Source organism: Heliconius melpomene, chromosome 11 (assembly GCF_056956725.1).
Source record: "Heliconius melpomene rosina isolate 202511_hmr_F chromosome 11, ASM5695672v1, whole genome shotgun sequence".
In the NCBI taxonomy this organism is placed as follows: Eukaryota; Metazoa; Arthropoda; class Insecta; order Lepidoptera; family Nymphalidae; genus Heliconius; species Heliconius melpomene.
The window spans coordinates 9936895-10047500 of NC_140399.1; the positions used below are offsets into that span (position 1 = coordinate 9936895).

The window sequence follows — 110606 nt, forward strand, 5'->3', positions numbered from 1 at the left end:
CGTGCTGTGTTTGCTTATCCTAATTTAAAATAAAGAATTATATTTTCAGTACTTTTTCTACAGTACTGTTGTTTTCTTTCAGCTTAATGCTGGATCCCACATATAGCAGGTTAGGCAGAGAGCCTTGTGTTAGGACATTCCGCTCTCCGCTCCCGATTTTTCTTTCAAGATTATATTTGATATATTTTTTTAGGAGAGGAGCTCGAATAGTGGACTTGAATTGTTTAATTTTCAGTTGCAAATGCAGTTTAATCCGGTTTTTACTGAAATACAGAGTTCAAGGTGAAGTCTTATGTGAATACTTATATCTTATAATTATAATAATATTATAATATATTTGTATATTATACTATAAACAGTAATAGTGATATATTTCTAATTTCTATCTCTGATATCTATCTATCTATAAGTTATCTAAGTTCTTATTCTGCAAAATAAACAAAATGTCAAGATAGGCTCACCGAAGTCACTACAAAAATTACTTTTCCATACATCCACTCGTATTCTGGAAAAAACGAATTCCCATGGGACAGTCGATGGAAGATTTTGTAAAAAAAATTGCTTTGTTCAAAGGGATTGTCGAGCGTTGGTTTTGATATGTTTAGAACACTTTCGTGCTTGTTTCATGAAATGATTTTAAATAGTGGTTCATATCTAAAAATTTGCCTCCCAACTTTCGCAACGCAACTTTTCCAAGATTGGGGAAACCTAGTGCTAAAACATTCCATTCTATTTCCAGAGTTAAATAATAATAATTGAAAAATATAATACGGATATTCTACTACCTGCAATATACTTTTTAATAGAACATTTTTACAATTGAAGTAGTAAAGCGTTAAAAACAGCCAGTCTTAGTTTATAAAATAACAATATTTTTTTTAAATTTAATATCCCTTATAAATTTCGTCTGTACTCCCTGAGTGAGAATCGAACCAATAACCGTGGTGTTTACCGTCAGGCTTTTCGCTTTTCGCTTTTTTTTAAGATTTCTTAATACAGTGAAATAGAGTAACAAAATATATTATTATTATATTAAAAAAACCAGATCTTATCTCAAAAAATAACTTAAAACGCACAAGAAAAACTATCTAACTAAAACCCACGACCTCTCGTACAAACGCAGCATCCCGTCAAAACTGAAGGGGGTGGCGTTCAATGACCTCCACTCCACACGGCTCCCCTCCACACGGCTCCCCTCGCGAAATGAATTTCTGGATACAAATATAACTAGGAACTAGGTATTTCAACGGTGTTTAGACAAGGAAATGTTCTTTATAGCTGTATACGAGTATGTTTTTGTGTTATTTTGTTAAAGTATTTTTTTTTTATATTTCTATAGTAATGTTGTAAAATTAGATTTCTCAGGAGTAATATATATATATTTTTTCATGTAACACGCGTATGTAGCAGTAACACTCCGCTCTCCACTTTCCGCCGAATTCTGCAGGCATTGTGTGTTGAGTGAAAATATTAAATAATTCAAGTTTTTTTTTCTCATCTCAATCACTTCCGTTATCTAATAACCTCGTCATTTTAAAGTCATTACATTAAAAAACATTAAATACATCGAAATTTAAAGCTTAAAGCTTCAGCCATTTCAATAAAACAGATATTTTGTAGCAATTTTATCGAATTTTTTTTTAATGTTTTAAGTGAAACAAACCCTAAATATTAAGAAAATTTTGCCTTTATTATTACATCGTTATCTATAGAGGTTGTTGATAGTTGTTAATTGTTGAAAATATAATATTGCAACGATCGAGGGTTGGGGCACAGTAGGCAAGGGGCAAAGCACCTTAGTTATAAATATAAAAATACAAAGAAAATATCTAAGCAAGATAATGAATTTTCTTCACAATTCTCTTTATTTTTCATCCCACACGAGTTGAAAGGAATCTTTCCCACGCGGCAAGCACTAATTAGGATTACCTGGATGCTATTTAGCCTTCTCCGCATTCTTCCTTTACTAAATAAGTATAGGTATTTTTCTAGCTTCTCGTATTAAAGACGTACAGCAGGTTTATACGGAATATCTCGAATTTGAATGGAAATCTCTCCGTAATGATCTCATAACTCTCTTTTTTGATCCTTTATTTATGAAAACCACCCTGCTGTGTGCGGGATACAGGGTGAAGTTTATTTAATTTTATATTTTCATCCAGTTTGTGGATAACTGTTGGAAATATATACCCCACTAAAAGGAATATCGGAAACTGCAGTTTTACACGTGCCGTCTATTGATTTTACAACGAAACAGGATTCCAACAAGCTTTGGAGTAGGAACTATTATCAAATATATATAACATGGTTAATTTCAATTATCCTTATCCATAATAGAGAATTACGATACAAAATTATTTATTACTAGCGGCCCGCTCGCGGTTTCACTCGCGTGAACTATGTTATTATTAATTTCTGTCTCCATGACTACGTCCTAGTGACGTCTATGCAAAATTTGAAACTCCTAGCATTTGTAGTAACGAAGTTTCATACAAACTTTCGACCCCAAAAACAACCCCTTAGAAGTCGAATATTGCAAATTCCCGTCTTAGTGAGCACCTACGTCCTATAAGTAACTCCTATGCAAAATTTGAGATTCCTAGCATATGTAGTTTCTGAGATTTCGTGATGAGTGAGTGACTTTTCGATTTTATATATATAGATTATGACTTTATATGAGATATGATAAGAAACTAGGTGGTTAGTACGTTACCTCTCCATTTTAAAACGCGTGTGGTATTTTTGTGTTTAAGTTTTAGTTTAGGTTAGAAATTTTTTAAGTTTTGAAGTTTAGTGTTATGACTTTCCGCCAAATAAAATATTTCATTTCCTAGAGTGGGAATCGATCTCAAAACTGTCGCGCTTGAGCCACTGCGCCATGACTGGCGTTCTATCCTAGCTTTTTAAAACCTTCTTATCTGAAACAAAAATCAGCATTATCATAATAATACTTAATTCTGACCGAATTTAATCCACTACCACTTCCTTCTGGTTATAAGTTACTTTAGCTTTAGCCAGCTGCTATAATCATAGATGTGTAAATAATTCGTTTATTCACTAACGAAATTACTCACAACAGAGGCTTATGTGGTCGGTGGATATTAACTAAGTTTAGTATTGATTTACCAATATGGGGATGTATTAGGTTTGTTATAGGTTCATATCTTGTGTAGATTTTGTTTAATGATATTGCTCATTGGGGCGAAAATAGGAGGTTCGATATTAGTTCTGTTTAAGCAGATAAATAAATTTGGAAACTTATTGTATCTTTAAAAGTAAAGAAATAAATAAAAATTACATTTTGTAAACAGGGTTCAAAATAAAACAAAGTAAATTCTTAATATTTATAATTAATGAATAGTTTAAAATGCATCATTCAGTACTCGAAGGTACCATTCACTTGTCTTTATCTAAACATATATTTAGAATACTTTTAATTTCGTTAATTAATTAAATTAAATAATTTAATAAATAATAATACATTACCCGTTTCTTAACCAACTTAGCAGTCGTAATTACAATAGCTATATATGTATACAATAAAGAAATCTTGTCAGCGACTGCAAGGCACAAAGTTAAATTACTAAATGCTTGTCAGAGGTTTACAAGTGTTAATTTTTAAAACAAAAGTCATTTGCGTTCGCGTGGTTAAGTTGCGTTGTTGTAAGCGGTTCTAGGTTCAGATCCCAATCGGGGGAATGTTTAGCCAGATATGTGTTTTCTTTCCCCCTGTCTGTTTTTTGCAAAAAGCGAGAACGCAATGTCTTTGAAAGATTAACAAAAACAGAAGAAATTGCCAATAATATATCAAAATAACAGCCATAAAAAGACATTGACAATTTTAACACCGATCGATAAAAAATGCTGGAACTATACAATTATAAGCGTACGAATCTAAATTCACTATAATTTACATACGACTAGAATCTACGTACATTTAGAAAATCTACATAATTACAAAGTTGCTAAGAATCTAAACTTTTAGAGTTTTTCAGAGATCGAGCGGATGGTGCAGGTTTTACTTTCTTACTTTTACTATCGGGGAAGGCTTCAGGAGTGCCCGTCTGGCTGAAGACTGAAGCCTTCGAATTTGCACTATTACCGGGAGACACCCCGCTGTCTGTACTTACGGAGGCCGGACTTGGACTATCACTTGTATTATTGCATACAGTCAACTCCTGGCCCACAGTAATTATTTGTCCAACCTGTTTCTGCCTCACTAAGTTCATACTTTGGCACACATTTTTGACTTCCTCGCTGCTCTCCTTTTTATGATATCTTGTTAAGGTTCCAGCAGAACCAGGGGTATTTCTGTACATAGGCATAAACTGAGATTGAGGGTAGTATTGCATCTCATGTCCTGATCCGAGCCAAGGGCCCATTGTGGAAACCACAGGAGGCATGGGCCACATAGGCATTTGAACCATATGTGATCCGTCCAACGGATTAAAGTGAGGCATCGGCATTGGACGCACCACTCCAACAGGCGTAGGTGGCCTTATGCCATATTGAGGATTCTCCTCATACATCCTTGGGTTTGGAATCTGAGAATAATCCACGTTGGGGAATACTGTGTGTGGCCCTCGTTGTAGGTACGAAAACATTTGCTGTTGAGCTTGTTTCATGGCTACATATTGCTGTAAGTTAATAGCAGTTTGTTGTCTTTGATGAACTAAATCTGGGTTAGAGTTTGCCGAGTTACCATGAATATAGTATATGTTGGATTGAGTATTCATTTGACTTGGTGTTTGACCCTGTGTTTGTCTTTGTGTTGCGTTGTACTTATTATCTACATTGTTTTGAGGATCTTGATATTCTTCTGGAGGAGCTATGAATTTAGGTGGCGACGGAGGTGTGACTTGTTGAGACATAGGATAACTAATAATTTGGGCTATATATGGTTGAGTCTTTGCTGAATGGGCAGGACTGTGTGTTTGGAATGTAGGATTATATGTTATTTGGGATATATCTTGACTAGAATGGACCGATTGACAAGTTGCATCTGTATCTTTTTGGTTTGATCTTTGGTTTTCATTGACTTCGTTCTTCTTTGGTTTTTGATATGGTGCAACCTTTGGATTACTCTTCCAATTAGCACCAGCACTCTGAGGTCTTTTAACAGGTGACTTTGTTGGATCGTGCCAATTATCTCCATTGATTTGTCGAGGATCAGGAGGATGATGTGATTGGGCGCTGTGTGCTCTTCTTGGTGGAGGTGACATCCCCTCAGGCACGTGCTGTTGTCTATAGCATCTCCTGGCTGTGCCCGGACTCTGACGTTCTGGAGGTTGAGGCATGGTTCTCGCCAAGCGTCGTCTAGCTGGCGTAGGTGGGCTAGGTTGAGATTGAAAGGATTGCGTGGATTGTGACGCTGACCGCCATTGATCAATTAACTTCCTTCGGCGTTCGGTTTCTAGCTGCACTTCCGTTTCGCTTGATGAATCATAGTCTTTACCCTAAATAAAAACGAAATATAATTAATATTTTCATGTACAAATAGGTAAATAAACTCTAAAATCTTTTTGCAACTTTAACATAATACGATATCTACACTTAAATTAAAATTAAATTTTGTGTTAACGGTTATAAACTCGATAACTCCAAGAATGAAAAACAATAAAAAAAGTCAATCTTGATAAAATAAGCCGTTACAAGTAAACAAGTTTTCATATGCTTACTTAATAGATAAAGAATCTAACCTTTTCAATTTTTTCGTCCAACATCTTGAAGAAATCTTGCATACTGGCCGACACCTCGCTGTAATGACAAAAGACTAACAATAAAGTGAAAATATTATTTTTTGGAACTTCGCGTTGTATCATTCTAGGCAGGGGATGTATTGTCGTTCCCCACATTCCTCCGTATTCCTTAAACATTACGTATGAGTGTCAGAGCTCTACGCCGCGGATTATCAGACGGTAGAGTATTATGCTTACTAGAGCAAGGAAATGAGATTCAAACCCACATTTCACTCTCATTTTTTATATTAAATATTTTATTTAAATTATTATCAAATAAGTCAAATAAACGTACACTGTTGGTTGATGTGCAGTAAGTGGCAGGATATGCTTTCCGTGTTCAATGTCATCTTCTGTGTCGTCGGTCTGACCCGCTGCAGCACTGCCTTCTTCCTCATCAGCTTCTTTGTCTGCTGCGCCTGAAAGTAATAAGAACTATAAAACTTTCGCTTTTTAGTATAATTTTACCGGATAACTGGGGAATGGAGTGTCCTAACGCAAGGATCGGAGTGCCTACGTTGGTTGGTGCGGAAAAATGTGTAGAGCTATGTTTACTCTTAACTGTAAGTAATTTAAGATTAAACTTTCTTGTGCTTAAAATTAATGTTCACGTTTCGCCAAACACCACATTTTGATGAAGTTGTTACAATTTTAGTTGTTTTTTTCATTATTTTGTATTATATACCAGTCCTCGCTTGTTACTTTAGTTGTGTAGACTCTGGAATATAAAATGGAAAACTCAGCGTATTCCTTTCCCGTAAGAATTTCGAGAAATCCTCTCTTAGGCCCGTATTTATAAGCCGCTCAGATACCGTTTTCATTCATCTATATATATAAAATCGAAAGGTTACTCACTCATCACGAAATCTCAGAAACTACAAGTGCTAGGAACCTCAATTTTGCATAGGAGTTATTTATAGGACGTAGGTGCTCGCTAAGACGGGAATTTGCAATATTCGACTTCTAAGGGGTTATTTTTGGGGCTGAAAGTTTGTACGAAACTTGTAAGTTACTATTTGTAGTAGCTAGGAGTCTCAAATTTTGCATGGACGTCACTTATAGGACGTAGGTACTCATGGAGACAGAAATTAATAATTACGTAGTTCACGCAGAAATTAATAATTACGTAATTATGTAGTTTACAGACGGGCCGCTAGTAAGTTATATATCTATGAATATTCCCTCAGTGGGGATTGAACCCACAAACGTCGCGTGACAGTCACACCCTTGTGCAGTTGCGCTACGACGACGTTTAATTAATGAATGGTTAAGACCTAACTATTTTACTGCAACTCTTCAATATTGCTTGCTTGCTTTTCCTTACACATATTTTTTTTTATTATCAAAGATTTCATATAAATTCATATCTACAACTTTTACAAAATAGCAGATTTCATAGTAGCTTATATTTTTTTCTAATCACACTAAGAGCTACGCTCAGAGATGATGGCCTGATACTAATGTATCGATTTCAGTTAAATGCGAAATATCCATCAACACCGATTTAAAATAGCATGTGTTATTGGGTCAAATTTAATATAGAATTGCTAGTATAGATATTTAGCATTATTTTTTATATTATTTTTTATATAGCAAGAATTGGAATTTGGAATAAAAAATTGAAAAAATATTAATAACCCTTCATTGATTTATTTTACTTTAGGTTAAGAAATATTGGAGATTTGAGAAATACGATTAAATATTCAATCTATGTTGAACTAAGTAACCGTTTTTTAGCTTAATGTTAGTAAAAAATATTCATCATTTATCATATTAGACAAGTTTTAATAGTGTTAACGTTTTACTTTCATCAATGAGATGTTTCTCATCTGATCTATTGACAAAAAAACTAAAGCAAATAGTCAAAATTTAAAATTCATTCAATATTATATTCGGCGAAAGGTGAGGAGAGCGGAGTGTCTTAACATAACGCCCTACCTACCCTCCTATATGCTCGTCACAATGTAAAGCTAAAAAAGAATTCAACACCAAAAAAACATAATCACAACTAAAACCTAACACCAAAACTAGGCTATCCAAAAATCCCGATTTCTTTGACAATACAAATACATAATTGACAAAGACTTTAAACTTAGCAAGTTACTGATGAAAATCTGGCATATAACAATAGCCAGAGCCAGCCAAGTCTTGACAGGTTCAACGAGTTCCCTCATTAAAGAGCAGAATTTATAACAGAGTTCCGTCTTTGTCTATTAATCCCCTGTCGTAAATCATGTACAAGTATTTTAATTACTCCCGCTGAGGAATTCTACTTATATTGTCTTAGTCGATCCTTGTTCATACTTTAAAAGTTAGGAAAGCTTACAGAGTTTACTTTTGGTATTATGCAGGTGATTGTCGATTTTAGTGGTGATCTTTTATCTTTTAAGTACCACAGTTTTGTTAGGAATATCCTTAATATTTTTCATAACATTATTTAGTTTGTTTGTTGGTTTTTATATGCTTTAATGCGTAAACTATTCCGAATCGATCATTATAAAGTTTTGTATACGTATTTACATATTTTTAACATATTTATTTTTGAGAAAAATGTAATAATATATATTGATAAAAAAGTATAAGCTTTAAATTATTGAAATATATAACTCGTTAATTTCATATTTATTTTCACTACAACGTTTGTTTTTCATGAAATATGTAGAGAGCTCCATAATAATTAATTCAAAAGCGTGCAGATGTTTTCTAACGTTGTAAAGTTGACATTTTTATGAAAATGTTTGTAAGCAGTGACCCCTGACTGATGAAATTACGAGCACGCCAGCCCGTGACCTACGCCAGCAAATAAATCCAGTTTTTAGTAACTAATTTGTATTTGTTTGAACTTGTGGTGCAGAGAACAATCCTGCAACTAGATGGTTGTGGATTCGTTCCCACTCAAGGTCGTTAAATATAATATATATAAACTTAATAAACGTTTTTAGTCAATATCTTTGTCTGTTCTTGGTTCGTGTTTTCTTTATGTTTTTAAATCTACGTAGTAAGATGTTTTTTTGGGATGGCTGGGTGAGTCCTCTTAGAGATCTGTTTTAGCTTTCATTTGGAGGACCCTTTCAGAGGTCATGCCCTGTGCTCGCGTTCTTATTTCGTATTCAATAAGATAAATTAAATCTATAAAGTTGAAATATTATGCAGCGATAACTATTATCTATATTAATTAATTCAAATAAAACTTAATTATGATTATAAGGTCATATAATCGTGCATGGGCAAAAAGTGTGTTATTGTAAAATTTATATTTTCATTTCTTCACTCTATTGTGAAGGCATATAGCGTGGTGTCGATTTCCCTCACTCAACACGCAATGCTTCGAAATTTCGGCAGAATTCGGCAGTGTCTTAGCACTACATATTCTCTGCCTACCCTGTTGTATGCGGGATACAGCGTGAAGACAATTGACAAGATAATTGACACAAATCCTTCGTCCAAAGGAAGTCCTACCACATTCTTTAAACATTGAGTCATTAGCCAAACACCATAAACATTGCATAAGATTACAATTCCACGCACGCTGCAATCGGGCTTGCGATAACAATGAAATTGTTTATACTGTTATAGTCCTTACCATCTGGTCATCCAAAATAGTCTCTGAATCGCACCAGACTTGGAACTTGGAAGTAAACCATATGTGGATATACTGAGGGAATATTAATAGGTGATCCTTTAACTGTTATCTTATATATATAAAATCGAAAGGTCACTCACTCATCACGAAATCTCAGAAACTACATGTGCTAGGAATTTCAAATTTTGCATAGGAGTTACTTATAGGCCGTAGGTGCTCGCTAAGACGGGAATTTGCAATATTCGACTTCTAAGGGGTTGTTTTTGGGGTCGAAAGTTTGTATGAAAATTCGTTGTTACAAATGCTAGAAGTCTTAAATTTTGCATGGACGTCACTAGGACGTAGTCATGGAGACAAAAATTAATAATAACATATTTCACGCGGGTAAAACCGCGAGCGGGCCGCTAGTAATATATATAAACTAGCGGACGCGCGCAGCTTGGCTTGCGTAATTATGGGTGAGTTCTAATAAACCACGAAACATGTGTTCAATGAAATATTTTTAAGAGTCTAAATATCAAATTTTATAAAAATCGGTGGTGATTTAAAGATTTTTTCATACAAACTTTCAACCCCTCATTTGCACCCTTAGGGGGTGAATTCTAGAAAACCATGAAACATGTGTCCAATTAAATACTTTTAAGAGTCTGAATTTCAAATTTTATAAAAATTGGTGCCGATTTAAAAAAAAATCTATACAAACTTTCAACCCCTTATTTGCACCCTTAGGGGGAGAGTTCTAGAAAACCACGAAACACGTGTTCAATTAAATACTTTTAAAAATCTAAATTTTAAAATTTTATAAAAATCGGTGCCGATTTAATTTTTTTTCCATACAAACTTTGAACCCCTATTTCACCCCTTTAGACTTAAAATTTTTCAAAATCCCTTCTTAGTGGATGTCCAGATTACGAAAGTAAACATCTGTCCAAATTTGACGTATCTACGCACAGCGGTTACTGCTGTGCGTGCGTCTTACCTCAGTCAGTGAGGACAAGTCCTTTTATATATATAGATTATTTTCATTTTGTCGCTCTAGTACGAAGGCAAGGCGCGGCGTTGAGTTTTGCAACTTAACATGTAATATCTTAACAATTGGGTGGTGTGTTACGGAGTTTTGTAACATAAGTTTCCCTCTAACTACTGCTATATACTGCTTGAATTTAATAATTTCTAAAAAGTTTGCCATTAGTTGTACCATTTTTTAAGGAAAAGTCAGTTTTATAACCATTTGTTTCTTTGAGTAGGAATCGAACCCATAACCTGTAGCATTCACGACTGGCCTCAAGTAAAAAAAAGCTTAGTAGTTTATTAGGTTTCACTAATTCTATTCCCGTACTGAGATGCAGTTGGAACTGTAAGCTTAAAAGTTCTGAATTCAAATTCAATTTAGAGTTTAAGTATTAGGTAAGTTTCCAACTTTAATTAAATCCGTCGTGGTGCAGTGATACTAAGGTGTGACTGAAACGTGACGGTTGTGGGGTAGATCCCCAGTAGGGGGAACGAATTATTATTTTTTAATATTTTTATTTTTGAGTTCCACCACTCAATAGAAATCGAATTTCTTCGGAAAGTGGGGAACGGAGTAACAAAAGGTTCCTTCTGCGTATTCTGCTATATGCGGAATACAGCATGAAGCTGATTTTTTTCGATGTTTGCCTAAATTACAATAATAGGCTTCACAATCGCAAAAAGTGAAAAGTATAGAGTAACGGCACTTATTAATATTTTAATAGGTTCTACTGTCTGCTATAAAAATTATAAAAAAAACCTTATTATAAAACTCAACGTTGCCTTCCGCCATTTAACTTGTATCGACTTTGGGTGGAAAGAAGAGAAAAGTATCAAAACACTATTTTCTTATCATCGTGCAGCATCATCAGTGCATGTAGAAGGGTAGGCAAGGGGAACTTCACGTGTTAAGACACTTCATTCTCTATTTTCCGCCGAATTCTAGAGGCATTGCGTTGAGTGGTAGAATTTAATGCCGCCCTTTATCTCAATAACAGAGGGAATAAATGAAAATATAAAATATTTCATTTCCTCGTGTGGGAATCGAACCTACAACCTGTCGCGTTAACAGTCCCACATTTGTGCTTCTGGGCCACGACTGGCCTCTATAACGTCCTATTCAGTCAAAGAAATCAGACATATCCTACTCCTCACCACTTAGAAAATGGTTATCAGCAAAGTAGTTCCCTGATAAAATTCAAAGATGACTTATCAATGCCGTTAGAGTCTCCTTATTTTACGATTTGCTCGTAAATTTTTCGATGCTATCCTATGATATTATTTACGGTCGTTCCGATGTTACGACCTATAACGGGAGTGACTTGAGTGACCACCTTCCTTTATTTCTTCGGATTTAAGTTAATATATAAATATATATATATGGTACTGGCACTCATCTCACAATGTCTCAAAAACCAATATGATGCGTGGGTAACTAAATGTCTTGACATAAGGTTCCCTCTGTCTCCTCTATTATTTGCGGGAAACTCAAACGGGAACAAAAAATATATTGAAACAAACAATCCCATAGTACAAGAATGCAGGAACACGTTCATGCTGGACGATCGTTTCATCCCCACTTTCGCCTCACCCTATGAAATATTCATATTTCACATTCAGAGCTATTCGAGGAATCGGAGCAATTTTTTTTTATTCCATTTCATTATAATTCTCTCGGAACTTTCATTTAATATTTGATAGCGATTGATATTAATTCTTGGTAAAAATGGCTTATGTTGTTTATTGGTACAATGTGGAAGAAAATTCAAATTAATTAACTTAAAACAGTTAATATTTAAATATTTTTATATCGTGGAATAGTGGGATAGTTAGTGTTTTAAAGCGTGATAGTGAAAACGGAGTGAAGGCACACTAGGTTTTCTTTACTTATTCTGCTACAGAAGTTGAAGAAAGAAAGTTTGGTATATAAATTTTAAAAAACATACATATACGAGTATAACAAAGTAATAATAGAATAAAGTAAATAAGTTCGTTAATAAAATTGGCATTTCTACTTAAACAATAAAATTTACAATCTCAATAAAACAAACAAAACAAAAACATGATTATGAATTTTATTTGGGCTAGTAAAACAAATATAAAATAAATACTGCTTAGGCTTCCTTCTCTTTATTGAATTTTATTGTTTATTTTTTACACGCTGTATCCCGTACATAGCAGAGTAGATAGAGGGAACCTGGGAATGTAGTGTTAATGTGGAAAGTGGCTCTCCGCTCTCTCGCTAGGGAAGTTAAGTTAAGTTTTAAATTATATTAACCAACTTCAACGGAAAGCTATAAAATTTACATTTATATTCTGCCATACGAAAGGGTTGTGATAGCATCGCTAAGGGCTCCAGAACGGCACCTAAAGTCCATATTTAGTGGCGTTTATCTCCACAGATAAAGTTTGCCAAGTTGCCTCTTGGTTCACCCTTACTTAGCACTTTATGGTACTTTTGCAAGATATTTGTCGCCCTAAAATAAAGTTTTTCTTCTGAAAATGAGTATAATGTAAAGTATTTTTTCCGCATTCTGTTTATAGCTATTTAATATTATTTCTCTAGGTATCTATTAAACAAATGAGGTCGTCGTGGTCCAACGGCATAGCGTTGCTGTAAACGCAACGGTTGCGGATTCGATTCCCACTCGAAGGATTGAATTATGGCCACAAGACTAAGCACATCGTTGATCTACGTCACATAGAGTGATTCAACATCTCGCAAATTAGGCGGAAATGGGTAACGGATTGCCCTAACAAGGTGCCCTAGGTTCCCTCTGCCTTCCCAGCTTGCAGGATACACCGTGAAACTATCTAATTACTATATTTAAAAGAAACAACCAGACTAAACCACATTCTTAAATTATAAAACCCAAATAGAATTCATAGTCTCTACACGAACATTGTTTACAGAACGTCTCCTTACATCTGTACTGGCCCAGTACGATGCGCAGACGCAAAATATTTTATGGTTTTCTCATTTCGACGTTAGTATTGCTTTAATGATTTTTACTTTGAATGAATGCGTAAATTACTGACTACGTGAGTAATAAATCTGTAAATAGAATGTTTGATTAATATATGGGGTGCCCAGATTCGTAAGAAATTAGATTAAAGTTGTTTAAATGGAGAGTGGCGTAATATATATTAGAGAAACTAAAAAAATTGAACAGAGCGGGAATCGAACTCACGTCTTTTGGAAACCAATAGGCACGGCTTTACTTGTTTAATTTTTTGTACGTTTTTTTTTTAATTTTCGTACCATATTAAATGCTTAACATGTAAAAACATAGCATCCACAACGAAAGCAATCCTTTTATCGACTTAATAAGGTAAAATTTGGAGTTGGATTCCGCTGACAGAAAATAGAGAAAAGGATAATGTATGTTATTCGTATAAAAATGAAAAAATAATAATAATAATATCTTAAGCTCTTCTATAAAACTCTTGTAACTTTAAAGTTAAAATATATACTTATTTTAACGAATTGAGAAATATAGAGAGAGCTATTAAGTTTTCTCTGTATTTCAAAGCTCGTTACTTGTGAATTGTGAAGTGAAGACACTTAATCTCTACTCTCCGCAATTTATCTTTCTCAAATGTAATAAAAAACAAAAAGTAAATACCTATGTGAATACGAAACATAACACTGTTACAAATTCACTAAATAAACAAACTATAGCAGTCTAAATATTTTGTTTAGATTATCACACTGCTAGTTTGTTTTTATTTACCCTACAAAATTAAACGTTCGAATTTTGATCTACATTTCTATTATTTATATAGTTAATATGGTAGAAATTTCTCTTTCACTATCACTCCCTACTTTCTACCGAATTCTGGAGGCATTGCGTGATGAGTGGCTGATCTAAACGCCGGGTTTGGCCTGCACACCAAAGAAAACAAATGAAAATATTAAATTTTTCATTTCCTCGAGTGGAAATCGAACCCAGAACCTGTCGCATCTACAATCACACGCTTGAGCATCGGCGTCACAACTTTCTGGCTTAAAAATATAGAAACTTTCAGTAAAATAATAAATCACTCTGTCCAAATAATTAATATAACCATACAACTGTTATCCACACATACTATATTAAGTAATACACCACTAACGAATGAGAAAATATCTTCCAAATAACGCATTTTCGCCTTTTCCCTAATAACTAACTCCCTTATAAGGAAAAGCTGCCTCAATATTAAATAGACGCAGACAGCGAAAATGTGAATAAAGTAGTCGAAAAATATTGTATTCTTGATTGTATTATTGAAGAGATAAACGTCGTGTATTATCGTTTAGTAAAGCAAATTTTTCTTTGAAGTCAGCCTGTAATCACGATAGGTTGTGAGTTCGAGTCCCACTCGGAATGGATTATTGATTTTTTTTCCTCGCTCTGGTAAAGTGGCAAAGCGCATCGGTATATGCCGACACTCAACACGCAATTGTACGGTGTGGTCTTAGCACTAGGTTCCCAGGTTCCTTCTGCCTACTCTGCTAAGTGCAACATACAGCGAGAGCCCATCCTCATGATTTTTTTTGAGACATCATGTATTCAGTGGAGGACCTCAAAGCCGTGCTTTATCTTATTACCAGAGCAATGAAAGTCACATACACTGTATGCACACAAAATAATTTATAATGAAAGCGGAGAGTATAATAATAAACCAATTTCAATATTAGAGGCCGTCGTAGCACAACCATGACACTGTAACGCGACGTCTATAGGTTCGATCCCCACTTGGGGAATAAATTTTAATTTATTAATATTTTAATTTCTTGGCTCTGCTACTACCGCAAAACCGTGGCGTAGGATTCCGCCATTCAGCATACAATTATTGCCTTCGGCTGACAGGTAGGAACGTAGTGTTTTAACTCTATGTTTTCTCTTTCTACCTTGCTATATATGGGATACAGCGTGAAGCTGACTTATTATGCTTACAATGGACAGCTGTTAGTGTATAATAATAAATCAATTTCAATATAAACATGACTAGCCCAACCATTTGTGATATATCCACCAGGTGTTCAATACATATAATACGAGGGGACTTCCAACCATACAATGTTCATACATTAAAGTTTTTGTGCTTAGAATGCTTAAACACGTGTTTTAGAATGTTAAATTAACATAACAAATATTTATATACGTAATTAAATTACAAAAACAGGATATTATAGCTCAATTGGATATAACTTTAAGTATGGTTGTGAGTTCAATATTAGTCACTCAATTAGCAACATCTGAAATAAATGAAAAAAATAATGGAGTCTTGTCAATAGATTATCTTTGTCTTTTCTAATTATATGCAGATAAATATATGCTTTTTTTTTGGTTATACGTTGTATCCCGCACACAGCAGAGTAAGTAGAGGGAACCTAGTGCAGAGAATGAATGTTCCTTTCCCCATTTTTCACCGTATTCTCAAGGCATTGCATCTTGAGTAGTGTTACTCAACGCAGCGCTTTGCTTCTATCTTCCATGAGAGCAAAGAATTGGCCACAATTTTACTCGTAGATATGTACCTATGTTATTATAATCGGTCAATACTGACATTCTATACCGTAGGCAGAGGGGCGTAGTGTTACGACACTCCATTCTCCATTTTCTGCCTTCGTCTATCAGAGCGAGGAAACGAAAATATATGAAATACAATGATTCCCCTGAGAGGGGATCGAACCCACTGTCATCGTGCTTACCAGATGATATCTAACTGCATCACTAAAGTTTTTCCAATAATACTGTACAATATAGAATATAATTCCACAAATATATTTCTGGAGGCCTAACTATAAATACGCTGGCTAAATGAGGACTAATATAAAATAGAATTTATATCCAAATAAAGCCTGGACGTGCCGTTGTTATATAAAGTGCTACTTAACTAAATGAAAAATACGTGTTAGATTTCTGTCAAACGTTTTTAAACTTCGACAAATATATCTAAATATGTTTTAAAGAATCATTTTTATGATTAATGTAAAGAAATGTTTTTCATTTTTAGATTTTAATTTATTATTAAACTCATAAAAAAACGGTAAAAAAATTAATATTGAATGAATATAGAGAAAGCATTATAATATATTAAAAAATAATTCCAAATATGTTTCTGTGTTTTCTGCCATGTTTGTTTTCAAGTCCACAAAATCAGGATAAACGCTTATAAAAATCCTCATTTCAACATTATACCCATAATATTATTTCATAGTTTAAGCCATAGTTATATTCTATATCTTCATATATATTTGAAACTATTTTTTGTATCTTATCTCTGAACGTAACCGAAGTAGCTTATGCAAACAGAAATACTCGTATGTATGTAAATACGGCTGACATATGTCGGCTAAGTCTGGCCATAAATAATGTTACAATTAAAAAACAAACTGAATATTACTTTTGAATTTGGAATCTGTCAGTTTTTAAACTGTTTATTGTGTTTTCTTAGATTCGCGCCAATATATTGTAAAATGTTTTGTGATATTTAAATTTAGTGGGGTGATAAAGAGAACCGAGTCGTTGTGTTCGCATTACATAAAGTAGATATGGAGTCAAATACAATTTTTAAAATCCTCCATACGCTTGATATTAGTCAAATATTTCTAAAGCGAAACTCGAAGTTGGGTCATGAAGCTTGATTCTTCATCAGAGCAGAAGACTGGCCGTCATCGTCATCTAGCCCTGACCTGAACCCACTAGATTATGATTTATGGTTAATTGTAGCCAACAAGTCTTGTTCTAAACGTCATGTTTCTTTTTCTTGGAAAACTAAGTGTTTTAACACTAGGTTCTTCTTGCCAGCTCTGAATATGATAGAAATACAATGAATACACCTGGAAATAAAACTATGCATGATATTAGCTATATCATATCATATTAGCTACAATAAATTAGGTTTCGGTCACCTTACGTCCTACGAAACTTATTAAAAACTAATGTCTAATTGTTATTTTATATGAATCATTTCTAGATATTTTTCCAGACAGTCCAAACTTTTCCGTGTGAAGATTTTCTGGAAATTATTTAATTTAATTTAATCAGAAATATGTATGTTTAATTAAAATAAAGTATTGTCTTATATTTCGTGATGAGATAATTAAAGTGTTTTGTGCAGACATGATATGGGAAATGAAAATTTAATTTCGAGGAAAATTTCCGTACAATTTTCCTCTAATTATAATTTTATCTTGATGATTTTGGGGCTCGTTTTACAATTTAAAACTAGTAGATCATAAGTTCGATTTCGTAAATACTTGAGAATGAATTTTACAATCATTTTTTAGAATTTTATTCAGCTTCCGTGAGGCCGTCTAATGTTAAGATATTTCGTTCCCTATTAAGATCATTTCCTTTCCCACTTTCCGCCAAATTTTCCAGGCATTGCGTGTTAAATGGTGGAATTCAACGAAGCGCTTTTTTCTTGGTACCAGAGCGACGAAAAGGAAATATTAATAAATAATAATTAATTCCCGCTAGTAAGAATTGAACCCAAAACTTATTACTCTATTATTCAGTAAATTTATAAATAAACAAAATAAGTTAAATAATTGTAGCCATTTCTACTAGAATAGGTAATAAATGTAAACGTAAATTCATATTATAGAGATGAATTTAAACCGAGGGAATTCTAAGTACATTATCCTTTATAAATATTAATATCGTAAAGTTCAGATGATTGCGAAAGCTGCTTAAGTGAAGGCCACTTTAATAGGGAACATTTGAAAAATCTATTTGTATGTAAAATTGTTTTATTTTGTTATGAAAAATATTTTATAATTATTCTTTAAAATTATTGATTTTTTTTCACCTTGATGCTGTATTCCGCAGATAGGAAGATAAAGAGAGAGAGAGAGAACCTAGTAGTACTAGCTTTCTTCTGCCTATTTTTATTTTCATTCCCGCACTTTCCTATCAGTTTTAGAGATATTCTGTGTTGAACGCAGTTTTTTTGTCCTAGAGGGAATCGAATCCACAGACGTTTCTCTCTCTCTGTCCCAGTATAATACGCAACGCCTCGAGAATACAGCAGGAAGTGGAGAACGAGAAGAGAGACGCTTTTCGAAGGTAAAATGTAAAATTAGTCTAACCTCGTTTTTCGCTTCGTACCTTTTTCCTATGAAACTTGACATCTATAATGTAGCATCTGGCTATTATCATTTAAGGCTCGCTCGTTGGAAAGAAGGTACTTGTTTAGCCATACGATATTTTTTACGACCACATAATAATAAAAGTGGTTAAAGTGTATTTAAGCTTTTTTTTAGCCATTTATATTCCAATATGTTTTGTATTAGCCTATTGTAAGTAAGGTTCCCGTAATAATTATTTTTCTAAGTTCTCTTCTCCACTTTCCGTCCATTTTACTAGAATAATGTTAGGTATATTTTGGCACGAAGAATAAAATGTTATTAGAAATATATATTTAGACAAGCTATGGCGCAGGGACGCAGCAGAACAAGAATACGACTGTAATAGGTAGTGGGTTGGATTTCCATTCGAGGAAAAGAAATATCTAATTCAAATTCAAAATATTCTTTATTCAAATATACTTTTATAAGTATTTTTAAATACTGATATTTTCATTTTCTCGCTCTGCTAACTATGCACAATGCGGCGTTAACTTCTGCCACTGAAGACGCAAAGAAGTGGCTGTACTTGGGGATCGGAGTGTATTAACACTACGTTTACTCTGTCTGCTGTATGTGAAATACAGCGTGAAGCAAAAAAAATACAAAAAAAAAGTATCTAAAATTGGCACAGTGGCTTATCAGAAGTTTAAAAAAATGAACTTTTCATAAATAGCTTTTCACGTTTATCCCGTCACTGTTCCACTTTCCGTCAGTCAGTTTACAACTTTAGATGGGCCCGTTTTCTTTGCTTTATAGATAGGCATCCTCATTTTCTTCTCTTTTTTTTTCATTCATATAAAATTTCGTTTGTGCTGTTTAGTACATTTTTTATTTTATATTAAAAATATTATTATTGTAGGGTTAATATCCCGCATTTGATGTAAAACTTAATATCAATTTCCAGATAAATCTAGGTCAGACACAGTAGACAGACGACACTTAGTGTTAGGATACGTTTGAACCAATTTTCGAGATATACTTAGCGTTTTAAGAAGCGGAACTGAACGCCGCGGTATGCCTACCGGAAAATGGAAATAATTTTAATATTATCATGCTCCGAGTGGGTATCGAGCCCACGATCGATTCGTTTAAATCAGACTTTGTAATTGGGCCACTATGACTAGACATTGTATTGTTTTTTACTTTTATTAACGGAGTTTCAGTGAATTGTAAAATGTAGTTAATTCTTGCGACGTTTCGTCGTTTATTTTATATAAAAAATACAAAGAAATATAATGTATAAAAATATAATTCGATAACAATAGATATAATATAAAATCTGTATTTAAAATAATAAAAATAAAAGATGTTTATTTATTCGTATAACATATGGTAAAAGAAATAGAAAAAAAATACAAAATATAAAAAAGAAAGATTATAAAGTGCTTGCTAGTTAAAAGAAAGCTTAGCATGTTATTCTTTAAAAAGCTTTTAAAGCAAATAGTGCCTAAAGTATAAAGTGTGTGAAACTGAACTGTTTTACAAAATTTCAAACAAAAATAAAATCTAATATAATAATATAGCAGTAATATAGATATTACAATAAAATTCGGAGAAAGCTGCAACAATATAGATCAGAAAGTATCAGAAAATTAAGATAAAGGATATCTAAAATTGGCCAACCCGCATTAAGATAGATTCATCGCCCTATCAACTGAAGCTCACCTGACTTCTTGGCACTGTTCCCCTTCCCACCATTTTTATTTCGCCGCGGGTAAAGATTTATTTTGCTCTGGCCACACCCCATCACAGCTTATTCCATTACACTTGTTACATCAAACACTTATACACTTGTTACGATTCATTATACACTTTTTGCGGAAAAAAATACACTTTTTCACTTATATTTACGGTATTTCTGAGTTTTAAACATTTTTTAATATTTATTTTTTTACTTCAGTTTCCCTTTTTTAGTTTAAGCGTAGATTTTGCGTAGTTTCTTTCCTGCAAAGAAAATTTTGTATTAGAATTTGGGGGAAGCAATTAGGTAGGTATGGTTTGGTTCATTGCGGGGGCTTATATGAATGAATTATATACTTTATGATTTATTTATTGGGGCTGTAATGTATATAAATAAAATATGTACATAAACGTTAATAATGTTAATAATTATTTTGTTTTTTTAAAGAGTTATTATCAACATCTCCGAACAATACATTTTTAAGAACTATTTCTAAATAATCACTTCTAATATATCACTTTTAATATATTTAAGAGTTAAAAAATATGGACATTAATAAAATATATAATCCAATATGTTATTATTTAAAAAAAAACTTTTATTTTAAATAATAACATTTAAGAGCAAATTAATCATTTATTATATTTTTATAATTTATGCTTTAAATAACTTTGTTACGGAGATGTCGATAAGATCGTAAGTTGAAATCGTAAATAGAGTAGAGTCATAAAATAAAATAATAAAACAGAAATTGTTATTATAATACAAATAATATCGGGTTCCAATGGCATAATGTAAAGGAACATGCTGTATAATATGGTATATGTATGTTTGTACATAATAACATGTAGTACTTAAAGAGAAGCCAGGCAGATGACTTCAAGGAAGTATAGCAACTTCTTAATGGGAAATAAAAAAAAAAGTATGATACTAAACTTTAATTGAATCCATTCTGCATCCGGAAAGTTGGGAAGTCTCATAAATAGTACTATAAAATCATCTCAATTAGGCTTATTGTTAAATATACGTTGAAGAACTTTTTTTATTAAGCTTTAACCAACTTTCATTTTGTTTTATTTTTTTATATTGTCTTATACTATCGTTTCAAATTTGAATCCAATGTGAATCCTTTCACTCCATTCTGCTCTCTCCGAAATTCGAGATATTAGTGTTAGACTCTACGTCTCTTGCTAGAGCGGAGAAATGAATAATTTGTGCTCTCGAGTGCGAATCAAACCCACTCCAATCAGGCTCATAGCCACATGTAATGTAAAATAACACATAAAAATACTAAAATAACAAATATTTATGTATATATGTCCGTTCTTTTGTTCCCTTGTAACTGTTAAACAAGTCAACCGATCTCGCGAGTGTTATTAGATGTATTAATTTAGTATATCTAGACGATTTTTTTATTCTGTTTATAATTTATATCATTCAAAAAAGGTATATTAAAATCTAAATAATAAGCTCCTGCAACCTAAAAGTGCACAAACAAAAGCCCCTCAAAAAAGACAAAAGCAAGAAGCTTTTAAGTAAAAAATACAATAACCCTTTGATTGCACACGTCTATGACAGAATTGTTCGTGTTTGATACTAGCTAATATGAAACAGGCGAAGTAAGGGGTCGTAAGTGTTATTATGTGAAGAGTGAATTTACTTGGCAATTCATTTTTTTTATTTATTTTTTGTAGGGGGAGTGTGTTAAGACTTGTATGTAGTTAGTGTTGTTTTAATTATAAGGTAGTCTGAGGGAACCTGAGATTCTAGTGAAAATACAGTCCGTTATACATTCAGATACTTCTGCAAATAATCCATTCTCTCTAGTGGATATCGAACTCACAACCGTCGCGTTTAATTAATTTAATATATTCATTTCCCCTTTTTAGTAACAACCTAAATCATAACATTGAGTTGCTCCATTTAACACACAACGCCTCCTGAATGAACAGTGGAGAACGAAAGTGTCTTAATGGGAACGGAGTGTCATAACACTATGTTCCCTCCGACCCTGGTATGTAGGGAATACAGCGTGAGATTAAAACAAAATAAACATACTAAACTAATCTTACGCCATAACTAATATCTCTAAGTGCAAGAACAAATTAAATATTAACATTTATATCTTTTATCCAAGCAATTAACATAAGTTATAGGAAAAGTTATCCATTCCACATCTTTAACCTGTCATTAATTCTATAACAGAATCTATATACGAGTAACGATCTCTATCTCTCTCTCTCTCTTCTCTCCGCCTCATGGAAACCTCAATATGTGTTAGTAAGATGCATCAAATTGAATACGTCGAGTAATTCCATTGATCACATACTGGAGCTGAACCAATAATGCTTGCGATGCTATTTGACAGGTTGGAATATCTCTATATATTATTATGCGGCTCAAATTGCTAGGAAATAGTATAATTATTTTTCCGTTTTCTCCTTTTCACTGAAGTAAAGTTATTTGGGCGGATTTTAACGCCGTATTTCAATTTTCATTACGAAAACTTTTATGAGTAACTTAGCATTTCATGGATTGGATTGCGTTTCTTAGTGAGGTGAATCGTGACTCAAGTGTAGGTTCCCTAAGGGTCCCTGTAAATGTGGACTATCGATCGATCGCCTACATTGTCTCCTTTCTCTACTGAAATCAAATTTGAAATGGTTGTAGGTGGTTAAATAAATATATTTGAAATTGAATAATTATTCTTATTATATTTATTTACGTTTATATTTCCATTTCTTCGCTCTGGAGTCGAGGCAAAATGTGGCGTTGAGTTATGCCACTAAACAAGCAATACCTCCAGAATTCGGCAGAAAGTTTGAAACGGAGTGTCTTAACACTAGGGTCCCTCCACCTACCCTGCTTTGTGCGGGATACAGCGTGAAGCTAAAGCTGAATTATTCCCATTTTCCCGTTGTCATAGACAAAGCGCGGCATTAACTTAAGCCACTCAACACGTAATACTTCAAAATCAGGCGAAAGTCAGACTATCACAACACTAGATTTCGTTTGTCTACTCTGCTTTGTGGGTAGAACTGCTTTAGAAGCATAGGGACAAATCTCTCCACTTTTTTCTACGTTAAATAAGAGAAACTCAACGTTACTTTAAACTAACCGATAAATAAAAAAGCTTTTACAAAGTACAACTTATTTAAACATATATTCAAATTCCAAATTACTAAATGCAAAATATTTTGATATACGTTTGTTTTCAGTATGTATAAACAAAACGCTCGTTTACATACGAGAACGCATATATTCGCATAAAGTAAGTGATTCTGTTGAAAGGTTTAATTTCTAAAACATCAATTACATACATAGATATGTCAGTTCAAAGGTATCTAAACTAAAGGGTATTGTGAACGCTGAACCATTGGAAATGGAAACCATCGATCGATAGCTGCCAAATAAAAAACAATGATGCGAAGTTATTTTACTAGTGAAATTTACCACCTGTGTTGTTCGTGTATTTTAGATTGTATGGTATATTCGTTGGTAGACTAGTTTTAGCATGCAATTTCGTTTGTGTGGACAATAAATTGAAAACTATAACTGGTTCCATAGGAAATTTGGAAAATCTTTTCTTCATGCTTGGAGTCCTCAAAGTACATATTTTTCTTAGATTCATGCTGTTTCATATAGCATTCTTTACATAGATAGACAGACGGAATCTGGGAACATAGTGTTAAGGCAATCAGTTCCCATTAAGACACATCCGCTTTCCACTTTCAGCCGAATTCGAGGCGTGTTGTTACGCCGTGCTTTGCCTCGAATGGTAATCGAACCCACATCCAAAATAAAAAAAAGTTATATATAATTAATTGTTTATTGTAGTATTCAATAATTTTAATAAATTTGAAGTCGCATCTTTAAAGCTGAGAACCATTCATTATACCCCCTTTACCACTGCATCACGACGTTGTTCTATAGATGCGCATAGTTCTATAAATCTATTTGTAATGAATAACAAAGAACACAAAGAACTGTTCCGCCACAGTTACGAAGAAACGCAATCAAATTAAAAACTAAAACTAACAGATTCTAACCAGACGTTTAACTTGATTGCCTTTGTAATCTATCGTATATGGTTTAGTATTTAGGTGATTTTACGATATAAAAAAACGGGGCAAGTGCGATGTCGCATTTACCCACCGAAGGTTCCGTATAAATTTCGTGAATATAGGATAATGGAAAATGTACTACTTTTTCAAATTGACAAACTTGAGTATGTTTTATTATTACTGTAAATTTTTACAAATTGTATTGAGGCTGTTTTAATGGCACCATTTACGCGTAACTGGTTGCATTATTATTGAAACTGGAAATGTATCGGGATGGTTGTAGGCTCGATTCCTCCACAGGGGAATGGTTATTTTCAATTCCTCATTCTCTCGGGAAAAGTGAAACTAAATACCAGCTTGTATAAAATTCTATCGACTTCAAACAGTAAATTTAAGACTTATACGATTTTCTCAAGGATAGGATTATTAGAACTGGACCAAATTAAATCAAAATGAGAAAAAGTTTAAAAAATTGACTTCTTCATTTTCAACCGGATCTAATAATAAGAACTTAATCAAACTTTCATCCAACTATCCTCGAAGTGTACTCTTTTCAAATTAAAAAAGAATAATCGAAATCGATTGGAGTGATATAGAGTTATTCATCAGAAATGGACAGTTTGTCAGAAATGGACTAAGTTACCAGGGACCACACAGACCGCACCAGCTTTCAAATAAAAAATTAATCATCAAAATCGGTCCATCCACTCGAAAATTGTGAGATAATAAAAATAAAAAAAATGCAGTCGAATTGAGAATCCCCTTCTTTTGCAGAAATCGCTTAAAAAGAGCGGAAACTTCATTTACAATGTCCTAAAAATCTTTTAATTTATATCTAATTATATTTTATTAATACATTTTTCAACACACGAGAAATATATATGTAAGCAAAGTAAGAATTTAATTAACTACCCACAAAGTAATTATGTGGTAGAACTTAAAGCGTTGTCACCTTCATCCTTTACTAACGACGTCATTAGCGCTGTATTAATGTTACTTTTTTTAGTTTCACGCAGTATCCCGCATGTGGCGGGATAGGCAGAGTGATCCAGGCACAGTGTTAAACTCCATTTCCCAACTAGATGCATTTCTGTTTAAACGTTTAGTGTTGTATAAAGAGGAAATGAAAACTACTCACGCGCCTAAGTGGGTTTTGAACCTGGGACTATTGCCTTTACAATCAGAGACTGTGCCACTGAGCCATGACGGCTTCTCACACTGCTATATGAATTATAAATAACACTCATACGATACTTTTTATATAATAGGAAGGAAAAATAATGAAAGTAGGGCAGCCACATCATGTTCATTTATTAAAATTCTAATAATTCATACAATCATGACTTTTACACAAACATAAATTTTAGTTTTTCTTAATAAACTGGGTTTTGTATAAAAAAAGTCGGTTTTTCGTACACAAATTATTTTATGTTTAATCTGTGGAATATTAAAAATTTAAATATTGATGCTATGACCTAGTCAAAGTGGGTTAGGTTGCGCTGTTTTGTTTTAAATAGCCACCCTAAAATCGCTGCTTTTCTAATTACGAGGCAAAGTGCGGTGTTGAGTTCCGCCACTCAACGATCAATGCCTCCAGAATTCGAAGGAGAGTTTGGAAACGAAAGTGTCCTAACTCTATGTTCCCTCTCCCTACTTAATATGACCTAATATTATGTTTATGTTTTAAGGCTTCATTAAATGGACGAAGGAGCTTAAACGGTTGAAACGAGGCTTAGTACGCATTAAATGTATACTTGGATCACAAATTTCAGGCACTGCTATAAGATCGTCTCCTTGAAACGATGGTCACCAGTTCAATAAAGCTCTTTAAAGCAGCTATTGCCAGTGAAACAAAAATATCAACTGAACCAGGATTGCGTTTTGGCGAAAGTTTTACAAGTCTTTCTCTCTTTGATCAGAAAAGAATTTTAATACACTAACATCCCACTACCCATACTGCATGATGTTAGACGGTAGTAAGTTTTTTTTAAATTTGATATTTATAATAATTCATTTTTTTTACGATTTTTGTGTTTAGCTGTAAACGTCTACAGGCGCCAAATTTGCTGATAAAAATGATTAACAGGAGAAATTTGGGTGAAGACAAATAAACACGTCGTTGCCTCGTAAATAGTGTTTAACAGTGTTTGTGTTGTAAATTTTGTCCCAAGTATCTTTTACAGAAACGTATTGGTAATGTTTTAAGGTTATTTCAGTCCGTGTGTGCTAAAACATTTTTTGGTTTTGTTTAACTCTAAGATGTTCTATAATTTATATTTTTTACTCTTTTTCCTCCATCCTGCAAGGTAGGCAGCATTTATGAGCTAGATGTAGCTGTCAGTAAATTGGATATAATTTATAGGAAAAACCTATTATTAGTGGTACTTATCTATCTAGTGTATTAGAATCCAAAAACAATATGAGTGCACGACACGCTAACATGAGAAATGGCTTAACCGATTTGGTCCGGTTTTCAAAATAGAATATATTTTGGTAAATTTTATTTTAATATTTAGTGTTTATTTTATTTAAATAGGTTCAATAAAAAATAATATCAATATTATACGAGTATAGTAGTTATATATTCGACAATATTGCTGCAAAATTAGTTTTATTGAATAAGCTAAACCTTAATTTTTCAGAATACGAAAATAATTCAGATTACCAAATAAACAATCGTGTAATTCAAGGGGGCGAAGCCGCGAGCGGATCGCTAGTATCAAATATAATTTTCCCCTAAGTGAGAATTGAACCCACAATTATAATATTAACAGTCACATGCTATACCTCCCATCCTTTTATTCTATGTATTAAAGTATAATTTTAAGGCAAAGAAATCCTGACTTCACTTATAATAGTTACTGAAATAGTTTTTAGTTTAACATACTATGCAAAATGGTTAGGCCTAAAACCACACCTGAAATAACCAATATTTTTATACGCTCAAACATTTTAGGAAAATAATGTTTTATTTCAAAGGAACCTCCGTTTAAAGATAACAGTCCCCAGAAGTATATATTTAGTCGTAATCGTATATCCTGAGGCAATCCTCTACGGCGGTATTATACAACTTTTTACGTATGGCCTTGTGGAGCTCTTCGATTATTGTTACAGCCGTTTTGTATTGGAATAAACGTTATTTATTTTATTTATATATATGTTTATGGATTTTGTGATGGAATTTCTTTCTGATCTTTCAGTAGCTATATGCGGGAATCAAGTGAGTTTTCTTATAGGGTAGTGCGTTCAAATCTATTTCTGGGGAGTTTGTATTTCAAATGTAAGTTTTTTCTGATCTGCCTTATTAATCGAACTGGGGCGTAAAGTGTCATTTAATTTTCTTAATAATCACAAAAAATATTTTAAAATGGACGGAAAGTTGGATGCTGTGCCTTCTCTCTCCTTTACTGGCCTAAGTATAGAATACACAAAAATTGTATACCTAACTAACATAATAAATTGTGGTAGTCCAATTTATAATTATATTGTAGCCTGAAAAAAAATTAACACTTAAGTAGGGAGAACCTAGTGCCAAGACACTCTGTTGCCCACTCTCCGCCGTAATTTCGGGGCATTGCGTGTTGAGTGGTATAACTTAAACCGCGTTATAATTATTACTACAGCGAAGAAATGGAAATATTAATGAATGATTAATTTCCTCGAGTGGGAATCGACCGCACAGCCATTCCATTTACAGTCACACGCTTCCACCACTACGTTACGATAGACTCTCGAAATAATCTAAAATTATAAAGAACAAAACACGAACAAACACTAAATCACTTGTAATATTTAAATAAAAGTGTCTCGCAATATCATCCAAGGCAACGATAATGTAATTTGTCGTTTTAATCTTGGTTCAAGTTAAGTAGATTATAGCAGCGAAACCGTAGCGGGCTTTATCAATTTTATCGGATTGAACGCCTGTAGGTACAATAAAATGTACTTAACGGAAGACTATGAGGGAACCTAGTGTTAAAACACTCCGTTCTCCACTTTTCATCGAATTTTTCGAAGCTTTGTGGGTTCAGTGGCGAGGTTCAACGCAAGGGTCTTGCCTTGGTGCTAGGGTAAAGAAATGAAAACATAATTAAATAATAATTCATTCCCTCCATTGGGGATCGAACCCACAACTGTCGCGTTACAATCACCCCATAAACCCATGCACCATGACGGCCTAATATAGTAATTGGTTAGGTATATTGACGATATTCATAATTTTAGGTAACATAAAACGAATACTGAATTTCAAATTAACGCGTGTAGAAGCGCGCCTTTTAAAATATTAAAGTATAATTATATTTTAAGGCTTTCCATCAGCAATTATCATATACGTATGTTAACAAGATTTGGAACTCTTCAACTTTGCAATGGAAAATTGCTATAAGGGATAGGGGGATAGGGGGGGGGGGTGGGGATAGGCAGATATATCTTAGATATCATATACTTCGATTTCAATATACATATTGAGTAGTGGAACTCAAGTCCGTACTTTTGCCCTGTCAAAGCGGAGAAATGACAATAGCCCATTAGTTCATTCCCCCGAGTGCGAATCAACAGCTATCGTGTTTACAATTTGATGTTGTTCTGTTAGATGAATTTTATCTGACACTAGCGGCCCGCTCGCGGTTTCACCCGCGTGAACTATGTTATTATCAATTTCTGTCTCCATGACTACGTCCTAGTGACGTCTATGCAAAATTTGAGACTCCTAGCATTTGTAGTAACGAAGTTTCATACAAACTTTCAACCCCAAAAACCTTAGGAGTCGAATATTGCAAATTCCCGTCTTAGCGAGCACCTACGTCCTATAAGTAACTCCTATACAAAATTTGAGATTCCTAGCACATGTAGTTGCTGAGATTTCGTGATGAGTGAGTGACTTTTCGATTTTATATATATAGATTATATAGTTTTTTTTTATATATTTTATTAATTAATTTCTTTTTCTTTCTTCTCCTTTTTTGGGGTTCCATACCATCATATACCAGAAGAACACATGATCCGTACCTTATATAGCACCGACAAAGGAATTGTAATATTCGTCTGTAATTTTTAAGTACGCAAAAGCTCAAAAACGCGGGATCAAGAAAAAAGGATTATATGAAAATAGTTAAATTACATTAATATTTATTTAAAAAACCACTTCATTTGTAAAGTGGTTTAATTTATTTCATTTCATTTCTTTTTCTATTATAAGATATTTATTTTAATCTTTGATCTTACGTGGGATTTTTCTTTAACATAAATTGAGTGGAAAACCGTAACGCCTTCGCTAAGTGGATACCAAACAAATGATAATTTAATATTCTTATAACTTTTTTAGCTTCCCAATGACGTAGTTTAATTCACCCTCAGTTTACTTTGCTAAACTTTGATCTTAAGATCAAAACATCGTAAAACCTTTTTTTTGATCCTAAAATCTTAAAAAAAATTCTTGCCCCATTCGTACTTGTAATTATACCACATGTTAAGTATACAATGCCATTGTTACAGACAGCAATGACCTTATTATATGTAATTGTAGTGTATTCTTAATTTGCCACTACCAAAATTTAAAATATCTGTAAAAAAATTGTAACAAGTAAAGCTTATTACACTGTTCAAGAATATTTAGAGGATAAAGATGTATGGAATTAATGTCTATTGAATGTCAGGCAGGATAGCTGCCAACTAATGTAATAGTAAAATATGCCAATGACTTTGAAAAGAGCAACTGTTGAGTTTCTTGCCGGCTCTTCTCAGCAGAACTGCCTTCCGAACCGGTGGTAGCTTTTTGTTGACATGTACATTCGACTCGATTCAAAAGTGCTTATAAAGTTTATTTGAATAAAGAATATTTTGAATATGAATTTGAATTCTTATGGAATTCTTCTCTATATTTGACTTCGCCACGCAACACGCAACGCCTTCAGTATTAGGCGGAAAATTGGGAATGGAGACTCTAGAAAGTTTAGAGTGAAAGTTAGGTTTCCTCTGCTTACACTGTGTGCGGGATACAGCGTGAACGTCAGCTTTACTGAGTGACTGACAAACGACGGAGAAAGAAACACTGGAATTAGAAATTTGAAATATGGTATATGTACATTGTAGATACTTAGCCTATTGTAAAGCCTTAAATGTTGGGGATTACTAAAAGAGGGTTTTTCGCAAGTCCTACGGAAACGGGAAATAATAAAATTTTCCATTTTACATAATAAAATTAGAGGTCGTCTTGACTCACGGGCACAAGCGTGTATCTGTAAGCGCAACGGTTGTGTGTTCGAATCGAGAAAATGTATTTATATTTATTTGACTTACCCTAACTAAAATATAAAAAAACATAGCAAAACCCAAACAAAGTTGCGGGCGACGACTAGTCTTTAACAAAATCATTTATTCCAACATTGTTAATATTCAACACAATTTTCATATACACATTCAAGGAAATTGAGTTTCACAAACCACTTAATAGAAACTGTTACTGAGATGAACGTTTACTATTTCACTATATCAATACGAACGTTATACCTCAAAGGAAATGGAAATAATATAATATTAATGTTAATATATTAGTCCTTAAGTTCTTTGGACCGATTTAAAAGCCTTTTAATCCAGCTGTAGCTGTTATTCCATGTTTAGGAAAAAACAGGTTTAGTGGGATTCGAACCTGCGCTTTTTGGAAACTCTTTAAATGCTTTGATCATATAACATATGGGCTTTTGCATATAGCCTACCTTACTCTAGGCAGAGGGAAGTTCGGGAAGTATTGTTAAGACGATGGCTAGGAAATAAAGAATACAGTAACTTAAACTTTTGACATTTTAAAAGTAAATAAAAATGTAGTGAGTTCGTAAGTGTAAAAATAATGAACCTAAAACATCGCAATGTTTCAAATAACTTTTATTTTTAGATTATAAATTACAAGAATATTTTTAGATATCTATTTTTGGCCTGAAATTTGTGTTACGCTACTAAAGGTAGAATATTCAGAAACATTATTTGAGTTTAACTTGGTTTTTAAGAACGCGATTGTCGCGAATTCGAATTTTAATACAAAAATAAAAATGGGGGAAAGATTATGTTTAGGATTTAAGTTGGCGTCGAATTTGCCACTCAACGTGTAAAGCCTCCATAATTCTGCGGAAAGTGGGAGACAGGAACGGAGTGTATGAATTCAAGGTTCCCAGGTTCCCTTTGCCTATCCTGCTATAATACTATCTTTCACCAAAAAAAACATGACTGTAATTAAAGAGGGCCCCAACGTCGATTATCTTCGTTATGGCTGTGATTATTTGTAATAAATGACTGGAATCAGTCTCTGTTAAATGTTTGACAGTTTGATAGAGGTCTAGTGGAACGCTGGAGAGACATAATTAGTTAGCAGCGAAAATGAACCTATGGGAATATGGGAATAGATGTTGCTAGAATAATAGTTTTGTTATGCAAATAAATAAATGAGAGTAATTTAAAATTATTTCAATTGATGCAAATATCTCCAAATTACTTAGGAAAAAAATTAATATCCATTTTCCAAAAAAATACAGGAGAGTATCGAGAGAGGACCTAATGACCTAGTGACCAAACACCTCGTTTTCCGCCCGAATTTAATATAGGTAAAGCGTGATGATGATATTTTTTTTTAAAAAATAAAAGTCGTGTAGATTTTTTAGCTTTACATTGTACGGTATATTCCGTATACAGCATGATAGGTACAGGGAACCTTGGAACTTAGTGTGAAGATACTCTGTTCTCCAATATGACACTTCTCATTCCCACTCTCCGCCGAATTCTTGAGGAACTGCAACAACCCTCTTTGCCTCGTTACCAGAGCGAAGAAATAAAAATATTTAATTTCATTTACTCGAGTGGAAGTCGAACGCACTACCTGGCCACGACAGGCATCAGTTTAATTGTATGAAAATTGAATATTTATTTAAACAAAAGGAAAATTTACCTCAAACCTAAAACATAAAATAGGATCTAAATATAAAATAAATATAAGTTTAAATATCTTATATCCAATCAACTAACATGACGTGGAAAGATCGTTTCTTCACGTTAAAGTGACAAGTAGGTGTTCTCATTTTTGTATATGACGAAAACTACAAAGGGTTAATAAATAATAAAATGAAAATGTGTTATATTGTGCCGTTGCTAATATTTTTGTATTAGGGTTTTTAAATTTTCTATATATTTATTGTATTTTTAATAGTTTTACAGGAGAATTTAAATACCCTAGTTAACAAATGAAAACAATAATTGTTTTCCCCTATAACAACTGGTGTATTGACACTAGGTTTTTAGGGTTCCGTATTCAAAGATTGAAATGGGACCTTATTAAGATTTCCCAGTCTGTCCGTCCGTCTGTCACCAGGCTGTATCTCATGAGCCATGATATTTAGCAAGCTATAAAAATCTAATAAATTAAATATTTAAGGGGGCCCCCATTTAGCAAGAAAAAACCACCCCAACTAAATTTTACTTGTAACTTAAACATAACATTCCTTACATAATACTCCAGTACTGTTCTAATGAAATTTTCATTATTCTTTTCTCATTTCAAAGTAAAAGTGAAGTTAGAATATTATATGAATTTTCCAGGCAGCGCTCCGATCCCCCCTTATTGCATTACTATCTAATCAAATGGTGAACGCAATTAATTTAGTTGCAATTTAACCCGGCCGCAGACTTAAATCGAGTTGAAGCTTATATAAAACTTAATCTTGATAGACTAGACTCTCTTTTCTATGTTTTTTTTCTCCATTTTTTCTGTCTATAGTATGTCTTCGGTGTTAGGTTACGTTAGTTGCTACTTAACCCTGTCACAGACTTAAATTAAGTTGTAGCTTATATAAAACTTAATCTTGATAGACTAGACTCTCTTTTCTTTGTTTTTTTTTCTCCATTTTTTCTGTCTATAGTATGTGGTCGGTGTTAGGTTACGTGACTCGGTCGCATACTTAAATCGAATTGTAGCTAGAAGAAAGCTAAAAAATAATCTTGCTAGAGTAAAAATAATTAAATCGAAATCGGTTCGTCCGTTACGGAGCTACGATGCTACAACCAGACATATTAATACACACAAACACACACACATCCCAAATCACACGTATTATCATATGAGAGTTATAACATCCCTCTATTTCCTAGTAGAGGGTTAATAATGAACAAAAGGAATCAATTTCGAATCGGTTTTCCTTTATTTCTTTTTTCAACGTACAGTAGATTAGGCGGCAATTTGACGCCATACATTATTCTCAAATATAAAAAGAAAGTCTTTCCCGTTCTCGCCCGCAAATTACCCGGTTGTTTCTATACAAACACGTAGCTAATCTTTTTGTTGGGGTGAGATTTACTAAAATACGGAAAAATTGTTGGTATATTGCGGAAGAAGAAAATGCTATGATTTCTGTATTTCAACTTTTTTACTGCATAGCGAGGTAGACAGAGGGAACCTGGGTAAAGATATTCTATTTTCCACTATTCACAGCATTGTCGATACATTAGGTGTCACATGGCGTAACCGAACGCTGTTCTTTGTCTTCTTACCAGAGCGTTGAAATGTAGACAATCCTCTGAGTGGAAATCGAATCCACAACCGTCGAGTTTACAATAAAATACTGTGCCAAAAATGACATTTTCAGAGACCCTTGTGGCCCAGACTGATAGTGTCTGTAAATTTGGTAGTAGTGAGTTGGAGTTCCACTCGATGGCATGACTTCTTTTCAATTCTTCTTACTCAACATAAAATATCTTCAGAATTGGTGCACACAAATTGAGGAAAAAAGTTCTAAAAACTAGGTTCCCTCTACGTTACATTTAGGGAAACAAGTGAAGATGCAAAAAAATCATATTTTCAATACCTTACCAATCACGTCGGTGTAATCATACAGGTCGGCTAATGCCTAGTGGTTGCCAAGGACTTTTGCTACATCAAAAGACTAAACAAGTATAGCTTATGTTATATATATTAAGTTATTTATATGTTGTTTGTTATGATATAGTTCCAAGGTCAGGAGTGGTGGTTGCAAGTTCATTTCTAATGCGACTTACTTATAATTGAAATGTAAACGTTTTTAGGGTTCGGCACCCAAATGGAAAACATGGAATCCATATAAGTTTGACATGTCTATCTATCTGTCTATCTGTCTGTGTGTATATCATAACCACTTAAGTCTAGAACTATTATGACTACACAGTTCAACATTTGAAAGACATTTGGGTATGTCTAGATAAACTTTAAGGTACGAATTTTAACACTACATTTAGTACTTACTACATTTACTTATTTACAACTTTATTTTGGTAGAGAATGTCTGTTCTGTGTGAGAACAAATTCAGTAGTAGTTAAAACGAGAAATGTCTCACGTAAGCGTAAGCTATATAATTCACAACTTCCCCATGGCTTTTAAAACAGGAGTTCATCTTAAATTATCACTATTAACTTTATTTTTGAAATTTTTAGAGTATTCTTCTTCGTATCAATGCTTGGAAAATTAAGATCATATTTTGCCAGTATTTAGCCACGTTGACTGCGGTATCTGTTGCCTTAATCAAATCGTCATATCAAAAGGGAACATTTTTGGCAGGAGAGTAATTGTGCCATTGTTTGTGGGCACCACCACTTCATGAGATGTCCTTTGCATCGGCCAACCTGGATTCTTTTGGAATTATAATACTGAAATGGTCTTTTTACAACAAAAAAACGATATCCTCCCGATGCGATCGGTTAAAAAAGCTATCAAAACAACACAATACAATACAATACAATAAAAACAAACTACATATATATAAATCCCAAAATTATTAAAGTAAAACTTCAATCAAAACGACTGCGGGATTTATATATTGGATTCACGAAAAATAGGATACGTAACCCATTCGTTCTACGAGCACATCCTATTAGTTACGGCTGGATGAGGTATTGGAATATTGCTATTGATCTCGATGCGTCGCTTGACAGATGTTTGTGGTTTCGTACATTAGTGTATATTATTGTATAGTATAGTATATTATAATAATATGAGACCAGTTATGGCGCAGGTAGCATCTAAAACCGAGACAATAATATATTCCATATTTTCATTTTTTTTGCTCTGGTGTCGAGGCAGTGTGTTGAGTTTCGCCACTTAATATTCAATGCTTTCAGAATTCGGCGCAAGGTCTTAGCGGAGTGTCTTAACACTAGGTTCCCTGTGCCTACCTTGCTGTGTGCGGGATACAGCGGGAAGCTAATTTAATTAAGTTCTGCCACTAAATAACACGAAATTGGTTGATTGTAATTAGGTTGCCTACCCTGTCTATGCGGATGACGTTAATAAAATAATGATATGCTAACATGTATGCATATGCAAATAATTTAATGTTAGGATAATTCGGGAACGCGTGATCCCTCACGAACTCCCATTGAAAAACAATTCGTATTTACTATATTTATAATATTTTGCGGCCGTCGCAGCCCAGCTAATAGATTATTATCATTTTCTTATTTTGTCTCAATTCGGACTCGTAATATCAAGAAAATGTTATTTTTATATTTTTTAATAAGCCTGATAGTACATATTAAATAAAATTATATTTAGCTTCTACACTTCCATATACTCGAATCTACAAACTCTAATGCCTAGACTTCGAGAGTAACCTTAACAAGAAAAGTAAGCACTGAGGAAATTCAATAAACATTTTGTGCCACTTTAACGATATGATGGAAAAATTTTATACACGATTCTTTATAAAATAAAATAAGTAGGTACTAGTTGCCAAGAATTCTAAGTTGGGTTCCCTTATTATATATTTTTCTGGTATCACGTAGTATTCACGCAGCATCCCGCTTACATTTAATTCACATGTCTTATATAAATTGTTTAAAAACTACCCTGGTTCCCTACCCCCAATCACATATAACAAATTAAGTTTGTAACTAGTAGTGTCGTAGAGACACCTGTGTTGGTAAACGCAACAGGTTTAGGGTTCGATTCCCACTTTTTAATTTTCCTCGCTCTAGTAACAAAGTAAAGTACGTGACACTCAGAAACTGGCGGAGCACCACGCCGCCAGTTTAAATTAGATTTCTCTAGAAGAACAGAACACTGAAAATATCAATACAAACTTGAACTATTCAGGATTGGAACTCCTTACCCAAATAAAGTGTCCCCATTGTCAAAGGTGATTTCACCCCCAACAAAAGGACAACCAAGCTTCCCCATGATGCTAGTAATAGATAAATGTACTCACGTATCGAATAAAAGACCGGATATTGCCTTTTTATTGCTAAAGTGCTGGCCCTTTTGAGGACTCAAAAGCTTTTGTAAGTATACTTTATATTAAGATATTATGTATATTATAAAAAAATATGAAAGAAAGGAAGTGGTGACCGTAGTTTCTTAGCACTAGGTTCCCTTTGCCTACTCTACTATATGATTGGCACAGGGTTTAGCCATCTAAGATTTGGTCTAAGGATCTCGATCACTGCAGCCCAAATAGAGGTACCCTGTACCCATATAATATTTTAATATTTACGTTAACGACTGGTCTTTACATGTAACACTTTCATAATGACTAGGTGGCTGAATGATAAAGTATAAGCGAAACTACTGCGAAAAACTCAAATTTATCTGATATAGGGAGTATAGGGAATCAATAAGAAAGATTTTTTCGAAATTCCCAAGGAATCAATGGAATTCTACAAACAGATATATAAACCTCGTATTCTATTCTTCGTCTGAATTATGATTATGATAATGTTATATAATAAAAAAAACAATTTTTACCTTAATCACAACTCAAAAAACTCTTATTTTTACATTTCTTTTTCTTTTCTTCTTTCTTTTCTTTTTTTTTATAACTGAATCTATGACATCCAAACTCGTGTGATAATGTCACCGGCCCTAAAAATCGAAGGCTGTTAACGAAATGGGTTCGACGTCGCTTACTATATTGATTTTACGTATTTGTTCTTAGCCTTACAAAAATAAAAAAAACCTTGACTTAACTACAGAATACAATATACAAATTTGATTTATTGGAATAAAATATTTGACAATTAAATATTCTTGTTAAGAGATGAATATAAATATTATTGTTATAATTGTTTGTTCTTTTAATTTATAGTTACTTGTCGATTGGTGAAAACTAATACTGGCATCTCAAGAGCAAATATACAGTTAGTATATTTTTCTTAAGCTGTAAAATCTAAAACATATGGTCTTAATGTCAGGTTTCTTGATTATTTTAATTGAAAGTAAATAGTAATAAAGTAAATCATGGTCCTAGATTTGAAGCCAATGCTATAAAATTTTATTGTTCTCATTTTTTTTAGCTTCATGCCATATCACGCATATAGTAGAGTAGTCAGAGGGAACATGAGAGTCTAGTGTTACGACGCTACCGTTCCTCTTACCACCGTATTCTCGAGGATTTCCATGTTGAGTAGCGGGACTCAAAGCTGCATTGTTCTACATAGAAGGCAAAAACGCAGCTTAACGCTTTTCTTCGCGGCGTTGAATTCCGCCAGTGAATACGGATTTTGGCAAATGGAGGGTCTAAATGTAAAGATATTTGTCCAAATTTTGATACATTTTGTCACAAATACGGTATAAATCTTAATCTAAAACTCAGACAGCTTTACAAGATAAATGGTAATGTCTTGTTTCGTCTGTCGCGGTCACGTTAAATGTTTGGTTATAAAAATATTTTCTTATTTTATGACTGAACTAGCGAAGTATATTTTAGTAGAATTGCTGCTACTAAAATATGTTTCTAAAATCGAAAGATTTATGGTTTTTGTTACTATGCCCATATATATTTACTAGCGGACGCGCGCAGCTTCGCTTGCTTATTTAGGGATGAATTTTGATAAACCACGAAACATGTGTTCAAAGAAATATTTTTAAGAGTCTAAATTTCAAATTTTATAAAAATCGGTGGCGATTTAAAGATTTGTCCATACAAACTTTCAACCCCTTTTTTGCACCGTTAGGGGATGAATTTTAGAAAACCATGAAATACATGTTCAATTAAATATTTTTTAGAGTCTAAATTTCAAATTTTATAATAATCGGTGGCGTTTTAAACATTGTTGCGTTTTTCTATACAAACTTTCAACCCCTTATATGCACCCTTAGAGGGAGAATTCTAGAAAACGATGAAACACGTACTCAATTAAATACTTTTAAAAATCTAAATTTCAAATTTTATAAAAATAGGTGCCGATTTAAATTTTTTACCATACAAACTTTCAACCCCCATTTCACCCCTTTACGGTTAAAATTTTTCAAAATTCCTTCTTAGTGGATATCCAGATTACGAAAGTAAACATCTGTCCAAATTTCACGTTTCTACGCACAGCGGTTACGGCTGTGCGTGCGTCTTACCTCAGTCAGTGAGGACAAGTCCTTTTATATATGGACCGTTTATTTTGAAAGTGGTGTAAGTCCATTTTTGAGAAAAATGAGATATCACGTAATTCATGCTTAATTTAATGTAATTTTTTTATATATAACTAGTCCGTGTTTAATTTCTCAAAAAAACCCATGTTTTGAACAACTTAAAATCGGTCGGTAAATGAAATTGCATAATCATCGACATACTAACCTTTAATTTTCTCGAAACAAAAGAAAATGGACTTACACCACTTTCAAAATAAACGGTCCATATATAGATTATACAGAAATCCATATCTATACTAATATTTTAAATTACAAAAGTCTGTTCCCCATTTTGTACAATTTTTTTTTAAGAGCAAAGAGTTGAAAATGATAATATCTAATAATTCATTTCCCCGAGTGGAAATCGAACTCACAACCCATGAGTTTACAGTTACACGATTTAGCCCCTGCGCCACGACTGGCCTCAAATAATTGCCTATTACTTTTTAAAATAACTTACAAAAATGTACTTTAAAACTGTCCATACAATTCAACCCATATTTCTCATTTAAACGTTTTCAACTCGACTCTTTAATTATGTTTATTATAAAGAGAATTTTTGCGCTCACTGCTCTATGAATTTACAGTAAAAAAAATCTTTTCTAAAGTCGTAGTATTATAGAAAAGCAGGAAACTGCTAATTGGTTGACTCGATTTTATAAAATGTCTTACTAAAATATAAATAACGATTTTCTAGTGCAGTCATATTCTAGTTGACCGACAGTGTCGTAGTGGGGATGAAAGTGAAAGTCACATTGAAATAAATTTTATTCAAAATAAAAAGTTTTCCAGATTCATTTTTGAATTTAATAATCGATATCCACCCGAAGAAAAATAATTATTTTCTTTCCCTCAAGTAACAATACAATAGGCGGCGTTGAAAAATCGCGATTTTTACACGAAATGTCTTGTAGAGGCTCTGTGTAGGGCGGTAAGTGGGGAACGGAGTGTCTCAACACTAGGTTCCCTCTGTTTACCCTGCTGCGTGCGGAATATAGTGTAAAACTTTTTTTTTACAATGGGTTTCCTCTGCCTACGCTGCTTATGCAAGATATAGTATAAAACTAGAATAACTACCTTTTTTTCGTCCTTTTCTTTACATAGCAAGGTAGGCAGAAGGAGATAGAGGACCTCAGAAGCTAGTGACACTTCGCTTTCCATTAAGATACTTCCATTTATCATTGTCAGCCGAGTTCTTCAGGCCGATGCCTCATCACACAATCATGTTGCAATTTAATTTTGCCACCATTCAACAACAGTGTCTTGACTAGATTCTCTCCTGCCTATACTACAGAATAAAACATAATTAAATATAATTATTACGATTTGAATTCCCAAATTGAATTAACGAAAATAACCAAAATAAACGTAATCTTTTAATCTAATCTAAATAATCCCTTAAACATAAAAAATACAGCGAAGCAATTTGTTAATAAACCGCTTCAAAAATAAAGTAGATTTCTATTTGAAAATTTAATAAACTGAGAGCTTTATCTCGTTTTAAAGTTCGACCGGACCTTTTGTTCTGCGAAAAAATAATGTTTTTATTTATATTTTAAACCTAAGAAATTTATTTTTAAAGTTAAAGTTGAATGCGATGATAGTTTTTTCCTTATTTTTTAGTTAAAGTTAAAAAGAAATTTGAACAGGAGAAACAGGTGAATATTTTACTTTCTTTTAAACTAAACACACGCTAGAGCTGAAAAAATCGTATACGTATTTTCTTTTTGCTTTTATTTTTAAATACTGAACTAAATGCAATGGTTTTTTTTTATATAATAAGTAGAAAAGCAGAGTAATCAGAAAGAACTTAGTGTCTGGACACTCCATTCTCTTCACACGAATAAAAATATATACTCAAGATCCATTATAAAGTTTCTCATGAAATACAAGAAACTGAGCCAATATAGGTTAATACTATAGAAGTCTGGACTTAGCAACTCCCACGACTATCGTATTACATTAGTTCCCTTTCAACCGATTAGGAGGCTCAGACCGGAAGTGGAACTGGCTTGCGGCGTTCAGATGAACTAAATGAGTATTGTGCAATTTAAATAAAATAAGTGATTTATTTGTGTGTGGGTAATCTCTCTCTCTCTCTCTCTCTCTTATGGTGCTTAAAATAATAATTAATATAAATACATACGGCCTCAACAACGGCTGTTGAATCTCCTATTATCATAAAACAATTAGAAACTTCTCCTAATTGAATAATACAAAGAACTATTTCTAAAATTTGCGAAAACTAGTAAGAAGTAGTGTTTTAACACTATATTTTCCTTACCGATTCCACTAATTTAATATTCATTGCGTTGTATCAAGATGAAACGTGCATTAAATTCCAACTCGGACTATCTGCGATATAACAGTGAGAACCTCATTTAACTTTGTATAATCGTCGTTGCTTGATGCGAATATTAAACTTAGTACAGAAGTTATTTCTTTTTATCTTTTTTCTTTTAAGTTTACCTTTAAAAGAAAGATAAAAATTATAAGTAAATGAACTTAATTTTGATCCTTTTTACTATATTCCAAAAAAAAATTTTTTTTAGCGTTGTATAGAGCAGGGTGGACAGAGGTAACTAATGTTAAAACACTCCATTCCTATTAAGACACTTTCGTTCCCCTTTTTTCGTCAAATTCTGGAGACGTGTTAAATGCCACGACTGGCCTCTCGAATCTTTTATATAATATATAGTAGTAGATATGTATATTATTATTAAAATAAACTACAAATTAGGCTCAATCTCTTTAATCTATTTTATCTTTGGTTAATTACATAACTGCTCTAGGCTTTTTGTATTCATTTCTGATAAAATAAAGAAAAAATATCTGCAAAGCTCTTCCTATAATAGGAGAAACAGCCGTATAGAAATTTAAGTATAGAGATTTTATACTTGGCTTCTACTCTCTCTTGTATATACGGAATACAGATTGATGCTAGAAATACTTCCTAAAATATTTAGTATTTCATATAACAGTAGTATAGTAAGCATCCGGCGTACGCATCGTAAAATAATCTATTAACGTTAAGAATTTCGCGCGGTTCTTGTCTTATGTCTAAACAAACTCAAAATAGTCTACTTTCTTTAACGAACTCGCGCTAGTTTATAAAAAGGTCAAATAAATACTAAAATCTATTTTTAACTTTCAATTTCATGAATGAAATTAAAATATTGTTTGATACGCAGAAGGAATCTAGTGTTAAAATATTCCTTTTACCACTTTGACGTAACTTAACGTCGCGCGTTGTTTGTTATGAGAGCGAGAAAAAAAAACAACTTGTTGCTCTGAACGGGAATCGAACTCATGACGTCGTATTTAGAATCAAATGCTTTACATCCACTTTATTACTACGTTTACTAATATTAACAAACAGTTAAGCTTAAACACTATTTTAATACTCATTCGACTATTTATTATGTAGTTCAAGCGGGCGAAGCCGCGAACGCGTCGCTAGTACCTAATACAATATTCATCACAATTTTACACTAATAACCATAACCAGAATATATAATTTAAAATATACAATTTGTAACTTAAGCATACACGTAAAACGCTATATCGTGAAAGGGTGCTAATTAAAAATTAATAAATTCTAAAAACGTCGGGTAATTTTACTTTTTTAATTAATAAATTTTTAATTAATAAATTCTAAAAACGTCGGGTAAATACAAAAGGCGGCCCAATTTGCCCATGATTCATCCTGCCTCGCCATAAATGATTAAGTAGCGTCGCTTGCGGTGGACGGCTTGCCGATTTTAATATAATTAACTTTCAACGGTAATGAGAGTTTTATATAAGTATACGAGTATTTTGGTTGCACTTTAAATACTCTCGTGAATTTGGTGGTATTTAATAATTATTATTTGGGAAAGGCAGAGAATGGTAGGTATATTTAATACTTTTTTTATTTTTGTGAAAAAAAATAAATATTAACATATATGGATTTTAACGCAAAACAATTCTAGGAGAATATATACATGTAAGAGTATATAAGAATATTTAAAAATAAGATGAGGCCAGGCGAAGGGGCACTAATTGTGATTGTAAAATCGACTGGTTGTGGATTCGATACCAACATCCAGGTCAAGACTCTCTGCTCTCCACTCTCCGCCGCGAAAACTTACACAAACTTTAATTTGTTATAATTTAAAACAATAACAAATTAAGGTTTGTGTATTCAATGAAATTGCGTTCAGATTTTCATTTAATATTGCATTCGCTAGATTAATTTTCATTTTACGACTTCAAATATCGGAGTGTAAAGCACAGATCGAATCGATCTCTCTGAAACTGCCCTGGAAATGGTAATATTGGAAAGTAATTAACTGTATTTGCATAAAAGTGCTGTAAGCTTACTGCTTATTTTTTAGATTAAATTTAAAATTGACTACATTGAAAATGGCCCGGATAGATATTAGGTTCCCAGGTTCCCTCTTCTCACCCTGAAAAGAGTTGGGATACAGCATAGAGCTAAAATTGACAACTATAAATGTGCGAATGTTGTATTACGAGTATATCTATCTATATATTAAAAATTGTAAGAAAAACTTTGGATCCATTTTAACAAGCATTGTATGAAGAAGTATGAAATCAAAGGTATCGTTGCTATAGCAACGCGTGTCTTACGAGTCAAATGGTCTACTACTTATAAAGGAGTACGATTAAAATGTTTGTTCCTTCCATTATATACTCAAAAATTACTTATTGAATTTTAGTTACTTTCTTAACCTATACTAGCATCGTCAAAAAAAACTAATAAATTAAGAAATTTTGTTTTATTGAAATTATAGGAAAATGGAGAACGGAGTGTCCTAACACTATTTTCCCTCTGATGTGCGTGAAGCTGATAAAACATACAATAAATAAAACTTATATATAGCAATAATATATACAAATTTACATGTTAATTGTAGAGTAAATTAGTAATTTGTTACAGCAAAGGGGACCTACTAACAAGGTGATCTAATGGAAAGCCTTAACTCCAAGTTAATTTATAGGTAGAGAAGCAGTACACACAGTTTCAAATGATGTTATCAGACCGGCATTACTGTAATTGACTATATAAGACTAGCGGACGCGCGCAGCTTCGCCTGCTTATTTGTATCCTTAGGAGTGAATTATAATAAAACACGTGTTCAATGAAATATTTTTAAGTCTAAATTTCAAATTTTATAAAAATCGGTGCCGATTTAATTTTTTTTCCATATAAACTTTGAACTCCTATTTCACCCCTTTACGGTTAAAATTTTTCAAAATCCCTTCTTAGTGGATGTCTAGATTACAAAAGTAAACTTTTGTCCAAATTTCACGTTTCTACGCACATCGGTTACGGCTGTGCGCGCGTCTTACCTCAGTCAGTGAGGACAAGTCCTTTTATATATATAGACTAGCGGACGCACGCAGCTTCGCTAGCGTATTTAAGGGTGAATTCTAATAACCCATGAAACATGTGTTCAATTAAATATTTTTAAGAGTCGAAATTTCATATTTTATAAAAATCGGTGGCGATTCAAACATTTTTCCATACAAACTTTCAACCCCTTATTTGCACCCTTAGGGGATAAATTCTAGAAAACCATGAAACATCTGTTCAATTAAATATTTTTAAGAGTCTAAATATCAAATTTTATAAAAATCTGTGGCGATTTAAGAATTTTCCCATACAAACTTTCAACCCCTTATTTGCACCCTTAGGGGGTAAATTCTAGAAAACCATGAAACATATGTTCAATTAAATATTTTTAAGAGTCTAAATATCAAATTTTATAAAAATCAGTGGCGATTTAAGAATTTTCCCATACAAACTTTCAACCCCTTATTTGCACCCTTAGAGGGAGAATTCTTGGAAACGATGAAACACGTGTTCAATTAAATACTTTTAAAAATCTAAATTTCAAATTTTATGAAAATCGGTGCCGATTTAATTTTTTTCCCATACAAACTTTGAACCCCTATTTCACCCCTTTAGGGATAAAATTTTTCAAAATCCCTTCTTAGTGGATGTCCAGATTATGAAAGTAAACATCTGTCCAAATTTAACGTTTCTACCATCAGCGGTTACGGCTGTGCGTGCGTCTTACCTCAGTCAGTGAGGACAAGTCCTTTTATATATATAGATTATCTCTCTTCCCATCTCATTATAAACGTCATTTTGAATTTAGTTGATGTTATAGAATAACGGGGTTCAAATCCGTTTCGTGGGAATGTTTTTTTAACATTGAAAATGAAGATATTTGTGAGTATAGTTGCGATTCGAATGTAGCGCTCTTGGCGCAGTGGTAAGTTTGACTGTTAAGACGATGGGTGTAAGTTCGACCTCCATTCAGGGAAGTGGGAACGGAACGGGAGGTAGCTTAGGAAAATAAGAAGACGGAACGGGAGTGTATTAATGGGAATGAAGTGTTCTAACACTAGGCTGCCTATGTCTACTCTAATATGCTACTCGTATGTACGGGACAACGTTTCGTAACCTATTGCGCCGGTGCGGTGGTCTAAGCTACCTTCTGAAGTTAGTATACATCACTAACTATAGTATTAATTAATTCGTTATTTCCATTTCTCTACGCGGGCGAAGCCGCAAATATTGCTAGTATAAAATAAAATATATTAAAAAACTTAAAGCAAACTCTAATTAGTCCAATATTATTGGAGCTGAAGAACGATCCTTTACTTTTCAATAGTGAAGAGTTGTTGATGTTCAATATAAACGGAGCTCAGCGGTCAAGGTTGCAGAGAAGTACACTCTTGGATCACCAGCTATGTTCTATTTACATTTTGGTTAGTTATAATAAGATTATTCAATTAATTACATGTATTTTTTATTTGTGAGTACTGTACAGAATTGAGTTACAGAAATAGAAAAATGTACATATTCGTATGTTAGATAACATTGTTGTTTTTCTTTTTCAGCTTCACGCTGTATCTCGCTCTCTCTCTCTCTCGCTCTAGGCAAAGGAATTCTAGTGTTAAGGCACTCCTATCCCCAATTTCTACCCAATTCTGGAGGTATTGCGTGTAGAGTGGCGGGAACTCAACGATGCGCTTTGCGTCCTCACCAAAGCGAAGAAATTAATAATAATTTCTTCAAGTGGGTATCGAACCTACAATCGTCGTGTTTACTGTCACACACTAGTGCCCCTGAGCCACGACTGGCATCAATCTGTTTATTTTTCTTTTTATTTTGTGGTAAGTTATAGTTGTTATTGTTATACAAATATAATTTAAATATTTTTTTGTAAATAAGTGGCATCCCCAATTTTTTTTTGTTATAATTAGTAAGACACAATGGTCTGGAAAAACTCTTCATTTTAAATGTTTAGTTAAAACATTTTAATGTATATATTATAACTAGCGGCCCGCTCGCGGTTTCACCCGCGTGAACTATGTTATTATTAATTTCTGTCTCCATGACTACGTCGTAGTGACGTCTATGCAAAATTTGAGACTCCTAGCATTTGTAGTAATGTAGTTTCATACAAACTTTCGACCCCAAAAACAACCCCTTAGAAGTCGAATATTGCAAATTCCCGTCTTAGCGAGCACCTACGTCCTTTAAGTAACTCCTATGCAAAATTTGAGATTCCTAGCATATGTAGTTTCTGAGATTTCGTGATGAGTGAGTGACCTTTCGATTTTATATATATAGATTATGAAAAAAAATCAATATTATATACAATTTGGATCTAATCTGGATTTTCTAGATATTTCTAGCATAATACATCTAAACTATACGAACGATTCTTAATTATGAACTCGCAAGTTTTCACACTCTCGAAAGAATCAAGTGCCATAGACGCACACTCTACACAGACGTGGTCAAGGCTAACATATAAACTAGATTACTAACGTCATTCGTACCTTCTGTCATTTTCATAGATTTTATTTAACTTTTTGTTATTTAAAGATACTTTTCATAAATTACTTTCGTTTACATTTTCTCTTCCTGTAATATTCTTAATTTTTTTATTTATATTCTTACATTTACATAATATCTTATTATAACTCGAACATTTTTTTAGCTTTACAGCAGGGTAGGCCAAAGGGAACCTAATTTTAAGATACTCCGTTACACACTTTTCTCACATTTATGCCCATTGTGAAAAACTAGATAGAACACAGTGTAAAACCACTCCGTTTTCCTCTTTTGGCCTAAATTCGAAACATTGCATGTTAGGCGGCGTAACTCAACGCCACGTTTAGGTAAATACAATAACAATTAACATTAGCACAGGCATGACCTAAATTTTAAAAAATATACACGCTTCACGCTTCAAAGTAAACAAGAATGTGTGCACGTCTAACGATTTTAATCCCCTCTTGAGATATTTTTTTTTACTTTGTAGTAATGTTGTCCATTGTAAGGAAATGGGGGAAAAGGGATCAAAGTATGTACGCTGATTAAATATTGGACGTACAGTATACAAAGACTGCTTTTAATTAGGGTTTCTTTTGATTTCTTAGCAAAACAAAAAACAAAAAACTCGTAGGAAATTACTATCAACGCGATGGTTGTGGATTCTATTTCTCTTTGAGGGAATGGAGTATATTTAGCTAATATTGTTATTACCCTTTTGGTAGACAATATGTGGCGGAAAGTGGAAACGGAGTGACTTGACTTTCCACCTACCTTCAAACTTGTTATGCGGAGGAAAAGCGTGAAAACAACAAATTTATCTGTAGTGGCGTAGAAGAGAAGCCAAACTGAACCAATATGTTCATAATTCAATTTTTGGAAAAAGTACCTCATTGGGTTCTTTGCTGACAAATTGTTCGACCTTTTTATAATAAGTTAAATTAGAATAATCTAATTTGCTACAACTAAAAATAGTAACTGAAAAAACGACTGATTGTGGGTTCGATCCCCACTCGAGGAGATGTTTCCCTCTGCTTATCCCGCTGAGTGCGGGATACAGCGTGAAGCTAATATTATTTTTCTAAGAGAATAAACCTATTAAATAATTTTATTACAAGTATCCATAAAAATGTCTATAAAGTAACTGTAAAACGTACGAACCGTTTAATATTTATTTATTCCAAATGTTTTACTTTGCGTAAAATGCGGGGTCGAAGCTGCACACATTTCACGCTCGTTGACTTTGAATTGAAATCGTATGTAACAGTGCAGAATGGCGACACTCCTTGCAATTTTAATCATATCTAACTATAGCTTTTTTTAGCTTCACAGAGGGAGAGAGGGAACCTGGAAAACTAGTTTTAAAACACTGTAATTTTAGGTAACATAATCCAGACTAAATTTCATTGACAAATAGTTCCGCGTATTTCGAAATACTAAAAAATCGACTGCCCATATCTAACGGAATTTTAATTTAATTTTTCCTCTCAGACTAGGTAACAAGAAGGCGGGGCGTTAACTTTTAAATCAATTTTAAATTAATATCTCGAAAATTGGTTAGAAAGTCTGGAGCGGATCATAACACTAGGTTCCTTTTGACTACCTCATGAGGGGTAGAGCGTATAGTTAAAAAACATTACGTATTCAGTAAGATATACACATCAACTAGAAAATCCTTAATAAATTGGCTACCTTTTATAAAATTACCTACCTACCTTTAATAAAAATACGAAAATTGTTCTATTATAAATTATTCTTTTATATTTGAAATTGAAATTGAGGTTAAAATTACACCGAAACCCACACTATTCAATTGAAGTAATGACATCTTACATTAGAATCTCGAAACCTACGTTCGAAAAGGGTCACGATCTCCAATAACGAGGGGACTGAAGACAGGTTGCTTTTTATTTGTAATGGAAAATATGAAAAAACCGGTCAAGCGTGAATCAGTCTCGCTCGCCAAGGATTCTGTACTAATTTATTGATTGTAGAGTAGGTCAACGAGAACATCATTTAAAAAAGTTGAAGAAGTTTTAGAAGTTTGCATCATGCGCATGCATGCACTCATAAATTTTTTCCTACAAAATACATATAATATATGTATTTAATATTTTCGGATTTTTTCTTTGTTTGTATTCTCTCTAAGGATCCTCCTCCTTCAGATTCATATCTCCATGTAATTTTGAGATCCATAGTTTTGGACAGATGGCATGTATGGCATGTCTGTCTCATTGGCATGTCTATATGCAGACGGATCGACAAGAAAATGAAATATTTCTTTTTTCATCTTTCCGTTTTTTGTTTCAGTGTACGGAACCCTAAAAAATACGATTAGCCCATTTTTTTTTAAAGAAAATATTTCTTACAGACAAATATAAAATAAGTATAGTTGTTTATTTTTATTATGTAAGCAGTAAAATTTTATCCTTGTCATGTTAAGGAAAGAAAAATATAAGTCGTCTGTGCTGTTATCTTGGGATTTCTTTTGCAAAAACCTTTGTAACGATGAGAGTACCAGGCATGCATACAGAACAGTGATTATTATACATTTTTATAAAAATAAAATAAATCAGCTTCATGTTGTGTTCCTCACATAGCAGAGTAGGCAGAGGGAGCCCAGGGTTAAGACTCTGACTTTGACTCTGTTCCTCACTTTCCTCCGAATTCAAGAGGCACTGCGTGTTAGTGGTTTAAATTGTTACTTTTAAACTATTTCATATATAATTTAATGATCTATTAAATATAATAACATACAAGTAATACATTTTCAAAATTTTCTTTACAATTACCTTACAATTTTAATGCAGTTTTCACTATTGTATATTTTGGCAAAACTTCCCTTAAAGTTTAATGTTTGTCTTATTTTAAGCGGTTCATAAATAAAAAAGTAAAAAATATGAATATATAAGTATTTTGCATATTTTTGAATAAATATTTTATTGAATTAGCTGAAACTTGATTTGACATTATGGGGATATTGTTTTCAAAATGATGATTAATACACTAAAGAAATTCAAATTAGTAAGCAAATAAATATATAATTCAAGCGGACGAAGCTTCGAGCGGGTCGCTAGTTTATGAAATAAAAACCATGCAAAAAAACAACGTTTAGTCACGCCAACTGATTCCATATGAGTTAATTTGCCATATTTTTTCAGTTGAAATCTCTTGTTAACATAAAATAGAGATCAGTGGCTTGAAAAATCACGAAACATTTTACAAGTAAATAGGTCTTGTACGAGTTACACACAAATGACTTCATGCAAAATTCTTATTACTTAAATAATTTTCAAAAAATATGTGTGTATGTTTTTATAGTATAACTCTTATACTACATACTTAGTTCTTCTGTGTTTTTTTTTTATTGTAATTAGAAAAAAAAGAGTATATTGAGGTGGAGAGTTATTTAAGCCTACAGCCATCATGGGATATTTTTTAGAGGCAATCTTTGCCTTTAAAAGAGAGCACATTTTTCAAGTATTTTTTAATTTATTACCAAAAGGAAAATATTGTTTTAAGGCACTCCTACACCACCCAATTATCAAGATGTCGTGTTGAGTAGCAGAACTCAATTTCGCACTTTATCTTGTCACCAGAGCGAGCAATTGAATTGATGAATTTGAATTTGAATATAAACTTTCGCCCAAGTGGGAAACTAGCAGGAACATTGTACTCCACTAATTAATATACCCTCGAAATTATTGGAAAAGTAAAGAATGAGTATTGACATCTGTGATATAGCACTTAGACAAATGAATGTCTCAACACTTCCTTTAACCCTCATATCCCAAGACCACAAAGGTAACAAAGAATAAAATGGGAAGCGCGACGGTAGTTGGTTCGATTCCGACTCGGGGGAAAGAATTATATTTTTTTAATGTGTTCATTTCTTCATTCTAACTCCGCCTCTTAACTCGCAATGCCTCGAAAATTTGATGGAAAGTTGGCAATGAAGTGTTAAGACACTAGGTTCTCTCTGCCTTTATAAGCGGAATTCAGCGTGAAACTGAAAAAAAAAGAAAAAAATCAATACATAATTTAACTTGTAAACGAGTTTTAGTTTCCCCATATTCTATTTATAAGGTAATTTCCATACATTTAGATCCCAAAACGCAATTCTCATAAGATTATATCCAACCCGAGGGTAAGAAATTTACAAGAAAGCGATTGCCACGAGCTCGGCACGTACTCTTCGAACGTGATACATAAAATAAATGGTCTTTCTCAAAAAAAAGCCGTTCTAAAATATCTTCATTAGTATCGGAAATATCTCGTAATATCGATTCATATGAATTTATAGTTCATAAAAAATGCGGGTAGGTACATATAAAATTGAAGCTTTCATTGTGCAATGGATTGCGGGTTCCTTTCACCCTCGAGGGAACGATTTGTTCATAAATATATGAATTTTTAGATATGGTGAGATAGACCGCTGCGTGGTTGTCAAGTTATTTTTAAAATAAACGGAGAACAACAAACAGACTGACTTAAGTAAATAGGAAATTATATTTATATAAAAAATGCCATTAAAAATAAAAAAATAATCAGCTTCACTTGTTTTCCGCATATAGCAGGGTAGTTAATACATTTTTAAGGCACTAGTGTAAAAAAGAAAATATTTTAGTAGCTTCATGCTGTGCGTTCTTTGTATAAAAGGGAAGGGATAGGAAACTTAGTGTCAAAACACTGCGTTCAAGCTTTTTTTTCTTGATTTTTCTCCCACCCTGTTATATGCGGAATAATGAGATACAAAGCTAAAAAAATCATGTATAAGAAATATTTCTTTCAATATTGTTATAATATTCAAATTGAACGCAATTCGCTTCTGCTTTCGTTCTTTTATTTAGACATTTTGTCTAAATCTTCGTATAAAAACAGTATTATGAATAAAAAAACACCATGCTTAGGGAGGCAAACGTAAAGACACGATATACGAAAAGTATGTAAATAAATAATCATCTCAAGAACTGGAATCCTTATAGTATAAAAAATCACGATGGTTTACGTGACGTTTCCTTCCTAGTGTATTTTTCTTTGCTTTTTAACCAATATCGAAAACGGAAGTTATGAGTTTTGCCTGTAAATAAACTTACGTTTATAATTTAGTTGAAATTACTTTAAAACATAATTTAATTAAGTTTTTTTACATGTATATAATTAGTATATTTTATATAAAAGTTATTATAAACTGTTTTTCTTTGATAAAAAATAGTTATAGCAAGTTATAGCAAGCTAGCCCTCACGCTCGTTTAATTTCATTGATTACACTATCAAAGGAATCAGTAATGGTATTTTTTTAAAAGGGTTATTGAAGCACTTATTATATTGATTATTAATTCTGTATAAAAAATATTAGATTTATTATACAAATATTGAAAACATACATACACATTAAACTCATTGTAATTATCTTTTCAAAGCAAATATGTAAGTAAGTGTATGAGTAACATTTTTTTTTACTGTATCCCGCACACAGCAGGGTAGGCGGAGGGAACCTAGTGTTAAGACACTCTGCCTGACTTTCCGCCGAATTCTGAAGGCATTGCTTGTTGAGTGGTGGAACTCAACGCCGCTCTTAGCCTTCGCACCAGAGCGAAGAAATTAAATTATAAATGTAAATATTTCATTTCCTCGAGTGGAGATCGAAACCACACCCACCCCAATAAAACCAGTTTCTGATACGGAGCTAATAATTAAGCAAAAAGATAGAATCTGGAATTAACCATAGCTCTCCGTTCTCCGTCTAATTACGAGACATTGCGTAATGAGTGACGGAACCCCAACCGCGTTATATATACCTTAAGAAATAAGGAAATGAAGATATATAGATAAAATTAAGTAATAATACTTAAACATTAAACACGTTCAAAGTTTAATAACTTAGAGAACGTAATTCTCAACAATACGCCTTTTATAGGGCCCAAGGCCCTGTTCTTGGGAGTTATATCGTTAACTGGAGTTGAAGTTAGAAACTATAATTTGTAAAGTCACGTCTGCGAAACACTCTGTAGTGTATTAGAGGTGAGGAAAGTTCTTGTTATATTGATAATTGCTTAAAATTAATTAGGAACTGAAGAAAAGAAGGCCAGGCCTTTGAGGCCAGTGATGAGGCAGGGGCAGACAAGAGATTGACTGTAAATTATTATTTTCATTTCTTTTCTGATGTCGAGGCAAAACGCGGCGTTGAGTTTCTACACTCAATACACAAAAATTCCAGAATTTGGCTGAAAATTGGGAATAGAATGTATTAACACTAGGTTTCCTCTGTTTATCCTGCTGTGTGCGGGATACAGCCTGGAGCTAAAAAAGAAGGAAAAATATATATTTAAAAATATTCGTCTCTATCGAAATCCGTCTACAGTTTACAAGAGACGCTTAATTGGTTAAAACGTTTGGACGGTAAAAAAGGCGTGGATTTGACTCTCGATATTGCATTTTTAAAAGTTTTCGTATAGTCTTAGAAAAAAGATCAATCTTGTTTGTTTGTACAAACCAAAGGTTTGCCTTTTTCCCCCATAGCAGGGTAGATGAAAGAACCTGGACACCGTCCGCCCGAATTTTTTTTCTCATCAGAGCCGGTAAACAAAAAAATCAAATATACTCCCCCTTTTCAGGTTTAAACAGACCACCATTGCGTTTACAATATCATGAAATCCATATTACAACTTTGAGAAAGCCTAAAATCTTAGCTAAGTAGTCAAACTCAAAGGTGTCATCTATCAACGTAAGATTAATGACAATCTTTACAGGCAATTAGAAACCTGTATAACTTTAATACTGGCTCTAACCTCAAGATCGTGTCGAGATGTAATAATAAATGAATCTTGAAGGAGATGACTGGGTACATTTATATAGCAACTAGCGGACGCGCGCAGCTTCGCTTGCGTATTTAAGGGTGAATTCTAATAACCCCTGAAACATGTGTTCAATGAAATATTTTTAAGTGTCTAAATTTCAAATTTTATAAAAATCGGTGGCGATTTAAAGATTTTTCCATACAAACTTTCAACCCCTTATTTGCACCCTTAGGGAGTGAATTCTAGAAAACCATGAAACATATGTTCAATTAAATATTTTTAAGAGTCTAAATATCAAATTTTATAAAAATCGGTGGCGATTTAAGAATTTTCCCATACAAACTTTCAACCCCTTATTTGCACCCTTAGGGGGTGAATTCTAGAAAACCATGAAACATGTGTTTAATTATATACGTTTAAGAGTCTGAATTTCAAATTTTATAAAAATTGGTGACGATTTAAAAAAAAACCTATACAAACTTTCAACCCCTTATTTGCACCCTTAGGGGAAGAATTCTAGAAAACGATGAAATACGTGTTCAATTAAATACTTTTAAAAATCTAAATTTCAAATTTTATAAGAATCGGTGCCGATTTAATTTTTTTTCCATACAAACTTTGAACCCCTATTTCACCCCTTTAGGGTTAAAATTTTTCAAAATCCCTTCTTAGTGGATGTCCAGATTACGAAAGTAAACTTTTGTCCAAATTTCACGTTTCTACGCACAGCGGTTACGGCTGTGCGTGCGTCTTACCTCAGTCAGTGAGGACAAGTCCTTTTATATATATAGATTAGTGGTTAAGTTCGGTTTCTGGTAACCTAAAGGCAATAAAGGCCTTAAATCTTGATGAAATTCAACAGCATCAGCAAACGCGGCACTGGTGGGAATCATCAATGACCATACAGTCCTCTATAGACCCTGGTGTCCTCCAACGTCTTTCTCCATCCCTTTCTATTAAGTGCCGCTCTTTTCCAGTCTTCGCTACCATATGGAAGAAAAAAAATATAAAATATTTCATAACCCTGATTGGAAATCGAACCCAGAACCGACACCTCTACAGTACCTTAGTAGGACCCTAGTAGTACCTTTACTGCGAATACTTCAAATATATAAGATATATTATAGCTTATGTCGTTCCTGCGCTAATTGCACCAGTGGCAGGTAGCAGGTTCATAAATTCTGAATGTGAGGAGCTAATCCTCCATAAATCCAATCAGTGCGAAATTACAATTTAAGCCAAAACGCGTGACCGAAATGTGAAAGAGTGTCTCATGTGTAAATGATGTTTGTAATATTTTGTATATTTTTGTAGCTTTACGCGCTATCCCTCCTATATGTACCGGGGTAGGTAGAGGGAACCTAATGTTAAGATACTCCGTTCTCTTTTTTCTAATTTTCGAGACAATGTATGTTGAGTGGTGAAACTCAACCCCGCTCTTTATCTTGTTATCAAAGAATGAAAAATGATGAAATTATGAATAATGAATGATGATTTTATTGTAACCCTTAATAATTATTATCGTAGGTTCATAATTTTCTTATATAATTGCTTAGTATATATTGAGTCTGTTGATGAATAATGCGTCGCCACTCAACACACGAATGTCTCCGAAATTGGGCGAAATTTGGGGGGGGAACACATTGTCTTAAAACTAGGTTCCCTTTGTCTACCTTGCTATATGCGAGATACATCAGTGTAAATTAATAAGTACTATAATTAAGTAAACGATTATAATTATATCGTTATAAACTTTTATTATACATTAATTTTTTTAAAAAGATCAAAGGTTAATTGAGTTTTTAATTATCGTAAATTTTATGTTCTTTATCGAAATATTTTTATAGGTTCATTAAACTTTAATTAGTTTATTATTATTAGAGGCAAATTAAAAAAAAACAGGTCAAGTGCAAGTTGGACTCGCCGATAGAGGGTTCCATATAAATTTCAGTAAAGTGAAATACAACTTATAAAATTTTATGATTTCTGTAAAATACCAATAAGTTTAAATTTTTTCAATTTTTTCCTTTGTTAATATCGTAAGCACTCAATTGTAGATCCTCGTGATCCTAGCCTATAGGTTTTGTTAAGTGTCGAATCTCATGCATAAATGCTCGTATCTTTTGGTTGCCTGACTTGACTTAGAAATTCGAGTTATTCTTTGTTCCAAGGGACCGTGGATATTTAATATTAATTTCAGCTTGATACCTCCACGGGATATTGAGGTAAATGGTCCTGACAGTCTGTCAGACATGCAGACAGATATGACATGACAACAAAGTGATCCTGGAAGGCTTCCTTTTGTTTTGTTTTTGGGTGAGGAACTCTAAATAAGTTTTCGAGCTGGTGGTAGCTTTTTGTTACATACGACGATATCAAAGTTTATACTAAAATCTTTGATTAAAAAATAGTTTGAATTTAAAATTAAATTACATGTACTAGTCCAAGCAAGTTCCACTTTCGATTTCTTCCTTATTCTTATTTATTATATAAAGATACTATAAAAAAAACAGATAATAGATAAAGATCTTATCTTTTAATTGGCACTTTATTCTGCGGATGCACTCTCCGTTCTTTGTGTATCGCGGATATCGCTATCGGAGACTAAGGGTCGTCTCGATAACGCCTTCATGAATACAATAGATATTCAAGTATTTATTAAAATATGGAAAAAATTCTTGATATTATTAATAAATTTTCAGTTTATTTGCTTGTGAAGTTAGATCCTGTATTTCTATGTAAATTTTATTATACAGTGTTACCTCATTAAAAAAAAAACTCTCAAATCAGAATTTTCCTTTCTTTGTGGAATAATTTGAATATTGAGGCCATCGTAGCGCAGTGGATGCGACAGTAAACCCGACCATTGTGGATTCGATCCTCACTCAGGGGAATGATTATATTTAAATTATTTAGATTTCGCCGCTGATAGACGAAGCGCGGCGTAGAGTTCCGCCACTCGCAACGTAGCTCTAGAATTCTGCTGAAAGTGGGGAGTGGAGTGTCTAAACACTAGGCTGCCTATCCTGCTAATTGCTGAAGAAAATAAACGAATTTAAATAAGTTTTAGCTTATTCTTTTCGGACGAATTTCAAGCAAGAAAATCGAGGATAACAAACTATTTAAGAATTAATGCCAGTATCTCTTTCATTAATTAAGAAAATGAGATTTTCTTTCTAAATAAAATTACCTTTTTGTATCATGTACATGTTTTGTCTAAATTATAACGCTGAAAGTTTTTATAACACTTATACCTGTTTTTTTTGTACTTTACAGTAGGCAGAGGGAACCTGGGAACCTCCAATTAAGACCCCCTGTTCCCAATAACGAAACTTCTATTCTATTCTCTCTATTCATTCTATTTGCCGGTTGAGTGGCGGAACCCAACGCCGCGCTTTCATTTTAACTTTACTGATTTAAAGCGGTTAAAGAATGTAATGTACTTTCATTTGTATGTCGTCTAACTGCTATCGCCATAGTTATTTATGGGTTTGATTTAATTGGGGGAATGATTATATAATATTTAGATTTTTGTAATTTCTTATTGTTGAAAGGAACAAAGCAGCGTTGAGTTACGCTACTCAGAACACAGTGCCTCAAAAATTCGGCGAACTGAATGTCTTTACTAGATTCCCTCTGACTAGCCGATGCTCTTTGCTTATCTTACCGGTTCAAACAGAACATGGAACGGAGTATCCAGACACTACGTCACTCTTTGTCTATCTTACCTGATAAAACGTGTAAATAAAAAAAACTAAAGCTTAAATTATAATTTAAATATAGTTAAAATACGCCTTCCCTTTTTCTGACCACAAATTTCGGGTCCAATAGCTGTAATGATATAAATTGCGTTTAAAGTATAAAATTGTTAATCCATTAAAGGTTGGCAAATAGAATTTAACAAACCAATATTACGTCAGGTGTTTCGTAGTGCCATTTACCTACCTATATGAATATACGAGCTCCCCAACCGCAACTTCTAGGGCTGAAACTGCGTGGACAAAAATAGTATATCCATACCTATATTATAAATTCGAAAGTAACTCTGTCTGTCTGTCTGTCTTTTACGCAATCAGGGCCAAACCGCTAATTTAATTGTGATGAAATACTCATATAGAGATACTTGAGGGTCCTGGGATGAACATAGGATACTTTTTTTTTCATATTTGTAATATTTTCGATATATTAAAATACTTATTAATTTGACATGCAATTTATTCCGCCATGTTAATAACAACCGTCGCTATGTGACCGTTGCTAAGCAACGATTTGCAAAGTTTGTTGTAAGAAAACGTCATCCAAAATGAGCTTGCTTAACGCATCTCTTTATTGAAAACTGAAAATATTTTCATAAATATATTTAATAAATATTCGTATAGTTCAAGCGGGCGTAGCCGCGTTCGGGTCCACTAGTCATTTAATAATCTGTAAAGACAGACGGGCAGACTAACACTATATACACTCTTTTATCACTCGCCCAAATACAAACTGATAAGAAATACCCAGTATTATTAAAATAACTGACAATTTAAAATCGTAAAGCAATTTTACGTTAATAAAACCAAATGAAACCAGATTACCTAAAATATCATACAGAGGAAGACGCCTACACTAATAACGCCGTTTTAGAGCGTTTTTCATTAGCATAATAATATTATTGAAGCCATAGTCGTGTATTGGGACAGCAATTGACTGTAAACTCGACGGTTGCGGGTTTGATTCTCGATGGGGGGAATGATTTTTTTCACTTTCACGCTGTATCCTGCATTTAGCAGGGTAGGCAGTGTGAGCCTTGTGTTAAGAAACTCTGGTCCCCATTTTAAGCTGAATTCTGGAGGAATTACGTGTTGAGTAGCGGAACTCAACGCCGCGCTTTTGCTTCGACACCAAACCAAAGAAATTAAAATATTAAATATTTCATTTTGCGTGGGAATCGAATCCACAACATGTCACGTTGACTATCACACGCTTTTGCACCTAAAATAATAACGTCGTTCACGCGGACGTAACCACGAGAGGATCGATAGTATAATATAAAGCCTATACCTAAAAATAATTATATGTAATTTCGCTTTAGTGTCTAGGTTCGCTCTAGTGGGAAATAGAGTGACTTAGCTCTAGGTTCCCTCTGCCTACCCAGCTGTGTGCGGGGTACAGCGTGAAGTAAAAAATATATATATATAAACATCTATATATAGAAATCCTATCTAAATGGTTATGCAAATTGCGAACCCAATCCAACAGTCAACGGACATCTTATCTCATCATTCCACATATTAAATAACTTGGAAAATTGCCAGCGGACTTAACCGTGGATTAAACAGAATTGTTTTCGTTCCATTACACATTTCCTCAGATAAAATATATATATATAAGTATAGTCGAACCATCAATGAATGGTAAATGATACTTTGCAAGAGAAATGGTCGTTTCAACTTTTGATATTGTTATGGGATTGTGATCGCTTAGTTTTATTATTCTAATTTGTGTGCGTATGTAGATTTAATCTGATTTAGCTTAGATAAGTTTCTTTTTCTTATTTTTAGAAATAGATTTTTTATCTTTTTTAGCTTCACATTGTATCCCGCACATAGCAGGGTAGGTAGAGGTAACCTAGTGCTAACACACTCCGTTCCCATTAAAACACTTTCGTCCCATAGTTTTTCCATCGCTTTTTTGACGCATTGCGTATCAAAACACTCCGTTCTCTTTTTTCTACCGGAATTGGAAAGATTGTGTGTTAAATAACGTTTCGTTTTGAAAAATTAAAATAAATTATCACTTTGAGTAGCAATCGAACCCAAACCCCCACATTTATATGACCTATATATAACCACGAATATCAAAATCATAAAAATGACCTTTCAAAAACAAATTTATTGAACTCTATAAAATGTCAAAAGTGAAAACTGTAAGGGAAACTGAAGCTGTAATTTTAAATAACGACCTTGAAACAGAACAGACTGTTAAACATCCTCGCAAATTGCTTTGTCGTTTCATTTCTGAAATGGTATTTTTTTTCGTATATTAAAAAGAAGGGTCTCGTTGCAATATTTCAAAGTGGGTATAGCTTGTTTAGTATATTTTTGTGAAAACGTATACGTTACTTGGAATTTTTATTCATTTTTGGCGTTCCGTTTTATTCTTTTGAGTAAACATAACTAAGATATCTGTTTCTTCTTCTTCTTCTTCCTGGCATAATCCCGGCTTCCTACTCAACCTACTCCACTTTGCACGGTCTTTTGCGTCCTCGGTGGTTAGACCATGTTCTGTTTGTCTGTCTGTTTATATATCAAAACCATGTTTCTCAAGAGCGGCGTTATCTTTGGCTTGAAAATTACCCAACACAATTATTTTTTTATTTTACTTCCTGAGATTAGAGCCTTGAACCATGCAAACACTTCAGCTTTAAATAATAGTACAGGCTTATCCTAAAGTAAGCTAGTAATTTACGAAGGTATTATAAATTCATAATATAAATTTTGTATAAGCCGTTCAAGAAATTTATATTTAAACCTACTTTAAGCACTAAAACTACTCTCTCTAAAATAAGTTGAGTTCAGTACTTATAGTAAATTACTTTTACTAATGTAAGAAAAATGTTATTTCTATAAGAATTTTAGAATTTTTTTAACATATTTTTAGCGCCTCACATAGCAGGGTAGGCTAGTGTTGACACACTCTGTTTCCCACTTTCCGCTGAATTTCTGCAGGCATTATTCTAGTACTCAACGCCAGACTTTTGTCTTGGTGTTCTGGTACCAATAAAAATATTAATAAATACTTTCCATTGAGTGGGAATCGAACTCACAACCTATCACTTTGTGCCCCTGTACTACGACTGGCTTCAAAGCCTGGTGATCTACTATTTACTTTAATTTTTTTCTTAATGTTAAAAACATATTGACAATGTAAGTACATCAAGTTACTGGAAGTAAGTAAAGTAAGTAAAGTAAGTTACTTTCCCTAATGTAAGTACAGTGTCATTTGATATTTTAAGTGAACACGCCGTGTTTACAACCGCGCCTCGTATCGATCATTTGAATATATTTACTGAGGGAATGTATTTTCTTTAATTTTTAATTAGGTTAGGTTTTTATTAGGTCGATTTATAACTATGTAAGTTTGTAAATCGGGGCCGGTCAAGTCTGTGACTTTAATTGCGACAGGTTGTTGGTTCGATTCCCATTTGAGGAAATTTAATAAGTATTTAATATTTACAATTTTTCGCTCTGGTGTTGCAAAGCGCGGCGTTGAGTTCCGCCACTGAAGAGGCAATGCCTCCAGAATTCGGCGGAAAGTGGGAAGCAGATTACTCTAACACTAGAGCTACCTCTGCCTACTCTGAAAGCTGAAAAGTAAAACTTTGTAAATCTAAGAAACTGAATTTAACCCACCTATAATTATATCATCATGGAACTTAGTAATTATGCGTAGCTTAGGTGACAATATTTAATATATAGTATGGTATCAAGCTGACCTGATGATGGAGCCAGGAGTTGAATAATGGGACTCTTCAGAGGTCACTTGTAATCCGAATATTTAAGCATATATAATTTATAGGTAAAAAGAATTGTAAAATCTAATTGTATTGGTTCATAAAACGAAAATCTATATGAATATTATAAAATAACTGTGTTAAAAAAGCATTAGTCATATTTTTTATATGTGATAAAATTAAACATATCAACCGGAAGTTTCTTTGATATCGTGTACGCGTATTTGTATATGGGTCATAATCAGAAAAGTGGACATTTTCGAATTCGTAACGTAACTGATAAGTAACAACACTGATAAAGTTTGTTACGAAACTGATGACATAAGGCATTATACACAACAAAATAACGATATTATATGAATAAAACTATTGTTTTTTTTATTTAATGAGACACAGATCAAAATTTTAAAGGTTCAATCGTTGAATTAACAGATTATAAATGTAAGAAGAAAACATAACAAAGTGAGAATATTAACAATATAATAATGCTAGTTCGTAACGTAATAAACTTATATTTCTAGTTAGAGATCACAAAGTTAATGATAAAATTAAATTCACTTTAAAATATATCAAAATTTGAGTCGTTATCATTGGAATTAAGTTTAATTCTTTGTAAGTGTTTATTCGGCATATCTTCATATTTAATAGGATTGGTCTTTTTAAGACGTTCTCTATATCTAAAAAAAAAAAGCATTTGTTTCAGCATTTGACATAGGAGCTTACGCTTACAAAAATATATATCAAAAAATAAAAATCACAAAATCACAATTAATTTCAGAAAGAATAAAAATAAATTTTAACTAAATCGGTTCAGCTGTTTCTGAGATTAGCGTGCACAAACACATAGACAAACAAGCAAACAAGCAAAAAAACTTAAAAATCATTATTTTTGGTTACTTTACGTTATGAAAAGTCACTTTCTTATATACATATCTTCCATATACAAGCACCGGTTCGATAAATTTTTATTATAAACATATATAAGAAAACATTGGTACCGTAATTGTGAACTAGGCTTCATATTTTCTCAGTTTCATTACGTAACGAAATATAACGAAATTGAGAATGAAGTCTGAGAAATTCTAACCTTTTTAAATATTTGCTCATAAGCCACGTGTTGCATGTGCAAGCACTGACGTTCTTTTTTGAGATTTTGTAAAAAGAAGCAAATAACATAAACAAGAAAACGAAATTATAGAATACTTACCAAAATAAAAGCTGTTTATAACCCTGAGATGTAATTTTACGCACTCCCTTTAAAACATTTGAACCCCTCAACTGCAGCGAGAACACTACTGGTTGTAGCTACAACAGCATTGACTTTTCGAATAATGGTGCCACAATAAAAACTAATATTAAATACCATCCAAAATAATTGCGTTCATATTTTAATTGTACGTTACTAGCCCTGAGTAACAAAAAGACAATATTTTGGGACAAATTTAGTTAATTAATATATATTATTTATTAAATAATGTATCAATAAAAGTAGTTCTATTTAATATTATGCATAAAGTAAAGTAATAAAAACATATCTGAAATACAATAAAACCATAAATATTCGTAACAAATCAACTTTTAAAAAGTAAAGTGGTGAATGGGACACGAAAAATTGTATGGAAGCATTTTGAAAAGTTTTTTGCAACTAACAAAAAATACTATTAAAAGCCTTAATACATTTAAAATATTACAAAAATCATACAAGTTAATAAGTAAATTTATCTTAAATGGCAAAATATTTAAATTATCTTTAAAATTGTATTTTTAAAACGCATTCAAAGTAGCGGGACAAGAAAAGACACAAAATGTGCACTTTTTCTGATTATGACCCATATATATACACGTCCCTATAAAGAGATTTCGGAGAATGGCAGTTTTAGAACATACATACATACATACATTCGTTTCCTCTAAATTGTACTGTTAAGTGAGTGAGTGAATTATTTAATAAGAATTTTTGTATAAAGTTAATCGTTCAAAATTAAGAAAAACTTTACAAGATTAAAAAGAAAGAAAGAAGAAGAAATAAGAATTAAAAAATAACGTAGAGTATTTTCAGTATTAAGTGACTGAAAATACTGTTTTACGGGATTTAATATAGAAATCATTTGAAATGCTTATACCACCATAGCAGATATGAAATATCATGTAATTATAGGTTCAATTCCCACTCGAGAAAATTTTAAAAATATATATTTTCATTTCTTCGCTCTGGTATCGATGCAAAGCAAGCGTTGAACCTCACCACGCAATGCCTCCAAAATTCAACAGAAAATGGAGAGCGGAATGCCTTAACACTAGGCTTTAGTCAAGCGTGAAACTAACTATTCCGTTAAATTAAAATCGTAAAAGTCAGTACAGTAGATAAAACAAGCCATCAGCCTAAATCTTTTAAATGGGTCAAGTTGAAACGTAATGTCACGCCGCCGCCGCCGCCGTCACGCCATTGGGCCCAAATCGCATTAGGTATTAAGATCACGGTAGAACTTGTTAGGACTTGCTAGCAGCTACCTAGATGGGTGACCTAATTTTAGTGTCTACATCCTATAGTGGTTTTGTGGTTATATTTATATATGTGTTTATAGATTTTACTTTAAATTTTAGTTTATTTTGGATCCATATTGTAGATTGTCTTTGGTTTATATTTAAAATTGAAATTCAGTTTTACTAATATAAGAGAAAATTGACGTGATATGTTTAGTCTCTCACATCAACGCCACTTAGGAACAAACATATATACATACATATAAAGACTGTATAAAAAAATATGAGGCCGATTCGACCTCAATAGCATCAGTTGAACTTTCTCAAAAATAGGTAAAAATAGGTGCCACAGTTAACGTGTTAATAGAGAATAGTGTCCTAACACTGGGCTGCCTACCCTGACATATCCGGGACATAATAAGCTAAAAAAAGTCCCAAATTGAGCATCAACCTCACAACTATCTCGTCAAACGAACAAAGTCTAACGAGAGGAAGGTATTTTCCTAGAATTTTTCTTTAAAACGACTTTATTTTCCATTAAGTGCTTGTCTCTTTCCTGTGACACAACCAACAATCGTTAGTCTATAAAGTTTTATATGGAAGCTCGGAACAATGGCCCCAAAAGTTTGTCATGTTTTTGAAAGTCGACGTAATGTATGAATATGGATAATGCCTTAATGTTTCAATGTTTCTATGTAGTGTAGAATTACAATAAAAAGAGAGCGAAGTGATGTAACACTACTTTTTTTTACACATGAATAGCAAGCAAGTAAACAAGTTGCCACATTTCTTACTTAAGAATATTATAGAATTGCTAAAGAAACCTTTCTTCGAATACAAAATCGATATAAATAGTTCACTTACAAGAAATATCTTAGTAAAATCTAATGAGGTGGAACGAAAAGTTATTATTATTATGAAATCGGACTAACATTATATTACTACTTGACTCAAACTTTACCTGTTGAGGAATAAATTCCTTTGTTTTTGTAGGTTTTCTGGCTTAGCTTCAATTTTGTTTATTTTAGTGTTTTTATTAACATGTACATAATGATCGTACCAATCTTACCTACTATTTTTTTTAGCTTTTTGATAACATGTTAATTGTCGAAACTCAACGCCGTGCTTTTTCTTGTTACTAGAACGAGAAAATGAATATTATTATTTCCTTCAAGTGGAAAACCGTGGAACCTTCGCGTTCAAATTCGGACGCAGGACTAGTTTGTAGTTGTTTTGTTAGGAATTTTAGCTTAGTTCAATCATATAAAAAGTGGCGTTAAGTTAAATTAGAAGAGAGAGAGAGAAAGAGAGCAATTATGCCAAATAAAGCTATTTAACTAAAATAATAATAACACAGCTGTCATACTTAATGTTCTGCCAAGTGTGAAACTAGTCCTGGGAATAATAAATCCTTCGAATATTATTGAGTATTTATTTCCTGAGCTTCACGATGTATCCAGAAGGCAGAGGGAATCCGCGTTTATAGTGTTAAGAGACTCCATTTCCATTTAGAAAATTACATTCCCTATGTATGTAGTAAATATTTTAAATAATTATTTCATAAAGTGAACTAATGAAGCATTTATTTAACGAGTAACTGAATTGTTTTCGTCTAGTACCCAATTTCAGAACCTGGACAAATGACCTGAGAACAATCAAGTAACCTAAGGTATGAAAGGCTAAAATCTCACCCCTCAAACGAAATCTCAAAGGCAATTAATAACGAGTTAAATTTCATTAAACAATTATATTTAATTGGGGTCGTTTCACCAAAAGTGGTTTAACCTATAAAATAAGTTCTTTCACCCCACCACTAAAGTCTTGAACTAAAATATATTTAGTGAATATCTATTAATTTTATATTTCGATAGATTTTTTTTTAGTTTCACGGTTTAGCGGGATAGCCAAAGAGAAAAGAGCGCCAAGCACTACCTCTGCATCCCTCTTTGGCCACGTTCACTGCCAAATAAGTCTCTTTGTAAATATCCCTCAGGGGGTCCGCATGGTTTACTCGTCACCATCATCCGGTATCATCAAAACTAAAATATGTGTTCTTGAAAGTCAATCGAGGTCATCCCTTGCTTCTGTTACTATATTTTTTCTTAGTGACATATCAAAATAACAAAACTATGAATTGGTTATGGTTATCCTTTAGTAGTCTAAATTAACAATTGAAATTATGGCATATCTTGAAATAGAAGCTGATGTAAAAGCATTAGCAAGCACAATTCTTATCCGGACAATTATCCAGGCTTCCCAAGAAGGATGCCGAAAGATAAAAAGAAACGAAGATAAAATACTAATTTTATGAAGCTTTTGTTCATTGAACGCGATTATTATTCTTATTATTAGGATGACAAGCTGTTGATGCTGATGTTCTAAATAAATTCTTTAAATATTAATCAATATACCATCTTAAAACTAAATAAACAGTAAAAGATGCTATTTTCACAGTCATACCCCAAAAAGAAAATTTTCTTTTAACACCAATAACGCTTTCTTTCAGTAGAACTTTGTTCCTACGTAATTACCTGTCGTTGAAAGTCAAATGTCGACACGTGAAGTCTTTTTGGTACCCTTTTCAAGCGTAAATAGTTCTGAAAGTTACAATTATATCTTGCTGTTCTGTCAAATTGGTATTTTGTTGACTTTTTGGGCAGTGGCGGAGTTCAAAGCCGGGCTCTGTTTTGTTACTAGAGGAAATTAAAACAGTTCATTTCTCGAGTTACGAGGTTTACAGTCAGGGATTGCTGATGGCTGCCATTATTTCCTTAGTCATCATTATAGAATAACAGCCATATCGACATTTGTATTTTATTTTATACTTAAGATTGAAAACGTTAGTTTCTTCGACCCTCTTCACAGCCATATCTAATACCAAATGAGCCTATTAAGCACAACTTGCCACCCCATTCTGTACGTGTCCAAAACACTTCTGCTAAATCATCAATAACTAAGATATCGCCGTCACGTTTTGCCTTACGTTAGAGAAGTTGGAATAAATTGATATGACTCTATCCATCTATTTGATAGTAGAACTCTTGGTGTTTAAGGCTTTTAAACATATTTTTTGCTATAAATGTGATGGACCAAAAATATGGTTTATTATTTAATACTTTTATTTAATGTTTCTCTTTAAAAAATAAGCTTTCCGTATTGCATGATGAGACAACTTGGTCAAATATTGATTTCCATTGTTAGATGTTCTATTTTTTTTTTCCTTTTGTTTTATCTTCACGCAGTATCCCGCACATAGCAGGATAGGCCTTCCCATTAACTTGTACCACGACTAGTCCAAAAATATACCTATATTTATAAATATCATAAATCAATACCTCTATCCAAAGAAATAGAACATTTTATACAAATTTAACAACCCCTTTTTAGCATCTCAGAGGGTGAATTTCAAGAAAGGCTTGCTTTAGCGACGCTGTTAGTATAATATCGTCCCCTATCTTAATTTAGAACTTCTATTCTCTGAAGAGAAATATATGTTTTATTATATGAACAAATCTACAAGCTTAGAAAACATAAGGACGAATTCAAAAAGGAAAGTATAAGAAAATATGTATTCAAGGCTTTGTATTCGAATTCAATTAAAAAAAGTTTTTAGTTAGGACACAAGTTCGGTGGCAGAAATGTTAACTCGACGGTTTTAGATTTGATTCCCATTCGGTTCCAGTAACAAGGTAAAGAAAATAAAAAAAAATGTTAAACTTAAAAGTTTATATCAGAGAGATTTTTTATCTGTCCGCCTATCAAGGTCAAATAAAAGAAAATCTGATATTCTTTCTCTATCCTGTCTCATGCGTGATAAAGCGTGAAGCTATCAAAACATTAAGGGAAAAAAATGTAACACCAAAATCCCTTAAAATTTATTATTTATTGTACGTAGCAGTAGTTTTCCTCACGTTTCAAATCGGCATCTTCTGTTTATCCCATCTGGTTTTAGTTTCCCAAATCCCCTAATGACCCCATCTCGACTTTCGATTTCGTATAACCTTGAACATCTTGAATATGCTGTGTTGTCTTGTATATTTGAATATGTTTTATCGTTTATTATATTTTTTTGGCTTCTTAGTTTTGTTCATGCTGTAACCCGCATATAGCAGGGTTGGCACAAGGAACCTGGAAACCTAGTTTTAAGATACCCGTTCCTGTTAAGACACTTCCGTTCTCCACTTTTCGCCGAATTCTGGAGGTATTGTGGAGCGATGACTAGTTTTCCAAAATTGTAATATTTTTATTCTCTGTCTTCTTTGTCTTTCTGTCTGTCTCTCTTTTATGTTTACAATATTTAAGTTTCGTCTTAAAAATACACGAAGGCGCAATGTTGATTTTCTCTTAAATCAGCAGACAGTGCAGAAAAAGTACCAACTTAAGGCGATGGGTTCCAATACACCTAAAATAATAAGCTTAAGAGAAAAGTTAAAAACGATATATGTACATATATTAACATTTAAAAACCTGCTGCTAAACATATATATTCCTTTCCGTGTCCACTAATTACTATAATCACTGAAGTAAATGTCTCCAAAATGAACCACCAATTCTGGCCTCTAGGTCAATATCAATCGACAATTCGTAGAAACTTTCAAAGAGTATTTGAGTTGTTAATGTCTCGTGGGAACCTAGCACGTGGGTTACAATCGATCTTAGGGTTTGCGACGTATTGGAATTAAAAAAGTATCGTAGTCCAGTTGGAAGATATCTGGGTGAAGGCAATGGGTGTGAGTTTCGACGTAATCTTTACTCTGTTAAGCATTCACGTAAAAACTACTGAACTCATTATCATTAAACTTTGTAAACATTCATAGCGGTACTAGAAAGGACGTAAAATATTTAAAATTTTGGAATGAAATATTTCACACACACTCCGTTCTCCATTTTCCTCCCAATTCTAGCCTACAGTTGTTGTTTCCCAACAAAATCCAGTGTTGAGTTACGCCAACTATCAACGAATATCTTCAGAATATACCAAATAATTTACGATTACATTTTCTCTAAAAAGACGTGAAAGGCTAAAATATTAAATGTCATATAATAAATATGTAGTGAGTGACACGGACGTGTTTATCTACTCTCTAGTTTGTATACATACTGAAAAGGCATATATCTTATATTGCCTTCCTGGCGTCGCGCCAAACACCATTCATGGCTCTATAACGTAGACGCGAAATCTTAGTTTTGTTTATATTTGTAGTTAAAATTAGTTATATACTCGTATGATAAAAAAATAAATGTTTATTACGGTGTTAAGTTACGCCACCCAATACGCCATGTAAATTTCAATGTAGCAATGACTTGATGTTGGGCGTTCTAGGAATATCATTCAAGGGTTCTAATGCACCCAATTTTGTAACAAAATAATTCAGTAATTATACTTTTTTTTTATTTTTTTCCAGCTTCTCGTATTCTCTGCATTCCGCATGTAGCTGAACGTTTTCCGCCAAAATTAGGAGTTAGCATAGCGTGAAAATAAAAATATTAAATATTTATCTCCCAAAAGTGAATAAAACCAGAACATTCTATATTACAGTCGCTTTAGTGCCACGAAGGTCTCAAATTCTATTTCAACAAGGTACTTATTAATAAAAGATTATGTAAAATAAAACCTAGAAAAACATTATGCGGCAAGATATTGATTGAGATGAGACCCTTCTTTATAACAAAAGTCTAGGAATAAGGGTTTGGCCTAGTATTAGGTGCTTATACAAACCTACATAAGAACCTATCCACATGCTATAGGGATGCATCTTTCAAGTGAGTACAAGATTTTAGTTAGTTAAAAATAAATCAAATAACGAAAGAAGAAGTGTAGCTATAAAATCGACTGGTTGTGGATTCGATCCCCACTCGAGGGGCTGAAATATTTATTTAAATTTATATTTCCATTTCTTCGCTCTGGTGTCGAGGCAAAGCGCGGCGTTGAGTTATGCCACTCAATACGCAACGCCTTCAGAATTCGGCAGAAAGTGGGTAACGGAGTGTCTTAACACTGGGTTCTCTCTGCCTTCCCTACTGTGTGCGGGAGGAAGTGCAATATTTTTAATAATTTCGTATCCTCACTCCTGTAACCATGCATTTTCGTTTCGCCTATCAACTAATGTCTTCAGAATTTCGTGAAAAATAGGGAGCAAAATATCTTCATACCTATAAGGTTCCTACTGACTACCCTCTTATAAGTGGGGGACAGCTAAGAAATATTAAATTTAACGTGTTCTTAACGCGCATTGAGAAGTAAAGCTGCGCATTTCCCAACCTAGCTATTATAAATACAACCAAAGAATAAAAACTAAAAATAGAAACACTAAGACCATGCACTAAGAAAATCTTTTAATTCAAAAATGTTACACCAAAACAAAAGCCAGACGTAGACAGTTTCTAGACAATAACCTTTGAAGTAAGCGCACAGCAAACAGAATAAAGAGAGACAATAACGTATTATGCAAGAACAAGAGGCTAAGATTCGTTCATGGCTGCTTTGTGAGCTTTTCAATGTGGAGAATGGAGAAGAAAATTGTTTTAGAATATCTTGGATTAGATGATAATTACTGGTATTTATGTTTGTATATTTATTTTTTTGAGATTAGTAAAGGAAAAATATATGGAATGCTTATCAGTTTCTTGTACGTCAAATCGTGAAATTAAAGTACAGGTCTCTACGGCCCCTTAGAGCGCAGGAAAATTTATTTGTAGGTATATCTGAATCAACGTAAACAAGAGCTGTTATGGTTTGTGCTTAGTTTTTACATATTTTACAAAATTTGGAAATAAGTGAGAATTCACAGTGCAAATAAAGGGGAACTTCAAAAGTCGATTATATATCGAAGATAAAACTATTAAAATAAAATAAATATATTTATTTCAGTTTCACATTTTCTTTAGCCATATGTGAAGTAATGAGACCAACCTAGTAAGTTACTAATAAGACACTAGTACTAGTGTAGCTAACTATTACAAACTTATATGCCTAGTTCACTAATTTTATTTACAGTCAAGTTCTATTCTACTGAGACACCATACACTCATTTTATTCTACCATACTATAAAATTCATAAATCCCTATTTTTTTTATTTTCTATACTTCTAGAAATTTAAGCAAGTTTACAAACGATTTGTGCTAACAATTTAATAGGATTTCCAGTGAAACTACGGAATGGCTTCAGCTAGATAAACTTAGGAATGCAACCTTTAAATGGATTAAGAAATGTTCAATTTGGTATATTAAGGAAGCATCTCACTGCTAATGCGATGGTTGGGGGTTCGTTCTCCACTGGGGGAATGAGTTGTCTACTTTTTCTCCTTCTGGTAACAAGGCAAGGCAACGCCTGGAAATTTGGACGGAAAGCGGAGAATGGAGGGTAACACTTAACACTACTAGTGTTATACTAGTTTCTCACCCAGCTATACGCTGGACTCAACTAATATTATAAATGTGAAAATTTGTGAAGATAGATGTATGTTCCAGTTGAACGTAAAAACCAGAACTGATTTTGATGAAACTTTACAGTAATATAGCTGTTACATAAGAATTACAATTTCACTACAATATATATAAAAAAAATGTATAATTTGGACAAAACCACGTTCGAGTCGCTATTGTTTTATAAGGATCCTTTAAAAACTCAAACAGTACGTGCAGGTCACGTTGAGCAAGTCCAGTCACATGGTGCAGACGGCAATAGATTAGGAACATGTGTCAGACGCATTCGAAGCAGATATTTTTGTTAAGAAAACTAAAGTTACTCGCAAAATTTCATATAAATAGTTGTAGGTAGTTGATATCAGAAGTCTTCGTAGAAAGGACCGAGAAACTAGTTGTTTTGTCCTTTTATGTTTTTAGTTTGATGCTGTATCCAGCATGCAGCAGAATAAGCAGAGGAAGCCTAATGTTAGGACACTTCGCTCTCCATTTTCCGCTGAATTCTGGACTGCCTGTTGAGTGGTGGAACTCACCCCCGCGCCTTGTCTCGATCTCCTGGTTCTTTTATCAATATAGTTCATTGATTTCATAATATTATATTATCACCCAAGCTACGTATAACTGCCAAGTTTCACAAGGATACCATTATTACAAGTGGTTCAAATGCAGATTCCTAGATCTTTATTACACAGTTAGTTCCAGCTCGAATAAAAGTGTGTTAATAAAAATAGGAAATTCCTGAAAATTATCATTTGTTATGTACTGCCTTTATTTTCATATGTTGGTTACACTACTTACGAGTATATACCAGAGATATTTAGATATTATTAGAAAACTTGACTTTTCTGGCCATATAAAAGTATTATATAACATTTTGTTATTACAGAGTGGGGATTTAGACGAATCTCATATTTTAAAGTGTTTTTTAAGGACCATGTGCATCATAAATATGTAACATCGACATACTAACCTAATAATTAAGTATTTCTATGAAAATAGCTCACATCGTCTTTATATCGGGCACGTGATTTTGGACACTATCTTTTTCACTACATTTTGGGTAGAATATGAGAAAAAAATAATATAGACTAGCTTCCCAGGTTCCCATCTACTTAGCACAGATATAGCATGAAGCTAAAAATAATATAACTAATATAACTGGTAAAATACGTATTGAACCCACAACCAATTTTTATGTAGTTAAAAATACGTAACTGTGCCATGATAGATTCAAATCTTTTGTTCAACATTCCATACCCAAATTACAGCTTTAAGTTCACTTAAATCCTATAGAAACTATTCTGGCACAATTTCACGCGTATAATCACAGACAAAAGCACTAAAAATATAACAGAGTGGGTTCCCAGGTGCACCCTCGGCCCAATGACTCGATATATAGAAGAAAAGGAATATAAAGAGATCCTCGAGCTTTTATAGTGAGATTATAAATGTTTAATACGGTTGAAGCCTGGGTTGATGGATTAAAAAACTGCAATTAATAATATCATATTTGTTTTATTTCTACTTTACGCTATATTTCGCACATAGCAGGGTAGACAGCGGGAACCTGGAACCTGAAGACCTAGTGTTAAGGTATTCTGACCCGATTAAGACATTACCGTTGCTCACTTTCCGGTCAATTCTCGAGGCATTGCACGTTGAATGGCGGAATTCAACGACGCACTTTGCCCCATCGCTAGAACGCCAAAGCCAATAAAATTAAATATGGTATATTTAATTTCCTCAAATGAGAATCGAATCCACAACCCATTCCAGTCCCATTTACAGATATACGGTTGCGCCTCTGCGTCACGACTGACCTCTGCCTCGTTTCCAACAATTAATACTGTTGAAGGCAGTCCACAAGAATATCAGATTACCAGGTATATCAATATCACGTGAACAGAGTGTATACAATATGCATTCTATCATAGTAAATGACAGGTGCTGTCACACCTTCAGCTGATTAACAGCTGTCCTCAGAAACGTCAATAAAATCTGAACTGAAACGCTCGAAACGCCGAAGAACTGCATTGAACTGGTCGACAATTAAGGTTAATTAAGAGAGAGAATTCGGTTGAAAGCGGAGAACGGAAGTGTTTCAATAGGAACGGAGCGTCTTAAGATTAGATTTCCATGTTCCCTTTGCTTACACAGCGTAAACCTAAAAAATGTAATAAAATTGAATTCGACCACTTGTAATAATCGTATCATCATGAAACTTTACATTGATAGGTGGTACAGGTTACAACAGAATAATTTGGTACATAGAGCTGAGCTGATGATGGAGCCAGGATCTTTGTAGATTACTGGTAAACTACTAAAATTTGGGCTCACACAATATATTTTATAAAGGCAGTGCCTTATGCAATTTATGAGAAAGTAATTTACCAACCCAAAAGATGTGGATGGTTTAAAATAAAAAAAATAAGGACAATTCTTTTCAATGCTCAATAAAAGTAGATTATTACAAAATTTTTTTCTATAAGGATATAAAATAAGTACTCATAACAATAAACCACCTCCCCCCATAAAATGTTACTACTATACTACAATGGCCCCCCAAACCAGATATACGATGTCATCAAAAATTATTGCTATCTCATTATCACATCATTGACATCAACAAAATTCCCTGATGCAAGAATGTTATTGTGAATTTTCCAATATTTTTTTATTTGCGGCATCTAATTTCTTAAATTTTGTGTTTTTTAGAGATTATCTTATTTTATTATTTCGATATATAAACCAAAATAATTTTTGATTAATTAAAATTTACCTTTTTAGGATTCTAAAATCTTCCCTTGGACTCTTGGACTTGATTTGGTTTTTTTCACATTCTGGAGGTTTCACGTTTTGGATTGCAGAACTCAACGCAGGTACTTATACCAAAGTAAAGAAATGAAAATACTAAATATTGCATTTCTTCGAATGGGAATCGAACCCAAAACCAGTCGCGTTCACAGTGACACATTTGCGCCCCTGCACTACGACAGGGCTTCACGACCTCATCGGTTTTTTTATATTTATTTTATTACTTTAAATAATAAATTACTTTTACTAGTTAAAGTAATAAACTAGAATTAGTTACGTCCAGTAGCCTACAAGCTTCATAAACATCGCAGCAATGTCCGACTTCACTATAAACAATGTTGGATGAAATTCGTTGGAAATTTACACAATTATGATAAACTTTAGGGAAATATGTGCTTGTGACATTGAAATACATTGTAACGAATACTTTACATACTAACTAGCCTGGGCTGGGCATAACTATTATATTATTTATATATTTCTTAACCTTTTTTTTTTATTTCACTCAGAATTTAATACGAAACTAACCTATAGTTTAAGATATTTGTTAAATTCTAAAATTGAAAAGATTTTGTTAGATGAGACCATGGTGGCGCAACACGACGATCATAGGTTCGATACCCACTGAGAGAAATGATTAATATTCCTTTAAAATATACATATAAATAAACGCAAAATAAAAGTTTTATTTTAGCTTCACGCTTTGTCCCTAGCTGCGTAGCCAGTAAGAACGGATCACCATCGATGAGGACATCCTCCGCAGGACCTTCCTCCAGTATCTGTTCTATATATGTTCTCGAGAGTCTTTCCCTGCCTCTCACTCACTCTTGCTGAATATACAATTTTTAACATAAACAGAATATATTAAACACAAAAAAGCCTTTCTAAGAATCCAAATGAAAAATCCAATTCCTATGAGTGTGCCTTAAGATTCGCGAAGAAAAAATTCAAAGAAGTGAACGCACCTCATTAAACCCGTATCAGAACAGGGATCGAGTCAAATTACGCAAATGATATGGCAAATTTATCCCGCAAATAGAAGGGTTGAGATTCAAATATATATATTTATATCTATACGACATATTATATATTTATTTTTTTATCATTTATTTTCGCGGCGTTGAGTTCTGCCACTTAACACGCAAAGCCTCCAGAATTAGGCAGAAGGTGGGGAACGGAGTGTCTTAACATTAGGTTCCCTCTGCCTACCCTGATGTGTGCGGGATACGGCGTGAAGCAGATTTTTTAATAATTTATTTTTTGACTATTAACGCGACGGTCGTTCGTTTCCAACACAGGTGAACGAATTGTTTCCATTTCTCCTTCCGGGTAAGGTTAAGTTCTGCCACTCAACACTCAATGTCTCTAAAATATGGTAGAAAGAGAGGAGCGGAATTTTTAAGATTACGTCCGCGTATCATATTATTTGCGGGAATACAGCATGAAACTGTGTAATTTTCACAGGGTGTCTCTTTATCACGGGTTATGGTTATGTTATTTTAGCTGCTGAAAAAATATTGATAGAACGGAGAGATTTGGAGAGATAATGCGGATAGTACTTTCGTTTTCATTAACTATAGGAAATATGTAAAAGCTGTTAATAGAAAATACATTAATTTTCACAAAACTAAATAAAAATCCATATTAAAAAAATATCTATACTTATAAGTACTACATACATTTCCCTGAATGTGAACAGCTACCAACTTTTATACACCTATTACAGCACCTAATTTACAACGAAAATAAATGAAACCAGCCAAGCCAGGTTAAAAGTAAAAGCTGCTGTATGTCTGTTTGAAATTAAATCACAAGCTTTCAAAGGTTTTAGTCTACGAAAAACAGCTGGCTGCCGACAATTTCCATTAATCTCACCATAAAGCCACCGTGCCAGTGCAAAAATACTCTGCATTTTATATGAGCTGACGCAATGTTGGTACAAGCCTTTTGAATTCGATGCGGATATCCCGGACGAATGGGTAAATGAATACGACAATACTTGTTTTTTTTGTTAGGTTCACGCACATACCGGTTTTTGGCGTGATGTGCGGAGGGAACCTGGTGTTAAATGACTCAATAATTATAAATAATTCGAAAAATATTTTCAATTTGAAGACTCATTATACCTAATGATAGTTCTTGATAAGGATACCATAATACTAGTCGTAGTGCTATGAAATTATTGAGTTATCAATGGAGCTGGGTCATCCATGGATCTGGATCAGAAGGATATAAATTGTCTTGACAGACGGACAAGAAGCGTGAGAAGTATAAAGGTTTTTACCTTATCAGTAATAGTAATAGTTTTGAGAAATAGTAGACAAAACAAGCTATAAAAAATCTAGTGCTAAGGTTCTGTTTTCCTCTTTCCGTCGTAATTCGAAATGGTGGAACTCAGTGCCTTTCTTTGTCTTTTCAGAACGGGGGAAACCATAACCACAAAAGTCGAATCCTACTCACTCATGAGAGCTCCTCAGGACCGTAATTTATTTTTCTGCTTCACTCTGTATCCTGTACATACCAAGGTGCAGCAGAGGGAACCTAGCATTGAGACACTCGCTTCATCATTTTCCGCGGAATTTTCGAAACATTGGCCCATTACCGCCTCATTTACCATATACGTGTGCCACTGACGGCTTATTACAATAATATTTAATTTATTCATATAAAATATTTATTTACATAAAATAACTTGCAGTTAAATATTCATGTAATTCTGTATAATTATATTGTGTTGTTTTAATTAATGTATGACAGAATAATTGGGCATTATTTTTTTTGTATAAAACTGTATTTATTTTTCTCAATTTTTAAGTAATAATCACTTTAATTTTCATATTCTTCTAAAAAAGTTGTTATTGGTTTTGTCATACTAAATAATATTAAAGAATTAGTAAAAGCAAATAATATTTATAGATTCAAACAAAAAAAACATGGAAAGAACTGAACGATGTAAATTTGCTTAGCGATGCTGCAAGTAGCAGGATACGATGTGGATTGTGGGAACCTAGTGTAAAGAATATTAAGATTCGTCCCCATTGAGACACTACCGTCCCCCTCTCTCCGCTACATTCTCGAGGCATCACGTGTTGAGTTTCGGAACTTAACGACGCTCTTTTTACTTTGTTACCAAAACGAATAAATGAAAATACGAAATAATAATCATTTATTCCCACGAATGGGAATCGAACCCATAACCGCCGCGTTTACAGTTACACCCTTATTCTACTACAACTAAAATATTTTACAAAATAGACTTAGATAATTTGTATATTTATTACAGTCACAACGACGTGTTGTAAAAACGAGACTGTAAAATAAAAATAAAAGTAAAAAATGTAATAACAATTGATAAAGTGCTTGTAAAGATACATTTTATTATGAATTTATTTTATTATGTTATACTATGTAAATATTTATGTATGTTTTTTTAACTTCACGCTGAACCCGTACATAGCAGAGGGAACCTGGTTAAGACACCCTGTTCCCAACTTTCTGCCAAATTTTTCGATACGTCGCGGGTTGAATAAAACTCAACGTCGGGTTTTTTGCTTTGGTGCCAGAGCGAAGAAATGATATTCGCGGGATAACGCGTGAAGCGAAAACAAAAAAAATGCAAGATTAAATATATTTTATATTAAAAAAACCTCATTATCTTTACACTGAAGCAATTTCAACAATCCACACCACGCACTACATAATTATATAATGTTAATAACATTATTCTGTCCGTCCGTGTCCAAATTCACCTCATTAGGAGCCTAAGAAACAGTTCTACATCCTTTATTAAGACAAAGATACAACCAATCCAACGCTAACTTTTGTTTATTTTCGGCGTTAATTGAACTATTCTACTGAACTGAAACTGTTTAGTTTGTTAAACTGCTTCTTGGGGCCTTTTGTTTTGAGGGTGGTGATTCAAATTAAGTTGTTTATTTATTAATTTCTATCATTTCGGAGGGTAAATAGGCAGTGATTAATCACTAGGTTCTTTCTACTAGCTAGATGCGCATGCCAGCTATTTAAGTACATACCTTGGCTAGCAATGATAACTCAATCAGACTAGAAGACTTCAAGAGAACAATCTTCAGCATATCATGGATTCACCGGGACATATGAAGAAAGGATACCCCATGAGACACTCATCTCCTCGCTCTGGCCAGACAAATCGCAGCGTCTGCCACTCAACACGTAATGGTCTCGTATTTGGGCAAACTGAGAACTGGGTGACATTTGACACAATTAGCAAGGATTTACTCTATAGTGCCGGAGCCTGACACTTTAGTTTTCTATATAAAAAATGTGTTCTATAAAATTATACTGTTACTAGAACGTGAAAGTAATTCAGATTAGTAAATAAATAATTGGGTCACTCAAGCGGGCGAAGCCCCGAGCGGTTCGCTAGTTAAACATAGAAGTAATCTATGGTTATATATGTATACATATTTATATGGCCGTCTTTTGAACTGACAAGCTTTATACTATACTAATATTATTTATTCATACCTAATCGTTTTCTAATTGTGTCGCCGTTCCTATTTAGAATATCAATACGTGAACTCAAAAGTAAATCTTTTCAAGGAATATTAAATAGTCATCATTATTATTTTATTTATAAGTAACATAGATGGTGGGCATGATGGCAATGACTTCGGTTCCCACGCATGGGATTTTTTTTTTTTATTCTCTCCTCTCTCGGTAAATCATGGCGTTGAGTTCCGTTACGCATCACACTATGCCTCTTATTTTGGCACGTGGTAGAAAGCAGTGTGGAAATTGTAAATATTTATCCTCCGAGTGAGAATCGAACCTGCAAAGGTCGCTTGTTTCCTCGCGTCATTGCGGCTAAACATGTACGTAGTTTATAAAATTAAATTACAATACCTGTAACACGAGAAAATTGAGTTTAAACTTTAGCGTCAATATTTTAAAAAGGGTGTTATTAAACGACGTCAGCTGGTAAATATTTTTATAATGAGACAGAAATTAAAACAATAACGCATAGTACTTTATTAAAAATCTTAACACAACTTTATATTTCACAGAGGAAAATTAATTAGGTAAAAAGAAATAATAAAGAAAATTCCAAACGATTTTGTTTAGAAATTTCTTTATTACTTTTCCAAACCAAAAAAACGTGTTTTCAAGGTTGATTTTCCTTCGTCTATATGATTATAACAGTATAAGTCAAGATACAAAACGCAGCAAAATCGATGAATAAGTAAGTATCTTTTGATTGGGTTGACTCAGAAGCTTTTTTTTGTACTCCAAGGGACGATGGACCTGAACATTCGATATTAATTTCAGCTCGATCCTCACGATCTCCACACGATCTCCAAGTAAATGGTCTCGACAGACGGACAACAACGTGGTTCTAAATGGGTTCCGTTTTTACCTTTTGAAATACGGAACCCTAAAAATATAAAATACCAATTTATTTTATTACTTCTTACTTATCTCCCTATCTAATATAAATATCCCCTTTCAGGGTCTTAAAGCTATTCTTCATTCAGGTCGCATTTTGACGGATACATGCTCGAGCGAAAACCAGAAGCATGTATACTCTACGTGAAACAGATATATTGGTGGAATATATTTTGGAAGAATGCGATACTGAATTTAGCTACAATATTCTAAATTCTCATACACTAAAAGAAATTTTGGAAATTTCTTCATTATTCATTCTTCATGCTTTTTGTAATTTTTGTTCGAGACTATTCTTCACGTGTTAAAATATTTTTTTTCCATTTCATTCATTGAAGTTTCTGGTCGTATACGCGAAATGTCTTGTTACCAAAGCAGAGAAATGGAAATAAATTCCCCCGAGTGGAAATCGAACTTACACCCGTCGCGCGCAATTAGACACTGGACCGCTGCGGTACACCATCATCTTTATTAATTACAAAATATTTAATTGAATCATGAAAAAATATTGAATTCTACATTAGTAGTTTTTTAAGAATACTCAATTAAATATTCTGTAATTCATATATTTATTCAGTGGACTAAATTACTTTAGTAGGCTACGTCTAAATACAAATACAAATAATATATTTTTTTAATTTCTAACAGTTTTCATACATCTATATAGCGTGTGTGACGCAAACCAAACCTAAGGCTATGAACCCTGTGACCTCTTAACCATCATCTATAGCTTACTACTCCACACGTATAAAAAAAACTGAAGTCAAAATTATATTTCTGACGTTTCCTATTAATGTTTATTATAATATAGATTTGATTTAGAAATAATACTCCAATTTTCGGCAAAATAAACCAAAATTAATATAATTTTCCATTTAAACTAATATGTATAAATATTAAATAAGAAAAGAAAATCCTATTTAATCTACAATTATATTAAACTAACTATGTTAAGAAATAATTTGAACAAAAAAAAAACCCACAGATTAAAAATTCACGATCCATTTCTCACAAAATACATTTATTTTCTGAAAAATCTTAAGTTCCCATACATTTTTCCATAAAAAAAACATATCTACTTACCATAAAGTCCACAATTTGCAATCCAATTCCAAAAACAGTTGTCATTATCGCACATAGCCTCTAGGCATCACAGACACACACAGTTTTAACTGACACAGCACAGATCAACATACAATTTATGCAATTCACATTTTTTCATATAAAAAAACGTATTATTTCATTTAATTTTTCATTTAAAATTGTATTTTCCCAGAGACAAGCGCTCAGTCCCTTGCGTGGTTCACGACTGAACGTTCCTATACCTGTTATTTTTCGAGGGGGTGGCGCCTGCGTACAACGAGACTGTCGTACTATATTAATTTTAAATAATTCTTCCTATTTCAATTGAAATTCATTATAATAATAATGAATTTTGTAATGTGATAAAACTTTAGTTTATTCGTTTATGATAGATTTTGTGATAGGTCAATTATTAAGAGAATATGGACGTCGCGTCCAAATTACATTTAAATATTGAAATACATGTAATGAAATATTGCATGCCAGTTATGGAGGAAATGAAATATTTAATATTTTCATCGAGGCAAAGAGCGGCGTTGCAGACTTCGGCGGGAAGTGGAGAGCAGAGTGTCTACTACCCTGCTTTTAATTTTTTTCTTTCTATTGATTCATACAAAATACTTCTCTGTTCGATACCATTAACATTTGTCATAGATATCGATTTACTTATAATTCAATGCACAGCTGCGCCCGAGTGCGCCTTTACATTAGACAAGCGACTTTAGTATTGTCTGACTGTTCCTTTATACAAATAATAATAGTGATTCAGTCTCTATAATTTGTATATGGAGGACGTTATTTTTTCCATTCCCTATTTTCTGGGGTAGTTGAAATAGTGAAAATGCTTTTTTTTTTAATTTGTTCCGTACACCTGGGTAATTAGAAAAAAAATATTGTCAAAACGCTGTTCTCCAGTATTCAGTGGTGAAGATCAACGCCGCGCTAGGATTGTGCTCCATCACAGTCAAACTTCTTAAATCCATTTTTTTTATCTTCACGCCGTATCCACACCAAAGTAGGCAGAGGGAATCTAGGAACCTACTATTAAGACACTCTGTTCCCAGTAAAAATCTTCTGTTCTCCATTTTTCGCCGAATTCTGGAGGCATTTGCGAAAGTCAACGCCTCGTTTGGTAACGAGAAAATAAAAATATTAAATATTTCATATTCTCGAGTGGGAATCGAACCCGCCCTTCGCCACGACTGGCCTCTAAAAATATCACATTACATAAGTGAATGAATTAATCTATTTTCAATAAAATCATTCGACTGTAGCATATGAACCTAGAACTGTGGTATACATAAACATACGTATAAGAAATAAATCATTCTCAAATTACATAGTCTTAAATTATATACATTACAAAAAAAAGGCACGACGACAACTTACTTTTCCACATATTCTAGACAATACATATATATATATATGTTTATACATTTTTGTATGCGAAAAATTTTTAATTCACACATAGGCGTCTTGAGGCCGCTGTCTGCTTGCTTTGTTCCGTAAAGGGCTTCGTGACCCTCCTGCCTCCGGGGCTCTGTAGACATATTAACTACGGTATAACTTGAAGTTTTAGACTAAAACTTTTAGTGCTCTAAATATACATATATATATTTAGCTTCACGCTGTATACCGCATGTAGGCAGAGGGAGCCTAGACAATCGCGTCCAATTTTTCGGCCGAAATTTGCCGAAGAAATGAAAATATTAAATATTTTATTTTCACGAGTGTGAATGGAATAGTCGACTTTAAATCTTGATTAAATAATATGACATGAAAGTTCAATTTATGTTTATACTTATATGTCGGTATGTATGTATTTACAAGATCCGGCATTGTAAACAAATACCTAAGGAACTATTTATTATAATTTTCAACTTCGACTCAACATTTATACAAGCCGTTGTCGTGCCACCATTAGTCACTCATTCATTCATCATCACGCGTATCTTTCAACCAATAAATCATTTGATGCCTAGGTAAACGCGACGGTTGTCGGTTCGTTTCCTATTTGGGGGAATGATTTTTTTTTTTCATTTTGCCTCTGGTAATAAAACAAAAAATATTAAATATGTCATTTAATATTTTCGTTGAGTGTGATTTGAAAGGACAATCGTGACTTTCAGTGCCGGTTTTAGCACTACCGGCGCCCTGGGCGAAATTTTTTCGGCGCCCCCTAACTACATTTCAATAATATACAAAAAAAGGAATGGGTACAAAGAAATAACCATCTATTTAAAAAAAAATTATGACAAAAAGTAATAAAATTTCACTTCTTCTAGCCTTTCTATCTGCGAACTCTTTTATTAGGCATTCAAAGTTTACGTTTTCTGCAATTTTATTTTCAAAGTTGTTAAGATCACTTTGTTTTTTTTTTTGATATCAAAGACGACGATGGCTTTTTTTTTTTAGATACCAAAGACGACGATGACTTCGTTTTTTTTTAGAGCTTAGACCATTCTAAAGGACATCAAGTCCCCTAAGCCGCACCGGGCAGCAAATACCCTAGCTACGCCACTGCAGCGAGGAGACATCTTTGCGCAAAGCAAACCGCCCTTTTTATCCGGCGCCCCTGGGCGGTCGCCCAGCCTCGCCCTACCCTAACGCCGCTAGTGGTGACATTAACAGTTACTCTGGTGCCACCGGGCCACGACGACCTCATCATGCAGCTTTTGTCAGCTTTGTTCTAGATAGAGAAACCTAATGTCAAGACGCTCCATTCTCCACTTTCCACCCAAATTCGAAATATTGCGAGACTGAATACTGGAGATCTAACAAACTAAAGATAAAAATATTGCATCTATCTGAATTAAAATTGAATCCCCGACCATCGGCTTAGCAATCGAAAAAAGGTATTCAATACATCAACGGGTCAGTTGAAATTTCAAAAGAAACTAGGGAAGAAAACAAAGAACTATAATATACTACATACCTATTACTTTCTTCCTTTCCATCGCTCCATCTGTCTCTTTATAAATTGGTCAAATATTTGGAACGTGTTGCTTGGACAAATATTTTAGATAAATATTAGAAGAGACAGTTCGATTTCCGCGGAGCGTAAATATCGGTAGATATATGAATGTTTAAAAAAATAAAGGATGTTTTATTACGATCCGATTAAAATATGTATATATCTATATATATAAAAGGACTTGTCCTCACTGACTGAGGTAAGACGCGCGCACAGCCGTAACCGCTAATGGTAGAAACGTTAAATTTGGACAAAAGTTTACTTTCGTAATCTGGACATCCACTAAGAAGGGATTTTGAAAAATTTTAACCCTAAAGGGGTGAAATAGGGGTTCAAAGTTTATATGGAAAAAAATTTAAATCGGCACTGATTTTTATAAAATTTGAAATTTAGATTTTTAAAAGTATTTAATTGAACACGTGTTTCATCGTTTTCTAGAATTCTCCCCCTAAGGGTGCAAATAAGGGGTTGAAAGTTTGTATAGGTTTTTTTAAAATCGTCACCAATTTTTATAAAATTTGAAATTCAGACTCTTAAACGTATATAATTAAACACATGTTTCATGGTTTTCTAGAATTCACCCCCTAAGGGTGCAAATAATGGGTTGAAAGTTTGTATGGGAAAATTCTTAAATCGCCACCGATTTTTATACAATTTGAAATTTAGACTCTTAAAAATATTTTATTGAACACATGTTTTATGGGTTATTAGAATTCACCCTTAAATACGCAAGCGAAGCTGCGCGCGTCCGCTAGTATATATATATACGTTTAGTTGAAAAAATTTGCAAATTAAATCAGCTTAATTTTTTCTATGCATCAAAGTACTGACAGACGGATGGCAAAATAATTCTATAAGAGCTCATTATTGCATTTTGAAGTACGGCACCCTAAAAGCATAAAAAAATGTGAATGTAATAAAAAATGACCTAAATAGCACAAAAAGTTAAATGTATTTCTTAATATAAAAGTAATTATTAAAGTGAGTTATAATGACCTGGTAATAAAAGGCAATCCCGAGGGAAGTATGTCGCGAGCAATTATACGAGTGCGAATGGTTTATATGATATAGCTAATTAAATAACGAATTGTTTTAAAAAATATTTCTTTAAAAATTTAAAGGCCGTCGTTGCGTTATGGCACAGCTTCTGAATATAAACGCGACAGTTGTGCGTCCGATTTCTACTCAGGGTTATGAATTGCTCCGGTAATAAGACGCGGCGTTCAGTTCCGCCACTCAACATGCTGTCTCCAAAATGAGGCAAAAAGTGGTGAACCATGTGTAGGTAAACCTCTAGGTTCCCTCCGCCTACCCTGATGTATGTGGGAAACAGCGTATTTTTTTTTAAGTTTCATGCTTTTTTCACATACAAAAGGATAGGTAATGAGAATTTACTGTTGAGACACTACTTTCTCCGTTGTCAGCCAATTTTGAAAACACTATACCTACTATAATATTGATAAGCCGAACTCCATGTTTTTCTTATGAAGTAAGAAAATGAATATCGCCGCTGCTTACCTTGTTACTAGACCGACGAAATAAAAAGAATTCTTTCTCTCGTGTGGGAATAGAACCCACAACCAACACGTTTAGTTCAAGAGTGCGCCGCTGCGTCACGTCGGCCTTTTGAAGAAAACAACTATAATATTTAATTAGTTTGTATTAATAAATTGTACATAAAAATAATTATCTTTTTTTGCTCTATTACAATACTACTGCCATCTAGAATTCCTCTTCTCCAATTCAACTTAAAAATATAAATGCTAATTAATTTTTACTCAAATATAAACATGTACCTATTTAATAACTACCTACTTTAATAACACATCCAAAATATTAAAAATTAATTTTTAACAAAAACAAAAACCGACTTCTAACAACGAACTAAAAAGTGAAAAATAATTTTACAAAGATTTTATAATTTTGAAGTCGGTGTCAAGCTAATGCTACAATACCTTTACTACAATATCTAATTACTAAGCCTGTTTGTTTTACTTGGCGTTGTTAGAAGTCGGTTTTTGTTTTTGTTAAAAATTAATTTATTTTACGATTTTAAGTGATGGGTAGATCTTAAAATGATGCTTCTTAAACGAGTGGTGATGGTGGTGGTAGTGGTTGTCAACGAGTGGTTGTGGTTGTCCCAAATAAAACTTCATTTAATTAGGTATTATTTTTGTGCAAAGTAACATTTTGGTATATTGACAAGAACATACATAAAAAGTATTCGGGCGAATTGGGAATCTCCCTTCTTTGAAGTTGGTTGAAAATGAGAACATCCTCTTTTTTGAGGTTGGTTGAAAAGAAATGCAACCATCAGGAATCTCACTTCTGACATCAATTTAAAAAGTTTTTGCTTGTAACTATTACAGTATAATCAATTTTTTACCAAAAAAAACAAAGTTTCTCAAATTTCTCCGGATTCCATGATCGAAACCTAACCAAACTTTCACCAAATTATCCTTGAAGTGTATCCTTTCAAATAAAAAAAGAATCATCAAAATCGGTTGGCGCGACATTGAGTTATTCGGCTATTAGTCGCGCACATGCCTAATGCAAATTTAAGACTTATGTGATTTTCTCATGGATACCATTGTCAGACATGGACCAAAAAAAATGGGACCATTCGGGAAGCTATACCTTTCAAATAAAAAAAAAAATATCAAAATCGGTTCACCCAGTTAAAAGTTATGAGGTAACAAACATAAAAAAAAAAAAAAAAAAAAAAATACAGTCGAATTGATAACCTCCTTTTCTTACAGAAGTCGGTTAAAAATATATGATAATAAAAATATCACCATATAACCTAAATGTATTTTTTATTTCTTTTTATCGACATCTAGTGACAATTTAAGTAACAACGTTGATTGATGAGATGAAATTATATTTTTCTCAACGGTTCCGATAGATGGACATCTTTTTATTAGGTCGATCTATAACAAACTACCTATATAATACAATCTAAGTAAAACTGAATTGGCCCAGCTTTTAATAATTATATTATCATGAAACTCGGCAGTAATACGTAACTTAGATGAGAATACAATAATATGGAGTTATCTATAACTCCATATTATTGCAACAGCTCTAGCTGGTCTGCTGATGAAGCCAGGCCCTGAATAGTGGAATTCTTTAGAGGTTACTCGAGGTTACAGGTGAACTGAAGTTCAGTAATTCTTATTAATTCAATCTATAACTCCATATTATTGCAACAGCTCTAGCTGGTCTGCTGATGAAGCCAGGCCCTGAATAGTGGAATTCTTTAGAGGTTACTCGAGGTTACAGGTGAACTGAAGTTCAGTAATTCTTATTAATTCAATTTAGTCTATAACAGATTTGTAATAAGCAAACCCATCCTCAAGATAAATTCAGCTTCAATCTGTTTCCCACATAGCAGGATCTACGCAGAGGGAATATATTGTTAAGAATTTTTCGACTACTACTAGAATTACTAGAAAGACATTAAAATATTTTTTTAATGTAGTGGGAATCGAAACCGCACGCATTCCCACTCTTGTGCCCCTGCGCCACGATAGCTTCCTACATTTCGAATCTTCACGAAAAATTGCTTTCGCACTATTGGAAGGCAGATTTTATAGCCAATAGCAGAATAGTAGTACCACTTTCGTTATTTTATAAAACATGAAAGTTTATGTGCGCACCCACCCAACACCGGTAAGTACTATCAGGGAATATGAATCTTGGGTAGTGGGTGCTTTGGCAGTTATTAGGTAACTAAGATGCTAAAAATAGTACCAACTTTCGTAAAATTATAAAAGCTCAATTTTTTTATATGTTCTAGGCAATATTACAAATGAGTTATAAATTACAAGCGCCTACGAATGTAATATACTAAAGATACATGTAGTAACTGACCATCCTCTTCTATAAATATAAGTCCAAAAGGTAAATAAAAAAACAAACTACAGATAATTATTTATTAGAGTTAGCCCTGTTTCTGCGCCAACTCGCGCGCCTTGGCCTTCTCCAGCTTGGCAATGCGCGCGTTGGACTTGTTGCCCAACACACCACCACCCCAGTGTCTTCGGAGCTCCTCGTAGCGCTCATTGAAGTTGGTGCGGATCGCTTCTACCACCTTGGAGAAGGAGGCTCTGTCACCGGACTCGACCTGTATACAATTGTTTTTTGTACTTTAGTGTTTGACGACTTAGAGAATAAAAGCAACAGAAAACGAAAAATATCTTCTAAAAAAATTTAAAGATATAATTATTTTGATTCAAATTAAAAATAGAAATTTGTAAACAAAAAAACTAATTGAAAACTTATAATTCTTTTTAAAACTAAACTTGTCGTAACATAAAATCCTAACAAAATATTAGATGGCATACTCAGATATTTCTCTTAAGGTGGTAGAAAGGTTTTCCTCATGGCATTTGGATAGCAAATAAATCATCATTATATGCACAACTTAGTCGCATTTAGTATTTAAATATCCTAAGCATCTGTTTTAGCATTTTCTGATAAATAACTATAATAAAATATTGATTTTAAAACTGCAATTTTGTACCAATAACATAAAAACTTAAAAAAGCGGACTCAAAGTATATAGAAAGGTGACAGCATCAATTTATAAGAAATAAAATTAAAACTTAACAATAAAATCACTAATAATTGAAATAAAAAAAAACAAAATATATAAAAAAGAAACAATCAGAAAACATTAAAAACAGAAAAAGAAAAACAAACATACATGTGTGAGCGCTAAGCACGTGCAAGTCTTCCTGTGTACTAGGGCACCGAGGCGGGACTTGCCCTTGACGATGCAATAGGGCACGCCCATCTTACGGCATAGGGCTGGCAGGAACAGAACCAACTGTAAAAAGAAGGGATTTATTAGCATTTTTGTATATTTATACGTTAGTAGATTTGATTTATATTGTTGTAAATCAGAGTCAACTGGCTTCATGCAGCATGTGGTTTTTTTATTATAAACCACAGCCTCAGGTGAAGAAATTCTAACATCATATGACTTGTTTGAATGGCAGGAAATTGAAAATAATTTATTGCTCCAAGTGAGAATTGAACTCACAACCAACAACAAAGCATCACAGTTCAACCTACATTTGAATAGTGACAGTATTATTATAGTATTTTGATGTACTAATCTCTTTTTAAATACAATTTTTGGATATAATGATAATATAGCTATATAAATATATATAACACCTAAATTTTTATTAAACTAAGTACTTTACATATTATTTAAAAAATATTCAGAGTGTTTTATATTCAAGATTTGTTCCTACACTACAAAGAAAAAAACATCGTCGGTCTTTACATTGATGTCAAAATATAAGTTTTATGGTACTACAGAATAAAGATTTATCTTGTTCTTAAAAAATTAAAAAATAAACAAATATTACTTATGTTTACCTTTTTTTAAGAACAAGCAAGACCAATCTTGATTCTGCTTAACCATAAACCTTCTATTGACATATCCATTTAAACATAGGGACCATCAATCCCACAATCATCAAAAAATTCCAAGCTTTAAGAAAAAGAACAAAAAACTCACCTCAATAGGATCAACATCATGAGCGATGACAACCAGCTGCGCCTTCTTCTTCTCCACCAGCTTGGTCACGGTGTTGGTACCTGATCTAATGGTGTTTGGCCTCTTCGCTGGAGGCTCTTCTTTCTTTGCAACCTTCAAAAACAAATTAAAAATCTTAAATATATAGAGCAATATTTGAAGAACTTTAATAGTATGTGTGGTAGGCATCAGAGATCTTGGTGGAAAAGGTCGTCATGGCGTTCAGATATGGTTTTATGCATCATTTCCCTATTTAATAGTGTATGCTTAAGATCCTATAAGATATTACTAGTAGCTATATTGCCTTAGGTCTATCTTTATTAGTAAAAGTAAAATATACTTTTATTTTTTATATTCTTGTAAAGTCCTTTACTTGTTCTATGTACTCAAAAAGAAATATTATTTTATCTACCTATCTTCATTTTATTTATCCAACATAAATAAAAATAAACAAAAAAATTATATATGGTTTTCACAATTTCTACAGATTTTAAGCAGATTAATTTCGTATATTTAAAATTTAACTGTGACAACAAACTAATGATGAGATATAAGACTTCAAAAATGTATCTATAAAATCATTATCAGCTAAAAAAAATATCTAAATAATAATAAGCCTTTTAATAACATACCTTAGCTTCAGCAGCTTTCCTGAGGCGTTCCTTCCTGACTGCTTCAGTCTCTGGTCTGTACTTCTCTAGGATCTTGAAAAGACCCTTCGCTAAAATAAAATACATACATTAGTAATGTTTTCTTAGACTAAGCTGAAATTGAAATAGTAAATGAGAGTTCAGAGTTAAAAAGCTCGTATTGTTTTTGATAATCATAGTGATTCATAGTTGCATTTGGAGTTCATCATGTTAAATAAGATTAAAAAATGTATATTTTTATTATTGTTCCCACTACCAAAAGTTCAGCTAACATTTTGTAGTTGCCAATAGACAATAGTTTGTAAAATGAAACAATCGAATGGACTATTGTCAGAAACTGTTGGTCCAAATTGGAAGATTCTTATAGTGTTAGAAAGTTTAAGGAAGCCGATAGGCTACATTAACATCTTGTAAAGTATTAGTAACCTATTGTAGCTACAATCAATTAATTTGGAGTCTTAGAATGTGCAATGTGTTACACAACCCTCAATTATTTAACCATGCCAGAAAAGTTACTGGTAAAGTTTGTAAGTTATAAGAATTCCACTCTTTTAAAATTATTTTATTTTATCAAAATACATAAACAAGATTATAACAAAACTTTTAAATGAATAACAAACCTGTAGTCTTATCTAAGGTCTGAGTAAACTGGTTGATTGGTGGTGGCACCTTCAAGCGGCGTTGGAGCACTGCCTTTTGACGTTGAATACGAATGTACTTGGGCCATCTCACAAAGCGGGATAAATCACGAGTTGGTTGGATATCCTGACCTGAAATATGTTAATAATTGATATATTTAATATTATATTACATAGATAAGCGTTATTACATTAAGAAGTGAGTTTTTAAGTGTAAATTGTTCAATGTTTACTTGTCAAATAAGATTACATTACCATGAATTATAATAAAAGTAAAAAATATTTTAATAACAAATAAATATTATTAAGTATTAGCTGACCAATCAGTGTTAAAAAGCTCGTTATATTTTAACCACATGGTTATTCAGTTAAGTGTTTTACATCATGTTGGCCATTTTATATTTTTTTTTGGATATCAAATACTTAATTTAAAAAGTTAACTTACCAATAGCAAAGTTCTTTGTCCTCTTCTCGAAGAGAGGGTTTACAACCTTCTTAGGTTCAACTTTCTTCACGACCAAAGGAGCGGCCGCTACCTTCTTTCCTACCTTCTTCTTAGGCTAAAAGAAATAATATTTGTTATATTTAGGTGGTCCCGGCACTTTATGTACTTTTTTTGAGTAATTAATTTCTGCATCTATAATTTGGTACATGATATATTTATCATTTAGTAGTTCACATCATGGTTCACTTATAGAGGTTATGTTTCTTTTCCTCGTTATTTTTATTCAAAACATTGTAAGCATTTTCAATAATTAATAAAAGTTTATTATAACAATATTTAAACACAGAATAAAGGATTAAATTAACCAAAAAGTAATTGTTTGTGTGTTATTAAACGGAAAACAACACTCACGATCTACACTTACAATATAATATGAATTCACACGTTTTCTAATTTCCCGAGCAAAAATAACGTATTATAATAAACGCACATGGCTTTTACCTTCTTCTGCACCATCTTGTATGAACTTTAATAAAGTGATCTAACGGCCACGAACAGATACGTGACCGAAAAAGAACACCAACCTTTCGGCAAAAATGGCCGAAACAAAAAGACAGTGGCGCGGATTGACACAAACGTCAGTGAATACCATAGATAAAACATGTGCTGCCAGATTAGAAATAATATCTGAAAAATGATATGGATATAGGTAGCTTTAAATATATTTTGTAATATGTATTTTTATATCTAAATAAATAATTATGTATTAAAATATAACATTATATATATACGACCAACCTACGCCATGACCAATACCTATTTTATTATCAATTCAATTTACTTATTATTTTATTTGTATTATATATTTTTTTCCATAAATAAAAAGCAATTTCAGTCATATATACAAAAATACATTTTATTATTTGCTTACAATCGATAAAAGATTAATATTATAATGTTCATACAACGAGAACGACATAAAACAAAAGTTAAATATTACGATGTGTTTCACAATTTATTTGTTTTGTTTTATAGGTAACACAAATTGTTCATGCATTTCGCAGTAAAAATATATAAATATTTATTCAATAAAAATAATAATAATAATAAATTAAACAAAAAAAACTAATTATACTTATTTACAGCTTCTATAAGCTCCTCGAGCACTCTCAAAGTAAATCTGGAAGGTACTTTAAAATTGGGTAATGAAGTTATATCTTCTCTGTCAGAATTTCTAGGAAATAAAACTAATATGCAGACCCGGAGGTTTTTAACACCTGTTGCTGAAGAAGACACCATAACAGACATAATAAGAACGTCCGTATTGTGTCATGAACTCAATTTCTGTTTGTCATTAAGGAAATTTATAGATGAATATGTCATCGTATTAGCAAAATCTGTAAAAGATATACTTAGAAACAGTCTAGGAGAATGGTTTCAAACTTTAATTTATGAGGAACAACTAAAGCATTATTTAGTTATCATAAGATATATCCTCGAGGAGGCTGACATGAAATTTACTGAAGACAGAATATCTTACTTCTGGATGAATACAATTAAGAAAATCTGTGCAAAATTTCAAGAAATGTCAGCCATATTGATATCGGTGGAATTGCAAAATGAAATTAGTATAAATACTATGAAAAAGTCGTTGAATCATAAAGTAATTGTCACAACTGCGTTAGTTGAGTTGGAGTACCAGGGAAAATTATGTACCGAACACGCCATTTGTATTAAATCCTATGAAATAACGAAATCTTTATACACTCTTCTAGAACAGTTGGACAACACACCAGATGAGAAAGTTCGATCTTTTATTAGACATTTTTATGAAGCACTTTTTGAGACAAGTTTTTATTCACATTTAAATCAAATTACATCACATGAGCTACAAGTAACGTTAAATGACATGGCTTATTCCAAGGACGTGCCTACTAAGGATATATTATCTACAGTGAAAAAAATTGTCAATTTACGACTAAAATCGACACAGATAAATCTTTTAACATTACCTCATGATGCATTCTTGGTCCATATTATTTTATCAGACATGGATCATATTTACAGTAAATATAAAGATCCTTTTGGTACCTTTTTACAATATTTTTTTTTTTGGAAAATATCTGATGTTCGGATTGATAAGCCAATTGGGCATATCCTAAGAGACGTGGAGAAGGAATTGTGGACAGTGTCCGATGATCTTTTGATTAAGTTAATGAACGAGGTAAAAGTATTTTTAGAGTTAACTGTTGATCCTGAAAATTAATAACTATTTCAAATATAAAGTACCTATACAATAGGAATAGCTAGGATCTTTCAAAGTTAAATTGTAGAACAGTAATATAAATAAAAATATCATATTTCTTTCATAAATATATTAGTTTAAGTAACCATTTACGAGTATGTATAGAAAATTATACAATTCGATGTAGCTGATCTTCCATAATCACATAAAAGATATATCAAAATGTAAATTATCACATTTGCCAGTTAGTTGCCTATATGGTATATGCTTTAAACCATTTTTTTAATATTAATTATAAAAATAATAATATACAAAAATTGTAGCTAGGTATACAGTATATATTTAGTTCACTGATATATATACTAAACTATAATTTTTAGCTAACATTTAACTTTAACTCAGCCAAGTATAAATCTTAAAATTGGGTTTTGAGATTGAGTTATACCTTTCCTTTGATGTGTAACGCGCAGCATATCCTATTTACGGTGCCCGGGAGCCCCTTTTGTGAATTTGTTATAAGTAGGTACAATATCGACCAGCAACTGCTGATGCTGATGCACTTCCCTTACGGCAAAACTAAATATACTATCTTATTTCCATGTAAAATTGGTCCACGTCCTCGAGTAGTTGGATGATATATTTTTAAATAAGCTTTAGTTGTCGAAGTTATAAATAACTGTAAATCCAAAAAAAATAATAATAAAAAATAATAACATTAAACTGTTTTCATTTATATGAAGCTTTTTTAGATCCTTAAAACAAAATGTTTTTCCATATTTGGTGACTTCCCTCTTATCCCCGAGTGATAATCGACGCGTAGTACTATAAGATCTTTCAGAGACTTCTGCGATACAACCATTGTTCGTCTCGTCATTTAGAAATTGAATACCTAAATAAATGCTTAAAACATTTCTTTCAATATTGATAATCGATTGATTGATGAACTTAAACTCATCATGACGTGAATAATTTGTGGAACCATTAAAAAAGGATTAGGAATGAATTTTCTTTATTATCTGTGTTAGGGTTTGGAAACGGGATTGTTCCCCTGTTCCCCTGTTGTGACCCTGCGCCACAGGATTTCTTGAAATTATCGTATATCATCACTACGTCTCACCTGTAAGTTTATTTACTTGAATTTTAAAACGTAAAATGAAAATTCCCGTTTGCTTTCATTCTCGTAGATTTCTCGTAGAAATTTTTCAACAAACGACTCTCTTACTGGAGGTACCCTCCCTAACCTGCCAAATTTCAACTTTCTTGGTCTAGTAATTTCGTCTGTACATACTGTCAGTTACACAGTAACGGAAGAGTGTACACACGGCAGGTTAGACAGAGGGACCCTCGTGTTAAAATACTTTGTTTCCCGTTTTCCGCCTAATTCTGAAGGCATTGCGTATTGAGTGGTGGAACTCAATGCACGCGGAAAGCTTTGTCTCCACGCCCGACCGTAGACTTGAGTGGGAATCGAATCCATATGTATCCACCTGTCATGTTTATGACATGTTTGTGCCTCTGCGCCACGATTGGTCTTACTAGTTTTAGATCATAACATTACGACATTAAACTTAAGAGAAAGCTTAAAAAGCCATTAGGATCTAAGGTCCTTCTGTAAAAGTTTATAAAGAATGATGATATACGTATACGAAAACGAGCATAAAAATATTTAAAGTTTTTAAGTTTTTCCAATGTAACAGCATTTTCAGTAAATCAGTTTAGCTGTTTTTGAGATATCGGTATCCGGGCACATAAATCTAGTCAGAACGGACATGTTTAAGTTCCCATGTTCCCTTTGGGTACCCTACTATATACATATTATACAACTGTCTAGTGATCTCTGTTTTCTACTACACAGGGTTGGTTTTTTTACGATCCCCTTTATGTAGTGCAATATGATGCAAATTGGGATGGTCTCTCGTAAAATTTAAATACAGCTTGCCTGCATCGTTATTGGACATTACACCTACGGCGCAGAATAAAGGCAATTAACATGCCTGTATTACTTTGTGAATATTAAAATATTATCGATTTTAACTTGCTTAACAAAGGTGGAAGAACTGGGTTATCGTGGCTCGGAGAGGCTGTAAAGACGATAAATTCTATCGAAAACCGGAGATCGGAGTGTTTTAACACCATGTTCTCTCTGTTTATATAATCGTTGTGATGCGTCAGGCTGAAAAAATCTCCTACGAGTACACACTTAGCTGGCGAATTAGCTAAATAAAAGCTTAACGATTCTTCTCATATAACAAGGAACACAGAGGGAATGTTTTATCAACTGCCTTCCACACTCCTTCTGCTCCATTTTCATTGCGTGTTAAGTGGCGTAACTCAACGCCACATTTTGATCAGATCAAAAAATAATTTAAATTAATATCAATAACATTTGAATACTGTCCCAATGTAACACAACGATATTAATAAAAATAAAAAATTATTAAGCTGTTTACTTTTTAAAATAGAATATAAATCATAATTTTTTTCTTTGTCAAGCCTTGCCGTACATTTTCTTTTTAATCTTGCGTTTATATTTTTTGTCGTTTTTCCCAGATTTATTCGACGGGATTATATGTTTGCTCTAACTCTGATAACGTGAAAAGCGGTTTATCCCTGCATATATTCTAAAAATCACACATTTTCCTTTCGTTTAATATAGAATTATAATAGAACTGTGGTGTGATGGTAAAATCAAATGTAGAAAGAAATTCTCACGAAGAACTCTCTCTCCCGAACTCACTAGAGTTTCTATTTTAGATATTTTTTTAAGAAAAGGTTTTTTTATACGTTTACTAAAGAAGTAAGGTTTTTAATTTAATATCTATCAGTAATTTATAGAAGTAAAAAAAAGTACCTGTAAATTATTTTTTTTTAAACCCACAGTTAAAATTTCACCTATAATAAAAAATATTAATTAAATTCCTCAAGCAGGATGAGGACGTCACGACGTGGTGCAGCAATAACGCGTCTGACTGAAAACGAGGCGAATGTGGGTTCGATTCCCACTCGGGGTAGTTAATTACTTTAGTTACCTCGCTTTGGCAACAAGTTTCGAAAACTTGGCAAAATGTGGAGTAAGTAGTGTCCTATTACTAATTTATTTTCTACTCTATCAAAGGGTAATAGCTATGCAGGATGGTGTTGAAACGAAAAAAAAAAACTTATTTGATAAATATATTTCTATAACAAATATTCTGCAAATAAACAGTAAGATGATACAGCAAAGAATTCGCATAGTGTTTCACAAAAAGAAGACGACATTTTCTAAAATATATTCATATTTTAGAAAATGTTCGATAGTAAAACTGCTGAAGCGTTAAACCATGCATTCCAGATCGAATGCTTACATGGTACTCACATAGAATACGTAACAATATATGACACAGGTGTTAGATTTCAGAGTGACAATTTTAATTCATAAATATTTGAGGCGGTTTAGAAGGTTTTTTTTTGTTTTAAGAGGATTAGTTTGGATAAAAAGATTTATTGAAGATTTTCATCATCATCATCATCATCATCAGCCTGTCCTCGTCCACTGCTGGACATAGGCCTCTCCAATGGCACGCACTGAGCTCGATCTTCACCTCTTCGCAAGATTTTATTAACCTAATTATGAAATTAATTCGTCCCCACGAATGGGAATTGAAGACAACTCTACACGCAGAGTGCTGAAACTTAACGCCGCCCTTCACCTCGCAACCAGAGCGAGGAATTAAAATTTAATATTTCATTTCCTCGAGTGGAAATCGAACTCACAACCTGTCGCGTTTTCAATCTCTCGCTTGTGTCCCTGCGCCACGAATGAAATCAGCTGTTTTTTATATTTTTAAGTATTTTGTAAGTTATCTTTTTAATCTGTAACAGTAGAAGTTCTACACGAGTCACCAAAACAAATGGAAACCGCCAGCAATATTGAAACGAAGTCTGGAAATGTAATACAAAGTGGAATGATACATTTTGCACTTTAATATTAAAATTTATGAATGACATAACTTAAATGTGCGTATTTTATATTGGTGGTAAGTAATGTTATATCAGAGAGTTGTATTAAATTTCTTTTATTTTCAATTTTTTATTCGGGCCGAATTAAAATTCGAATATTTTTCAACTTTTTTTCTTTTCGATAGCGGATATAGGGGAGCACTAAGAGGAACTCTCTATATTCCTATGGGAACGAGAAAAAATAACTTTTCTTTTTATATCTTATAGTCAAGGCAAACAAAGTTGCAGGCGACGACTAGGCTATTATAAAAAGAGAAACCTGGGAACTTTAAAATAAGTAAAATTTCTTTTTTGGTTTCACGCTGAATTCCGCACACAGAGGGCAGAGGTGTTAAGATACACCATTCCCCATTTTCCGCCGAATCCTGGAGGCGTGACTGTTGAGCGAAACTCAACGCCGTGCTTTAGCTTACCAGAGCAAGAAAATGAAAATATTAAATAATTTAAATTTCATTTAAATTTAATGCGAGTTCCTAGCGAGTGTAATATTAGAATTATTCAGCTTAACAGTGAAGCCTGGAAAATAGAGGAAAATTTCGCATTTCAACTGACTCGACCTACTTCTTATTTAGTTTCAGTTTAATTGAATACATAGCTTTTAACAGATTAATAAATAAAATTGTTAAATGGGAAGAATATATAACCTATGTTGGAACGGAGTGTTTTAACACTATAATATTATAGGTTAGGTTCCTTCTGTCTACCCTGCTTTGTGCGGGATACAGCGTCACATACGAAAAAAATAAAATATTGGCTTTTCTTGTGACATATTCCTTAACTTAGCTATTAATATACGGATTCACAAATGAAAAATACTTTTGGCTATATCTAGAAATAGCTTTAGTCCAACCCTTTATTCTAATTTCAGATCGTATTTTAGTTAATATATTTGAATTCGATTCCAATGATATGTGAAATTCTCACACTTTATCGACTAGCAATAGCAGTGAAGTGCTCTTTCATTCCGAAAGTTAAATTAAAACTTTCAGCTTAACTTTCTAACAAATCGCTAAAACAATTCAAACCGCTGTCACTCGAAATTACAACTAGGAAATAGATTTCTTATTCAATGTTTTTGCAAGTATTAACTAATTTATACTATTTATATTTTTTTATAGCAAAAGATTTTATAGAGGCGCAGCGTGTGACTGTAAACACGACAGTTATGGGTTCGATTCCCATTCGAGGTAATGAATTATTATTTATTAATATTTTCATTTCGTCGGTCTGGTATCAAGATAAAACGCGGTGTTGGGTTCCGCCACTCAACACACAATGAGTAATTAGTAATTTAGCGGTAAGTGAAGTGAAGAGCCCCTGATGCAGTATCACAGAATGTAAGTGTAACACGGGTTATGGGTTCTATTCCCACTCTGAAGAATTAATTATTTTCATTTTCCTGCTCTGTTCATAAGACAAAGCGGGACCTTAGATTCGGTGTTAAGTGACGTTGAGTTCTACTCGACAGAATATCTCATGTCAAAGAGCAGAGGTCATAGTGTCATGACACTAAATCCTCTTTATCTACTCTACTTAATAAAAACACAAGCAAAGCTAAATTTAATATGAAGCTAATTTAGTTCACAATAGCCTACTTACCGCAATTTAATTTGGCAAGTGTTCCTAAAGCTCTTAGTTGATTAGGACGTAGAAAGTGGAAACCCTCTCGTGTGTTGCTTCTTGATGTACATTAGAGTTATTATGTAGTAATTACTTTAAGCTAGCTCTTCTGTTTTTTTTTTGAAGTAGGTATGGTTATTTTAAAATTATTAAATGTTATAAGATTTTACTTAATCGTTGACCAAAATTTATAATTGAATTGAGCCACTCAGTGTCTTAAGGGGAACGGAGTGTCGTAACACTAGCCTATGCCTAACCCTCTATGTGCGGGATACAGCGGGAAGCTACATGGATACAATCGCAGTTTAAAGGTAGTTTAAAAAAGTTTATCTTCAAATGTTTAATCATGATTAAAAATACTTACTAGTAGCGCTTTAATATAACAAAAAAACAATTAAAATGTAAACCGATTTATTGTTCTGATTGTGAAAAATAATTTAAATGCTGTACTGAATTGAATGGTTATGAAATACAATAGCATAGTTAAAATATTTTGTTTTTGTGGAAGTAACGAATGAAAAGAATTTGTATTGGAGCTGAAAATTAAAATATGCCAAATATTCTTGAATTGAATTGCTGTAAAATAATGTTTTTTTTTCACTTCTTCTTCATACTGTACAGGCAGGGTCAGCCCTGCCTGTACAGTGTGAAGCTAAGGTTCCCTCAGAAACATGTATTCAATGAAATATTTTTAAGAGTCTAAATTTCAAATTTTATAAAAATCGGTGCCCATTTAAATTTTTTTCCATACAAACTTTCAACCCCTATTTCACCCCTTTAAGATAAAAATTTTCAAAATCCTTTCTTAGTGGATGTCCAGATTACGAAAATAAACATCTGTCCAAATTTCAGGTTTCTACTATGAGCGGTTACGGCTGTGCGTGCGTCTTGACTCAGTGAGAACAAGTCCTTTTTTAATATAGATTAGAAGGGAGTGTAAGAGTTTTACTAATAGAACAGAAGTAGAAAACATTATATTTTTCATTTTACATCATAAATTCCACTAGTAAAATATAAAAGTCTTTCAAAAATCCAAAAAACATTTCAAATAAGTACAGAAATAAAGCTGAATTGAAAATCCTCACGAGTATCGTACAAGGTGCATAGAACTTTTAACATTTGTAAATATTTAATACTTTAATGTATATAGTGTGTTTGTTTAATAGTAAGTTGCTAACATTATATTATTACTTAGCAAATGGAATATTTCATTTTATATATTTTATTTTGTTAGCTTGCATATTATGAGACAGTGGTGACTATATATATATAATCCGATAGTTTTGGGTTCGATTACTTGTCAGGAATAATAAATAATATTTAAATTATTTTCATTCAGGTAATTATATGAAGCACGGAGGCTAGTTTCGCTCCTGAATACATTTTTGGGTCGAAAATGGAGAAAATACAATTGGTCTTCTCTGCCAACTCTACTATGAAGGAAATGTGATGCTGATTCCCAATCTTTTGGTCTTGATAAGCAAGAGTTTAAACTGTCGACAAATGGTAAACTTATTTCATTAATATTTTCAACAATTTCTAATAAACCGATAAAGCTTTCTCCTCGAGAAGCACTCGTTCAATCGGAAAATACGGTCAGTTTGGCAAACTAGCTATAGGTATACTAGACTTTACGAGGATCGCTCTGGTCTTCCTGACATTGATATATTGACTCGGTCCAGTTAGTTTTTTAAAAATACAATTGAAAATTTCTTAACCCCTAACTGCAGTAGTTGGTTTGTTTGACCTCAGAAAATATCTTAAAATAATAATAAAAAAAAATAGCACTGAGAAGCGAGAGGCTTAAATGGTTATTATGAACTATTAATGAATCCCGCATCACTCGCTCGGGTCCCCATACTCAGGTAGTGTGGATTCGATTATACTTACACTCTCCTAGTAAATAATTCTCTGCTCTCATTTCTACTTAAATACAGTTGTTGAACCCAAAGTATCATTTGCTTAACCAGTTTCTATCTTCGCTAAAATTTGACACATTGCTTCTCCCCCTCATGTCTCCAATCTCTCGATCCCACTTAGCCACGTTAGCCAAAACATAGATTTAATATATCCATCCCTTCTAAAATACCTTATTATAAAACATTACTTAATATAAAGTTTAATATTATACGAATGCTATAATATATTCTTCTCTCTAAAGCTTTCTCCGCATTTTAGTTTAATTATGAAACGATACTGGCAAATTGACTTCCTGCGCACTAAGAGTATAACCTGGTTCGAATTTTCTATTGTTATTATGAAACTCCTAATGGATTTATGTATGGTCGGTCTCAAGTTGTACGTTTATTAAATAAACGTTTTGAAATATTACTGTATATATTGTTTGTTTTTTATTGAATTTTAATAATTAAAATTTAAAAAATTAAATCAGCTTCATGCTATATCCTGCACACAGCAAGGTAGGCAGAGGGAACCTCTTCGTTCGTTAATACACTCCGTTCCCGTTATTGATTTTAGTTGCGTTGGTTTCTTTTTTTAAGCATATAATACTGTAATAATGTTTCAGTGCTATTTAATTTTCCTCTATAATGATAAAGAAATTTTTTTTTGTGAAGCCAATCGTGTTGCAAGAGCGTAAGCGTGTGATTGTAGACGCGACAGGTCGGAATAAACAAGGAATCGGCGAAAAATAGAGAACGAAGTGTCTCAACACTCTTACACACTAGTGCCACTGCGCCACCGTCCACGACAGCTTCACAATCTCACATGTATTTTAATGCAATAAGAATTACCTATTGATAAAATACAATGAATTATTAGATTCTACGATATTGAATTTCATACTTATAATGAGTTTTTCGCAAAAAGAATTCAATAAACGTAACGTAAGTCTGTAGAGGTATCGTTTTAGTATTTAACGGTACGCGTAAATTTATCTGGGTATAAAATAATTTAGCGGAATCTCTTTTTCTATTGAAAAAAAAATAAAAGTAACTCACTGGGGTTCATTACATGATGTGTTAAAAAAATACAATTAATTCAGTCCAATCGTGGTGCAGCGGCTCAATCATGCTCCAACTTAATGCATCTGTCGACCGAAAACCGAAATACCTTTTGTCAAATAAAACAAGACCAAAGCTCTGTTCCCCTTTTATTCTGTCATCAACATCTACCGCAACCGCAATAGTAGGGCATCATTTCAGATGTCGACATCGGATAGTCCACTTCTGGATACCGCATTATCGATTTTAAGCAATCACATTCTGGATCTGATGGAGTATTACACGAACAGCTGTTGGTGTTTCTGCAGGAGTCACATTCAGACATTGGGCAGGTGGTGCATGAATCACATGTTCTCGTCCAAGGTTCCCCACATCGTCTAGCGCAGAACGCGTTGATGCTCTGAAATTTTGTATTTTTTTAGTTTCACGCTGCAGAATAGGGAAGGCAAAGGGAACCTAGCCTAGGGCTATATGTGTAGTAAGCGTTTTTTTTTCTTAAACAATTTCTATCACAATTGGTCAAACTCACCTGAAAAATGCAAAATATTAATATCACAAGTAAAAATTTATTCATCTTGTTCAACTGTTTTAACCAATTTAATTAGACCTACTAATATAAATTCGTAAAAAGTATAGTTTTTATATAGTTTTTTTAGTTACTCGTATATCAATTAAAAAAAATACGGAAGTAATGATAGTATATTGAAAATTGTGCAAGCAAACAGGACATGATAGCGAGAATGAAGAAAATCACGTAAGTTGCGTTGATAATATTTTAATAAAGAATGAATTAATTGATTTTTTTTTTTTAGAAAACGTATAATAAAATAAGAGAATAACAGGCGCGGGTTCCATTCTCTTTGCTTTTAATTTTTTATACTTTTCTAATTTTTTTTTTCTATATGTGCAATAATAACACTTCGAATATGTTAATAATAAAGACTTCTTTATGGACTAGTTAACTATGTTTATGGTAAACGCTAGTTAGCTAGGGGAATATTTAAATTAGTCCTATTTTACAGCTGTGATAAGACAAATACGGCGTTGTGCTCCGCCACACAACACGCATAGTCTCTAATTTAAGCGAAAGGGCGAAATGGAGGCTTCTCCCTGCCTACCCTGCTTTATATGACAAAGTAAAACTTAAAAACCACAAAGGAAAGAAAAAATAATAATTCATTTCTCAAGTAGGAATTAAATCCACAACTGTCGCCTTTACAGACGCTGTATCACTGCGCCATAGAGGCCTATTAGATAATAAAAAAATGTACAGTTTTCAAGCTGGTAAAATGTTTTACGTCATTATTATATTTCTTTACAAACAAGGTATTGGTACCGTTTATTTAGAACCCCAAAGAATATAGTAATTTAGTATATCTACAGAGTATTTTAGCCCCGCGTGATTTTATTACTGGACGGCGCGGTGCTTCAACAAACTGAAATTTGATTTACCAAATGGAATTTTCATCGTCGAAACCTTAATCATCTTGAAATATAGGGCTGCTTCGGTAAGTACCAAATTTTACTATATTTGGTACAAATGTAATGGTTTACGCTTTCATGCCTTTTCCCGCATACCAGGTAGGCACAGGGACAGACAGAGACTCAGTTTACATTGCGTCTTAGGCAAAGGATTCTACTTATGTTATCATCAAATCAAAGATTGAATTATCTTCATTCAAAGCTATTTTATATATGGTGCCAGAATAGCGATTTTTTTATGTGTTTCGGCGTTTCGCCACTCGAGAGTCGGGAACGGAGTGCCTTAACACTAGATTTTTCTCTACCTATTCTGCTATATGTGGCAAACAGCGTGAAATTCAAAAAATATATTGAAGTTTTGTGTGATATTTTTCATATATTTTCCCTTCATCTTTGTATTTATTTTCGTTAAGCTATCGCATAAGGCATTGCAATATTTCATATTTTCATGTCCTCGCTCTGGTGTCGGGGCACAGCGGGGCTTGGAGTTCCTCAACACGCAATGTCTCCAGAATTGGAGGAAAAATGGGGGGCGGAAGTGGATTTAATGGAAGTGAGTGTGACATAGATTCCCAGGTTCCCTTTGCCTACCCTGTTGTGTGCGGGATACATCGTGAACCTGAAAATAAAATACATTTATATCACAAGCAACCCTAATAGCGTTACAACACCAATTGTTTACACAATACGTTTTAATTTCGTTGAAGTTACTCAAAGCCTATCGAACATAAGGCTGGTTGATCAGCGAATTTTTTTATCAGATAATTTTGTTATACACTCCGTTCCTGTTTTTTGTATGTTATATGTGTTGAGTAGCGGAACTTAACGCTATATTTACGAGAGCAGCAAAAATTTAAGTTAGAGGTAAATAGCAGAGGTGATAAGCAATTCCAAGTGCACTAACTAGTCTTTGACTCAAAATGGAGATTGAAACTACAAATAAGAATTTCGTCCCGGTAAATTTTCTTTGTTATTTTAAGCTGCTTATAATAATGTTTTTATTTTGTTTTAGTTTTGGCAGGAAGGGGCAATTTCATTTCGACATTCTTATTCAATATAGTAAAATTTAAAAAATGGTTAATTTTGAGAGATGCTAAATTATAGTAACAACATGAAAAGTATCGCTTAAAACATTTAATGGACATTCACCCTATTTCACTTTCTCAAACGCCACCCTGCAGATTTTCTACTTCATTACTTTTTACCCTAATTTTAAACTGCCTGTAATTTTTGCCTTAAAGCAAGCTTTATAGCTTTATTATACGATTTTTCATACAAAAATGTTTATCGTAATCTATATTTATGTTGTAATATAATGTTTTATAGAGGGACGTGTTTTCGTCACATTTTCCTTATATTCTTAATATATTTTACTTTATATGTGCTCCTGCTGTGCGGGTATAAAAAAATGTATGTTTTTATTGATTGTCGATTCCATTATTTTCTTATGAAATTATGTTACTTTTTTACTACGCCTTAAGTTTTTAGCTTCACTCTGTATCCCGCATACAGCAGGGTAGGCAAAGAGAACTTAGTGTTGAGAAACTCCATTTCCCACTTCGGCACTGAGTGGCGGACCTCAACGCATTGCCTCGAAATATATATTTTATTTCCTCGACTAGGGATCGAACCAGTTACCAACCAGTACTCGTATGTAAAGAAAAGTGGAAAATTTACCAAAATATATCTCATAGGGTGGTTCTCCAAACTTTGATAAACCAGAACGGAGAAACGAAAATTAAATTATTATTTGAACAATGCACCATCTAGTGTACCATTGTGGTTAACGAAGTTGATAATGTCGTTTCAGGGCGGACGTTCATTTTGCCAAATAAAAATTCCTTTCACGATTCGGGGAATCTTAAAATTGAATTTTGCAATGATTCTGTGGATTCAGGTAATGAAGTTTTGGATAAATGAATGTAAAAAAAATTGAATAAGCGAGTCAATGTTTTTTTGGCATATCTTAAAAAACAGCTTCATGTCTTTCCCGCTTAGGAGGATAGGTAGAGTTAGCATTTTTACACACCACACAGAGTGTTAAGTGATGGATCGCAAAACCGCGATTTGTCTTGTTACCAGAGCGAAGCAAATAAAATATTTTACTCTGCCGAAATGGAATCGAACACACTACCCTGGCGTTTGTATTCAGATCTGCGAGTCTACACTGCTATACAGGAAAAAGCGTGAAGCTGCATTTTTTGTTTTCTTTTTATAAATTTTAATACCAAAATAAACGTATTTCAATACAGAAATCCAATACCGTACATTGTCTAAACCAGATAAAGCAATGCAAATCGAGTGTATTTGTTATATTTAATGACAATATACATCGAATAAGATTATTCGATGTATATAGAGATTAAATCTACACAATAATTGAAATTATTTTGGAATTGTATTTTTGCTTGATTTTTTCTAATCAGATTTGTGGAATAACAAATAAATATATGTATATAGATAGATTGAGACAGAGGAAAGCTAGTGTTAGAACTCTCCGTTCTCAACTATCCGCTCGTTTTTCTAGATATTTCAAGATGCGGACAAGGATATAGAAAAAATACTAAATCGGTATCGGGTTCGTTCGTTCGTCGTACAGATATAAAATAAACTGAAATTATTCCAACATAGTAGTCAGTTAAGTCGGATAATTTCAGTTATCGATTTTAGATTTCTGAGACATTCCGTCCGTCCGTGGCGCAGTGGCACAAGCGTGTGTAAATGCTATGGTTCTGGTTTCGATATCCACTCGGGGGAACGAATTATTATTCATAAATTATTTAATTTCTTCGCTGTGGTAACAAAGCAAAGCTATATGCGAGATACAATTTGAAGCTGAAAGAAAACATAGAAAATATTATTGACAGTTTTTTTTGGCGGAACTCTACCCTACAGTCTCTACTTTACAGTCTTTACAGGTCATAGTTAACTTGGATACCGTCACCACGTATATTTATTTTATATATTCTTTAGTAAAACTAAAATAACTATAATATACATAGCAAGTCGACACTCTTCTTGTGAACCCAAAAATTTATAGGATAACTTTGTTTCAAGTATCAAAGCAATATAATGTATGTATGAATATTTTAATGTTTATCTTAAAACTTTGGAGCGCTATGAGGCTGTGTTTATTTGAAATAAGACGGTATGACTCAAAGTGGTCTAAACCAGAGTACGTTGTTTTTTTGGTTCGAATTTTTATTAAGGTAAGGGCGGACCTGGAAACCTAATGTTAAGACATTCCTTTTCTGCCTCTCCTCTCTTTTCGCCGAATTCTGAAAGAATAACGTCCATCAATATACTCAATTCATTATCAAAAGACATTAGTAAGTAATAATTACTGTCTGTCCATCTTTTTAATGTTTTTCAGTTACGCCACTTTTGCACTAAAGACCAAAAATGTTCACCTAAAATTTGAATTAATAGATTTCTTTACGACATACAACGTTTATATGTGTATAATAAAGTTACGAAATTGAATTACCTATCCTTATATTGGAGTTTTGGAACGGTTGAGTGAAGTTAATAAAATGTCAATATAAAATTAATGTTTGTGTAAAGACCTTTTAAGGCTTTGAGTAATTTTGAAATTATTTTAACATATTTTTTTTAAATTCACGCTATATACGCAAAAAGCAGGGTAAGCAGAGGAAACTTGGGAACGTCCGTTACCGTTAAGACACTTCTGATATCCGGTTTCTACTGAAGTCTGGAGGTATTGCGTGTGTAGTGGCGAAACTCAACGGCAAAAACTATAAAATATTTCATTTTGTCGAGTGGGAATCGAACTCACAACAGTCATTATTTATGGGAACAGTAAAATGAAAAATAAAAGAATAGATATTCATCAATTGTTTATTCAGCATTGAAATATAATCGGAGTTAAACATTAGGTACCGTAGTATAGTAAATTATAATCAAAGCTTTCGTAATGCAACGTGATATGTTATATTTACAATATTCTCAATATACTTTCGAAATCCAAAACAGCTTTAAAATAGTAAAATATATTACATATGTATATGATTTGTCAGTATTATAATTTATAAAATAATAATGATACATACAACTACATACGGAAAATAAATTGACGTTCATTAATAATGAATGTATGACAAAAATATTAAAACATATAATAATATTTAAAAATATTGACTGCGTAGAACAATAATACGAATAAATAAATAAATACAATGAATAGAATTAACTAAATTTAGTTAATTCAACCCATAGTAAGTTTCACAAAAATATTTATCAATTTAATTTGAAAATTATGCATTTTTATATAAGTGATGTTATTTTTAACGATAACACATACTTTAACGGAAACAAAAATCAAAAATGCAATTTTTTTTTCAATACTTGATAATTTTACGTACATTACTTTTTTTTATATAAACTGAACTTGGACATACATAATTACTTCGAATATATCTAACAGTTGGCACCAATGATACAATAAATAGTTCTTGAACAAATTTCCACATATCCTTAGTTATTCTAATAAAATACACCTACCTATATAGTATATGTAGAGTGATATACGTAAAATGACTTAATCACAGGTTCAATTCCAAATGAAGCAACGTGATAATTGTAAAATCAGTCGAGCTTAAAGCAATCTTGATTTGTAGATAAACAATGTAAACATATTTTTATGTTATATATAAGAAAAGTAATTGAATTACAAATACATAAAAATATTTGATTTTTACTGTTATAAAAAGGTAAAATTATTTTTGATAAACAAAAGAAAATAAATATAAAATAATAATATTTTTTATAAAAAAAAAATGTTAATGTTTAACCAAAACAATTAATTATTTAAAACTTTCGACATTTACAAATATATGCAAGATTATACGTTTAGACATATATTTGACATAAATTTTATAAGACTAACTACCTGATTAAATAGGAATAGGTGATTATAAATAATATACATTTTTGACAAGTTTATAATAGAATCTATTATATCGAACGTTGAATCAAATCGAATAATTTACTTCAACTAAACATCGATTCACAATCACCCATTTCTATCATCATAAAATTGTGATGATCATTATAAAGCTCGTGATAATGTGATATATAAGAGAAACACCAATGATATATATATATTAATAGACAGCCTTATATATTAAAAATTGCGTGGAAAATATCTAAGTTTGCACAACATTTTAATTCGTATAGAAATATTTGTACAACAGTAAGTATCAAGAATAGTGCATCGAATATCCTTATTTATAGTTCTCTTATTAACAATTGTATATTATATATTTTTTTATCTCCCTAATTTTATATATACTTCCTTTAGATCTGGTTTTTGAGAAATGACAGGTTTTCTTTTCAATATTCTTTATTATATTTAAGCCATAGCATTAAAAAAAAGTTTTTAATGTCAAGTTTTTTAAAGAAATAACAATGTAATAGTGCAGATTATCCCCATGTTCCTCTTTTATTTATGAAGCGGATATCGTACGACGACGTACGACTTGACAGATTTAAAAATATATACCATACAGTTGCTAAGAAATATTCAATACTAATATTAACACTTATAATTTCTGCTAATACATTAACCTACTTTTAAAAAGAAATTATTTTTTTGTAAAATAATGTAATTTACTTATGAGGATGTAGAAATTATTTCAAAAATAGGACATTTATTTAAAAATATATGATATGAATCTAATAATTGTCATAATTAAAGCGAGACTTCCAATGCGTTAACACTACTAATACTTTTGAATTTAAAAACACCAAAAAGCAACTTTTCAAACAATTTGGCATCTAATGTTATATCTCACTCGTTCATACATTTTATGCGAGAGACGAAAAATCTTTATTTTAAAACTTCTATTCATAAATGCGCATTCATGAAGAAAATAGTCACTGGATACCTCAATTTAAAGCCACTAATGCAAGCTGGTTGAGATTCAAACGTATATTAAGGAACTTGGCAAAATTTAGGCATAACTCTGTGCGTGTTCCAGCGGTATGTCTGAGAATTTGTTTCCCTTCTCCACCCAATTCTTTAATCTCCCACGTAATTCCTCTAAACTTTTCGATTTGGCTTTGTTTATCCTTTTGTACTTGACATCTTTAGGTTTCGTCACGTTTCTGTGGTTCGACATGACCCTGTTATACGTCACTACATGGTTTGATTTGTTCTCAACCTCTCCTTCGTCACTCTCTGGGTTAGATGTGGCTTCTTCTTCATCAGAATCGTTGGGTGGCATCATTCTTTTTGGCACATAGCTATAGGACCACACTTCGTTGCTTTTCGGTTTAATTTCCTTATCGTTGTCTATACTCTTCACTTCAGCTGTTAAAACGACACTTCTCATTCGAAAATTATCCCGTCGCTGGGCTAGAAGACTAGTCTCCTTATATTTCTGTTCGTCTGTTTTATTTGCGTCTTTCAGTTCTTTTTCCGTGCTGTTTTGTGCACTTAGACCTTTTGTTGAATCACCATCAGCTTCCTCCTCAACGCTGTAAACAGTCTCCAAAATCTCTGGCCTCCTTAGAAATCCGTTAGAACGTCGAACGATACTGTATTTAAGATTCGGATCTATTGCATCCGAAATCGATCGCACTATCGTAACGCTATCTGGATTAGCTGACCTAAATCTTGGCACATGAGGCAGGTTACTACAGTCAGAATCTACATCCTCCATAATAACAGCAGAATCGGAATCGTTGAGAGAATCGAAATCGCCTGTTATATGTGTATCTTGCAACATATCTCTAAAATCTGGAATGGTTTGTGATGTGTCTATACCATTGTCGAGTAATTTAGCTTGCAGGGTTTCGATGACTTTTTGCTGCTTCATTATAATCGTTTCCCGAAGAGCAAGCATGTTTGTGATCTCCTTCTGTTTGCGAACCAATCGAGATTCGAATAAGAGGAGTTGACTTGATAAAGATTTGAGTTGTTCTGCCTTCTCTCGCTGAAGGCGTGATACTAGTTCTTCTTGAGTTCGATGCGCCCGACGCCATGTTAAGAGTTGGTGAGCCTGTGCCCGATATTTCATTCTCAGGTCTCTGTAAATTTTTACAATATATTGATTTATTCGTAATTTGATTTACTAAAAATATATAAACACCATTTACTTAAAGTACATAATCATAATATCTCTGAAGCTTGACCAAAATATGATTTTATTAATAAGTTTTAAAGTGTTAATTTACCTGATGGTCCTTCGAGCCTCTTCAAGGGTGTGCGCCTCCAGCGGGTCAGTGAGGGAGGCGGCAAGAGAGATATCTGGCTCCGTTGGGCTGTTTAAAGCAGACTCACTCCGACTGCGGATAAAGGAAATGGGAAAAAGTTACTATTTGTAAATAAGCAATTATAATTTTCAAATGTAATTACAAAATTTCAAAACTTTTCTGCATAAATATGAAAATTTTAATTAAAATTGTCCCGCTTCCTTCTGTACTACGTTAAAATCCCAAATACGCAGTATTCAGCGGCAAGAGACGTTTTTATTTGAATAATTTATTTACTTCCTAAAAAAATGTAAGTAGGTTTATTAACTTAATTTCGAGATAAGTATTTTCACCAGCAATATTCTTGTTCTACATACATTTCTTTATGATTTGTAACAATGAAGTACACTGTTTTTTTTTCTAATTGATTATTACCTAAAAAATCACAATAAAAAATTATATATACCATCTTATAAACAGAAACTTAATTACATAAAAGATTTCTAGTGTCCTACAAGTTTCTATTCGATAAAAAGAACCTACAAAATCGATTCCAATACCAAAAAATAAAATTTTAAATTAAAATTAAAATTTAAACTACATATAAATAACATAATTACAGAAAAGCTAAACTCATGTAGCTGACATTTAATATAGCAGAATTCCACGTAACATATTTCCCATTCACAAACTCAATTAGTTCGTTTTCCATCTGCAGTGCACGTATGAATATGTGATCGTTTCGTAGAATCTATATCCTGTGCAAGTTCGTGTATTAGATTGTATATCTTGTTTGGAGATATGTTCTTATATACTTTTGCAGAGCACTT

General features: G+C 32.9%; 4 protein-coding genes, 1 long non-coding RNA gene and 1 other non-coding gene across 7 annotated transcripts in view; 1 reads left to right on the plus strand and 5 right to left on the minus strand.

Annotated features, from left to right (window-relative positions):
• Positions 1-3332: 3332 nt before the first annotated feature.
• Positions 3333-80223, minus strand: tow (target of wingless repressor). Of its 2 annotated transcripts, XM_085193043.1 has the most exons (5): positions 79995-80223; positions 20120-20398; positions 6034-6157; positions 5700-5757; positions 3333-5456 (listed from the first exon to the last, which is right to left on the minus strand). In XM_085193043.1, the coding sequence occupies exons 2-5, from the start codon at positions 20199-20201 to the stop codon at positions 3966-3968; spliced, it is 1755 nt and encodes a 584-aa protein (XP_085049169.1). In that variant the 5' UTR covers positions 20202-20398; positions 79995-80223; the 3' UTR covers positions 3333-3965. The 2 variants fall into 2 exon arrangements, with proteins under 2 accessions (XP_085049169.1, XP_085049170.1); XM_085193044.1 differs by lacking the exon at positions 20120-20398 and having other exon boundaries at positions 79995-80186.
• Positions 80224-86889: 6666 nt separating this feature from the next.
• On the minus strand, positions 86890-90918 carry RpL7A (ribosomal protein L7A). The gene is made up of 7 exons (XM_085192464.1): positions 90754-90918; positions 90253-90367; positions 89790-89939; positions 89152-89240; positions 88502-88633; positions 87677-87799; positions 86890-87094 (listed from the first exon to the last, which is right to left on the minus strand). The coding sequence occupies exons 1-7, from the start codon at positions 90766-90768 to the stop codon at positions 86912-86914; spliced, it is 807 nt and encodes a 268-aa protein (XP_085048590.1). The 5' UTR covers positions 90769-90918; the 3' UTR covers positions 86890-86911.
• On the minus strand, positions 90126-90198 carry LOC146534826 (small nucleolar RNA SNORD36). Its single transcript, XR_014878478.1, has one exon. It is a non-coding gene; the product is annotated as a small nucleolar RNA SNORD36 (small nucleolar RNA).
• A 33-nt stretch (positions 90919-90951) lies between the features above and the next one.
• Positions 90952-92518, plus strand: LOC146534827 (uncharacterized). The gene is made up of 2 exons (XM_085193352.1): positions 90952-90961; positions 91398-92518. Exons 1-2 carry the CDS (start codon positions 90952-90954, stop codon positions 92516-92518), a joined length of 1131 nt encoding a protein of 376 aa, XP_085049478.1.
• Positions 92519-101215: 8697 nt separating this feature from the next.
• LOC146534828 (uncharacterized) lies at positions 101216-101733 on the minus strand. The gene is made up of 2 exons (XR_014878475.1): positions 101609-101733; positions 101216-101479 (listed from the first exon to the last, which is right to left on the minus strand). It is a non-coding gene; the product is annotated as an uncharacterized LOC146534828 (long non-coding RNA).
• Positions 101734-106405: 4672 nt separating this feature from the next.
• LOC146534829 (uncharacterized) overlaps positions 106406-110606 on the minus strand; it is a 128782-nt gene continuing 124581 nt past the window's right edge. Inside the window, exons 4-5 of the mRNA XM_085192697.1 lie at positions 109759-109869; positions 106406-109611 (exon numbers count right to left, since the gene is read on the minus strand). Coding sequence (XP_085048823.1) covers positions 108534-109611; positions 109759-109869 — 1189 coding nt within the window. The 3' untranslated portion in view covers positions 106406-108533. The remainder of the gene's footprint in view (positions 109612-109758; positions 109870-110606) is intronic.

Bases quoted from the DNA above. Each gene is read 5' to 3' on its own strand.
- tow (XM_085193043.1), bottom strand. From the start codon at position 20,201: ATGGGGTGTGGCCAGAGCAAAATAAATCTTTACCCGCGGCGAAATAAA. The intron at 6,158-20,119 runs GTGAGCTTCAGT...TATTACTTTCAG, and splicing joins GAACAGTGCCAAGAAGTCAG to GCGCAGCAGACAAAGAAGCT. The intron at 5,457-5,699 runs GTTAGATTCTTT...GTTTTTATTTAG, and splicing joins TGGACGAAAAAATTGAAAAG to GGTAAAGACTATGATTCATC.
- RpL7A (XM_085192464.1), bottom strand. The intron at 87,800-88,501 runs GTGAGTTTTTTG...TTCTTTTTACAG, and splicing joins ATGATGTTGATCCTATTGAG to TTGGTTCTGTTCCTGCCAGC. The intron at 87,095-87,676 runs GTATGTTTGTTT...AATTGTATACAG, and splicing joins CGTGCTTAGCGCTCACACAT to GTCGAGTCCGGTGACAGAGC.